We start from the raw sequence: 132,295 nt of genomic DNA, 5'->3' as shown, positions 1-132,295 counted from the left end.
CTTTCAAAACACCTAATTCACTTTGGATCCCAAATTTCTATTATTGCAATGGAATTCACAACTCCCTGAATGTGTGAAGGGAGGTGACCCTGCAGAGCAAAATTGGCTCCAGATCCAAACAACAATACTTTTCTATTTCCACACTTCTGTATGTGGGGTAGCAATAATCATTATAATTCTTTTAATTCCTCTGTTAAGTCTTAAAACCTTATTGTGTCACTCAGTTAAGCTAAAAAAGAAACTTATGCCCTATTTTAAGATGCTGTCAATTCCTGAAACAAATTAATTTCATGTTCTGTTATTTACCATACCCCACTGGATTCCTTTCAACTTGTCAGTTCAGACAGGAGTTAATGGTTTGGACCAATATTTTTGCAGTGTATACGGAAGCGTTCGTCTGATATTTAATACTTCCAATGTAGAATATGACGAGGTTAGCATTCAGTTTCAGGCACACCTAGATGACTCTTTTTAAAAAAAAAATACTGTATTGTATTTACTACTAGGTTGAGTCAGATCTTGTCCCTAATACTCCGGAGACATAAACACACGTGCTGATGCAAAGCTCTCACACATTGTCAGATTCAAAGAATTCTCCAACATGGAACTTCCAAGACTCTTTATTCCACTGATATTTTTACATAAATTCTATCAGAATGTCATCACACTCCACATTGCAGATAAGATGGCTTTTACATGTGTTGTTTTCTTACATTCAGACATTTTTAGCCTAATAAGGAATTGACAGACATTAGAAAGTTGCAGTCTTAATGTAAATGGTTAGTTGTTGCTGCTACACATGGTGAGTTTTCTGTGCAGTTTTTTTTCGACACCTCAGAGGGGAGATGTATTGGGACTGGTGCACTGACATGGCACACAGCTTCAACAGGTCTTTTGCAGTTTAGTCTTAAAAAATTCTTCTTAATGCTCTCAAACACCACACCATAGATCAGCCACATTTCACAGATACATCCCCACACATACACTTCAACTGTAACTAACTGTCAATGATGCAGTAACACTGTGAGTAACTAGGTTAATTAGTCACTGGTGTTCGGGCGCACTGTGGGAGGCATGAGAAGTGTAATGATCTGCAAAGGGTTCAGTATGCTTCAGATGACCCAGGCTGCAAGTTGTGCTGTCAGACCATGACTAAAAGTAAAAGTTTGAAACTGTTTCAGATGGCCACACCTAAAGGAAGGATGAAAAAGCTGGTGTTAGAGCATCCAGTCTCTCTCCAAGAATTGTCTTGAAACTTAGCATGGACACAATAAAAATAAAAAAATAAAAATAAAAATTAGGGTGATGGTGTGCCTTGTAGGACAATCTGATTGTCTGAGGACAATTGCAAACCTGTTGCATCACTTTTGCACACTGTACACCTGGATGGAATGTGATCAAAGAGCCTGACAGTAAAACTTGACATGCGGACAGTGTTTCCAACTGTCCATATGCTGTATGTCTTTTACTGCTTTCGTCTGGATAAGAACCCAACAGTGACTTGTTGATCGTGTTGCTCACAGTGTGATCTTTGGTTAAGCCTGCAACTGGTTGCTGTTGTCTCACGACCAACGTGGTAAACAGACTCAGTGAGGCAGACACTTCCATTCATTTGCTGAGGATTGTTGTGTTCAGGATTGTGTTTGACCCTGAGATAACATCTCCTGCTCAGGTGTTTACTGCTTCATGATGCAGTAACTTTCAAATGAATGTGGATATATACTGACTTTTAGATGAAATGCATAAAACAAGCTGCCTTATGTTACTACTAGATGTGGTGAAAATAAAGGCGACGGCTTCATAAAGACCTTCCTATATACTGAGGGTGGATCTGTAATGGTGTGTTGTGCTCTCTTGCATGGTTCAGAAGTCCTCAGGTGTCTACACCTTTCATGAATTTTAACCCTAATCCCTTGAAAAAGCACTATACACCACTGTGGAACCATCAGCAGTGTACATGGTGGAAGGACTTGATGTTGATGTCTCCTTTACTTGAACTGGAGCTGCTTCTCCTCTCTGTGTCCTGTGTGATCTGTAACACTAGTGGAAAGTACTGTATTTCTTCAAAGCTTTGCTGTCTTTAGAGTCCTGCTACCAATGTTAAGGATCTCAGTGGGGTTCAAGTTCAGAATTTGTCATGTGAACAGATGCTTGGATTTGTTTTCTGTAGAAAGCAACATGCCAGAAGTTGTCAGATTTTTAGAAATTTATAAGCCATAATAATAATCCAATCATGTAGTTTTAAAGCAGACAGTTGACAGTGTAGTATGTATCAGTACCATCAGCAGGCGAGTTCCTTTCACATTCATACCTGATTTCCAGTCAGTGCATTCAGTCTCCTGAATGAAAATTATAGTTATTTTGCTGCTGACCCTGTCCACAGCGGTACATTGCTTAGCTTCCTACACCGCTGCTCCTGCTGTTTCTCCAAACTGGGGGCGTGTCAGCCGTCATCTCTGACTATGGACGGTGTCCCAGACAACCACAGTTCAAATAATACAAACTATCCCTTTAACACAAGGCAAAGTGTGCCTCTTTTTTGGCTCGATTGTTGGGTGGTAGCTACTGAGTGAAGGAAGAATAACACCTCCCTTCAGGTTGTCTCATCTCTTTTCAGGTTTTGAACCAGAGTGCTTACAGACATTTTTCTCTTGATTTTTAACATTTCACAGCACTCTTGTGTGACTGTCCCTTATCCTGCATTGACTGTATTGAATCAATACAGAGTTTATTGGTCATCTTGGAAGTATTAGGTTGAAGATATTAGTGAGTTTTCTGGGTTTTAGTGTCACACTCGAGTGTAAATGGACCAGCAGCGGCAGGTGTGGATGAGGTGGTGTTGGGTGTTCTGTGAACTGGCCTTGCTTCTCTGTGTGTTGTATGTGATGTGATGTGACTGAACAGATGTTAACCTCTGTGACAGTCATCAGTGACTGACAGCAGATCAGATGTTTAAACCTTGATATTTTAATGTTGTGAAACTAGGGGCTGGGCACCCTAACTGTTCCTACTCATTCCAATTCTGGCGGTGGATCGTGGTCCCGGGGACGTTGGTTTTACCAGTGGGGGTTGGGCTGGGGATTTGTGAACCAGGGTTGGGAAAGACTCTGTTTCTGTCTTTCTCTTATTTATTGATGTCTTTGCAGATGTTCTCATCTGTGAGCACAGCTCTTCGAGGTGGACTAAATGTTTACAGAGAGAGATCACTCTTTGCAACATTCACGTCATCGCGGGGCGCTCTCTCTAACAAGAATGTTCTTTAGGCACGGTACTGTCTGCTCCTTCAAATGATTCTGATACCGTCTCCTGCAGGGGCATTTCTAATGGCTTTTCTTTAAAACATCTTGAGCGCAAACTAGGTATCAAACTTTTTAGCAACATTTTGTTCATAGGTTTTCACTACGATAGGATTTGTTAATGGCAACACTTTTAAATACTGTAAGAGTAAGTTGTTGTTTGGTGGGCAGCGTCCTGTGATGTATAAATGTATTTGAATGGCCTGCTGAATGAAACAAACCATCTAAACAAGCTGCTTTTTACAACCTTTCAGCAATAGTAAGGACAGAATGTCTTTTTAAATTTCCATACTGCAACATGAGGAATGCTTTAGAGTAACGTCGCACCAGGTTTCCTGTGAATCAGTGTCAGTGGAGGACTCTTTATTTCCCTGCTCAGACAGGACGAATCATTGTGGCTCAGTTTTGTGTTAGCATGGTGTCTCCCGAAGAGGACTGTGTTCATCTGGTATCTGAAGGAGGAGGGAACAAGTGCCACAGTTACTGGATGTCCCCGTTCAAATGGACCTGAGCGGCTTCATGACCTACACCAGAGGGGGACACCAGACTTAACACAGCTGTTTGTTTCCGAGGAGAAGAGGATGAGAGAGCTGTATCAGAGTAGTTTCTTTTTTTTGTCTTTTCATATCTCTAGGTGAATTGCAATACTTGTGTTTATAGTTTCTGAGGTGTCAGGGGTGTTCCGTTTGCAATAAATGGTATATTCTGCTGTGTACAGTTACATCTTTTTTTTTAATTACAAAAATTGTACTTGTTTCTATTTTTTGTGTGATGGTTTCAAAAAGAACAAAATTATTTTAAAGTGTAAAGGAAATCTTAGTATTTTTTTAGTTTTTTTGTCTTAAAATATTGATGCAGGATTTATTCTTTAAATAAATAAATTTCAACTGTGTTACTTGCTCTTGTCTTCAAATTTTTTATACCATCTTCTTAACCTCTTCAAGTTTGAGACAAGGAAGTGTTTACATTTGAGTTTCTTGACAGAACTTCCAGGGTTCCTTAAAAACATGTTGAGCAGTAACTACATATTTACTGCTTGTTAAATTATGAGATTTACTGGAATATGCGTGTCAACTGACAGCTTTTAAAGGAACCAGCTGATTGTTTAACACGGTCAAAAGAGGAAGTGGTTACATTTATGGCTCCACCACACAGCGAACTGCAAGCTATAGGCAGGAAATGCTGATCATCTGACAACATGAAGAGAGTCAAAATGGAGGATATGGTGCAGTCTTAACAATGAAAATAATATAGATTTACTGTTTAATTTTATCTGTTTTATTCAGAAGGAAAACACAATCAACATTTCTGTAAATGTAATAGAGGCAAATTTTCAAGTCCTTTGGCAAGATGTCTCGAAACCTATAAAATGATACAAATGGATAAGCTGTTTAGTTTGAGAAGTTTGTAGACATTTACACTGGGTATGATGTATTTTACAAGAACAACTGCATTTCATGAACTCCTTCAACAGATGGGCAAAGCTGAGAGAAACTAGCAACAAGAAAGTCATATACAAGTAGCTTTCATTTCACATGACTTGGACAGAAATAGCATGCACATCACTTGATGAAAAGTGATCACCAGTCCCTCCAGGATTTCACCGGCTGGTTTTGGTATCGTCTGATTCCACAACAGCTTATCAAAAAAAAAAAAAAAAAAAATTATGATGTATGTTGCAATGTTTTTAGGCATTTTTTTGCAATGAAATTGCAGGAGAACATGAAAATTACAAAAGAAAGTTGCTTTTTTTGTATCATTCCTTAAAATCAAAGGCAGTTTGTTCCAGGGAGAACAAAACCACATCCTATTCTGAGTGTTCTCAGCAACCTCATCAGAAAGACTCAGGATTACATTAACAAACAAAATATGCTTCAATTATAGATGAAAAAGCACCTAGGGGTTATTCCACAAAGATGAAAAACTTTGTGGAGCTCAAACTCAGTCAAAACAAAATTAAAATAAATAATAAATGAAGGTGCACATTTTCAGTAGCAATGACAAATGTTGTGCAGTACCTGTGATAAAATAAAAAATATAAAAGCAAAAGTTACAATCACAACATAACAACTTCCTGGAGGGACTGATTACAGAAGGCCAGGCGTCATGTCTTAAGCATTTTTGTTCAGTTTAACTAGTAAATGACAAATTTGTGTCATCTTCAAGATAGTTTATGATTATGGTAAAGCTTGTTAAAATCACAGTTTGTCTTCATAAAATAGTTGTCTGATCTTCAAGCTACTACAAGGACTTTTTAACCGGTTGTGAAACATTCTCAATTCAATACTGATGTCTCTGTATGATCTACGTAAGCAAGCAAGACCATCAGTGAGAAAATCACTCCAGAGATATTCTTAATCTGCCACCAGGTCAGAGTCCTCATCTGAAAACAGATGAAACAAGCCTGTCAACATTTTTCCACAAAAAGTTACAGCTGGTAGTACATTATCCAGTCAAAAAAGAAGCTGGAGGAGGTTTTCATTTAGATCATTTTATTTCTGACATTATATGATGTGGTTATAGTGGTAGAAACATTTCCACTTTTGTCCACAGGGGGCTCTAAAATCGACAAAATATGAAAGTTCCTTGTAGTAGCTTTAAAAAAGCTTGTACTGTACAAGAATATTAATTCTTAAAGGACCAGTGTGTAGGATTTCGTGGCACCTAGCAGTGAGCTTGCAGATTGTAAACACCTCATCTCACTCTCCCCTTTCAACCATGTAGGAGAATCTTGTTTCTCCACTGTAGAAACTGGCTACTCTGTGGAAGAGGAGCCACCCCCTTTGTAGATATAAAGAGCTCATTCTGAGGATGCAAAAAGACAACAGTTCTTATTTTTAGGTGATGATACACTTATGAAACTTATGAATATTATATTCAATTTCTGCTATATTGTGACAGTAAATCCCCCTAAATCATACACACTGGACCTTTGAATACATCCATAAAATATTTACTGTTAAAGACAATATTGTCTATAACTTGTAGCCCAGTCCAGATCTACTGATGTGGCAGAAGAGCGTCATGGCGAAACACATTCCCAACACCTGTCACAAAAAACATGAAAAAAATGAAAAAATGAAGTTGTTAAACACGGCAGATTGTCACAGAAAAGAGCATGGACACATCCTCTGTCCTCACCTCTTTTATTTTCTTTGAAGCAAATACATCAACATTTCTATAACTGTTTGTTGTTTGAGGTCACAAATTAGTTTCCTGAGAAAAACATTTTTGTTAAGCGCTAAGAGCCTTAGTTGGGATTTTATTGAAATTTAGCAGGTTTGGATAGACTGTTAAAGCTGCATTAAATGATTTTTGGCCACACAATGTGAACAGATTAGCTGTGTCTGAAATCACTCCTTTTTTTTTCATTTTGAGAATGGAGGCAAAATTATTTTGACTATAGTTACAGAAATGCAAATAAAAAGAAAAAATATCCTTAATGTGACCCTAATACTCTATCATGAATACAGTGATCACGAAAATGGAAAAAAAGTTGTCTGCTAATAACCCTTCAGTTCAGTATGTCACATTTTATGAATGCCAATCACAGTAACATGAAATAAATATCCATATTCATATTCAAAATATGAATTTACTGCAGACTGTTGTATGGGGAGTTTTGACTTAATGAATGACGTTGTGATTTCAGCTTTAACATTGCTGAGGCAAACATGTTAGCAAACAGTTTACACATCCAGCAGACACAGAGCAACTTCAGTGCTCGTTTTGAGTTGTGTTTCTGGCCACTTGATAAAGTTAGTCTAATATTAACTTTGCTTTAGCTCTGCAGAGCCACAGGAGAGTGTTCACCTTTGGGTGGGTCTGTTTTAACACTGCAAACAGCCAAAGTGGTCATTTTGACAGTTTTCAAATTTATATGTGCAATAACTTTGTTGAATTAAACATACAATGCTGCCGGTACCTGACTTCCTAAAATTTACTACTTTCAGCCACAGGCAGTCACACTGACCCCACAGACACTGCTGCTGCAATATTGTTACTTTTCCACAGTTGGAGATGCATCTTGGTTGCTTAGCAACTATCATTGACTCTATCAATAAAACTTCACAAGCGGTCTTGATTTCCAATTTCCCAACATTAAGATGATAAAAATGATTAATTATTTACACTCAATTAAAATAAAGTAGGGGAGACCAGGGACAGTTGTAACACATTTTGTCTATAACTCACTGAATTTTTGTCTTAAAGCTTTCAATTTTGGAAACAAAGTACCCTTACTTATTACAAACAGCAATGTTTCAAACTTTTTTTGGTTTTATTTTTGTACTTGTTTCCAGCCTTTTCCCACAGGCTATCATTATTTATTGTGATGGTTCTAAGTGGAAATTTATTATTAAAAATGCTAAAATAATATGTTAATAATCTTATAAAATACATTTCACTGTTCCTCGCCCTGGGTAATATCTGCAATCATTACAGTTTACTGCATGTGATGGCTGCATGTTGATACATTTATATATGTATATATATATTTAAAAAATATGAAATAACACCAGTATGTATCTACAGATATTAACAGCAGTATTTTTCTGTCGGATAATAATCATCTGATTCAAATTAATTGTTAATTTAGAATTACCCAGGGCAAGGAACTGTGAAATGTATTTTATAAGATTATAAACATATTATTTTAGCATTAATAATAATAATATACATAGAACATATTTTCTGCTGTTTGCTTATTGCAAAGTGAACCACAGGAAATGGTGGTCTGGTATATATATATATATCCTTCAATATGCTGTGGGCTTTTAAGCAGACTGACATAAAAAGCCAGTGAGCAGTGAGTCTTTTTCTGACATCACAGACCACCATTTCCTGTGGTTCACTTTGCAATAAGCAAACAGCAGAAAATATGTTCTTAGATTTGTACAGAGAACTTAACAGAGAATGTTTTCCTTGCAGTTTGGTGGTGATGCTGATTTAGTAACGTTTAATGTGGTAAATATAAGTGCAGTCAGTTTACCTCAACAATGCAGAGGACAATGACAGAAATCCCAGTGGTCAGAAAATTCTCCTCAAACCAGTTCTTCAGCGTCACCAAACAACCCTGCAAACAAAGAGAATCAAGTTGAAAAACCTGTAAAACCATGTTTCCCAAACTTTTATCCTGCGGACCCACTTTTTTTAAATGACAAACCATCACAACCCGATTCACAACAGGCCTTATCAATAAACATTGTTAATTTATGCATAAATGAACATTCCTGAACATTTCTTCTGCCAATTCTGCATCACCTTATATTATCTTGATGCATGCAAATGCACACAGTAAATACTTCATAAATAAGAAATAACTGCATTTAATTAACAGGTCGACTCATCTTGTTTTTATTGCCTCTCATCAAGAAAGTAAATCTTAAAAAATGTTGAGACAACTCAGAATTTCATCTTATTCATTTGCATCTTACTGTAACAGATCTCTGAGTTTTGGATCAAACTCTTGAGTTCTGAAATATTTTTGTCATAAAGTTTTGTCAACATATAATCTTTAGTTGAGATAATTTAATTTAAAAAATGTATTTCAAAACTTGTTTCAATTGAAGATATTTAAATATTAACCATTATTCATTTTCACTTTAACAAGTTTAAAAGTTTTAATTTTTTAAATCCATTTTGGGGGAGTTTCTAAAACTTGAAGATTCAAGTTTATCTAAAGAAGAAAAGTCAATTATCTCAACAAAACATTATTAGTTGGTAAAACTTTCAGCTGCGCTTAAAACACAAAAATCATATTACGTAAGCTGACTTGAAATGTTGAGTGTTCTCAACTTTTTGTTTTCATAGTACAGGACATTTTAGCCTATTTCATAAATGAGACAAAATAAGTGCATTTAGGCAGAATTAACAGGCTCTGTGTTTTTCCTCTCATCACAAAAACAACATACACATTTTAAATGCTTTACAAAAGCTGGACTGCAGTTATAAATCTTAAATTTTGCAGAATTTCTTCTATGGTCTTTTATTTATTTGGTGACCCAAATAAAATCTCCTGTGGCCCACCTGTGGGTCCCGACCCAGTGTTTGGGAATGACTGCTGTAAAGCAACAACAAATCTGAATATTTTTAAAAAAATCCTAAGTATATCAAAAGGTGTCAAACACCACTATGACCTGAAAACAACCTGAAACATGGATGCTACATATAGCAGCTTTATTGGACATGTCCAGACATGTCTGACCACCAGAGTCAGAGGATGGAGACAGGATGGTATTTTTTAACCTTATGTGTTGGGTTGTTGGATCTGAAGTGAGCTGAAGTGACCTGCTTGGCTGATTTGGACTGACAGAAGTCTTTTTTTCTAACATCACTGTTTAAAAGAAAAATCCCTTTTTCCTTTGCAGGGACTTTAACTACAACCAACAGTCAAATGTTGGCATTGAAGGCATTTCTAACCTCACATGTCAAAACAAGGTTACATTGTACCCACATTTGTCTTGTACTTAGGAGTCGGGCTGGCACACTGGTCCATGCAGCAGGATTTCGGCACGTTGTTTCCCCAGTCGGTCACATTATTGACTCCACAGCAATTAAACTGAAACAAATCATTCAGAGAAAAATAACTTTATGTTATACCCAAAGACTGAGTTCGAAGGGTTTTTCAGCACACCCTACACATCCGTAGTGTGACTACATTACATCAGTCTCACCTGTGTCTGAACCAGATCCCACTCATTGATCACATTTGTTGAGTTCCCAGTCTGTCCAGACTGTTTTGCCTTTTGCAAACCCTGGTTGAGATCGTCTGACACCCATTCAGCAATCTAGACAGAGAGATGAGGGAGATTACACATACAGTATGTGTTTCTTTTATTAGCACAACACAGTGTGAGCACAGATGGATGTGACCGTACCGTTCCCTCATAAATGAGCAGCAAGCACGCTACAGTCAGCTCAACCAGCATCAGAAGGAACAGCAGCAGGAAGAACTGTAACAGAGCAGATTTCATCGTTACTGTTTGAAATGCATTCAAATATCTGACAGCACCACATAACGGTTACTGAAATTAAAGGAAAATTCCGGTTTATTTCAACTTGGGTTTTGCTGTCTTAGTTTTTATCTGTTCACTAGTTCATTCTAGCTACAAACACAACAGCACAGTTTTAAGAACACAGTTGGCAGACCAACTTCCTTCTTTAACTCTATGGTCTAAGTGTAGCTGTGCACACACACTTATCCTTAGCCTATTGTTAATAGTCACATGACACGCTAACATGTGCTAATAAGTACTAAACACAAAGTGCAGCTGAGGCCGATGAGAATGGGATTAGTTTTCAAAGACAAAATTTGAGCTGCTGGTGACAGTAGTGGAAAAGCAAAGCTAATCACCAAGATTATTATGTCATTTCTACAGCAGATGATTAGGACCAGGGCATGAGGGCAAAAATGAGAGGAGGAAGATTAATTAAAAATTTTGCATTTCAAGAATGAAGTCAAAATGTCAAGAATGAAGTTGAAAATTTAACAGTGAAGTTAAAATATCAAGAATTAACAGTCAAGACTTAAGTTGGAAATTCCAAGAATTATGTTGAAATGTAGAGAATTAAGTCAAAATATCAAGAATTAAGTAAAAATGTCAAGAATTAAGTTAAAAATTCCAAGAATTGAGTTGAAATGTTGACAATTAAATTGAATTCTCAGTATTGTGCCAGAGATTAAAAAATAAGGAAGATTTATGTTTATTTGTTTCTATATTTAGATTTTTTTTTTCTGGATTTTGAGAATTAAGTTGAAATGTCAAGAATACAGATGAAATATTATTTCAACTTTAATCTTCAAATGCAAAAAATAAAAGAGAATAAAATCTTCCTCTTCCTCTTCCTCTTCCTTTATTTTTTCTTATGTCTGCACTAATACTGAAAGTTTGACTTTCTTCTCGAAATTTTGACTTAATTCTCAAAATGTAAAATAAAAAAAAACACCTTCCTCCTCTGGTTTTCCCCTCATGCTGGGCTCTAAGACTCTTCCACAGGATTCATCCTCTGTTTAGCATTTCATGGCACTCAATCACATACTAAAGAACAAGGTCACAAATATTTATATATGTATGTATTTATATATATGTGTGTGTGTGTGTGTGTGTGTGTGTGTGTGTGTGTGTGTACTGGGTGTGCTCACTTTCTGTTTGTACCTCCAGATAAAGTAGTTTAGATAATCTGTTGGCTTCTTTAAACCTGTTTGTTTTCCTGTTGTTTATTGTTTATTGTAGTGATGTTGCTGTGTTTCCAAAGTGCAGTGTGATCCTAACTAATATAGAACATGGTGAACGAGCTAAGACCCACATTGTAATAAATTTAAATTGGTCTTTAATTATTTAAATTTTACATTAGTGATGACAGAAATGTAAAGTAGACACAGTGTGTCTTACTTTCACTTTGAATTCACTTGGGGGATTTTGATGTGAGGCTTGGAGGCTCGTTTTAGAGACAGTGACGTAATGGTACTAAAAACTATTCATGAAATGTCATTTCATCTCCCAAGACTGTTCGGCTACTCCCGCCCTACTGTGCTGTGATTGGCTAGTTCTTGTTGTCTCAATGATGTGTCTGTGTGTTTGAGAGAGAACATTTCATATGTTGTAAAAGGGTCAGTTTTAACCATAAATCCTGATCTTTTATGAAACCTACTCAAGTAGTTTTCTTGTCTAAACCTACTGACCTAACCTAACCTCACCAAACTGTGACTGAAACCTGAAAATAATGGGAAAAAAGATGACATTTATCTTTCACAAAAAGACCAGTCCCCCAAAGTGAAAGTCCCGTTTTTGATCAGTTCATCTCCCAAAGCCACTTTGCTAAACTTCCCCAAAGTGCCAGTCTACATTCATGCTCCAGAGGAATTTCATTTGGTGTTTTCACAGCATCAAAAAATACATTAGATCACTGGATCAAACTTTTTCTGGCATGCCCCTGTTTCAGAAGTCGAAAAAAGTTCAAATTATTCATCATATTCATCATTCATTCATCATATAGTCATTAACAATAATTGGGGAGGGAACTAATAAAATAAAAGATTCAAAACCTGAATTTTAGTGAAAAAAAGGTCAACATGATAGAATCAGCAAACTCTTGCTTGTTTATTTCCCCTACATAGATCATATTCATTCATTTATATTCTTTGTTTCTCCCCTGGTCTTCCATGCCCCCCCTGCGGTGGTTCTGCGTCCTCCCAGGGCGGCCCACCCCCAATTTGTGAACCACTTGATTAGATAAAGAAAATCAGAAGCAATATGTCTCTCCAGAAAGTGTCTCAGTTCCTCTGGATAGTCCACAAAACACAGTCAACAGTTAGAAACCTACAGAAAAAATAGTCCCTCTGAGATAAATTGTGTTGAATCGACTCGACCCCTTACTCATATACAGGAAGACCCTTTAAATAGATCCACCTACTCACCACGGTGTATGGCAAAGACTGCTTTTTAAAATGAACTTACTCCTTAGAGACTTATTTATCATCTTGGTTGTATTAAGGGAACAGTTTAACCCTAAAATCATGACTTGGTTACTCAAGATAATCCACAGGCGATTTCATGTAGGAACTACTTTCTTTCTGCCTAAAATCTACCAAAACTACTCTCTTTTCTACTAGAAAGAAAGTAGTTCCTACATGAAACTGCTCACAACAAGGTGAGGTGTGTGGATTACCTAAAGTAAGTGGGTCATGATTTCTGGAAAGAGACATGGCTGTTTTTACATTTTTCAAATGTATTTTTTAGATGCTTTGAGTGCTATTTAGTCTTATTATATTGGAGAGAAGGCAGACATCTCTACAGCTGACATCTCAACAACTCTGCAACTCACGTCAGAACTACCTGGGTGGGTAAAAATCACTACAGGCCATGAGCAAACAGACTAGAAGCTGGAGCACCCAGAGGTGCTATGTGTGTGAGGTACCGTCAGGAGCAGACAGCGGTTCTCCTTCAGAGCACCCAGGAAGCCCAGGAAAGACACGCAGGTGATGATGATGCCACTGATCAGCAGCAGGTTGGCCAGGTTGACCTTGGCCAGGGTTGGGGTGAGAGCCGCCATCCTGAAGTTCACCATCATGTATGCACCGAAAGCCAGCACGGCCACACCACACATCTGACAGGAGGAGAGGGGAACACTGATCAACATTTTCTGACATTTTATGGACCAAACAACTAATCAATTAGTCAAACAATTATTGACAGATAGTTAAAAAGTGGGTCCAAACATGAACACAGGAGCACATGGACATACATCTGTGCGGTTCATTCAGACGAGACAGAAACAAAATAAAAATTTAACAAAAACGTCTTGGTTTGTCTTCCAGCTGTTCCAACAATCACCAACTTTGGTCTGGGTAAAATAAACTCATAAATCAGAGTGGCAGTGAGCAGAAATGACATGTGAAGTCCAAATATTCTAATATCTAACTTGTTGAATACAGTTTATTTGGGGTTTTATTCTGTTTCTGTTGAGTCTGAATGATGTGTGACATGAAAAATACCAAAGTTATCCTTTAAGTGTCAGAATCTGGGCATTTGGACCATTTATCCAACACGTTTAGCTGTTAATTTGGATGTTTTGACAGCTTGTTGATTAGTTTTCACATATTCTCAGCAAAGGCAGGTGGTATTCAGGTGTTACAAATGCATGAATTTTTATCAAATCATAATTTCTATGTTATTAGGTCAGCAACACTGCATGTATACCTGGTGATAACTACAGAAGGTTGATCAAAATAACACTACCATAATAATGTCTTAATGTGATGCTGGGTGACTGAGACATACGTACAAAACAAAGGAAGTTGGCAGCACACATGGTGACCTTTAAACACTTGAGGCAGCCCTGAGCCATTCTGGAACCCCTCTGATCAGACCTGTAACAAGACACACAAGCTCATCATAGATCTCATTTAATATGAACACAGTACACCAAAGTACATCCGATCTGCTCTCAAAAGCTGTGTTATTTAAGCCTTTTGTTTCTGTGCGCAGGGTTGGGTGGGGCTGTGATAGTTATGGTTAGGTAAGTCTCCAGGAAATCAATATGAGTCTATTTAAAGCTGGCAAAAGTGACCTAAGTAAACATGAGTGTATGCGTGTGTCACTGTGAGGAAGAGGCGCTGACACATCTCACTTCCTGTGTTTCCTCTCAGTTTACTGGCAGAAAGTGTCTTTATTAAACATGACATAAACTCATTACAGTTTTTAACTGTGATGCTTATTACATCACTGGGGTTTGATCTACTGTGGAAATACCAAGTTCCCCAAACTATAACATGAATAACAACCAGCAAAGCACATTTACTTGGGACTTTAATAAAAAGCATCAATTTGTTGATCTAATTATCACTGATCTTTACTGTAAGAATCCTTAATACAGGCACAACTATATAATTTTACTCTGATCTAAAGCACAAGCTGAAATACTGAAGATTATCAAGGTGTGTTCAACTCAACTTGTGTGGTCTTGTGCCAGGGGCACAGAGTTATCCTGCCCTGTCCCGCCCTTTGCACCAGCAGCACAAAGCAGGCTACACCTATCAGCTGTGACCAAGTGCCCTAATTAATCCATGGGTGAGTTTAGGCTGAACAGGCAATAAACCAATCAGATAGTCAGCTCTCATCACCAGCACCAAGTCTCATCACTAAGTGAGGAGACAGATCTCCTGGTTCGAGAAGTGAAAACACACCAGCGTGGAATATATGTTATGTTTTACACTGAAGCATCTTGAAATTATGTTGTGTTTTATAATTCATTATCATGATCATTATTCTGCAGCTGAAGATCCTGAAGAAGGAGCCAGTAGACAGGAGCAGGGGGGAGGACAGAGAAGTGGAGGAGAGAGACTGTGCGGTCGAGAGGAGAGGCGAACCGACCCAGAAGCTGCACCTCAATCCGGCTGACCACCCACCTTACCCGAACTGAGCTGCAGCCTTTTTCTCCCCATCTCCTCCTCTCGTCCTTGCCCCTCCATCCTGCTAACAATTCTGTCTGGTGGTGGAAGCAATTGGAAAGTGTTTCTGAAATTTGATAACCTGTGCACACAATTACGCACAGTACACTACAGTTGCTCCAGCTGTCATGTGACTGATCTGACAGCTGTGATCCTGTCCCATGTGCACTTTGCATGTCTTTTGAGACTTATTGGCTTTGCAATTAGAAAAAAAAAAATCCTTATTTTTTATTGTGCGAGAATAATTTTAGAGGTACACAAACACGTGCACACACTGTTAACTTCAATATCTACACTTAATTGCTGATAGAAAATATGTTCTAGGACACTTTACTAATCCACACTCCTGTGTGGAGAAAAGACTGAACATAAATGAAGGTGTTTTGTGATTGTGGAGATGTGTGTGTGTGCCTTGGTCAAACGCGTGCTATCTTGTGCAGATGGACCTACTGCGGCACAGACTTTGCGCTTCGACCAGGTTTTAGCTGGTCTAAGGCGTAAGTGGTTTTGACTCTAATGTACCGAGCAAAAGATAGCAAATGTGCAAAAATGGCAGCTGTACTGGTGTAAAATAGCAAAGGCGCCTGCGTCACTGGCAGATCCGCTTTGCACCAGATATAAGACAAATGCCCTTAAAATATTAAACATGACATGACCATATTATAGTTGGTGATGCTGATGACATCACAGGGTTTTTACTGATGTTACTGATGACATCACTAGGGCTTGTCTACTGTGGAAAGACCAAGTTCCCCAAAATATAATAAGAATACTTCTGGGTAAAAATCCACCAATAACAACCAGCAGAGTACATTTGTCTGAGACTTGATGTGTAACTATCACATATCTTTACAGTAAGAATCATTCATAAGACAGAACTTTATATAGTTTTGCTAATATTTGATCTATTTTAGGTGTTTGATATTAACATTACATAACTCCAGCTTATTTTGTTTTTAAATGAAGCAGGTATTTTTACATAGTTGATCATTTAGCTTCAATTAAGTATTTTTTTTGTTTGTCAACTTCCTTATTGGGCCTTGTTTTTTACAGTTATTCTCTGGAGTTACACTGACATCAACAACATCAACACATATGTATGCGATAAGGACAAAAGCGAAATATAAAAATGACCTTCACAACTCTAAAAGTTTGAAGGCCTTACTCAGACACTCAAAAGAGAGAAAAATGGGAGATAAATTTGAGGTCTTACCTGTTTAGGAGAAAAATGTACTCGTCTCTGTTGTCAGACTTGATGTTTAGTGAACTTTGCTTTTGCTCACACTTCCCCTTCTTGCAGGGCGACGGAGCGAGCAACAGCTTCATGGGGCTTTCAGCACCTCCCTCTCACTTCCTCTTTCTACAGCATTAGCAACATGGAAATTGTATGACTGAAAGAGTTCAGCGGGGAACAAGCCAAAATAAGAGACAAGCAGAAAACACATGTCTGTCACACACGTATATTTAGACAAGATGTCAGAAATACATCCAACTGTCAAACAAACACACTGCGGGAAAGAGCTGTGAGGCTGAAAAAATTCTGAAGAATCAGTTTATTTAAAAGGTGGAGTGAGAGATTGTGAAGTCAGACAGTTGATTGTTGAGTCCTTGGTCATCAAATGCTGACACTTTGGGGTTGGTGGTGCGGAACAAATCAACTATCTCTCTCCAGAATCTCAGCAAAATGTTGTGGTTCTATCTCACCACGCCTGCACAGTTCAACAGATGGAGGAAAACACTGCAGGACTCCCTGCTGTCTGAACATTAAAGAGTTACTGCACACTTACACATTTGAGCTGTACTGCGATGAAACATCAATTCTGGTGTTAATATCAATATTTCTGATCAAATACAGATAAATCAGTATTTCATGGGTGGCTCAGTGGCTCGACACAGACCAAGAGCAAAGAATGGGACTGAAGGCTTTTCTCCATGGAAAAGATGTCTTTGCTACTCTCTCGACTGGCTTCAGCAAGAGTTTGATTTAAACAACCTGACATGCTGTATGGTTTGTTACACGAAACCAAAAGATTCTCGTGAATCCAGCTGCCTCACATGGTGCCTCTCCTATTGAATCATACGGTTCATTGACCTGATTGGTTGAAATCAGCCCATGTTAGATTTGATAGACAGATGGTTCATTCAATCACCTGCCAAGTTTTCTTTGAAAGCGCCTGCCCTTTTCCAAACTGTTTCTAAGGATGACTTCCCACATGCTTCTGTGTAACATGCCAGCTGGCATTTCAAGTTAATTCACATCATGAAATTAATATTAAAAAATAATGTTAATGCCCTCTAATCAGAGGTAAGCAGGATGTCACTGGAAACTCCTGCCCCACATATCCCCCACCCTGCCACCCCCTCTCTGTCACTTGCCCACTTCTCAGCTTTTTTCAATATTATGCAGTGGGTAAAGTTACAGTCAGACCTGGGGGTGAAGTTCCACTTCAAGTTTCAGTTTAAAATGGGAACCACACCCAGCTGGGGGACCACAGGGGGTGGTTTCCATTTCACAGGCTGACTGTGGGGCCTGATGATTTCTCTTTGTGGCCATATATGCAACGTGGCAAAGTAACACAGACGTGCAGGACATACACACACATACTGGATCAGACTATATGTACAGGGATATGAAAATTCTACTTGTCAAATCTTGACACCGACACTGCTGGAGTCTAGACTCCTAAACAATGGAAGTGAATGGTGAAATATAAAAAACAAGACAATACAAACATAAAATGCCTCCATACTGCTCGTTTGGTGTAATCCAAGTCTCCTAAAGCCCCAGCAGGCCAAGTTGACAAAAAAATATTATTTCCACCATGTTTTTAGCCTGAATCTTCACTGTAGATCCTTAGCTTGGAGCCACATTCATGTGCACATGCACACTGTCTGAACTGAGTGTGTGTGTTGTGACAGTGTGCAAATGGCATATCGGGAGTTTAGGAGACTTGGATTACAATAGTTACCCGCAGTATGAAGGCATTTTATGTTTTTTTCGATTTGTTTTTTACATTTGAAAACTGGTCACCATTCACTTCCATTGTTTGGGAGATTCTTTAACACTGTTTTCCTGTGAAACTCCAGCACTAACAAAATAAACCTGATTAGATTATAACTGAATTTTCATTTATCCCTTTTATCTTCATTCACAGATCAGATCTTTTCCAACATGTCAGGAACATCTCAGTCAGATTACTTACTGTCATAGTCACATTCAGCCTAATCATGTGATACCAGCAGGTTTTCCCCTTGGATTATTCTGGCTTTTGATGATTTGATGTGATCAGAATTTTAACAAAAGTCTCAAATCAACCATCAGCATGAAACCCTTTTAACAGCTAGCTGCTTTATAGCCTCTTACACTGAAACTGCCTATTTTAGTAAGTCTGTCATATTTCAGTGGAAAGAATGTAGAGCTGACAAATGTTGGCTCAAGTGTTGTTGATCAGTTCACATGGCTCAGATGGTTCCTGCTTAAAAGAACAACAAGCTACAATTGTTTGTTGTTGACATATTGCTGTTGAAATGCTGGACATGTGGACAATGCAGTTTTTCTCCCATGTGAACTTTTCATTTGTATTTTCACTGTTTTAATTGATTTATCTTAACCATATGTAGGCCTTCAGGCCCATCATAAAAAACTCTTTTTCGTTCAGATAATTGAACAATGATCTTTTTGTGGACTTTGTCAAAAATGTCCAATTTCTCAGAGTGCAGTGTCAAATTAAGATCTATAAATAATCTAGAACTACTAATGAGTAACACAGTGATGCATAAATGACTGACATGTTTTAGACTATTATGTTTATTAACAATATTAGTAACATGGCTCCAGACTGTCAGTCCACCACTTTGGTCCAAAGTGAAAGATCTTGACATTGATCAGGTAAACCACCATCACATGATGAACAGACATTCAAGATGAATCCTCCAAAACTCAGAACTTTTCATCTAAAGCCACACTTTTGTTTTAGAGTGTATTAGATTGACAGCTATCGGATGAATTGCCATGAGGTTTGCTACAGATATCCAAAGTCCCTGGAGGGTAAATACTAATGACTGATCCTGTGACTTTCCCTCAAAGTTTTCACCTATTCAGCGGAAAATCCCATTTGATCAGATTTTGATAAATTGACACAAAAGTTTATACAGACATTCAGCACTATCACACAATGAATCTTGTCAACTTAGGTGATCATCTGACTTTTACACATTTTAATTTTCTATTGAAATATCTCAAGCTGTAAGATTGATTGCTGTTGAATTTTATATAGACATTTGAGTTTATTAGAAGATGAACTGACTGACTTTGGTGACCCCTTGACTTTTCATCCAACATCACCACTTTGTTGTTCAGAGAGAAATATTTTCACAACTACTGGATGGATTGTCTTGGAAATATGTAATATATGTAAGTTTTTTATATATCTGTGTAAAAGTTGTACAGGTTGCCAAAGCATTGATCAGTAACATTTTATTTTAAGATGCCTGTAATAAATGATGGCCCTTAATGAGCATCTTAAGGGCCATCATAAGGGTCTTATTACCTATTAAGTACCATTTATTACAGTTTTACCCAATGATCACTTTGTTAAGTGTGATGACTTCAAAACCTCCCTCTGATCTAAACGTACAGTAGTTCCACCTCCAACACTTGAACTGACAGTCAGAAATCATTTTATTTAAACGTGGCAACAAACAGTTTCATCTCAATTTCAGACTCTACAGAAAAAAGAAAAAAAAATCAATCATCTCCTGGACTTTCAGTCTTTCACAGCAGCACAGCTTAAAGAACAAAAACATCTCTATAAAGTAGTGCACATGTTACCAGTCTGTTCACTAAATATTCATAATTAAATTTCAGTTTTTCAAAGGCAACATCTGACTGAAAACTTCTGAACATAGTGGAATCTACTCTAACATCTGCCTCATCCATCACTATAAACATTATTATTATGAAAGCCACTATACTCATAACACTTTATCTTTTTTCCCTTCCAGTTATAAAAACTTAAAACAGTAAATCACTGACTGAATACCACAGGAACTCTGTAATCACAGCAATTAAAAAAAGACATAAGGCAGCTACATGTAGAAAAAGCATAATGTTGCATTAATTGGCAGGTACTAGTTTTAGTACAGTTCCACTGTTAGGTAGTTCTGGTTCATGATCACACTGTTCTACTACACTACACTTTTTCTAATGGTGATCATGTTCTACAGATCTCAGTCTATCACACATTTGACATTAAAATTGGACATTTAGAATGAACTCCAGGCACGTGGTGTATAACTAACCACCAACAGTACATCATATGTTAAAGTTGTGAGGTTTTTCTGCAAATGTCCACATACAGAAGCATGAAGAAGTGATTCTAGGGCTTCATTAACTTTCTCAGGTGAGTTGCAGGAATCTGTCCCCTGGTTATAAAAGCAAAAAAGGTGAAAGGGCGGAGGAAATCTGACAAAGTAAGGCTTGTTCTATTTTAATGGCACGGTTGAAGAGCAGCATAAAGTGGTCGGCCATGTGTGTGAGCTCAGCAAAGGCTGGTGAAGTGGAATAGAAACTGTGTGGTGATGATCCTGCTCTCTGTCAGTGAAATTACTCATAACAACCAACAGGACTCATAAAATGGTGACTTGCTGTAAAACAACAATACTGCATATGATTTGAAATTGGTTTGTGAAGGCATTCAAAGTCAAATGTTTGTTCCTGGTCTCTGCATGGACTCCCTGGACTGTGCTTGTCCTGTTATTGACAAGTCAAATGTGTCCTGATTGCATACAGTATGAACTAAGGCTGCACGATACCATAAAAACAAACAAACAAAATCATAGTGCCATTATTGTGACAGATATTGCAATGTGATTCATGAGAAATAGGAATGATAATGTTTTTGCATCACAATTTTAATTTTCACTCAAAAAACTAATAATCTTAATGATGTGACATTTGTTGGGGTCTGTACCAATGAAACATGTTATCACATTTGGAGAAGAAGATTTTTAGGTCAGAGCACCTCTGCTCCACATTTTACCTTCACAGAAAAATGCTTCACACTTCTGTGATTTTGATATCATACTTGGCCATAGTGAGATTTAAATATTTTATTGTGCAGCCCTGGTCAGCACCATATACTAACAGTCACAGCAAACTCTTTTGGAGTTAGTACAATGAAATCGTTGAACTGGTGAGGAAAAGTTCTGTGCTGACTGATGCAACATTAAAAAGCCACCGTCACGTTCCAAAAGAGAAAGCAAAGCTTCCCCAAAGATTCCACGCTTATTTTAGAGATTTCACAGTTGTTCTGTGAGGAGTTTCTGGAGCTGCCATCACAAGCATTTCAAAGTTGTGTCTAAAAGAGAACCCCAGACCAATGAAAGATCTTGGGAGAGTGATCATTTGAACCCAAACCATAATCTTTCTCAAACCAAGTGCTTTCTGTGCCTAGAACCACTCAGATTTTAACCACAGCACTGTCATATTATAAATCAGAATTAGTCTGTAAAAGGTGCACGGTGAAGAAACAACACGTACAAAATCTCATTGGAATTTTGCAAAATCATGTGTTCCCTTCAAGATGCATAAGCTACTGTGAGCAGCTCCTCAATTTCCTATGTGCTTTGCATTATGGGAAAATAGTGTACATTCAAAGCACAACCAAAAATAAAACATTTTTATTATGCAGTAACCCCAACTTTTTGTCTATACCAGGATTCAGCAGCCTTACTATTAAAAGAGCCATTTTTGGCAAAAGAAAAAATGTCAAAAAAGGAACAGCAACTACTTAATTCTCTATTTTCCTCAGAGACTTTTCTTTTTGTTGGACTTGGCATCACTGTTAGCCTACAGAGCAGCCAACAGCAAAATGTAGAGTAAAAGGCACCAGTCCATAGACATAGACCATGATACACATGTTAGCTGATGAATTCTTTTTCAGTGTTCAGTTTTCAATTCTGTTTCAAGTTCGGGTGTATGAAGTATGAAATCTAGTATGAAATGGGGATACAGCTAAAATATCTGCAATAAAGGGAAGGCAGCACTAAGACTCTCAGCACCTCCACTTCATTATGTCTCTCCTGCAGTGTTGTGCTGCTTGCTGTGAAAATCTCAGAGTTACAGGCTCAGGTTAAAGTGAAAACAGACAATTTTTCAACTTTCCCCACCCTAGCATTTCCAAATGGTATTATTGTTGTTGTTGGTGTTGCAAAGACAACTGGACTGATTTCTGTTTTCGTCAGAGCCGAGTTCTGTGAAGAAATGATTCAGAGAAGAAAGAAGCATGCTCACTGAAGACGTACATTTAAATTGTCACAATTTGATACTGACAGGCAAAAGCTACTGTGATGACATAGTTTGAGTAACATTATTGCTTCCCACAGCAGGGGCTGATGAAAACAAGCTTGCTTATTGATTTAGTGTCTAAATCGAGCCTTCATTGTCTCATGATAAATCATGCCTGGTGGTGGACACATTTGCACAGTGAAAGAGGAGCTGGAAAGGAACCAATTTAAATGTGGATGGTGTCATTATTTTATAGCCGTTAGACTGTGCAGTCAACATTTACTTCATAATGATAAATTAAGGTTAAAGAGTGTCTCTTTCTTAAATTCTCTCTCTCTTTTTCTTAAATTGTCAGGAAAAAGCCAAAATATTGTACTGCTGCTTAAACTGTCATGAAAATAAACTAGATACTTGGGCTCCAAGTAAGAAATATATTCATGATAAACATCTGAGGTGAGTGATTTGGCACATGTGGAAAAGGTTCTTTTAGTTACAGTTCACATTACGCAGATATCACTACAAACGTACTGTTTATATACTGTTATAACTTACATGTAAACATTATGAAATGCACTGAAGTGTTTTATGGGTCTGAGCTTATTATGGTAGGAAACAGCTCTGCAAACAACTGTCCCTAAAAAGTGGCACTGCATGTTATGAAATATTATGACTGTAGTGTATTTCAAGTTGTGTGTGATGTGCTTGTATGAAGATATCAGTCTTCTCTGGGTTTTCAAGGCTCTCATGGTGGCACAGTTCCAAATATTTTCTGTTTTTCCATGACTGTCACAGAGTGAGAGACTTCAATGAATATGTCAAAGAAGCAAAAAAACAAAACAAAAAACAAAATGAAATACACTGCTGTATTTCCTTAAATTACCAGATTTGTGTTTGTTATTCCCTGGTTTCTAAAAGAGAACAGACAGAATTCATAGATTTTCTCTGTCTGGAATACACATCTTCCAGATGTGTGACGTTGTATGAAATTTTAGGAATTTCATGAGTGTGAACCCTGCTTGTTACTGAGGTGTTTATGAAATTCATAAAGTGCAGGAAACAGTGAGACACACTGAGGCTCTTCACTCTATTAAAACATGAGCTTAACAAGAAAATCACTTGTGTGTCCTGCTCAAGTGTCTCTGAGTGGGTGTATTTGCTACCTGACTGCTCATTGGATCAGTGCAAGTTTCTCAAAGGTTACCAGAAATACTGCATTTGAATGTGTGTGTGTTGTGCACCACGGTCAGCAGCCCTGACAAACAGTCACAGGTTTGATGGACGTCACGGCTGAGGACTGGCATTCTGCGGTTGGCGTCTAATTCGGATTTGAATTTCCTCATCCTGTGAGAGAAAGAAAAAGAGAAAAGACATTACTGGCTTGCATTTATTACAAATATAAGCAGTGATGATTACATTAATGCATTTTTTTTTATATATATACTGTTTCAGCAGTGTCTGCCGTCTCCTCTCCCTCGGTGCATTCACTGCCGGGGGCAAACGCCTCAAAGTCTGATAGGGCGCTTTCCACCGCCTCCTCATCATAGTCTGTCTGGTACTCATCAGACAGTTCCTCTGAGGACAGATGAAGAGGACACAACATGAGCACATGCTTTTTAAAATCATTTTTAGAAGAATATTTGAAAAATATTGTCCCATTTCAAATCACAAAGTTAAATTATGTAGATTTGCACAAAGATAGTAGATTGTTTAAGACTATTGTAACAAAAAACACTCAAACTTTCCCCTTAAACTTCTGATCACATTTCAGGATGAACACAAGCTAATCTGTTTACAGATCAAATCATTAGACTTTCACAGAAACTTATCATATTTCTGTTCTATACGTTTTTTCCAGTGTAAATTTTTGTAATAAGATTCGCACTACATGCATGTTACAAATCAAAAACAGGCTTTACATTAACATTTCTTTCCATGGGCGCCGACTTGAGTTGAACACTGGGGGGACAAATCTGACCACTTTAGTCTATTATCTGGTGGTGGGATAAAACCCAATGTCCCCCCAAAGATGGCGCCTGTGTCTCTTCCTTTGGTTTGTGATTTCAATATTTGACTGATAACTAACCGTTGAATAAGGCATTTTTGACAGGTTCGATTCTGGACACGATCTCTGCCAGGTCAGTGAAGGAGGCGTTTGGACAGGTGACCACCTGAAAGACACAATCTGAATCATTCTGATGAAGACTTTACATCAGTTTCAGTTTCACTTTCTTCTGATTCTCCTCTTTATTCTAGCATTTGGCATCAACAAAAGAATAGCTAGAATTTATCTAACATTTATCAATATTTTCATATCTGCAGTGCAGCAACTTTGTCTTGACAAAGCTTTCACCTATTTGGAAATTAAACATAAGCATAGTTTGCACTCACATGGCCAGATTTGGTTTTGTGGAACTCCTCCTGATGTCTGTCCTTCATCATGCTGTCCACCACGCCGCTGCGCTGCCACACATCGAACAGCGTCTTTCCGTGCTGGTAGCCCACCTCCTACAGACACAGTGAAGGAGGGTCAGAGTGACGCTCAGACCCAGCAGATGGCAGCGATGCAAGGAACAGCACTGAGGAACAGAGAGGACACTCACAGCGATCTCGTCGAACTTTCCGAACTCCAGCGTGCCGTAGTGGTCGATGGGCGGCCGGATGTACTCACAGTAGTCACTGTCTTTGACCAGTTCCAGCTGCCGCACACAGCAGACGTAGGCAAGCCGGGTTTGGATCTCTGCCATGTTCAGGACCTGAAGGTGGAATTATTTACAGCTGGATGTGAAGGTCAATTTCACTACATTTCACTGCTCTTATGTAGATTCGATTAGATTTGTGATTTTTCTTCTTGTAAATGGCCACAAGAATAACAACAGAGGACATCTGACATGGAAGCTTACCTTCACTTTCTCAGCCAGAGGGTTTAAGCGTTTCCATAGCAGCCACCAGCCGTTCAGGGAGTCACCATAGTTGGTCAGGTTGGTTTCATCGCGACTTCCTACATCAATCGCAATCACAACCTTGGCCCCCATGGAGCGAGCCACATCAGCTGCATACCAAAAGAGAAAAACACATTTAATCTGAGTCTTAAAGGTCTGTTTTCTCAATCGGCTTCTTATTACGAGCAATGAGGTCTGACATTGGCCATTTCAGTTTTGGTAATTACACATGAAAGATGTATGTATTTGGGTTTGCTATGCTGCATCCACACAAATTATGCACATTATTTGAGTACTTTTACTCAGTATTTTACTCAATATTTTATAGTCATGAAGATTTAGAGGTATAGACAAGATCTGAAACCAAGCTTTCAGGGTGCTTTAAAGGAGAAGTCCACCAATTTTACAAGTCAAGGCTGTTTCCTGGTGTTGGAGAGTACTTATACATATGTGAAAACAGCTGTACAAAACCTTTTGCATCTCCATAGGGAGCTGAGAAACTGCAGGTCTGATACATCTTCTCAAGTGATGACACCTGAGTCAGCATTAGTTGGAGCTGAAGACTACATGTTTGAAAATAAAAAAATCTGGAGGTAGAAAGATGAGAGCTTACCAGACGTCTGTTGCTAACTCCTTATCTCTGCTTGAGGCTATTGTCTCAAGGCTACATTACCATAGCTAGCATAACATACTCAAATCTCTCTAACCAAACTTTTGGCAGCAAAGTTGCACTGTCGGTAATCGCACTAGATTTTGAAAAAGAGGAATGTATGGAAGGTAAAATATGAAATCTCTCCTTACGATTCTTCTTTTATTGTTTTTGTTTTAGCTGTCCATCACAAGTCTGATACTGTTATAGTGGAATGGCCAGGTATCACCAGGTCAGAGTTTTATCAGGCTCAGTCAGTGACAGTGTATTTGCAGAGATGCATGAGGGCAGATAGTGTAGATGAAACAGTTAAAGCGAGAAATTATTTGTTTTCTGGTATGAAAATAAGAAGCACAAGGATTTCCATTTTTTAAATTTACATGAAAAATGTAAAAACTAAATAATAATGATCTGTATTTGTTGTACTCAAACAAGTTGAACAGTTTTGGATGGGTGACATTTTCATTCTGATGTGTTGTTTGTGAACTGTAAATTCATAAATAGTAATGACTTAGTATAATTGCAACAATTATCCCTTTTAACAGTATATATTTATGTCTCTAGATCCTTCCTTTGTTCCTTTATCTTTATGGAATATAGAGTTCCCACTCATATGAAGCACAGGCAGCAAAGTCCACTACCACCCTTTGTACCAGTGCTCCTCACCAGGCAGGTTGTTGATGTACCCCCCGTCCATGAGTAAGTGTCCATCTTTGGGATCACAAAGAGGTGGCAGATAGCCAGACAGAGACATGCTGGCCCGGACGTATCGCCACAATGAACCTGCAGAGAAGAGACGTGTGTGTTTAAAGGACTGGCAAACAGAAAAAAAAGACAGTGGTAGCTGACTTTCAACAGTATTACAACAGGCTTCTCATTACATAACCAAGTCCAAGATATTAACAAAACACAGCAGTTTAATATTTTAGTTCCTTATCATTACAAATCACATGTAAGACCCCAATTTTTAAAAAGTACTGACGCTGTGTAAAACAGATAAAAAACAGAATGAACTGATTTGCAAAAACTTTTTGACCTATATGTAATTGAATATAGAATGAATACAAGATATTTAATGTTCAAACTGATAAACTTGACTGTTTTTTGTAAATTTACACTCATTCTGAATTTGTTTACTGCATCCTGTTTCAAAAACATTACAAAACACTGGGGAAAGTTGAGGGATGCTCAAAAAAATACCTGTTTGAAACATTCAAAAGGGAAAAAGGTTAAATGGTAACAGGTGACAGCATCATGATTGGGTATTAAAGGAGTATCCTCGAAAGGCTCAGTGGTTCACAACATAAATCGGGTGAGGTTCACCACTTTTTGAAAAACTGTGTGGGTAAATAGTCTAACAGTTTAAGGACAATGTTTCTCAACACAAAACTGCAGGAATTCACCATCTGCAATCCATAATATCATTAAAACATTCAGAGAATCCAGAAAAATCTCTTCATGGCATCATGGGTAACTGTCACATCTGTGAAGGTCCCATTAATTCTGAAAGGTACAGCCCGGTTTTGGAGCGACATATGCTGCCATCCAGATGATGTCTTCTTCAGAGACGTCCCTGCTTATTTCAGTGAGACACTGCTAAGACACATTGTGGACGTGTTCCAACAGCGTGTCTTCATAGTAAAAGAGTTCAGGTAGTAGACTGACCTGCCTGCAGTCCAGACCTGTCTACCATTAAAAATGTGTGGTGCATTATGAAGCACAAAATACGACAACAGAGACCTCAGACTGTTGAGCTCCTGAAGTCATATATCAAGCAAGAATGAGAACGAATTTCACTTTCAAAACTTAAATGATTAGTGTCCTCAGTTCACAAACACTGACTGAGTGCTGTTAAAAGAAAAGCTGATGTATCACAGTGGTAAACATGATCCTGTGCTTATCAAGAAAAAACAATAATGTTAATCAGTTTGAGCATTAAATATCTTGTCTTTGTACTGTATTCAACTGAATATAGGTCAACAAGTTTTGCAAAGCATTACATTCTGTTTTTATTTATATTTTACACAACGTCCCAACTTTTTTTGGAACTGGGGTTGTACATGCTTCTCCACCATCCACCAACCATTTGTTTCAGTAAAAAGGTCTTTCATGTAAAAATATGTTTTCAGAAGGGATTCCAAAAATATAAATGTAGTCATATTCTGAAATCTTTAGAAAGAGGATGTTTTCCAAATAAAAAGAGGAAGAAGAAGAAAAAGAGTTGAAAGTGTCACAGACCGTCAGTATGAACTCTCATGGAGGAGGCTGTGATATCTGTTGTGATGTTGAAATAGGGCAGCCACAGGTCCTGACAAAGGAGAGGTGGTAGGTATTGTTAAGTATGAGACCAGTACTGTTGGAAGTTACAAGTAACAAGTGTTTGTTTTCATCAGTGTATAATCATCTGAAAATAAGAACTATGTTTTCCACATTAGAATGAGCACTTTATATCTATGAACAAACTGAACATGGGCGTTTGACATGTTTCACTATTTTTTGTGAGTTTCATGACCACCATAGTTTCTCTTACATGCTTGGAAGGGGAGGGTGAGATGAGGTGGGTGCAATCTGCAAGCTCACTGCTAGATCTTGCTAAATCCTACACACCGGTCCTTTAACCCATGGAAATAACCAAAAAATTTAATATTCACCCAAAATACTTAAAGGATCAGTGTGTAGTGTTTACAACTGAACTGGTGGCAACAGTGATTTGGAACAATAACAACCCTCTCTTAAATTTGTCTAATAATTCATTTTGCTTCACTTATTCTTTGTCTTTTCAGAAACCTCTGACCATACCTCTATCTGTTTGCCCTTAAAGACGGAGCTGATGCTGGAGTTAAAAGAAGCTCCAGAAAACATGGAGGTAACAGGGTAGGTCAGATCCAAGATCTTCTTAAAGTAAGAGGTCATATCCTGAGGAGGGAAGTTACAAAAGGAAATGAAAGAAGAGAAAACACAGAGAAGTTGATAAAAATGAGAGCAGAAGTCATGATGAAAAGACTGAATGTTTTCAAAGGTGCTCATCAGTCAACACACCATGGCCCACTCCCGAGCCCGGACCCTCATGCGACTGTTGCTCTTCTCCTCAGCGTACAGAGCTCCCATGAAGGAGCCGATGGAGGTGCCACCCACCAGGTCGATAGGGATCCCTGCCTCATTCAGGGCCCGCAGGATGCCCACCTGAGAGCAGCCCCTGAAGAGAGACAGTCCTCCATTAAATAACATCGCACATTACTATCAAAATGTTTATTTTCCATCAGTCTAATTTACATATTTTAACATATTAAAAACTGTCTGTAGATTACTGCATGTTGTCTATGGAATTATACAATATGTCAAATCTGTGAAAAAGTTTCAGCTGTGTAAATGATAAGCTGGAGGTACAGTGGTTTGCAGAGCCACAGGTGCACAGGTAGGTGCCACTAACCACACAAACACTCTACTAATGAATAATGGAGACCAGGGGAAATCAGTGGATGCAGTAACTGCTGATAAGTAACTGGCATGTGAAAGCATTCTAACTGCTGTGGTGACATGTCTTAGACACAGGTGTCTCAGGTCACAGTCCCTACCTTGTCAGAGCTCCAGGACAAGCCAGAGCAGTGAGAAAAAGAAACAAGTCAATCAGAATACAAGCAATAACACAATACACCTGCTTACTGGGGAATACATATTTTGTAAATATGTTTGCTGCCAGCATGGAGATGAATACATTTTATTTTAGCATTTACTCCTATCATTCTAATTCAAAACTTTATTATCTATGTCATGTTAGTCATTACATATAATGCACTTAGCATAAAAAACTGTCCTGTACTGCCACCTTGTATTAGAGTGCTGCTAACACAGGTTCAGTGTGTGCAATAAAAAATATTACAATGGTTTCTATGCTTTATCAAACTTTGCATTACAAAATAAATTACTTAATTGACAGCAGCAACTGTGATGATGTAGTGATACATATTGTTATGTATATATACATATAGTTATTATGTATACTCTCTTTTGTGAATGTGAAGTGCTTTTCCATTGACATTGAACATGATTAAACACTGGCTACAGTGTACTGTTTTCATGTTTGGACCTATTTTTCAATTGACAAGATTGTGACAAGATCAAATAATTTTCATTAATTTCTGACATTTTATGGACCAAATGACTAATTGATTAGTGGAAAAATTATTGCCAGATCGATATTTTTCACCAACAATGATCGATCAATCATGAATATAATGAACAGATTGATTGGCAACAAATTATTTGCAGCCCTAATCTTGATGCATGTTATTACGAACACATACATGTTAAATAATCTCATTGGTTTAATTTCCTCTCATCAGGAAAATGATATAGAATATTTTAGACCACTGAATTATAAGAATATAATTAAGATACTGCTAAGTTTCTTCCATAGTCTTTTTATTGATTTGGTTACCCAAATAAACTCTCCTGTGACCCACTTGTGGGTCCCGACCCAGTGTTTGGGAATGATGCTCTATAATGAACCTTCATGATCAAGGTGACAAGTAGCAACATGTAGTCACAAAAGAACAAGAGGATCATAGAGACACACTGATGCCTGTAGTATTCCCAAAATATTCGTGTAATATTTCTAGGATCATTCAGCCGACTCTGTAACAAACTACTTTAAGGGAAACATGACTATAGAATTACTTTTTATCAGAAGGTTAGGGCCATCACCCCTATTGAAAATTAACAAATCCCTGTCTGGCTACAGCTTGTGCTTAAGCAAAAAGTGTTAACAAGACTACATAGATTTGCTTCCAAAGGTAGCAATGAATTGAAATGAAAAGGTGAAAACCAATGTGTAGTTAATGTCTTCTTTGTTCACTAGGGATATAAGGGTACCAAACACTTGTATAATATACAATAATACCACAATAAAAATGATATTTATTACGATATTAAAAAACAATGACAAGTTGAAAAAATGATCAAACACTAAATCTGATATATATAGTATTTTTTGTTCATATAGATTTAGTTTTTCCTTTAACTAACATGGCCTATGTATGTGCAAAACATTGGCATGAACTGTCTTTGGCAATGAATGTTTGCCGCATTGTTTTTTTGTAACTGTACATGCACAAATCAGTGGGTAGAAGTTGTTTTATAGAATAAAAAACAATGATTAACCATGTGATATCATGGAAAATACTGTGATAGTGGTATGTTATTGAGACATTTATTATTTATTCATATTTGATACATTGTCCACAGAAAACTAAAATCACCAACATGATGCGTTCCTTACTGTGATTTCATAGGCCATATAGAATTAGACTCACACCAGTCATGAGGAGGTCTATGTATTTGTATGTATACAGTACCTGGCACCTCCTCCACCCAGAATAAGAGCGATGCTGTTTCCTGTCAGGATCCTAGCCAGACGGGAGAAGTCAGAGTGACGATCTGGACACTTTTCAAACACACGCTGGTATAGCTCTCTCTGAAAACCAAACACACACAGAAACAGACTTGACAGACTTGTTAACTGAGTGAGAACTGCAGATACAAGATGTGGTTGGTTGGTTGGTGGCTTGTACCAGCTTTGGTAAACTCCTCTTGGAGAAGACTCTGCGGGGGCAGGACAGATGATGGTGTCTGGAGATCCAGCTCCGCATGTTGAGCCACTCGGCCGTCCCTTTGGGCGGTGGGCCGTCCTCTCTGTGCAGCAGCACCAGCTGCTTCTGAGCACGGACCGCACTGCCCTCCAACATCCGCTCCAACTACAGGTTGGACGGAGACCCAGTGCAGTTCACAAACATTGTGATGATGTAGCTCAAATCAAATATCAACATCTAAATGTTACAGACACAGCTGTTTCTGTGCCTGTTTCCCTACAGAACCAAACAGTTTGTTAAGATGAACTAAGCTCATTCCTCCATCCATATATTCATTGTTTATACTGAATTACCCTGAAACTGAACATGTGCATGTGATTTTTCCTAAAATAAAGAATAGTACTACAACTTGACAAGAAACTCTAAACATCAGGAATCTTTCTCCTCATCTTAATAACAACAGTAGTGTCTCAGACATTTTGCCTCATGTACACAGCCGACATAAAGGGTGACTCTGACATTTTTCAACCTGGACCCCATTTTATATCTTTTTTGTCTACGTGACTAATGTGGACAACAAGTTTTGGAATTGGTCCAGTACTGAGGAAGAGCCCTGCAGCTGTCAGAAACTGAGCTGCAATGTAATGCTTCTGAGCAACTGCACTCTATCAAAGTATGTCTACTAAAAGTGCTTGTTTAATCACGGACAGACTCAGATTGTTATTCCAAGTATCTGATATCATCATGGAAACAATGCCTATATCACGCTTTTATTACTTTTATTACACGCTTTATTACTTTTTACTGTTTTTTTGTTTTTTTTACGAAACTGGCAACCTGATTTTTAAAATTGATTACAAGTTCTTTTACTTTTTTTTTTTTCATAAAACTTTGAATAAATTTGCTCCTCCTTACATCAGGGATTTTCTTTCTGTTCCAGTCAGATCACTGAGGTCCTCCACCACTTTTCTTTTAAATGTTCCTTATGAGTCTCATAAACATACCAGTGAGAACCTCTTCTGTTTTTGCACCTCTAACCCAGGGCTCTGCAACCTTTACAAACAAAAGAGACATTCTTGGCAAACAAAAAGAAAAAAATCTGTCTGGAGCTGCAATAATTAAATTCTCTCTTTTCTCTGAAGACTTGTTTTTTATTTGGCATCCACAGCTTATGGAGAGCCAAGTAGATGAGCCACCGTCAAATTTAGAGGAAAAGATGTAGATGTAGGCTGTGATGCACATTTTAATTGACAAACTTTTTTTAAATTTGGCGTATAGGCTACATATTTTACAGTTGGCAAATGTTAAGAATCACTGTAAAAAAAAAATAGCTGTGATGACTCAGGATATCAAGGCAACGTATTTCAATAGATTTAAGTTTTGAGTCAAACTCAAACTTTCAAGTTCTGAAATAAGTTTTTAAAAAGTTTTGCCAACATATAATTTTTAGTTGAGTTACTTCTTTAGATAAACTTGAATCTTTGAGTTTTAGAAATTAGAAAAAGATGTATTTCAAATTTTGGTCACAGTAATCTGAACTGTCATTATTTTAGTGCCTGAAAATTAAAATTAAATTAAAATATTAAAATTTTAACCATCATTCACTTGAATCACTTGATTTTTTTTAAAAACAGTGTTTTGGGTTTTCTCCATCTCAAAGATTTAAATTTATCTAAAGAAGAAAAGTAAATTATCTTAAGACAAGTAGTTGGTCAATTTTCTTTCAAAACTTAAAGAGTTTGAGTCGGGTTAAAAGATAATCTATTACAGTCTGTTGCCTTGAAATTTTGTGTCGTCTCAAAGTTTTCATCCACTCACAACAATGATAAGTGAAAACTAAAAAGTTAAAAAGAACTGTTATTCATATCCATATAATTTTTTGCAAACATCACAGTGAGCCACTGGAGAGGGGCTTAAGAGCCGCATGTGGCCCCAGAGCCACAGGTTGAAGACCCCTACCCTAAACTGTGGAACTCACTGTTTTTGAAAATCAGAATAGCAAGCTTTCTCTGTATTTTTAAAAGAAACTAATGATCTGTTTAGTCTGGTTTTTCATTTTTAATTGGGAGTAATCCTACAATCTGGGTCTTTTAAGCTTCAATCATTGGTTTTCACAATATTTTTATCCTTAGTGTTTCTTTTACTTTATCTTACTGACTTTAATTTATTGTTTTTTGTTTGTTTTTTATTGTTGTAATTTTATTCTTGGAAAAAAAAGTTATTGATTTTTTATTAATCTATTTGTTCCCTGTCTGTTGATTTAATTTTTCTACATGAACCACTTTGGGCTGCATGTGTGTATGAAAGGTGCCATATAAATAAAACTGAGTTGAGTTGAGTTTTCTTGGAAGCGTAAAATCCTTTTTAACCACAAACAGCCATTTTATCGCTTTATCGACAGACTCCATTTACAGAAACAGTAAGTTAACATACTCGACAGGGTGAGATTTCCCAGGATTACACAGCAGCCTGTTTCATGGCTACCGGCTGCAGTGCTCTCCCTAAATACTGGACCAATTTAGAAACTGTTGTTTCCATTAGTCATTTAGACGCAAACACATGGGAAAATAGGGGCTAAAAAATACAGAAGTTCTTTAAAGCTGAATCCTTACTGCAGCGGTCCAGGAAAGCTACAGGAGCTAACAGCTGTGAGTGTATTCACACTGACCTCACCCACAGTGGGCTCCTGCTCACCAAGTCCCACAATGATGATGCAGTCAGCCTGGCGGATGCAGCGCTGTGTCCAAGGTGTGAGGCTGGAGTCAGACTGGTAAAGGACGATGCGATGGATGTCCTCCTGCTGCCCGAGCCAGCTGGACAGACGGTACTCATGGACACTTTCAAACATGAAGTACAAATATCAGCCAGCTTGCAACATATGTCACCTGTTACTGTATGTATACAACGTTTAGCAACGCTTTACATTAAGACACCTGTAATAAGTGTTTAATTATTAATAAGATCCTTCTAAACTCTTACAAGATGCTTCTTCATATTATTATGTGTAATAAGACTATATAAGTGTTAATATTAGCATCATAAACACATTTATTGTCAGATCACATTTACTTATAAAAAATATAGTATGAAAATATATTGTTATTTTACGAAACTTGTTAAAAGTTTATAGACTGCTTTATTAAAATTGATGCATAAGCTGAAGAACATATAGAAGAATATAATGCATAATAATCTTAAAAAGCATGTCATATTACCTATTAACACTTCTTGTTTTGCAGGGAAAGTGACATACGTCTCAATCAACATCTTGTTTTCAGAAAGAACCAAACATACCCAGTGATGGCTCATAAGATTTTTAAAAATGTGGACACATGGTTTATTTATAGTTTGATCACTTAATCACATGTCTACCTGTCCAGAGCAGCAGAGCCAAGTCGCTGCTTGATGATGTCACTGGTCAGGAGTAGAGTGGGGCCTTCACAAAACAGAAACACATCAAACTTTTTTAGTTTTCAAAATATGGTATGAATATGACATTACTGTGAATGAAAGTGCAGCAACTAAATTTCTTTAGGACAGGCAGTTCATGGTATCGAGTTAGAAATGCAGGTCTTGCGTTTGTATATTATCTTTATCTGTGTCTCGTGTCTGTACACACACTTTCTTCATTAGAAGGATTTTGAGTAAAGGCCCTTTCAAACAATACCTCCCAATAGAAGCTGAAAAAACAAAGTAATTTCAGATGTTAAACTGACAGCAACAACAGTGCAACATTGTAAGGGCAGCCATTAACCCTGCAATATGCAGGATAGGAATGCTTGACCACAAAAAAAATTAGGTTTTAGCTTTCAGCAGAGATATCTCTATCTTGTTTTTGCATGTTAGTTGTTCAAGAAGAGCCTGGAGAACTGCTGCTGTTTTTCCACTTCCATATATTTCTAAATTTATTTTTGATGAATCATGATTCTTCAGGTAACCTTTAAAAGTGGATTAAGCACTGTAAATATATACTGTATGTGTGTGTGTGTGTGTGTGTGTGTGTGCGTGTGTGTGTGTGTGTGTGTGTGTGTGTGTGTGTGTGTGTGTGTGTGTGTGTGTGCGTGTGTGTATGTGTGTACCGATGCCACTGAGTGCATGCTGCAGCTCCAGAGTGAAGGCAGTGAGGGGAACCTCCTCAGACACCGGCAGGATGGCCACAGTGGACAGGTTAGAGGCTGGATTCCCAGCATCCCACTTACTGGTGGGAGTGTGGAGAGCCAGACTGCGAGCTGCAGGACAGAGGACCAGTTTACTCAATGGATATTTTAGAAAGAAAAGTGCCTTTTTAAAATATATGATAATTCACTGTATGTATATGCTCTTTTATGCCCTATCTGGAATATGTCTTGATTTCTGTCTGATTCATACTGACATTCAACATATTTTGTAGTTTTCTGTGGCTGGTGCATGTCTTTCACACTCAGCCAGGTAATATTTCAAAGGTCACCCTGATCTCCACATGATAACTGGTGACATTCCTCTTATTGGTAGAGTAAATAAATTCCATCCCACCCAGACACACACTGACAGAAATGGTATGTGATTACCAGCCAGGGGTCCATTGACCTGCTGCATGTTTCCCAGGATCTTCTGTCCCAGCAGATGAATCAGCCTGGTGACAACCTGAGGATACCTTCTTTTGATGGAGTTCAAGGCCCCCTCAGGCAGCTTGGCCAGCTCTGAGTCCCTGACAGCATGGACTGTGGTGGCTCGGTTCATGTGGGTGAGGGCCTCAACCTGGATGATACACAAAACAGGTGATTGACTGCAGTTTGTAGTAAATGAAAATGTTTTTCCTAAGCAGTCTGTTATTCTCTCTTTAGATTTACCAGCCATGACTGCGTGGCTGGTATTGTTTTCAGTTTGTCAGTCTATGTGTGTGTGTGTGTGTGTGTGTGTGTGTGTGTGTGTGTGTGTTTGTCATGATGGCAAAATATGGTCCTGGAAACACCACAACACTATAGCAGGAATTACCACAGAAGTTGTTTTGAGTAGGTTAGAGTTTGTCAGTGATTAAAGGCTGCAACTTCTCAAGACCAAAGCAAAATCCCCGAATGTGTGCTGTTTCCAAACTATGGGAATTTCCAGCACATGACCCATCACATCATTTCCTCTGGGTAATAACAATGTAATAATGACGACAGAGTACTCATGGGTTGGAACTTCAACATGTTGACAGGCACTGCAGCTAGTTTACCCTGTGAGACAACTGGATTTGCAAGATTACAAGATCACACGAGAATCCATCTTGCCAAACTCCAAGCTATCCGTTTGTGTCCACACCTGAGCTGGTGTGAGCCTATCGGTGTCCTCATGGGGATTATTGACAGCTACAGGTGTAGTGTAGATACTGTGATAGCATCAGTTATATCAGAACTGGAGAGTATTTCTTCCTTGAAAGAAGAGCAAAGAACCACACTGAAGGCTTTCAACAATGGAAAAGATGTTTTTGCTCTTCTTCTGGTCAGCTTTGGCTTCGGTTCAGTGAGTTGATCTGATTGGTTGAAGTTAGCTCCTATTAGACAGATGGTTCATCCAATCACTCACCAAGTGTCTTTTTTTTAAAGTGCCTCCCCTTTTCTAAACAGTTTCTATGTATGATTTCCCAGAAGGGCCTGTGTAATAAACCATCTGGTGTGTCAGATTAGCGGCTAGTGTGATCCTGTCAAAAGACAGTCACTAGTTTTTATTCTAAAACACTTTCTGACCACTCACCACACCAATTAGATCCCCACGGCCATACTCTCCAGCCAGCTCCTTCTTCCCATCATCCTTTGCAATGACAGAGCGCAATCGGCCACTGAGGACGATGAAGGTGCTGTCTGACTTGTCTCCTTGTCTAAAAACAGAAAATGACAAAATCCAGCATTACCATTCACACACTTGAATGATTTAACTTATCTAGTTGTACAGACATTTATTTTTCTTTCACATATTTATATGGATTTATAATATAAGTTTTTATAAATCCTAAAGTATACTTGTATCCTTGCACAAGTTGTTCTTGTGTCTCCAAAACACAACAAGTAAGTAAAATCATAAGAATGAGCTGAACTTATATAATTGAAGTATTAGCTGTTTCCATAAGAAGTCATGAGTGGCTCTGTAGAGCAGATACCTGTAGACAGCACGTCCAGCCTCCAGAGCCATCCAGTCCAGAGCAAAGTCAATCTGTCTGACAAATGGTGACACCCTCTTCACCACAGTGTGAGCTACGTTCAACACCACCCTGGGCTCCTCGCGCATAATCCTGCAAAGTTGAGAACACGGGTTTGTTTGCATCCTAGAGGTATGATGGGAAGAAGCCAAAGAACTAAATGATGAATGTTCTGTGTGCGTGAGCTTGATCCTACTCATAGAAGTGGGCCTTGGATATGGAGAGGAAGGTGCAGTCTCTGTGAGCTCGCACAGTGAAGATGAGGGGCTCCCCAGTGAGAACGGCCAGGTGACCCACCATCTCCCCTGGGTGGGTGGCAAACAGCAGGGACTCCTCCTCACGGTCTATCATACGCTGGTAAACATGGAGCAGTCCTGAGATGACAAATGCCACACTCACATCCTGTCAGTGGTGAAGAGGAGAAAAATTGAAGGGGTAGACAAGGAAAAAAAAGGTCTGATGAAGAAAACACATCTGTTAGTCTGCAAGGAAGTTTAATGGAGCATCAACACTCGACTGACCAATGTAACTGCATAACTCGTTCACTCAGTAAGTCTCAGCTTTTCACATTTATAAAATATACTTTAGCAAAAAAAGAAGAAATACTTGTAATCTGTTGGAATTGGGAATTTAATGTCAAGTTAGGTTAAGTGTCATAATATTAAAGCAATGTAACTTGATCATTTTCTGTTACTTTTGGATTAACTTCCTGTAAAATATACTGAAATTGTTCAGCCTAATATCTTGTTTTTAGAGCTGCAGCTAAGAATTATTTTCATCACCAATTAATTTATTGATTATTTTCTCAAGACGACATCAAACGTCTTGTTTTGTCCACAACTCAAACACATTCAGTTTACTCTCAGAGAGGAGTAAAGAAACCAGAAAATATTCACATTTAAGAAACTTCAATTTTGACTTAAAAAAAAAAAAGACTCAAAGTGATTTACTGATCATCAAAATAGATACAAATTAATTTAATAGTCCATTACTAATAGATTGTCCAGCTGTTCCTTCTTTTGTTGTGCACAATTTATTCATTTATTGATTGATTTAAAGACCTAAAAAAAAAAAAAAAAAGTTGAAATTTCCACCTAGTGAAGCATTTTTTTCACTAGAGGTCATGATAATGAATTGGCAGCTTTGTGTGCACTGTGTATGGGAGGATATTGTTCTTTATTTTAGAATTGCAATCCCTTTACATGTAATCCATTACCACCCAAGCCTGGCTGTGTCACAGTGTGGAAAACCTGGACACTGTTTGTTCAAAGATACACATGCATTCTGTGCTTTAATAATCTGTCATACAAAATCCCACAGCCCAAATCCTAACCAACCGAACACTGTCCTCCCCATTTAAGTTGTGCAGAGGGACAAGGCAGGGTTGCCCCCTCTTCCCTTTAATTTTTGCCCTTGCTATCGAGCCATTGGCCCAAAGTATTAGACTTGATCCCCAGATGCATGGATACACTACTAAAGGAACAGCTAGTAAAATATTATTGTACGCGGATGATATCCTTCTTTATATAACACGTCCACAGATCGCTATTCCAGCACTTTTAGATAAAATTAATTTGTTTGGAACCTTCTCAGGCTACCGAATTAACTGGACAAAGAGTGTCTTAATGCCGGTTCACATGGATGATTTGTCACTCCTGGTCAATCTCCCATTTAAAATTTCCTCAGAAAAATTTACTTATTTGGGGATAGAAGTGACACGGCAATATGCCTCTCTCTTTCAAGAAAACTTTCCTCCTCTTATAGAGAAATTGCGCTCTAGGTTGTTGTTCTGGGATACACTTCCAATTTCGCTGATTGGAAGAATAAATGCGGTAAAGATGTTTTTTCTCCCACAGTGCATCTGCTCCAAAATATCCCAATTTTTCTTAAAAAAAACATTCTTTAAACAATTAGACTCTTTATTTACTCCTTTTTTGTGGGGACATAAAGCCCCTCGGATAAGCAAGAAATATCTCTGCAAGCCGAGGCCTGTGGGAGGTTTAGCGCTCCCAAATTTCTTGTTTTACCATTGGGACTCAACGATGAAGACTTTCACTTTTTGGCTAAACACCACAATACCTCCACCTAACTGGTTACTGATGGAACAAGAGGACTGTCATCCATATTCACTAGCTGCAATCCTATTGTCCCCAATTAAAATCAGTAGGTCATTATATAATAACAATCCTATTATTCATAATATGATCTGTACCTGGAAACAGATCAAATCCAATTTTAATCTTAAATCTATATCCCCTGCTTTACCCATGGATAAAAACCTCACTTTTGTCCCTTCTGGTTTGAGTGGAGTTTTCTCTGCGTGGAGTCAGAAGGGTATTAACTGTGTCGGAGATTTGTATATAAGAGGTATATTTGCTTCGTTTTTGCAACTGCAGCAGAAATTTGGGTTGGGGAATAATAATTTCTTTCAATATTTACAAATTAGGGACTATATACGAAAACACTGAATCAAAATCATTATTCGATGACTGTTTGAAATTGCCAGCAAATGAACCAAAGTTGATAACGCATATTTATAATACTCTCTTATCATTGAGTTCCCCCCCTGCCCATATACATAGATGCAAGTGGGAGAAAGAACTTGGCAAACCGATTACAGATGATCTATGGGACAGGGCCCTTGAGAAGATTAATACCTGTTCATACAGTACAAGACATTGTCTTATTCAGTTTAAAATCATATATATGCTTCACTTCTCAAAAGAAAAATTACATAATATATATCCAGAGATATCACCTATGTGTGATAAATGCAAAGGTTCTGTGGCAACCCATCTTCATAGTTATGTCCTGTGCCCCAAGATTCAGTCTTTCTGGATTGATATTTTTAACATAATGCCTGAGGTCATAAGGGTTGTGATTAAGCCAGAACCTCAATTCACTATTCTTGGGGTATCAGAAACCTTTAAGAAGTTAACCAAAGCACAACAATGTTTTATCTCATATGGCCTCATAATAGCTAAAAAACTGATTCTCACATTATGGAAGAGTGCAAATGCTCCAACATCTAAGATGTGGCTGGAGGGCATAACTAATACACTTCATTTGGAAAGAATAAGACACGTTTTGAAAGATAGACTGCAACATTTCAATAAAACTTGGCAACCCCTTATATTATACCTTGCAAATATGAACTCAACTCAGCAATCCATCTTTTAGTACACTCTGCATAGTTTTAGACATATTTAAGAGTAAGGTCTTCGTGGGGGGAGGGAGAGAGAAGGATGGGTTAGAGTAATGGGGATTAGGGGATGGGAAGGGTCAAGGGGAGCAGCTGTAGGGATGGTCTCCCCAGTCAACCTCTTGTGTTCTGTGTTTTTTTGTTGTGCGTTATTCACCGTGTTTCTATCTTTGTACAATGTCTTCCTTATCTTTTATTTCCTTTTTTGTAAAACACTGCTTATGTGCTCATTTTTTAGTTGAGCCATCATGGATTTAATCTGTAAACACATAAGTAGACAAATGAGCCTAGAATGTATGAGCGTGTGTATATATATGTTATAAATGCTCAATAAAAAAGACATGGGAAAAAAAAAAAATAATAATCTGTCATACAAAGAGCAACACATTGTGAAGTGAGTGTCTGTCCTTGTAGACAACAGACTGACCTGGTCTCCCTGGTGGGCCACAACAGAGCCAGCTTTGACCTGGCGAAGGTTCACCCTCCCCTCCAGCAGACTGGGGTCCTAATAACATCAAATGGAATTTCCAGTTATAACTAATTCACCAAACATGGGTTCATAATTTCACAACTATTGCCAGATCAATATTTTAAAAGTACTTCACTGTTTGATTTAGATTTCTTTTGGTGTAGTCAATAAAGCTTAGGTTTTAATTGCAGTAATGCTTTAAAATATGATGTTCCCACTTTGTTCAAAAAGTTAAACAATAAGATTCAGGATTAATTCAGGAAATTTCAAACTGGTGAATTTTGTGTGCTGAGCACTCTTACAGATAAATAACACAAAGTTGTAGACACAGTTTAAACCTGTATTACCTGTATCTGGATGACCTGGAGCAGATCCTTTTTGGCAGCTTGGAAAATAGCATTAACCTTATTATAGTGGCCATTTGCTCCTCCAGCATCACTGTAGTGGTAAACAGCAGATGGAGTTTGCTGCATTGTCACACTCTTCTTTAGAATAGACTGAGGAGACAGAGAGACACAGAAAAGTGTCATGGAGACTTCACACCCTTTAGGAAGACACCAAAGCACAAATATCCTGTCTATGTCTATGTAGTGTACTACAACGATCCATTAAATCCATTGTGTATCACTGACATGTAACTTGCTACTCAATTATTTTTTTTTATTAATATACTCATTCTTGAGGATTGGTACAAACTTGTATTATGAGGGGGTTTTGAGTTTTGCTCTTCAATGATGCTGGAAAAATTAATTACATACCAAACTCTTGGCTGTTAAACCTCGTAAAGGGCCAACCTCTTTGTGATTATATTTTTTATTAATGTGACATCCAACAGAGTTGACATATTTTTTTCATTTTTTTTTTCATAGTGAGCAGCCATTTTATTTTTTAAAGTGTCTCAGAGTTCTCTTAATGCTAATCAAAATACACATTTAAACCATAATTCTTATTTAGCTTTGATTTAGAAGAGCTACAGAGTTGACATGTTTTAGTTGAGATACATCTGAAAGCAATATTATTGAATGAATTTGTCAAAATATAGAAAGTTCACCAGTGCTTCAGCAGTATTCCCACCTTTTTTAAACCAGGAAGTGAGACACAGGAGCTTAGGGTATAGCTAACCCTTTTTATACCTGATTTTAAAACAAAGATGCTTATAATAGCACATTTTTATACCTTATCAGTAGGTATTGTTAGCTTTAGATTTTGTAGGCTTTTAACTCATTTTTAATTTGTTGAAAGTTGTGACATTTAGATTCAAATTAAAACAAACGAAAGCTAAATTACATATACATACATATAAATCATTAAGGAATAAATGCTCACCAAAAAAAGGGAAGTAATTATTTAAAGTTTATTTTGGGTAGGACATGATTTGTCCAAATTCTCAAGAATGGATGACTATTACTATTACTACTGCTACTACTACTACTAATGGACTGCATTTATATAGTGCTTTATCATAGACACTTCACAGTGAATAGGGAAAAGTCACTGTGCTTATCACACATCAGCATGAGGTGGAGAGGGAGGGAAACATGGATGCAAGTAATGGATAATCATATGGCCAGATGGAGCCCAGCACTGGAATTAATAAGAACTGTCTGTATGTTTTGTCTTTCTTGGAGGTCTCCCATCCAGATACTAGACAAGGCCACACCTGCCTGGTATGGCTGCTGGTCAGGTACCAAGTCTTGGTCCAAATGTGGTTCTAATCCTTATACCAAGTAAATTAAGGTCAGGAAAACAGAGACTGATGATGTCCTCACACTACTATATTTTCAAGATGGTAATCTGGAGTCTAAAATGCTTTCACTTCTCATTAATTGCTCCACAACCTCATTAGCCAGCCACAGATTATGAGCCAAGTTTTTTCTCTTTTTTGTCATTTGTTGGTCAGCATGATTGTTACCATGGTTCTTAGTTCAGAGGTAGCCTGGGTGTAGGGAGCCTAGATTTTTAAGCATAAAATCATCTGTGATGGTCTAATTTGTGACTTGTGCATTAATCTAAGCGCAAAATAAAGACTGGCCAACACACTAAACAGTTTCTGGACCTCAATATTCGAAGTGTATTCATATATCTGCAACAAAACAATAGATCCTAATCCACATACGGCGATATTTGGTGTACCCTCCACAGCTCATAACATCACTTCATGTCAATCAAATGCTATAGCCTTTACTTCATTACTAGCACGCCGATTAATCTTAACAAGGCGGAAGTCTGCCAGCTCTCCCTCTTTTATACAGTAGATTAAGGAAGTAATGATGTGCCTTAAAATTGAGAAGCTGAGATCCACTTTGAAAGGGTCACTTGAAATTTGTAACAGAACCTGGTTTCCCTTTATTGACTATGTGGAGAACTTGGCTTTCCCAGCAGTCTGAAGCCAAATTTGGCACATGAGCTAATGATTTAACCTGATTCTGATTCTTTAATTTTCAATTTAATTTCTTTTCTGAGTGCTGAAAACTTGTATGATGCATTTACTGTACTGCACAGCTGTTGTTGTTTGTTTGTTTGTTTGTTTGTTTTTGCCTCCAGCCAATGTATTCTTGTATCTACCTAACTGTGACAGAGATAGTTCACCGCTGATGTGATAGACTTGATTTGTTCTAAGGAGCCTTAAGTGGACTCTAAGCCTATACTTATATTTTATGTCAGTGCTTCGTGGGGGTCTCGTTGATATGTCTGTCCCACCTTTTTTGTTTGTTTGTTTGTTTGTTTGTTTATGTTTTATTAGTGCTGTGGATGTCTTGTTTTATTGTATTAAATTGGGAAAATGAATAAAAAAAGTGTTTAAAAAAAATAAATAAATAAAGACTGGCCTGACACTACAGACTAGTGGAATGGATCTTTGTGAAATTGGTCCCAGATGTTCAAAGCCTGGATTCAAACCTTCATAGGACTGTGAGACATCTCCTCCTTAGCAACTCTGGCCCGTTCATACACTCTGTTGAGGTCAAGTGACATTTCACCTGCAAAACACAAAATGTTGATAGTAATTATATTGATCATTAGGCCTTAGTATCAGCAACAGTTCAACAGTTTTTTCAACTCAAATATCTTACAAGCTTTTCACAGCTAGTAGACTAAGCTACAAGTTTTCTGGTTAAAAATTCAGATTATTTCATTCAGGTTTGTCAGACTTTTGTTACTATAAGTGGTCTTAATCCTTTGATGAGCATAAAACTTGCATAGCATGGGCTGCAGAAGTAGGAAATTATTGGTGATTTGGTTTTATAATAGCAATAAAGGAGTTATTACAGACAACCTGCACGTATACTAAAAATCTGCCCAAATGGAACTGATACAAAGTTGGGTTTCACTTTTTTGACATTAACTTTCAGATAAGTAGAGGGAAAACATGCAAAGTTTCTAAATGTAGGGACAACACATTCTGGCCAATTGGTCGACTGGTTCATCAAAATTTTCTTGACTGTCTAAATTATCTTCATTCAAAATAATTGGTCGAACAATTGCTGATGTTACTTTCATTAGAGGAGAGGTGCTTCTTGATCCATTATTTTCAGAGTTAGGACATATGCAGACATGATGTATTTTGAGTGACAAGCTATTTATTGAACATTTACTTGGCTCCAAACGAACTGACAACATGTGAAAGCACCAGCACAAATCACTACATGCTGAGTGATTTGTGCAGTGAGAATAAAGAGTTTGTTTTTGATGACAGTCTGTATGGATTTTACTCTGTTGGACTCTTTGTCAACAAGGAGCAGCAGGTAAAAGTTCAAGCTCAATGATAGATTGCTATCAGCTGTCTGTGACCTGACTTCAAACATGACAGCTATAACTTTTTGCCATGTTCTATGATCTTTTAAAGTTTATCTTGTAGGTTAGCCTGGCATTAGCATGTTTTTAAAGGGATAGTTCACCCAAAAATGACATTTCAGTCATAATTTACTCACCTTCATGCTGATTAAAGGTTGGGTTTAGTTTTTTAGTCCACAAAACACTGCTGGAGTTTCAAAGGAAAACAGCATTGCAGAATCTTCCAAACAACTGAAATGAATGATGACCAGTTTTCAAACATAAAAAACAACAGAATAAAAATGTAAAATGTCTCCATACTACTTGTCTGGTGTAATCCAAGTCCCCTAAAGCCCCAACATGCCAAGTTGCCAAAAAAAGCCATTTACACCATATTTTAGCCTTAATCTTCACTGTAGATCTTTAGCTTGGAGCCATGTTCACATGTACACTGTCTGAACTGTGTGTGTGTGTTGTGATGGTGTGTGAACAGCATGGTGGGACTTTAGGAGACTTGGATTGCACCAGACGAGCAGTATGGAGGCATTTTATGTTATTTTTCCAGTTGCATCACTGTTTTCCTGTGAAACTCTAGCAGTGTTTTTTGACAAACAAAATAAACCCGACCCTCAGTTGGCATGAGGGTGAGGAGATAATGACTGAATTTTCATTTTTAGGTGAACTATCCCTTTAATGTGAATGGCTGGAGTGATGTTGGAGACAAACTCTGTGACTATAAAGCCTCATTTGAAGAAACTAAATAACAAGTGGACATGTGTGTCTAAAAATGTAATGCCTAGTTTTCAACATGTTCCAGGGCTGTCTACGAAAAATGTTACCCATATTTTTTAGTTCTATTCAAACTTGCAAATTTGACAGTGTACTGAATTACATATGTGCTATTTTGATAGGAGAGACACTACAAATAATAAATATGATACTGTGTGTGTATATGTACTGTACCTGTGACAGCCAGTGGGCTGGATAGAGAGCGGGACTTCTTGTATTTAATTGTGGACACGTCAGAGAGGCCAGACTTTTCTGAAAATAGAAAACTTTAGACAAAAACTATCACACACACTGCTGCTTGAAATCTTGAGAGAATGTTGTTGTTTCTGACCTGTGTCAGTTTTTTCGATGCTCAGATCATCAGGTTGGGACGGTTGCCTGCGGAAGCCTCTGTGTGGATGGGCCTCACCCAGAACATGGGCCACCGACACCAGTGAGATGGCCTGACTCTCCTGTAACACACACATCAATCAGTATTTAATAAAAACAGCTCATTTGAAAACCTACTAAATCAACTGAACTAAATCAATAAAGTGGAATTCCAATATCAGTGGTGTGGTGATGGTCCATCTGTGACATGATGGATATGATTGAAGTTTATTCATCACAAAAACTCATAAACTCTACATCAGTGTTTCCCAAACTTTTGTCTAGGGACCCACTTTATAAAAATGACAAACGATCACGGTGCAATTTAGGCTAACAGTAACTAACAAATAATCTTGGGAAGAGTTAATTTGTGCGTAAATAAACATGTTTTTACTGCCATTTCTGCATCACCTTGTATTATCTTGACATCTTTTATTGAAATCATATACATTTTAAATACTACATGAATGTGAAATAAATTTACTTGAGACACTACATGAGACAAAAGAAGCATACTTTGGCAGAATTAACAGGTACTCATTTTTTCCTCTTATAAATAAAACAATATACACGGTTTAAATCTTACATTTGCTGAATTTCTTCCATAGTCTTTTATTTATTTGTTGACCCAAATAAAATCTCCTAAAATCTTTTAAAGTTTTTAATAACTACACACACCATACACATACACACACGTATATATTTAATATATACACACTATTCATGCTCTTAGGTGAACAGAATGAATCAGAGCAGCAATGACAATAAAGGAAAAAGAGAAAAATAAGTGTGAGGTCCTAAATCTGTCTGTAAATGACAAGTGAAAGTAAGATAAAACCAGAATCTGAAGCTCAGACTGACAAAAAAAAAACGTACCGGGTTGAAGAGCTCAGTGGTCAGGCCGAGGTAGTTGTGTAAGGCAAGGAAGGTGACTCTCTGGAGACGCACCATGATTATCTACAGTACAGAGGACAGCACAATAAAAATACAGACAGCACTGTTAATACCAAAAGAGGGGAATGGATACGCTCTCTAAGGCTGCCTGTGATTTGTTGCATGTTGTGCACCAGCTTATATGGTATTTGCAATGCCGGTGGCTCTTTTTTTGATGAATCAAATTCTTCTTTTTCTCAGTGCCCATACCTGGATGACACGGACCAGAGTTTCAGGATATTTGTCAAAGACTGACTGGAAGGCTGCAGCTGGAAGACGCAGGACAGTGGAGGGGACTGCAGCTCTTGCAGACACTGTTTTGTACGGTGCTGGATAGCCCTGAAATACAGACAATACATTGTGTGGAGAAAAAAAACCCCAGACATTATGAAGACTAAAAACTGTCACAAAACAGAGTTTGGTTGTACTAAACAATACATAAAATGTAGACATGAGTACAAAGTGAAGAAAAGGAGGACCGGTGTACTGAATAATTGAAAAATGATATGATAAGATACAGAATTTGAGCAGGGGATAGGTCACATATAGGCTCCAGTAAAAACATGTCCAAAACCATGTCTAAAAATGAGAAAACGTCCATCTCTATCAGACAAAGTATTCAGCTCAGACTATATACCAACCAACAGTAGAGCTACAGTTTTCAAATCTGGGTATCACTTTATAGTAAGGTGCTTGAAGTAATTGTATTAACATTAATATGTATTAATAAGACTGTACAAGTGTTAATAATGGCACAATAATAAAATTAGATAGATCATCAGTTAGATCATTAGATATTTATAAGCACTTGAGGTTTTTATTCTCATTCTTAAACAGTTTGTAAACTGTTAAGAAGTTTCTTATAATAGCATTACAAACACATTTATTCAGTTTAACTAACTTACCAGTTAACTCATTTGTTATTGCTTTATCAAGATTTCTACATACTTTATTATACATTTATTAACAGTTAACTCTTCACCTGATCTAAAGAGTGAACAGTGCTGATTGAGGTTAATTAATACTTTATTATACACTAAACAATGACAGGATCATGGTTAACGTTAATTAGTGCATAATAAACGATTAATTAACTTCACTACTTCACTTCAAAATGCATAGTTAACTGTTAATAATCACATAATTAAGTTTGCAGAAACGCTTAGTATAAAAGCTTAGTAAAGGTTTAACAGTGACATAATAGGGAAGTGAGTTAAAAAGAATAAACAATTAAAAGAATCTCATAAGGCTTTTATTAACATTCTTAAGCGGTCTATAAATTGTTTATTATAAGTGTTTATAAACAATAAACATGTTTATTTTGCTATTATTAACACTCATATGTCTTATTAACACATATTAACTGAATAAGCATCTTATAAGGGTCTTACTATCTATTAACTAATGCTTATTACAGGCACCTTAATATAAAATGTTAACAACATCTCTTTTAAATGCAGGTGTATGACATAAGAGGATGAATCCATACAGTAATGATGTCCAGGATACTGAGCAAACTGTGAACGCTGTCTCCTGTTAAAACTTCCTTCACCACAGCATCTGTACCATCCTGCCGGAGGAAAACACATGAGAGCAGAACAACAATCACAACACAACTTCAATATATACACAACAGCAGAGAAAACAAGGGCTAATCCATCACTATGTGTGAAATACTCATGTGATGTCTGTGATGCAGCCCTGTGGTCTTACACTCTCATGGATGCACAGCTCCAGGCGACCATCTTGAACCACATAAATGCTGTCATCAGTGTCCCCTGGGCGGAAGAGCGCCTCCCCCTGGTGCAGCTGGATCAGCACCATGTGACGACACAGCTCCAGGAAGAGAGGCTTCTCAAAGTGGCCCAGCACCCTGGTTACAACAAGGGTACATACAGCGTAGTTTTATTACTATTAATGAAGATGAGCATATGTCCATTAAAGGGAAACTTTGCCAGTTTTTCAAACTGGACCCTATTTTCCCAGGTTTTTGCAATTAAAAAGGTAATGGGGCAGTAATGTTTGACACTGATCCACTATTGCGTGAGCACTGCCGCCATCAGCAGGCAAAACAGGCTGCAAAAAATCCCTCCAGGTAACTGCACACCATCAAAGTGTGTCTATTAAAAGTGCTTATTTTGTCACTGACAGGCTCACATTGTTATTCTACATTATGGAAAACATTATGGAAATGATTCATACAGAGATAGAGCTTAGAGAGTGAAATACATTTTGTTTAACCAGAAATTGACACTACATCACTCTCTTTAAAGCAACCAGACTCCATGGACACACACAGTAACATTACCTCTCTGAGGGCTGTACTACAAAGGAAGTTCAACACAGCCAGGCTTTCTTTACATCAGCTGCTTGACAAAACCTGAACTCCCACTTAGAGATAGGGTATCATGACAGTGGTTATCAACTTGCTATCAACCCAGACTTTCTTCCTCAGACTCTGTGCATGCTCACATAAAAAGGGCTGTTTGGTGTGATCAATATAAAAAATATATCATGTCAAAAAGCAACACTGTTGCTGTAAATAAGGCAGGAGAAGTAGAATGCTGTCAGAAAATTACTGATTGACTGAATGTGATCTTAATGCTGCCGTTTATTTCTAACATGACAACTGCACATTAAACAGTTACACTTCGTACAGCAGATTTAAACAAGATTCTGTCAGTCTGACACTGTCCTACAATAACAGAGATGTGGAGATCACTTAGGTTTTTGACCAAATCAAAGTAAAATGAATATAACTTAAGATTTTCTGTGATGAAATAGGATAGATGGATCAGTTTTCTAATCAGTATTCTGAGCTGCAATGTCAGCAATGCAAAACAGACTTTAAATAGTAAATAGTAGTAGTATTCAATGTGGTATGTAGTTGTTTCATTGTTATTTTAGTGTGTGGATGATACAGTGTGTAAATTTGAAGTGTTAATATGATCTGAAGCAAACAGGAAAAAACGAGAGGTTCCTGTGAAAGCACGATGCATACAGTTTGTGCTGCTGTTACATTACATTATGTTACATGGCGACATTACACAGCTTCGTATGGTGATGTTATGAATGTATAGTTCAGATACTTTTCATTTTTAATGTCTTCTCTCAGTTTATAATCTATATCACTCATAAAGAACTTTGTTAGGAAAATAATTAGATAAAATGGCGCTTTTTACAGCCAATTTAATGTGAAACTCAGAACGTAACCTGCTCCTGACCAGGTTATGAGTTCAGCATCAGTTACCATGGTGATCTAGCCAGGTTAAGGAGAGACACCTTCATGACACTGAAAACCCTGACTCAATATACCTCGCTAACTCGTTAATCTAGCTTCATAGTACAGTTTACCACTGCCTCGACTGGGTTTTAACTCTTTCAAACACAAACAAACAAAACTATCAAAGTCACACACAGAGGTTGGAAGCAACTAAGTACTAATACTTCGATACTGTACTTGAGTAGGTCTTTCAGGTATCTGTACTTTATTCGAGTATTTGTTTTTCTGACAACTTTTTACTTTTACTCCCTACATTTTAACACAAATATCTGTACTTTATAATCCTTACATATTAAAAAAAGGCTTGTTACTTTAGCTTTAATGTATTTGAGCTGAATTATTGATTATTTTTGTGTTTTTTGTGTGACTGCGTGCTGCCGTTCAACATCAAGACTGATTTTATCTGAAATGGATGGGACAGTAACACAAAAAAAGATTTCTGGGGGTATCATCAATGCATATCACGCACAACAGACATAGCAAGACTAAAACAACAGAACAAGATGAAGAGATATAACAAGATGAAAAACAGATTAAAAGACATGACAAGACAAAAAAGATCTAACAAGACAAATAACTAATAAACTTTTTTTTTACACATATATCTGTACTTCTACTTGAGTAAAGACTGTGTGGACCTTTGCCACCTCTGGTCACACAATAACACAAACAAACTAACCAATCAAGGCAGTGGAAGACTAGACCATTTTTGTCAGAGAAGTCTGTTTGCTTTGACCGAGGCACTATAGTGTCTTCCAAAAGTACCCACATACCCACTTCAAAAAGGTCGAAGTATCCATTTAACCAACTATCAAAACGTTGACTGATCGATCACATTTTAATATGCTGAGTATTCATTACTCATTTTATATGTAATGATGGGACTGCATAGAAACTGTGGAGGATGAACATTAACTGAGCTTCATTTACCTGACATTTTTCAGCATGTACAGCACCTCAGAGGGCAGATGGGAGTTCTGCACATCAAACTCAGTCAGGTCAGCCTCCAGCAGACAGGGAGGGGGCTCCTTGTGCTGCAGGGTGGTGGGCTCCCTCCGGATGCGCAGGATCCTAACACAAACACACACACACATAAAAAAAAAAGTTCTTCATACTGAAAAATGTACGTTTTTTACTTTGACTGGTAGAACAAGTCTCTGAGGTAAGTCTCAGCTCAACATCTGTCTTCTTTCAGCACTATGAAGTTTCTCTCAGTTAAACTGAAACTTAAAAATACATCACTAGTGCCTGCTACAACCCATTATATTTCATTTATTTTCTTCTTCATGATACTTTCTCTACTGTATGTATTTATATTACAAATCTTCCTTTAAATAAATTTATGTTGTTTATTTAGTTTTAATAAAATTCTGAGTGACTGCTGAAGGTATTAATCCTGTACTTTATTGAAAAAAATAGAATTACTCTGGGTTTAAGCCATTTATCAAATTGATCAGATACAGTAGATCAATATTTAGTGGTGGCCGGCTCTTTTTTTATGTTCTCTGGTATCTTAAAATACCTGCTTATCTTCTTTGACAAATAATCTAAACTACCGGTCCACTTACTTGAACCTTTGAGATTATTTTGTCAAACAGCTATTCCAAAGGTGAAGAGTTAACTTTTAACACTCTGAGCTTATCTTCTGTCTTCACCAAATGCTTCAAAAAAAGGACTGACTTGCGAGCTATAGACAGGACTTTGGTCCTCTTCCTCACTCTCTGCCGGGAGGCTGAGTTTGAATTCGAGGCGGGGACTGACGACAACGTCTGAACCTGCAAAAGGAAAAAAGGGTTGGTTTAGATCTGTAGGGATTTGTGTCCCACAAGTGACAGGCCATAATCACAGTGAAGTCATTGGTTGGTCAGTCAGTGGACTGATGGTCCCCATCTACCTGTCCAATATGTCCAAAAAAATAAGATTCCAGTTTGTGTCTCTTGGGCGCCATCATAACAGACCTGAGCATCAGTTTTTCTGAAAAATATAACAATACCTGGCAAACTTAGACACACCCAGGTCAACTAACAATATTTACTGGCATTCTAAAGGTATTTGTTCAAGACTCTACTAACCACCTGAATAGAAGAATGATTTGTTGGCTGCACAATAAAAAAGATTAGAAACCCTAAACAATGTGTTTTCAAAGGTTGCCAGGTATTTATCTCTCAGAAAAATAGATGTTTATGTCTGAGACTCAAAAGTGAGGTGTTGACCACTCAGGTAGAGAACCAAAAGCTGACTATGATCAGCAGACCATCAGCCTCAGGGAAAACAAAGGATTGTGCACTGAATACAATATGGATAAAATACTGCGGACAGTTTATTACTGACTGTTGACATAAAATACTGAGTGAGATGTTTAAGAAGGAACTGACCTTTCTCATGATCTTTCGGCCGTAGAACATCACCTTGTCTCTCTTCCTGAAGCGATAGTGAGGAACGCCGGTCTCCTCTGAAACACCACACATCCTCCGTCAGACCATTTTCAACCTACTGCACGAATATGTCTGTGCTTGTCACGCTAGCATTGTACTGATGGACTGGGCTGATGCTATAAATCCTTAAGTCTGTTTAAATCAACTTTCAGGGGCTTTTACTCCATAAGAATAACTACATTCATTCACTGGCAACTTCCCATAATAAAACTGCATACAATATTTTAAAAATATTATGAACTACCTGTACTATAACTGCAAAATTCTCTCTCAGCTACTCTCATTGTACTCATAAAATGCATGAACTTTGAAACTGTTTATGTTGCCTCTGAAAAATAAAAACATCAAATATTGTAACAACCATCACTCTGACGTAGGGTAGATAAGTGTATGTATAGATTTAATTATTTCGTTTTGTATTTTCATCCTATTCCATTCTGAATTTAATTAATCATATGTATATATTGTATTTTGTGTGTATTATGAAGGAAATACAACTCTGATTTCACTGTGCAACTCTGTGATGTATAAAGGTATGCAGGTGTGTTTTGTATATCATTACACACTGAATATTTCTAGATACAATTGTACTTGAAACTGAACAGCGTGTACAGTGTGCAGGGCACTGACTTGACAGTTTGTGTCTTCTGTAAAGAAGAAACACAACAACTCCAACAACAGAAACAACTGTCACAGCTCCAATCAGCACAGCCGTCCACTGGAAGACAAGCAGACAAAATATTACAAAGATTTTAATTAGTTCGATTCACTTCTTTAGTAAAAACTAACATGAATTCACAGTAGCTGTGATTACATATGTTCATCCACCCACGTGTTTATGCATTCAAGCACACACACCCTTTCAAACATTCAATCTCCACTGCAAACGTCTGCCTCATATATAGAAAGATGCAGTTATGTGTATGTGCATCTCTATTTAACTGTGTATGTGTTTCTACAAAGTCATGGTCATGTTATGTGAATCTGTTTACAAGTTATCTGACTTTCTGTTGTAAGCAGTGGTGGAAACAGTACTGAAAAATCTGTACTCGCATACAAGTACTGTTACACTGCTGAAATATTACTCAATTACAAGTAAAAGTGCTGGTGTTAGAAATATACTCAAGTAACAGGACAAAGTATTTGTCATAAAAACTACTCAGAGTATTAGTTACTTTTAACTGCCGATGTCACAGTCACCTCTCCAAACTAGGCTTGCAAATATTGTGCGTTTTCCTGAACCAGTAGTTGAAAACACTAACAACTGATTGATCATTAATAATTTATAAGATACAAAACATGTTTTTTTCCCCACATTTTCAATTTGTTTTTTCTTTTTTGGTCGTTTATGTCTCATTTTAAGTCTAAGTTTAATTTTTCTTATTCAACAAACAGCTCTGCCAGACAAAAAAAAAGTCAAATGAGGTACAATTACTGTCATGACTGTTGATTAAATATCCATGAATACATTTTCAATTGGTTAAATTCTTAACAGCAATGAATCATTCGTGATTAATCATTAACATCCTTACTCCAAACACGTGTTGCCACAGCATTCTGTTTTGTTCTTCAGTTGTATGTCTTTGTTTTCCTTGGCCTGTTTGTGATCAGATCACCTTACTGGCTACTAAAATGCAGATGAAAGGTTTTGATATTAATTCAAATTGTACTTAGTATTCAACTATGATTTTAAAAGTAACTAAGTAGATTACATCTTGTAATGCATATGTAAGTATGAGTACAAGTAGAAACTGGAAAATCTACTCATAAACGTAACCCCAAAAAACTACTTGAAAACAATAATTTCAGTATTTGTAATTAGTTACTTCCGCTCCTGGTTATAAGCCACTCCGCCTGCCATACCCTCCCATTTATTTTACCCATCCACATGTTTGTGCCATGTTTTTGGTAGATTGTTGTTATGTGTTAAAGGAATGGTTTTTTTTTTTAAGTTTGGTTGTATGAGCTACGTATCCACAGTCAGTGTAATATCTAAAGTAAATGTTGGTCGACACACAGCAGAAACAGCAGAGGTACTGGTGTAGGAACCAACCACTAACCAATGTACTGCTGTGGACAGGGTCAGCAGCAAAATGTATTTTAGACACCATTAAGAATATTTTCACAAATTAACCAAACATAACGCTCTCCAAAGCAACCAGACTCCTTTGACAAAAACTGTCATTTTACCTTGAAAAAACACGAGAGCTGTTGGTCTACTGCTGCCTCAAACTGCTAGTTTGTTTGTGTTATTGTGTGAGGTAATGTCCCCAGTGTCCACAGCACACCCTTTGCTCCAACGCACATTACATTCACTGAAACCGAAAAAAGCCATTTTGCAAACAACGTTCCAGTGGAACCACAGAGTCAGTAATTCACTGTCGGTGGTTACCATGTTGGCTTCTGTCCTCTCTTCCATAAACTGATGCATCCTGGCCTTGAGCTCACTACCGAGTGGAACCAGGTTCTGTAACATCAAGCAAGGAAACAGCACTGAGGGACTGAAATCAGCTGGACATGGGACAGGTTGTGTTACGGAGTCGAAGAGCAGAACATGATGGGGACAGCAGCGTTCACATTGAATCATGACTTAACGACTTAATCGTCTCAGTTTCTTTAGCATTTCACAAGGGCAATTTTTCTTTAACCCAACAAAAGCTGAAAAATGTGATGAAAAACATTAAGCACAGTGGAATGCTTGCAATGCATTTCATCATTTATATCACACATCTGATATAGGATGGCTTATCAAAAATGTCTTGCCAAAGACAGAACTTAAATTTTCTCACAGTGAAATTCAATGAATGGTGCTGAGGAAGGACATACCGGGTATAGGCCTATACTGCAGCTCTCCTCTTCTTCATTTTCTTCCATTGCCTGTTGAATAAAAGATAATGTGATACTAAAACAAGGCAATCTGTAAGAGTGAAATGAAAGAGTTTCAACTATCAAGAGTAAGTTTAATAAAAGTCAAACAATGGCAATGCTTCTTGATACAAAAATACAGTCAGCAAAGCAGTTTAACTCCCAGCTCTTATTCAGGTCACTGCAGCTGCTTCTTCATAGACATTAAAGCTGGTAATCCAAGCCTCTTTCACACATCATTGGTATTATTCAACTTCTAAAGCCAGAAATGCAGCTGTCATTTTTCACACTTATCCAGTTGCTTTTTCATACAAATTAAAGCTGGTAATTGAATTTGACCTTTGTTGATTTTTTCAACAAACCTTAAAATATTCAGCATCTTTCATATATAATTGTTACTATTTAACTTCTAGACTCCACAATGCAGTTTAACTGCCAGTCAATATTCATTTTCCTTCAGCTGCTTCTAACTGGTATAGTTTACTTTGGCATCAGATTTTCAAACCTTAAAATTTTATTCCACATCTTTCATACATAATTGATATTATTCAACTTTTTAAAGTCAGCAATGTAGTTTAGCTCCCAGTTTACAGTATATTTTGCATCTTTTATCCCTTTCTGACTTATCCATCTGTTCATTCTCTTTTCAACCTCTCTCTACTCACTTTCAAGCCCGAAAATATTCCACATCTTTCACACATTCTAGATATTTTTTGACCTTTCAAACCATCAATGCAGTTTGGCATCAACCTTTACTTCCCCAGCATTCACACCGCAAACTGCCTTTTCTAATTTGGTGAAACTTTTCTGATATTGTTATATATTAAGAGCTCAGGACAGGAGTAGGGTTGACCCTGGCAACATTCGTGCCTTGCTCCACCCAGCTGACCAACACGGGTCACAGAGCAGAAATCTGGGGTAAAGATCACCTACTAGGCTCAAGACAAAGTGGTCACAAGCTGAGTGCTGGTAATCAGACACCTGTACTGTAAACACTGCTGTACTCCAAACAGTCGCACACACTCAAGTCTGAAAACGTGGTAGAGGGCTCGTCCGAAGGAAAAGGGAAAGACCTAGTTTGTTTACTAAATACATGTATGAGGGTCACTTCTGTCGCTTATTTACTTTCCATGTTGACTTAACCTGGCTGTCTTTTTGTGCCAAACTCCATTCAAATATAGCAGTATGGTCGAATGAGTGAGCAATGACAGTCAGACCGCTACTCAGATATTTAAAGGGGTTTGCCAAGATTGAAATGTAAGTATAGAGTCAATGAAGCAAAAATAATTCACTCCTCTATGAATTCATTTTTACTTATAGTTGACAAAGCGGTGCGTTGAATGTCAAAATGAGCCAACTGAACATAAACTTAAACTTAGCTGGTTAATTCTCGCAGACTGTGTCCGTGGACTCCGCTGCTGTCAGTCCGCTACACGACAAGAGGACACCCCAAAGCAAGCGAACAACTGGACGAACAAGTGTGCATTGATACAGTCCGTAACAAATACAAACACACAAACAGACCTTCGGCTAAACCTTTTCGACTGGACCAACCAAATAATTTTCCCACGTACCCTCTTCTTGTGTCACAGGTTTTTTGTTGTGTGTATGTGTTTACAGCTACATGTCTTTGAATAGTGTCAAGACTGTTCGGTAAGAATGATCTGAGTGTCCTGTCATTGATATCAAAATAAAACTCTCATTGACAAAAATGTGCAGAGGCCCAGCCATTATATGCTATATTCAAATAGTGTGTAGGGCGCAGTTCGATACCTGGATTTTTACTTTTTAGTGATACAAAGTATATCCATAATTCTGGTGAACGTTAGCAGAGCTTTTAAATAAAACTATGATATAGACATAATTTTAAGGTTTTATTTTGAAGGCTAAGTTGTCTTTGCCTACGTAACTCAAGCCTGCTTGACGCACCCAATCATTGATAGCTCGGCGCCAGTATCTCGGATTGTAATTGGTGGATGGCGTTGCCTGTTGGCCAATCACTGAGCATTTCACTGGAACGTCAGGCACACCACTATACTGGACCACCAGTGTGCTCAAGGTGAGTCAAATTTTATAACAAATTAGGAACTTAGTGGCATTTAAAAATGATAACATTTAAACGGTACCTAATATTTTATCTTAAGTCTATATTAGCTGCCAGTAGACAATGAAACATTAGCTGGTTCGTAAGTTATCGTAAGCTTGTTAGTTAATGAATTAGCCACATTTTTTGAAGTGTTCTCTAACAGAAATTGGAAATAACACGGCTTTCCTTACTTTAACTCATGTTATTACATATGAAACAATGTGTTGGTAACAAGTAACACGAACACCCTTAATCGATTCACTAAGCAAACTGAGGTCACGTTAGCGTGTCAGACATCTGTGCTAATTTGAAAAGGATGCTAGTATGATTAATAGGGATAGCTAGAGCTGCAAGAGTTAATTGATTATCAATTGGCGACTAATTTGACAATCAGTTTTTGAATAATTAAAAAAGTCAAAATTATCTGATTTCAGCCTCTTAAATGTGAGGATTGTGAGCATACCAAGACATTTGAGAACGTCACCTTGGGCTTTGGGAAATACTGCTGGACATTTTTCCACCATTCTGACATCTTATAAAACAAACAAACAAAAACAAAACTATTAATCGAGAAAATAATCGACCAGTCAATTGACTGAAAATCATGGTTAGTTGCAGCTCTAGGCAGCTACAACAACCGTGACTTGGCTAATAGAAAAAAGGTAAGACCCTCTGTAGGCTGGCCAGCTGTCCCTAATTGACTGGAAAACTGAAAACATTAAAATTTTGCTTGTACAAAATGCATTTTTCATCCTTAATCAAGCTTAGCTAACATTTTTTTTAACCGAATGATTAACTTGAACTCCTGCTAAGTGGTTTAAGTTTTGATCATGGAAGTTAAATTTTGCCCTTGCAAGAACATAAGTGATGAAATATTTCAATTCAAAGGCTCACTTACTGTTTTTCAGAAATTTCAATGCCAACAAATGGCTTTCAACAGCAAATGAAATTGACTCAACCGTCAAACGTTAGTCACATCAGAGCTGCAACAATTAGTTGATTAATTGATTGAAAGAAAATTAGTTGCCAATTATTTTCATAATGAATAAATCCTTTCAGTCAGTTTTCAAGCAAAAATATCAAATATTGTCTGGTTGCATTTTCTTAAATGTGAGGATTTGCTGCTTTTCTTTGTCATTTCTGACAGTAAATAAAGAGCCATTGGGTTTTGGACTGTTGGTTGGACAAAAGAAGACATCTGAAGATGTCACAGCCCACATATTAAACATATAGTTACAGGCTGTTGTGGACTTGACAATAAAACAATTAGCCTAATACAGAAAAGTGGCGTGGGAAATATTGCAGCATATGTAGAGTAACACTTCAGGAATAGGTGGGGTAATGAAGTATTTACAGTGACAGTGATGTGAAAAAAAAATCCTTCAGGACAATGCTGGACAGTGGGGTGTCTCAAAGAGTGGTTTCCAAAAAAAATCAAAAACCACAGATCTCTATTACAATATATATTCCTGATGAAAAATGCAGAAGAAAAAGCTTGTCAGAAAAAAATATTATTTGGACTTCTTAATCCGATGGTTGTCATACTTCATTCACTTGTATTTACAAGTATAAATATGTCATTAGTTGATTTGTAGAAACGGCTCATGTTGGTTGGAAAATTTATTGTCTGGGGTTGTTCTTGTGCTGTCATTGCTTGTTTATATTTGTGAAACAAATGCTTATTCTTCACAGGTTTTCTCTGTTTTGAAAGGAGAAACCACTGTGGCACCATGGGTGTGTTATCCACGCTAATGAGGGGTCTGGTCAGAGGAGCGGACAGAGTGTCTGCGTTCACCAGCAAGCGTGGATCAAGGACTCATAATAAAGGCAGGGGTGCAAGGCCCACTGGACTGAGGCTCTCCAGTGGAAAGTTTCTGTCCATACGGGCCATGATTCCTCAGTTTGTGGTGCCCAACTTGGAGGGATTCAAACTCAAACCCTACGTATCGTACCGCTCCCCCAGAGGAACAGAGCCTCCACTCACAGCACAGAGCCTGTTTGCTGAGGCTGTTGCCCCTGAGATCAAGAAAGACTTTGAAGAGGGCACTTTCAACAAAGAGCAGCTGGAGAAATACGGATTTGAGCCCACACAGGAGGGGAAGCTCTTCAAGCTCTATCCTAAGAACTATGTGCGTTAGAGATGCACACAAAGAAAGGCTCAGACTGCTGATTAACTGCAGACAGGAAGCTACAGACCATCTGACGGGACACTTTAACGGAACCCATCACCAATGAGACTGTATATTATATTGAGAAAATTACTTTTGTTACTTGATCATTGGCTACAATAAAACTGAAAAGGCTATGACCCACACTGCAGACCTGTGCATCAATCTTTGTAAAGACCAAACAATCTTGAGTGATCCTCATTCACATTTCAAAACAAACAAGGCTTCAAACCAAGACTTTTCACTAAAGATCTTACATGTGCACTAGCAGTAACACTGATAAAACTACAACATGCATTGAGATGACTCTCCTGAGACCACTAAGTTATTCTTTACATTCTCTTATACAGCAGAGTTCAAGTTAATTACCATATAATTATTCAGTTTGGTCAAAAACCACTTTGTTTCAAAGTCAGTTTCACTTGTGTCCAGGTTGAGATATGTGCAGTGAACCCAGAGCTTATCAATGTAACTTTATTGGTCAGAAAGTGTAGTGAATGTAACCAGCAATAAAAAAAATGGCCTCTACAAATGTTCATACTACTGTGAAGTTCCCAAAATCATATGGTCAGGTTTGTTGGGAGCAGGACAGTCAGGCATAAGAATTTTTACGAATACAAAAACATAGAGTTTATCTAGAGTATGTTCATTAACAGGGAGCCATGAAGCATCGACCCTGCCAAAGTTAAATGGAAATGGAGAGAATTTTCATTTGAGGAACAGTGGAAGTCAGACACTTTCACAAACACTGCATTGGTACCTGCAGTAATTCATGTGGTAAAATTGGTGCTCTTCCTTAAACAAGGTATTTTTGTGAACAATTGTCCAACTCAAAGGAACTGGGGTGTTCAACTCATGTGTTTCAAGTGTGATGGGTAAGGACACCCTTCTCAAAAAATACAGTAGCAAATCAAGTCTTTAGCGCTCAAAGTACAAAATAAGTATTTAACACTTTTAAAGTTGCACAGCAGCAGAAAAAAATGACACAATTCATCCCTAGACTTTGCTGAGTGTTAAGAGATGTGTGTAGGTGTGATCTTTATTAAAGACTGGTTAGGAACCTGCCAGTGATTAACAAGCAGCTCATACTCATCATGCTGACAACAAAAAACCCAACACTAGGAAGAAAAATAGTAACAATGTAAATATGAGAAGAAATCTGTGTTCAATCCTGCAACAAGCAGAAAAGGAGCTTGTTTGGTTTGCCCCTGACAATGAACACACATACAAAAAATAAGACTATGCAAGACATTCTGCAAATTTAAGATTTATATCTGCAGTACACTTTTAAAGCATTTTATAATGTGTGTATTGCTTCACTGATTAGATCATAAAACAAAAATTTACACTTTTTGCCTAAATGCACTTATTTTGTCTCATTTATGAAGTACAGTAAAATGTCCCAGACCAACTCAAAACTGTTTTGTTGAGATCATTTACTCTTTAGATAAACTTGAATTTTTAAGTTTTAAGCCGCCCCCCCCCCCCAAAAAAAAGTATTTGTATTTAAACTTGAAGTTTAAGTGAATAATCTCAAGTTAAAATCTTGATATTTTTTATTTAAAACTGTCCTAAATAATAACAAATAACATTCACTGCTCAATGTGATCAATTTCTGAAATACAATTTTTTGAGCTTTAAACCTAAAGATTTAAATTTGTCTAAAGAAGAAAATAAAATCTTTTTAGTTTATTTCAGAACTACTTGGCTACAACACGGACATTGGCTACAGACAGATAGTAAAAATGAAGTTAATACTGTATGTCTCATTCTGTTATCAATTTACACGCCAACAGCATTTGATGTTCAGGTATCTATTGTATATATACACACATATGTATGTGTATATCTTTGGTGACACCCACAAATGTCTCTGGGCTGAAATGTGTTTTTTCTGCAGCTGAACAACATTAAAGGTATCGGAACACTTTTCCTAAACATGATCACAAAGTGTTTAAAAAAGGTCTGTGGGTAAATGGTTGCATTGTTATAGCAGAAGGATTATAAAGAATTTATGTTTAAATACAAGTTTATAAAAATCTGTCATTATGAAAATAGAGTGTTTTTCTAATTGCATATTCTGTGATAACTTATTGTAAAGTGTGGGGACAGTTAATGGAATAACAGTATATGATGCCCATGTTATATTCGGGCTGTACATTCCTCTTTATCTCTGTGCATGTTATCATTTGACAGAAGATATTTCTCTGATGTCAGTGCAGCCAGGGCTCCAGCCTGGTCAACACTGTCCTGACTCGTGTTGAGCCTCCTCTGGAGCCCAGTCCCAGCGCCACACATGCAGCATATGGTCATAGAATGAGCAGCTGGCCAGCAGAGCGGACAGTGAGGGGGTATCCTCATTACAGTTGAGGGCAGGGCCTGCAGTAGGCGTGGTAGATGGCGCTGCAATGTCCTCTGGGATGTATCGTCCTGCATCATCCTCCAGGGAAGTGTCAAAGCTGGCAGTAGGGGATTCATACTGAATTCTCAAGTGTCCTCCACTCTCTGTGAGGCTTTGCTTTGGTTCCGCAGCAGGAGGGGAACAGGGAGCAGGTTCCTCCAGGGACAGCCGGGACCAGTCGGCTCCGTACGCCAGTGAGTTGTGGAGGATGTAGGAGGCTATGACAGGACATGCTCCTCCGCTGCCCTCTGGACAGTGACGGGAAAACAGTGATGATCTCAGACAACTCAACAACTTTTACAACTGAAACATAAATTTTGTTCTTTTGAGGTGTCCTGTTCCTTATGGGATCCATTTTATTCACACAACTTTACATATAATATGTTAAGTCCACTGTTCTCTTTTGTTTACAACCACCTAATGGATCCCAGTTTATTCTGTAACAATGCTGTACAACCAAGAGCCAGTATCACCTCTTCCATCTCCCCCTCACACTCACCCAGGACTGGCTGGCAGTGAAGAATATGGAAGTCATTGTGCATACAGGCTGCCAGCAGCAGGTGCTGATTGGTCGGATGCCACTTCAGCCTCCACACTCCACCACCTGTGGGAGTCTCACTGAGAGGCTGCCGCATGTTCCTGCCATCCCACAGCAGGACCTGCTCATCATAGCTGCAGAGAGAAGCACAATACACAATCAAAACCGAAAGAGTAAGCCAAAAGAAGACTAAAAACAGAGGTAATTGTCACACAGTGTTGGGTTAGCATACAGTACGTTGTGATATTTACCTGCCTGTAGCCAGGATGTGTTCCTGATGTGGGTTGCTGTGAATGCTACACACACCCATCGAGTGCCTATGAGAACACAGAGCAGTAACTGTTAATATATTTTGCCAAAACAGTCAGACAGTCCATCTGAATGCTGATTACTCACGCTTTACTGGTGAAAATGGGGCAGGAGGGGCCGACCCTGAGATCCCAGCCTTTCAGTTTGCAGTCATCACCACCTGTTGAGACAGTGCAAACACTGCAGATTCATATACAAGCACACAGAAATCATCAATTAGAGAGGATACAGCAGTTCAAATTCTCTTCCTCTTATTAAAGTGTTACAAATGTGACAGGTGAGAATTGAAAGTGTGATACCAGAATACAGCAGCTGTGTGTCCCAGTAGGAGAAGGCTGAGATCCACGCCTCAAAGTCATGTGCCTTCCACTGTGACAGAGACATCAGGGTACCTTCAGCCAGGGAGAGCACGCTGACACAGCCGGCAGAGTCACTGCACGCCACCCGCACGTCACTGCTGCTCACACACAGAGGAGATGGCTGACATGAGTGTTTTTTGTCACTAAGAAAAAAATACTGTGAGACTGTTATGTCTTTGGACCATGATGTCAGCATTACCTATCCATTCTGCCAGTAGACCAGTCTAATGACAGAGCCAGCCGCTCTGGTCCCACCTCCAGACTGCTCAGAGTCTGCAGACTGCGGCCGCCTTCCTACTGGATACACACACTCATGAGTGGAGACTACCAACTCAACAGCAAGTCACGACAGCAAAATAAACACTCACATCATGTTACATCAGCAATGAACTGAGCAGCCATTTAGCATGTCTGTGAAGCAAACTGCTTTAAAAGGGACAGTTCACTCCAAAACAAAAATAGATTTTTTCTTACAATTTATCCATCTTGATAGTTTTGGTGCGAGTTCCAGAGTTTTGAAGATATAAGTTGTAGAGATGTCCAACTTCTCTCCAAATGGCACTTGTGGTGCTCAAAGCACCAAAAATGTACATTTCAGAAATTTTAAACCAGTCTTTTTCCAAAAATCATGACTCTGTTACTCAAGATAATCCACACAACCTGTGAGCAGTTTGATGTAGGAACTACTTTCTTTCTATTACTACTTTCTAAAGCACTTTAAGGAGATTCTACTGCAGACAGAAAGTAGTTCCTACATCAAACTGCTCACAACAAGGTGTGTGGATTATTTTGAGTAACGGAGTCATGATTTTTGGAAAGAGACACTGACATTTTTCAAATGTATTTTTTGGTGCTTTGAGCACTATAAGCCATTTAGTCTCATCATATTGGACAGAAAGCAGACATCTCTAGTTGATGTCCCGAAAACTCTACAACTCGCACCAAAACTATCTGGATGGCTAAAGAACACTACAGGCCAGGGACAAACATGTAGTTTAGATTTTGGGGCAAACTGTCCCTTTAAAGTCAAGCAATTCAACACAGCTGGCCTGCTGTTTATCCATGTAGATATAACTTTTTTTTTTCTTTTAACAAAACTATACCGACCACCTACACCACTGGACAGAGGGAAATGCCTAGAGCTTGAGATCTGTGCCTGAACCCAACAGGTTCAGGCTTTATTTCTTACATATTTCATGGGCTCACATCAGGTTTGTGCTGGACAAAAGTGTCTGTTTATGAGTCAGAAGAAATCATTAATAATCTTACAGAAGTTGTAGATATTTCTAACTGTTAAATTGATCATCATGTTAACGAAGTCTAGGAGGCAGCCACTTCCCAGAGTCTGAGGAGGAGCCGTCGAGGTGAAACAACTCGCATAAACCATAACTCGTATATTAAATAGAATTCCAGCCTTTGGCTCCAACTCACTGTTTGGACTGCTTTCTGCACACTCAACTGATACATGTTGCTCTTTTGAAAAGTTACAGTGCTATATGGTGAACAATCTCAAACATTCATATGATGTATCTTGTATGAGTTCTTTGCTCACAGACACTTCTACATGAAGCTACATTATAATTGAGCTACATCAATGGAGTCTACTGACAAGAAAATACACACATTTGGACTAATCATGGTGGTAAGACAGGCTGCTTTCAAGCTAAATATCACAGTTTGACAGATTTAAGAGACAATGTTTATAATCACTGATCATGTTTCTTGTCAAAAACCTCACACACTGATTATGCACACATCAGCTAAGTGTCTAAAAGTATAAGATGTGACTGGTTGTGATTCTCCTGATGCCTCATTCCCCACCTGACTGCCTGACAGCGTGTACAGTTGCAGCTCTCCGGTGGCAGCTGCCATTCCCAGCACCGCCTGCCCCGACACCGGCACGTGACACCTGAGGACACGCAAATAAATCAACGACAAGGAAGCACAAAGTAGCATCAACAGCCACGACAGTCAAACCTGATGTCTTACCACTTCAAATCTAAAATGGCTGCTGTGTCCATGCGCTGCAGCTCAGTGAGAGGAGGGCTCATCGATCCCTCTCGCCGAAATTCAAACAGGTACAAACGACCCGTCCGGCTCGGGGTGGCATCCTCTTCTCCTACCTGCAGGAACAATGTGACGAGACAAACATCAGTCAACAGTCAGACAGCAGCAGGAGCTCGACTGAAGCCCCAATATGGACCTGCTAGAGCTGCAGAAAACTCACCCAAAACTCATAAGCATCTTTATTATGAATTTACAGGGCAGGAAAAATGAATTAGTGTCTTTTATAAAGTATTTTCTCGATTGCAATGAACATAACGATTCAGTACAATCAAAATATTTAGAAATATTCAGCTCTTATTCCCACAGTGGTCCACCAAACTCACCATGCAGGTCTGTGATTAGTTGGTGATCTGATTGGTTTACAGAGCAGCTTGGTGAATCATCTAGGGTTCAGTCCACAATTATTTGTATATTTACATGTTTTGCTGAGTTAACTCTGTACTTCAGCTCATTTGAAGTGAAATGAAACCATGACAGTGAGGTCAAAGCGTTGTATGAATTACATTGGAATATTATTAGTATTCTTGACTCAATAATTTGATTCAAAACACAGTCATTTAGAAATATGTACCAAGTAAAGAGAGTACAAAATAAAAACAATGAATGTCTGGATTTTGACATGAGGCCTGAACATAAGGTCCTGATTATGTTCAACGGGGCAGCTGTGACAGAAAGTAGAGTGAGTCGTCCACTAATCTGAAGGTCAGTGTTTTGATCCCCAGTGTGCAAGTCACATTCTCCTTGGGGCAAGAACCTCAATCACAAAGAGCTCCAGATGGCTGTACCAGGGCAGAACAACAGTACTCAATAACCCAATACCAAGCAGTATTGAAATGTCTCTGTTCAAATAATACCTGCATTCAATCCTTTTTGTACCCATATATAGAAAAAAAAAATACTATTCGGATGTTTTTTGCTGCAAGCGTTGTTTGATTTAATATGACACGGGATTGGCTCACTACTGCAGGAGCTACAACCTCTGTGGTGTGGTGAAGTCGTGCGGTGTATTTGACAGAATTGGCCATTTTGATAAGAGAGTTTAAATTAAATACTCTGTTGGTATCTGTATCACTTCCTTTCTAGTAGAAAAGAAAGTAGTTCTGGTAAATTCTACTGAAGGGAGAAAGTAGTTCCTACACTGAACTGCTCACAACAAGGTATGTGAGTTGTCTTCAGTAACCTGGTCATGGTTTTTGGAGAGACACAATTGTTCAAATGTGTCCTTTGGTGCTTTGAGCACAGCAAGCTGAATGCCAGTTAGTCTCATTATATTGGACAGAAAGCATATATTTCTACAGCTGATATCTCCAAAACTCTGCATCTCACATCAGAAAAATCTAGATGGATAAACAGTACTACAGGGCAGGGAAAGAAATGTGTATTTTTGATTTGGGGGTGTACTGTCCCTTTAAGGGTATTGGTACAGGTATCATATTTTTGTAAACAATGCCAAGCCCTAGTGAGCATAAAATCACTGTGAATCACTTTGAAACGTGAGTTTGAATATTACTCCTGATGAGCAGGTTGGCACCTTGCACGACAACCTCAGTGAATGAATGTGTGTGAATATTGACACGGCTTGCAAAACACTTTTGAGTGGTTGGTAGACATAAAAAGTGCTATACAGATGCCACACATGTTGTGCTTTAATAGTGCATTGTACCTAACTGACAGTCAAATTTGAACACGCAGTGAACGTGGTGCTTTCAGGGTCCCCAGGGACAGCTGTCCACTTGACCTGTTGTAATGCCGCAGCTTCACTCTTGCTACATGCTGAAAGACTGCACTTGAAGCTTGCTGTTCTAGTTTGATCAATCCAGTGTGTTAAAACAGACCTGAATCAGTGGCTGTGGACAGCAACGACTGCACAAAGGTTTGCTGTTAGACTACAGACAAGAATCACCCATCACTCATATGTTTGAATAAACTACAGGTGAGTTTCTGCATATAGGACAGCTGATGGGATGAATTGGAACTGTTCATATATAATCTCACCCCTTTCTGTAGTTGATAAGTCCCGCAGGCCAGGATGTCTGTGTTCGGTGAGACAGGACACCACTCCACCGTGTCCGCACTCAGCTCCGTGTCAAACACCTGTAGATTACGAGTTCTCGACTTCCAAGCCATGACCGCCTGCTCTGCATAACGTTACTGTACCGGCTGCAATAGCTGAAAGGTAAAAATCACCTACCGTTAAAAACAACAGTAAACAGAGAGGTCTTTGAATTATCGTTAATGCGTTAGACTTGTACTGCTACCCTGCTGACTTTCACTAGGCTAGCTAACTGTTATCTGAGCTAACTAAATGATCTGTTGTTGTTAGCTAGCAAGCTATATTATTAACTCACTGCAGTGTCACACAGCGCGCACTGCCCACAGTGAGACACTGCAGACAGTGGGCAAGATGTTCAGTGGGTCAATAAAATGTCCACAGTCAAATAAACGTTGGTTTAATACTGAATATCCACGCAAGAAAAAATTATCAACAAAACTCACATGTGAGCCAGCTCAGACTCGACGACTCTGTGCGTCGTCACGTCACCGCGCTGGGCGTAAGGGGCATTCAGGCACCGTTGTATTCTGCAAAACATCACATTACAGTGGCAGGGGGCGAGACGGGGCGGCCAGCAAATATATATATACTATATATATAGTATATATGTCTATGCTGGGGATATCTATCTCCGAATTCATCTTGTGCTGATGTGAATACCGCCTGCATTAGTAATATATACTTTCAGGTATCAAACAACATGAACTCATGCATTATGAAATACAATCCGTCACAGTGGCACTGCAGTGACTAAAACTTATTTTGTCCACCAATGTTTATTTTGTCAAGTCTTATTCTGAAGGTCTTAACCGGAACTATAAGTGTGTTACGCTGGTTGAGATGATGGGTGTCACAAGCATCAAATTACTAGTATCTCGTGGTTCCAGATGAGTAAATATACCTCTGCCTATTCTGAGAATTGTATTTTTTAATATTTACAAGACGGTTTAGAGCCTAATGCCACCACTTTGACGCATTAAATTCGATTTGTGTAGATTCGATATGTTTATAGTAATGGATGTACACTGACCACCAGTGGTCACAGCGTGTCACAACACGTGCATTGTGTCAGAATTTATGAGTTATTATTATTTTATTTATTTGTACTTGTCTTCTAGTAGTCGCAGTGAGAAACTACAAGTACAAATTGTCCACCGGTGTACGTATAATACACAAACTGTCACAGTATCATACTGTATGCCTGCATTATTGCCAAATGCCGTTGTAGTTGCTCGCTATGGCCGCTATGGGGCAATAAACGCAAGTCCATCAACTAACTGTTGATTTCACCAGCGTCAAGTCAGTCAATAAACAACGTGCTTCCGGTAAAACCATTCAAAATAAGTCTTTCAAATTAACAAAAAGGAAAAATTTAACGAAAATGTAGGACTTACATGAATTGCCATTTCATAAAGACTATGCGAATGCAAACAATTGGATGTATAGCGCCTAAGCGTAAAGCCAAGGCAAGTTTATTTGAAGAAAACGAACCAACAAAGCTGTGAAATGGTTGTCTCTGAGCATTCGTTACAGTGAAAATGGCGGCATCTGGTGGCCACCCACTGGTTTGCATGCAATAACTGAATAATTATGTGCAAAACCTATATGAAATAATTTTCCAAGACTACGTTAAGTCATTGCTGTTTGCTTTAACACACGCGGTTTATTAAAACCGACTGCTTCCTTTTAAATAAATATTTCGGCAGATTTATGCATGTTTGACGTAGCAGGGAGGCCTCGGTCATGGTGGTCACGTGATTTTTGGCTTCTTCCATCATCAATTCCAGCCGCTGGTGTTGAGTATTTTGCACCGAGTGGAACATCACCAGCTAGCAAACAGAAACACAATGGACTTCAACGTGAAGAAATTAGCCTCCGGTGCTGGACTGTTCTTTACACGAGCCGTTCAGGTAAACTCATAAAACGCTCGCGCTCGTGCTTGCTTTCATTTTGACAGCCAGCTGGTACCAACGTTAACGTTACCGACTGACGTTGCAGTGTAGTGTCTGCCGAGCAAATGTAACGCTACATTAAATGGCAAGCACATACAATAACTTGATATTCAGTTAGGTCTTGGTTAGAGTTCAGGCCTAGTCTAATGTTGATTAAATGCCGCTGTCCAAATGCTATAATGACAGTGTTGTTAGTTGTCAGTGGCTCTCTGGGAAAGCTAGCTTAGCAATCACTGGTGTAAATTAATCATGGACTCCGTTAGAAGACTTTAGCAAACTGTAATGAATTTGTGTAACGTTACTTTTATTCGTTTAGACAAGTTTTATGGTGTCAGAAGTGGGGACGGGATGACAGTAAGGCGAGCGAGAACAGGTCGTAAACCGGACCCTTCGTGACGTCATGACGTCTCGTCGACCCCCCCCCAGTTTTTTACAATAATTCATTCTATCCCAGACGGGATAGGAACAGTTGTATGGTAGTTAGGCCGTATTTAACATTTATTCGAAGCACACTCATATCCACAATAATGTCACTGACATTGTTTCTAACATTTCTCTTAGTCCAAACTGTCAGTCAGAATAATTAAAATTAAAGATATTCACAATATAAGTAGAAATAAACCCCCCACCCCCACAGCAGCCATTTTGACATGAAATAGTGAAGTAAACACAGGTGTTATCAATGATACTATTTAAGGTTTTGTTCTGTTTGGGTCAAATAGAGTCAGACTGCTGCTGTTGTGCATGTTGTTTCACTGGAAGGGCCCTGCTGCACTAAATGGAACAGGGCTTCAATTAGTATAATTGGTAACACCTTTATTTACACCACTATTTCATGTTGATGGCTACTTTGAAATAGAGTTTATGGTATTTCAAGTAATCTACAACTTTGAGTGTACTACTTAACTAAATAAGATATATAAAATCTTTTTTTTGCTAAGTATAAGTGGCTTTAAAGGTCCAGTAGGCCTATGTAAGATTTAGGGGGATTTATTGCCAAAATATGGCAGAAATGAAAATAATATTCAGAAGTATGTTTTTCTTGGTGTATAAAATCTAGAAAATAAGAATCTTTTTTGTTGTTGACCTTAGAATGACCCCTTTATATCTACTGATGGAATGGCTCATAGATGTATTATGATGAATTAGATAGTGAATGCGAAGATGGCGCCCATTCAGTACAGTGAGAGTTGCTCACCTAGCGTGGAAGCTGAAAAAGTATTCTAGCTTCTAGGTTTATTTCCTGGTAGTACAGACTACTGAATAGGCTCAGCCCACAGACTTCATATTGTGATATATACATATATTCATAATCTGTGATATATTATGATCACACATTTTTTTAAATTGCCTTTTTCAGCTCAAGGAAAGGTTTACAAATGTAAAAACTCCATAGAGCAAAAATTCATAATAAAAAGAGTCACAACTGACCTTGTTTGCAGTTCAAGGTGTCCTATCAATAATTTAACATACTTTTCTTTTATAACAGTAGTTTTTAACAGTGGGGGAAAATTCTTTCTGGGCTGGTGAGGAATTTTTCACTGCAATACCATGAGTGACCACTGGGAAAATGGTGGCAAGGCTTAGCCCCTTTCTAGGGGCGCTTTTCATTACATTGAATTTTTCCTCCTCATCTCCTCTCTCCTTCATTGACCCAGAAGTCGTTTCCCTTCCACCATGATGAAGGAGTTTCCAGTTGCTTAAATGCACCTGGAGGAGCTCAGAGCGAGGATACACCAGTGTATCCTACGCAGAAGTCTTTTATCAATTAAGGGGCGTGTAATATAAATGATGCACTCCACGTTATCCTGAACACAATGAAATCATTTTAATTACACAGTTTATCCTGACAGTTACACGATGAAACATAATATCATGCACCGTCAGTCTGTGTGTGATGTGTCTGACACTTTAAGATGTAAAGGTGAATTTGAGTGATCATCAAACAACACAAATCCATGCATATATTAGATGATTTAAAAGAAAGTTTAAATGATCCACATATTTAAAACAAATGACAAAATTAAAGACTACTGTGAGTTTTTAGAAATTGTTCATAAGTAAAAGCTTCTATGGGGATCCAGCTGCAGTCCCTTTGACTGCTGATACAGCTGTGCAACATGTCATCAGTAACTGATGTCGCTTTGGACTGATGCTGTGGAATGAGGATTTTTCATTGCGGAGTTTCGTCTCCTCCATCCTCACATCTTTTCCTCACATCCCTCTTTCATTTCCTCGCTGGGTGGAGCTAAGACACAAGGAAAGGAAGCAAGTGGAGGAGACGAGAAGACCAATTTACCAAATGAAAAGCACCCTAGGTCTATGATGAGCTATGAAGCGGCTCCTCTCACACAGTGGCTGCCATGTTGAGCTGCCATGTTTCTACAGTAGCCCCAAACACTGGCTCTAGATAGGGTTTTTTTTTCACATTTAGCGCAAATTCCACAGCTGCAATAGGTTGTCCTCCACCCTTGGAAGGGGAGGATTAGACAAGGTGTTAGAACTCTTTAAGATCACCATTTAATCCCACTAAATCTGGTCCTTTAAAACCCAGAGGAGATGATAAAAAGAACATTTCAAATAACCACAATGACATTCTTCCTTGGAGAAATGATCCGCCTTTTGCCATCTATCTGTATTGGGCTTTTAATCTCTGATGTCCACTCTTGCATTTTTGATAACTAGAGTGAATGCTCTGTATATGTGCAATAGAATCTTGGAGAAAAAAACACCCATTTCAGATATCAACAAACCATGTGTTACTTGTCACATATCTACAATGGAAAAAAATCTAGATATCAATAATGTCATTTGTAAATGTGCAAAAATACAATGTGACTTGTTGGCATCATAGTAAAAGTGCGATTTCACATATCTACAATTATTATTATAATTTGAAATAGTGTTTCTGCCGATATCCAAATGAGGATAGGAAATGAAATGAATTACACACATCTGCTATCCATCTAACCATTAGCTGCTAAAACAGCTTGCTGTGCAGTTGTGCTTCAGTGGTTCACCTGTGAGTTTGTGTCCTCTGCCTCAGTACACAGAGGAGAAGCTGGGCCAGGCGGAGAAGACGGAGCTGGATGCTCACTTTGAGAACCTGATGAGCCGTGCAGACTGCACCAAACACTGGACTGAGAAAATCTACAGACAGACTGAAGTCCTGCTGCAGCCTAACCCAAGTATGACATCCATACAGCAATCCCATAATTAAAGGTGGAAAAAGTATTTTAGAGTATATATTCCCTTCAAACAGAGTTTCTGCTATTCTGTTTTTTCACTAAAGGGAAAATCTGCCACTTTTTACATAAAATTCTTGTCCAGTCAGTGTTGATGGAAAATGTTGTCAATCCAAGTAATAAATAAATTCCTCAGTGCTGCTATACTGACAGAGACAGATGAGTTCTCCTGCTGCAAAATCAGTTTTTCTTCCTGCATCCAGTGATGTCACAGTGATGGTGTTGGTGTTAAGGAAGACAGCTTATTTATTTTATTTATTTATAGGACAGGGACAATGCATGCAGGAAATGTTACACTGAAATAAAAATGCAACTGATACAATGTATAAAGGACTAGCTGTAGCTAATTTGCAGTCCTTGTTCCTCATAACACTTTTAAGGAACAATAGTACATTCACGTGCTCCTTGGATGGTCCCAGTTTCTGAGATGAGAAGTCGGTTTTCTGACTTCAGTGTGTTAATGTGGGTTTAAGTGGAAACAACATGGATGCTACTAAGAGTTGAGGGTGCTAACAGTAGAGTATGGCACTTGTTATCAGGATTGATACTAATAAATAATGTTTCTAATTAATCTAGCTGATTCCATGTGGACAGCAACTAATGATTACAACTTAATACAATATTACAAATTACATGTAACCAAAAGATTGATATGCTTTACAGTGTTTCCTCTATCCTGGTCCTCAGTGCTCGCTGCCCTGCATGTTTTAGATGTTTCGCTGCTCAAACACACCTGATTCACATGATCAACATAACATGGACCTGAGCATCAGAAGTTCACATGCAATGCATCCTGGTGGTACATGTAGGCACTGCCAGCATTGCTCTGTTAGCAAGAGAGCTCAGCTTTCTTGGTCAGTGTAGTGTGCACAACCTTCATCATGACAGCCATATTGATATGAATTAGTTGGGTGAACACGGAGGGCAGATACTAGTTAAGGCCCTGTTCCATTTAGTGTAGCGGAGCCTTTCTAGTGAACCAGCATGCACAATAGTAGCATGACTCTGTTTGACCTGAATTGAACAGAACATTAATCATTTATCACTGGTAACACCTGTGTTAACACTTTTATTTCATGTCAAAATGGCTGCTGTGAAAAAGATGTGTTGGCGACATTTACCATCAACACTGACCTGACATCCACATAAAAGGTGGTGAATTTAGATTTAATTACAAGATACATATAAAAAAGCAACATAAGGGAATTATTAGCTCAATTATCACATGCTCATAGTGGAGGTTACAGATTGAAGGTCAGGTTTAGTTTTTCAGTCCACAAAACACTGCTGGAGTTTCACAGGAAAACAGTGCCGCAGAACCTCCCAAACAATGGAAGTGAATGGTGACCAGTTTTCAAACGTAAAAAAACAACAAGCATAATATGCCTCCATACTGCTCATCTGGTCTAATCCAAGTCTCTTAAAGCCCCAACATTTCAAGTACAACATGTTTTTAGCCTCAATCTTCACTGTAGGTCCTTAGCTTCACGTGCACATACTCGCTGTCTGAACTGGGAGTGTTTGTGTTGTGGCGGTGTGCAAACGGCATGTTGGGGTCTTAGTGACTTAGATTACAGCAGACAAGCAGTATGGAGACATTTTATGTTTTTGTATGTTTGAAAACTGGTCATCATTCACTTCCATTGTTTGGGAGATTCTGCAACACTGTTTTCCTGTGAAACTCCAGCAGTGTTTGGTGGACTAAAAAACTAAACCTGACCTTCAATCAGCACAGTTCACACACAGCACTGAGGTTCTGTTAAGAGCTGTGATCAGAGCCAAGCCATGTTTGAGGTTTTGTCTAAACTGTAACATGTTTCACCAAAGATAAACTAATATCACTGAAGTCAGCACAGTTGAAAGGTACCATGTGGAGATTTCTTTAACAAACAAAAGTTATGCTTATATTCAGGGAAGTCTACTCGCCCAAAGTCAATATTTACTTGCACCTGTAAAAACTAGTTTTATTTTTTAGCAGTTATCAAATGTCAACTTAAATCAGTTGTCATGTTTAAATTAGAACTGTAATGACTACAAAATGTCAGGAAATTGTGGAAATTGTCCATCCCAGTTTTTAAGTCCAAGGTGATGTCTTTAAATGTCTTGTTTGTCAGTCGAAAACCCCCAAATATCCAGTTTAATGTGATAGTAAACACAGATGAACAGGAAATCTCCATAAGAGAGGCTGAAAAACACATTTTCTGCTGTTGCCAGATGTACTTGTCAAACATGGCATTTTGAACAAGGGAGCAAACCTTAATGTTGAGCCCTGAAAATTCAGTGTCACTCACCAAATGTGACAAATGTATTTCATTTCATCATAAAGGACTTGCATAAGCACTTGAATAAGCACTAATAAGCAAGAATAAGCAAGTCATGCACTGGAACTCCCATAACCTCACACCAGTTGTCAATCAGCACAGTTGTGAAATGCAGTTGTGAAACACTTGTACAAGAAGGTTGTCAGCATATTTTCAGTGGCACTTAAATACACTTAAATACATTGAGGTCAAATAATTTGTACATAATGTAACTTCAGAGGATTATTTTTAGCTTTACAGTGAAATGGAATGACTTACTGGAGAATAGGGAGCTCTAACATGTGACTTTTTGATTCTCCATGCTACAGTTGATCACACTGGTGAGTATTCTGCCTCCCTGTTTCAGTGCCCTGCTGCTGTGGAAACCTTTCATGCCTTTGAACAGGACCAGATGAGCACATAATTCTGTGGTAGTGAGATCAAAATTGGCTGTGAAATACATTTTCAATGCCTCAGTGTGACTTGAACCAGCAGGACATAAAATGAATCGTGTTCTGGCTCAGCACATGTTGTACATGGGTTCATGATGATTAATGCCAAATGGGTGTTTAACAGTGCCCACTTTGTCACATAAACTCTCTCTTACTGACCTCCACCAGACTGTGCTTTTTTTTTTTTTTTTTTTTTACAATGGAGGTGGTTTTTCATCCCGTCTTTCTCCTTTTCATCTTGCTATTAAGCTGAAACATGATATTTGGATTGTCTGTCCTCATCTAGGTATATCATGTTTCACCTTCCTAGAAAGATGATGAAAGAACCCCTCTATGAGAGATAATAAAAGCTGTATACCTGTATACATGCTGCAGTGGTTCCCAAACTGGCGTGCAGGCCCCCCTGTGGGGGGCGCAGAGCCATTGCTCGGGGGGGACTGTGGATGACCAGGGGAGACATATCAAGTAATATAAAGTTCAATTAAAATTATTTATGCAGGGGAAATGAACAAATGAATAAACAAGAGTTTGCTCATGCAAAGGGAAGGGGGGCGTGAACTTTCAGTTTCTGAAGGGGGGCATGCTAGAAAAGGTTTGGGAACCACTAACAGACCGTACTGTATTTGTAGAACTAGGACAGGTTTCATCTTTCTGTTCTTTTGGGAATTCGGCTCCCCACATTTTTACCATTTCCACCGTTCCCACTTGATATTTTCCTCACATCATCTCTGACTAGCAGAACTGTTCTCCTTGTTGTTCCTGCTACATGTAGCAGTCTGTGATAGTGTGTAGTGATGTCTCTGTTTGTGCAGTGTGTGAACCATACTGAAACTAGATGGTGAGTTTTCCTGCACATAGGTTCCAGGCTGGAGATATATGGCTTAAAGTTTTCCATAAGCACAGTATGACTTGTGAGCAAGCAAGATGTTCACTGAATGACTTCTTTGTAATCAGTGAATGTCCTGCATCAGTTTGGCCAAACCACGTCATGACCCTTTTATCAGTATGTTATTAACAGTAGAATTTATTTAGTAAAGTCAAGACTGCTATACAAGCAAGCCATGATCAGTAACAAGTATGTCGGCAATAAACAATGATGGAAAAAGAATAAAACAAATCAAATTCACAGAAACATCAAAGAATGTGAAAGAAAATGGGTAGAAATATTATATTGTATTATATTAAGGAGACTTTGAGACCAGGGTTGACGTGGATTAAGGATAAATACTGTGTGACTGCTGAATCTATTTTCTTCTAGCTATTTGCGGCATAGTGTACTTGTGGAAAACATGTTTACTATATGTATAGCTTTGTGATTCTGTAGACTGGACCCATTCATGAGATTTATTTAACCTGCATAGCGGACATTAGACTTGGGTGGTTATATGCTAACAAGACATGCAGAAACAGCTGTTTTAATCCTGTTGCTGCAGTAATGCCTTTGTAATTAAATTTATGAAGAAACAAGGGCCCACTCATAGGAGAGACTAGTCAATTCAGGTTTGTGGTGGACTCGCACAACATCTATCGATCCAGTGTTACCCTGTGACACCACATATTACCTGTGTAGACCACGATGGGAGGAGTGTGCCAGTTTTTCACCTGTTAATTAAAATTCATGGCCTGACAAGTTCCAAACTTTTGTATTTTGCATTAAAACTGTTGAGACATGAAGCAGATGTTTCACACTATAATTTAAAGGGACAGTTCAGATTATTTGAGGCATGGCTCTATGAGGTACTTATGCACAGTCAGTGTATTACCTACAGTAGATGGTGGTCAACACACCCCTGTTTTGGAGAAGCAGCAGGAGTACTGGTGTAGGAATGTAAGCAATGTACTGCTATGGACAGGGTCAGGGTCAACAAGATGTATTTTAGAAACCTAAAAAATCAATATCACTTCAAGTGTACGCTATATTTAGAATATTTTCATTGCTTTACCTTGCTGTCAGACAGCCTTCTCTTCCATTATGTGAGCCAAGTATCATTCACACCACAACAACTAGACTCCTTTTACAGAAAACAGCAATTTTACGTCACAGACCATAGAGGTTGCTGGTCTACGGCTGCCTCAATCTGTTAGTATGTGCTATTGTGTGACTTTGATGTTTTAGGGCTATTTTTGGCATGGTGCAAACATTTCAACATTTCTGTCATTATGACAGCTCTGAGGGGACACACTACTTCAATTACAGAAGGCTTGTAAATCACAATGCTGCAGTGGTTGAGGGCTCAGTGGTCATTGCCCAGCACTAACATGCAGTGATTGCTCAGTGTCAGTCACTTCTTCAACACTACAAATGTAACTGTCCATCTGAAAAGCAGTCATCCCAATCATTACACCAAATTTAGAAAGAACAAAGAGACACAGGCACCAGTGAAAAAACTATAACTAGTAGTTTTCTGATGTTTCCCAGTGAATGTGTCCATTTTGAAAAGCATCATATTAAATCTTCATCTGCCAGTGGGCCATCATGATAAGACTTGGCAGAATATGTTAATTCTCTACATGAGAGACTTGATGAGGGCTGCAACTAATGTTTTTTTTTTTTATCATTGATTAAAGTAATGATTACTCTCTTGATTAAATGATTATTTGTTTGGTCTATAAAATGTCAGAAAATGGTGAATAATGTCAGTCAGTGTTTCTCAAAACCAAAGACAGCATCCTCAACTGTCAATTATTTTGTCCACAACCCAAATATAATCAGTTTACTGTCATAGAGGAGAATCAGATTTTTTACCCTTTCTATGCAAACAGAATAATTGATTAGCAAAATAGTTGCTGATTTATTTAGTAATTGATGATTAATGGATGTTACAGGATGAATTTGGTTTAGCATTAGTAACTCCTTCTATTCATACAAACCTTTTTTAGTTTAGCTCTAGACTTTTGATTTGGAAGGAGAATAATATGTCTTTATGTCAACATCAGCAATCATCCAAAATGAGATGGAAAATCCAAATAATCCAAAAATCCAATATCATGCATCCCTACATACAACCCCACTCTCCTTAATGAGGTAAACAGTGTAACCTGTTTTAAATTTTAAAATTCTGTATCATGGCTGCTTTAAGCAGCATTACTTTATTATTACTTTTTATTTATTTTTAACTCTTTTTTTTATTATCTATTTTGATTATCAATATATTGGTTTGAGTAATATTAAGAAAAATTAGTCAAAATTTTCATCTTCTTAAATGTGAATATTTTCTGGTTTCTTACTCTCTCTGACAATAAACTGAACATATTTGAGTTATTTGTCAAACAAGACATTTGAGGACATCATCTTGGACTTTTGGGAACACTGATTGACAATTTTGACTATTTTCTGACATTTTAAAAATTAAAATTAATCTAGAAAATAACTGACTGATTAATCAACTATGAAAATAGTCATTAGTTGCAGCCCCACTGAGGTCTCTTAGCCTTTGGACATGGGACATGTACTCTACCAGCTGAGCTACCGGGGCACCCTGCCATGTCTCCTTTAAGTTCAAAAATATATTTGCTTTCCCCATCTCTCATTAAATTGCCTTTAAATGCCTCCACATCAATTTTCTTTTCTTGGACATTTTCTGAGGCTGTGTCTATGAAGGACACTGTACTTCTGAACAGTGTAAAATTATATTCTCTGTCAGCTCTCGTGGGCCACAGTTTGGGCCTTTAGTTTGACAAATGGGCTGTCTGGACTCATCACTGTCAGTTTAGATGTTGTCATTTCATTCAGTATAACTTGAGAGAGATTTATGTTTGAAGGTATTTTGGTATGAAAACAAGGATACCACCCAAGCCTAATAAACATCCCAGTCATATCATTTTTGAGTTTTATGTAATAAAAATAGGTTGGACGTGAAGCTTCTAATATGAGGCTGCATCACAGGTTTTGATTCCATTTTTGAGTCTGTAGTGTTTCATTATTGTTTGCATTACAGGCAGTGGACAAAATAACAGAAACCTTTCAAGACATCTCTTTTTAGAAGTAGTGATTTAGTTCAGTGAGTGCTTTGTCTTATTGTGAAGCACATCATGTTTATTTACACTGATGGTGTGAGTCCTCGTGACCATTTTCACAAGCAGCACTTAATCCACTGTGTGTTTTGTAGGTTATCCTGTTATCTTGTCCCCACGTTTCTCCACATTAGTAATTACTCATTTACTATTTATAGACAGATTTAAATCACCCCATATTCTGATTGAATAAACGCAACAACCAAAAATCATTTCCACTCTCTTATCACACTGTGTAAACCTGCAATGCCTCATGGTAAAAAAATTTTCTTGCATGCTGTTACAGACAGTACTAACTAAGACGGATATACTAGGAAATATGCCTTTGATTGGGTTATTGTGTACAAATATAGACACTTTGTCACAGTTTTTTCTGCTGGAATGTAAGGAAAGACATGGTCATCAGGCATTTCAGAAAACACAGACTGAGGAGAGGTGGAAAGTAAATACATATACTCATGTATCAGTACTGAGCGTTCCCATTTTGTGTTGAACTACTTTTTCTTCTTTCCTAACAGCTGCAGTCACAAGTTTCTTGACAGATAAAGCTCTAATCTGTATGAACTTTTTTGTCCACCAGCCAAATGTCTAGTGAATTTTACCGGCCGCTGTATGGATTATCTTGCACCAAGAATTTTCAATATTTGAGAGGCTGGAAACATTTTCTGCCATTTTTGCATGAAAAGTTACTTTAACAAATTACTTAAATAATCATTCATCTAGCACATCTCTATGGCCAATATTTTCACAACTGTGCATCTCACACCAAAAAAAGTATAGATGGAGAAAAATAGCACTACAGGCCAGAAGGAAAATGTATATTTTTAATTTTGGGGTGAACTGTTCCTTTAAAAGCTTAATTCATTTTTACCACTTGCTCAGTGGGGAAAGTGATTTGGCAAGTGGGCAAGCCTTATTGTTGAGCCCTGCAAAGATACAAGCCACTTGCACATTTTACCAGCATTTGGCTGATGATTGGTGCTAATTTTGTGCTGTGCTCACCCGCCAATCATGAACTACCCAACAACATTCATTTGACAACATCAAGTAGGTAATTCTGTGAAATCAGCCCTTTTACATAGTGTAAGTACACTGCAAATTATGGTCTTGTAAATGTGTACTTTTACAATGGCCACAAGGTGGCTGAAAAACATCAAAATAAGCTGACAGATACACTTTGACCACAAACCACCAGTTTATTAAGTTGTTTGCACTAACTAAACATGCAAGCAAACAGTTGCTTCAATCCAGCAGTTAATTTGCCTCAGGGGTCTTTGCCATAATGTACTGTGTGTCTGCTTGCCTCCTGAGAAAAATAACTAGGTGTTAATTTTCTTTGAGCCTCCAGAGTGTTTTGTTCACCATCCACCCTGTAATTCAGTCTGTGGTGCTGAGCAGGTAGTGTTCAGTGTATGAATCAGTTTCTGTGCTGTCTGCAGAAGTCAAGATGGTGACGAGAGGGGCTCAGACTCAACTGTACATGTGAAAAAAATGAGCCATGAAAACATAGCAATGAGCTAAATGACACACAAGTTATTTTAGGGTGTAGTTTTCATTTAATTGGCATTTAGGGTAAATGTGCTTCTTTGTTTTCCAGCTGTGGCATAAATTAAACTCTTCTTGACTTTGTCCACAGGTGCCAGAATTGAGGAGTTTCTCTATGAAAAGTTGGACAGGAAAGCACCATCCAGAATTACCAATGCAGAGCTGCTGGGTCAATTTATGCAGGATGCAGCAAAGGAGTTTGGTCCTGGAACTCCATATGGTCAGTATGCAACCACTTCAGAATTAACTTCACGCAGCAGAAACCATGTGTGAAGGTGGTCTGGGTCAGATTGTCAGTAGATCTCAGCCAGCCGTGAATCCAGTCTGTACAATGAGACTGTGTTCTTAATATGTAAAACATCCACCCAACAGGTTGAAATGCCACATAACTTACCTGCAGTTTCCACCAGGAACGGCTGCGCTGCATTACAGCCGCGCTGTGGCAGCAGGAGCAATCCGAGGCCATTCTAGACTATGCTTGTGATTACACCAAAAGAGCTGTGACACATGTGCTATGCGCTCCATTCTGCTTCACATGTGTGCCAAGTCTATTTTTGACGGATGCTGCGTCAATTAGCACAGAGCAGATTGAACAGGCAGGAAGTCAGACACAGTGGAGGGAATGACACTCTGGTTAATTTTAAAAATAAAAGACCCTGTGCAGACTCACGATCATAAAGACAGACAGAAAAGAAACTATTTAACCTTGTAGCCTGATTATCCATGGTAGAAGCACAAAGAGCAGGGAAAGAGGACTTAATCAACAAAATCTGAGCACGTTAAACGTAATCAGACGGGCAAAACACTCCGCTGCTGAAACGCATCTAAAACGCTGTTGGTGGGACTTGTAGCCATGCGGAGGACAGATTAGAACTGAGGCGCAGACATGCCGCGCCTAGTGGAATTTACTGGTTAAGCTGCCCATCAGGAAGTCACCCACCTCCAACTAACTACTTTGTTTCCCTTAGAATTTCCTGAACTAGATCATTTGTTGACTTGGCAGTAGGCTGTCGAACTTCCAAGTTTAACCTTTTTTCCAAATACTTTGTTCACCCTGTTTTTATCAATAATGGTAGACTAAATTTTAATATTAGAAATACCAGTCAGTCTAATGCATTACAATTCAGCAACAGCAGAAACCAAAACTTCCAAAATAACAGTTAACCCCCCCCCCTTTCCTGTCATATCTTTAGCTGTCCCTATCACATAAAGACAGAAAGCCCAAAATATAATCTAAAAGAAAAAACATCCATTGAAATTAAAATTTTCTATTGCTGAGGCCTGGTGGGGGGTGAATTCAGGCCTGGTGACACCATCATGTCCTGTACACCCCGGTGAAATGTCAGGTATGAAAAATAGATACTGCCCAAGCCTAATACAAGTACCGATACCAGTGACACCAATACCAATGTGTTTTTTTTCTGCTTCCTTTGAAACCAATCATGTTAACAAAAGCATTCCTGAAATAATCCACAGACATGTAGAATAGCTACATTTGGAATGCTTTGGTGACATCTTGTCATGCTGCATAATCATCCTCCACCTCCCTCTGATATCTGAGGCTCGACTACAGCAGACTGCAGGAATTATAGCAGCTGCAGCAGGTGGCCAATCACAATTCGCATTAAACTGAAGAATACTTGCGATGATTGTCTGTGAGCAAAACCATACAAAGTAGTCATTTTTACTAGATCTGAGTAACAAAAGCATGAAATGCAGCTATGCTATGGCTGGAGAAGGTTTAATACTACTTTTTACTGCCGCGGTAGCCCTGCCTCTTTAGCTGCGTAAACAACATGGCGACTTTTGAGGGCAACAAGTGTCCAGTGTTCCACACTCAACTTCTTGGCTCCAACATTTGGGCACTTGCAGTGCACTTTGTTCAGCTGTAAATGTCAATGTGAACACACTTATGCACCCAAAACAGGAAGTGTAAGTACAGCAGTACGCAGATTGAGTCACAGTGAATAAAGGATCTGCAAAAATAGCCAGTATAAGTAAAATACTGTTTAATGAACATTAAAGCCTTTTGACATAGTCTATTAGAGCCCTTAAATAAAAATATGAACCCAAAAATGAACATAATATGTCTCCTTTGAAATGAAACCTACGCCCCTGTTTTCAGTTGAGTATACATATCCATTTCTGACACATTTTGCCAATAAATCCCCCTGAATCTTATGAGTAGTTTCATTAGAATCTCTTCACTTATCAATTCTTCATACAAAGGCAAACATAACTGGGTGCGTGCAAGTTATATTGAGGGACAGTATACTTATGTCGTATCCCGGTTGTCTATCTAAGAAGCAGGTTAGTTGCTAGAGACAAATGTTTGTATCCTGGTGGGACTAGTGGTGTTGCTTGGTACATTATGGTGCTCTGGTGTTAACTTTTTTCAATGTGTTCCATAGACAGAGTGAAACATGTTATACTGTATGAAAATCCCTGAGTGCTGCTACATAATGAAGTTTCCCTTCTCTCTCATCGTCTTCACCCCCCAGGCTCATACAGGCCAATAAAACAGCTCCCAGCCCATCCGTGGTCAAACTCAAGATCAATAATGGTTTGAACGAGCTCATTTGCACTCTGCTGCTGCACTGCTGCTGCGGCAGCACCAGGGTGTCTGTACACATGTCCTTGGAGAAATTCATCACTCAATAACTTGATCCAGATTCAGATTTATGCAAAAGTATGGCAATCCTAGTGGTAGCTTGGCATTTTTACACCCTCCACAGGGATTCATTGAATTTTGGCATTTTGGAGCATCCCAGAATGTGTTTTTTGATGTCACTGACTGTTGACTGAAACATGTTTCTCTTCTCTTTAGCAGTAAAGTCTCATATTGTTTGTGCTGTGAGAGATATTTGCACTAATTATATCAGTGATGAAACCATTTTCTCCTGGTTATGTGAAAAAATCTGTACTGCCACCAAAGTGGAGTTTGATGCAGAGTTACAAAGGATCAGTTCACCCAAATTACAAAAGTGATATTGTCTGTTTTATTTCCAGTGGCATCTAGCCAGGCAGATATTTTTGCCATCATTTGCTCAGGTCCTGAGATACCCATCTTGTACATTTCATGACCATGGAGATGAATGGAATTTTGTTTGTGGTGTTGATAATATTCAGTAGGACTGGGTATCATTTAAAAAATTATGGTATTATGATCTACCAGTTATTTAGAAATCCTGAACGTATTATTTTCAGTAGCATCAAGAATACAGATGCTCCTCTTTCTACAAAACTGATAGACATGTTTTTTTTCATTTCATTTCTTATTAAACAGAAAAAAGATTAAAAGTTACTTAATAAAATCAGTTACAGTTAACAGGCCTGACTCAGAACTCGGAACTCTATGGTTCAAGGTACGTTCTTCCGTCAGATAATGTTTATATGCCTGTTTGAAATGTGTAACAGAGGTTATTGGTCTAATAGGGATAAGTGCATGGGAAACTGATCTAGTGCATTCCTGTCATGAGTTTGTGGCTTAGAACTAGGTCAGTGAGTGCTGGAGACATTATTGTTTTGGATCTGATAATAAAATTTAATAGCTCGGTTATTTGCGTAGTTCTGAAAAGTAATGGCCTTAGAATGTGAAAGTGCAGTGCAGTGGTGAGTCCAGGGGGGGAAGTTTCCGTGGACCTGATGAGCTCTGTTGCACAGTTTTTCTATTGGTTCAGTAATTTCCTTTGTGGTGTGGGGCCAAACTGGGAGACAGCAGGATATTGTTGAAACAATTATTGCATTCAATAAATAAGCTTCTTTGTTAAATTTTTGATTATTTCAATAAGTGAGATGTTAGGAATACTGTATTGAGGTGATGTATTGTAGTACACAGCATGTACCACTAGAGGTCAGTCTGCACTGGTGGAACAGGCAGGTGAGCGGAGAAAGATGGAACCTAGTGGAAAAATGCCTCTGCCCCAGTTTTGGGAGTATTTTAGGTTTAGTCCTGATGATAAAGATGAGCAGGCAAACTCAGATGAAGCTGTGTGCACTATTTGCCTCAAGAGAGTTTTGGCTAAAGAGGATAACGTCATCAGCCACGTGATTTTTGTTCAACTGCCAGTTGACCACCATCATCTCAGTTCAGCCCACTGGTGTGTTGGCTTCTCTTGCTGCAACAAGTGTCATCAGGTTCTCCAGCAAGAATGTGTGGAAGCGGTGCTGGTTTTCTATCTGTTGATTATTCTCTGGACCATAATCAGGGGTTCTCCCAGCAAAGTTGTCAGGCCTGGTGGCAGGTATCTTTTGACGGGGTGCAGTGGTGACTCATTGGCCATACATTAAGTCAGTGCAAAAAGATGACTGTAGATTTGAAAATATCACAGTGTAATATGTTGTTGTAAATAAGTACTTTACCCATAGAGGCCACCAGAAAAGGAGGGACTTTGCTTCTCTATAGTGGATTCACATCTGAACCAACCAAGCTGCCACTGTAACTGATGTTTAAAAGACATCTTCAAAATCCATCTGAATCCACTAAAAATCAAATTTCCCAATGCTTAGGCCTGATGGGGGTGAACTCAGGCCTGGTGACCCCATCATGTCCCATATACCCCAGTGAAATGTCAGGTATGAAAAGTAGATACCACCCAAGCCTCATATTAGTATTGGTACCAATGATCTACTTCCTTTGAAACCCATCATGTGAACAGAAGCATACCTAAAATAATGCTTCTGCATTTTATGCATACTCCACAGGCATATAGAATAGCCAAACTTTGTAATGCGTTGGTGACATCTTGTCATGTTGATCCTCAGATACCTGATGCTCAACTACAGCAGACCGCAGAGATTATAGCTGCTGCGGCATTAAACTGAAGAATACTTGTAGTGATTGTGAGCAAAATCATACAAAGTAGTAATTTTTTACTAGATCTCAGTAACAAAAAGATCAAATGCAGGTATGTTGTGGCTGGAGAAGTTTACATATTACTTGGTACTGCATTATGTAATTTAATACCTTAAAGGTATCGAGTATCTGTACCCCGCCCTAGTGTTGAGAAATAACTTTTCAAAGAAATCAACCACGGCATCATTTACCAGAAACGACGTCCTAATCACTGTGGATCATCTGTTAACGGCTCTCAGGGAACTACCTTCAACCACAGAAATAGTACCTATGAGAATAGTCCAGTGTGTTTTCAGGGTTATCTCAAGGTCGACATTTGTCTTGATCATTTCTGTCAGTGAACAATATTAAATTATAATTTCTTTGGGTGGGTGAAGACACGTTGTGTCAGTGGACCGTACAAACCATTAATATTTAATTGAATAAATATTAACAATCCTTTAGATGACAAAGATTTCTAAAAACTTAAATGGTCCCAGTGTTCCACAAATTAAAAACCCCAAAATACTAAATTAACATTTATTAACTTAAACCTCTTCCTCAGTTGTTTACCTAAAAATAGCCCAGACAATCAGCTGTGTGTTGAGGTACCACCTTCCTGAAAACCGAAAGTTACGTGTGTTCTTTCATCCCACTGCAAGTGATGAATGATTGATTATATCATACCTTAAAGAGAGCCTTGAACTGGTCTTTCTGGTTAGCTAACAACTATTTTGAAAAGTGATGTTGTCATGTTGTGTATATGCTGTACACCACAGAAGAAGCTGGTATTGGATGAAACAACAAGCACATGAAGGAATACATTCTGACAGATCTCTGACAGACAGATTTCCTTGTTGATAAGTTGACACTTGATAAACTGAATTTTGTAGATGGTTGAATTTGGTTGGTAAGGTTAATTATTATTTAATATTTTGATTAATTCTATTCTGATTCAGACAGATAGGTCTTCATAAATACTCAACTTGTCTAGGACTGCACGATATGGTGAATAAAAGTCCTATTGTAATTGTTTTGACTGAAATTGCAGTTGTGATATGTGATACGATTAGTGGGAAGATTTTTAGGCCAGGGCATCTCTACAGCACTACATTACTTCATTATTCTGATGTTTTTGCTCACATTTTTTCTTTTTCAAAAAAATCAGGATTGAGTTCTGGTCCTGGGGTTTGGACATTGCACTCGGCTGATTTCAATAATATTGCAATTAGTTGTGGTGCTGTATACTTTTCTTAATTTCTCAGTAAATTTCACATAAACTATAGTACTGTGAACAACCAACGACAATCAGTGATCAATTTTACAATGGTATCCCAACTTTTTAAAAAGTAATGACTTAATTATTTGTTTTTACAACTTAAGGCAAAGTCTCTGAACTCTGTTAGACACACTTTTGGCAGCCCGCTCACTTAAATGTGAATCATGTGTAAAGAATGCTGGCAGTCAAGAGAGGGGAATTCCTGCTGTCTCTACGTGACCATGTTATGCCACCGTAACTTAGCTGCAGGCTTTCTTTGAGAAAGATGTCAACTGTGAAATATGTTGTCCCCAGTAAACAATACCAGGTGATTTCATCTTGAAAGGATGTAGCCGGACTCACCCATGACACTGGCCACCTATTGCCGGCAGCATTCTCCTGTCCTCCCCTGTCACCATGGGAAAAGCCAACTACAAAGTCTGCGCTAGCACTTCACACACTGTAAATGTCACGTATTCTAACCCTAACCTGGTTTCTAACGGTATGAGCATAAACAAGCTAGCAGCTGTTTCCTTTTCTTTTGTGGTGGTCTAGCCCTTTTAATGCCAAGGCTCGCCTTCACTTGCAAATTTTGATCAAAACTTATGATCAAAAGGCCACTGCTGCACCATGTATGTGATGTAATCAGTCAAAAGAAGTCCACTGTCCATTGCAAGCAAACAATAGAACAAAGGATTCATGTTTCCTGCATGCCTCTCCTGCTCACCCATGTGCATGCTGGTCCTATTTCTGCCTTCCTGTTTGAAACTTCACCTGCCCACAGTGATACCCAAACCATAAAAACACTAATTATACAAGAGAAAATTAAAACGCTACACAAAAAATTATAATGATTAATAATTAGATTCAACAAAAAAAGCAAAGGAAAATGCAATTAGGGTCCATCTAACTAAAGCAAACATCAAGAATAATCAAATAATGCTACTTATTTATTAGAAAAACAACAATAAATCCTAACAACAAACAAATAGCTCCTACAAATATGGCTGCAAAGAAGCAGATAGCAGGAAAATATATAAGAAAATTCTTTAACTCAAATGTTAGAGCACTCAGCTTTAAAGAAACAAATGCATGGCTGTTGACATCTGTCTAAAAACAAAAGGTACTAGATTTTCTTCAGTCAAGGGAGTGCATTTTTAGTTCAAACGTGTACAGAATTTTAACACAGTTTAACTTGTGAATCTGTAATTTGTACAACAGAAACAACAAGAGCCTACATATTTTCTTTATTTTATTCATTTTTGTTGATTTTTTTCTGTAAGGAGGGTGAAGAAAGTCTGAAGTGCAACTACAAGTGGTTATGGCACACAGTGTTGCATCATTTGATGCTTGTAGCACATCAGAGACGTCACACAGACAGAAGAAGTAGTCAGAGTGCTGAGTCAGGGACTTGTCTCTTAGCGAGGCAAGTGTAAATCTAAAAGTATCTACAGTTCTCCTGTACCTTCAGCAGATCTGTTCAGGCCTGGAAAATGTATGTGATTACCTGTGAAGACTTTGTGGTGAATGGGTCTAATGTGTTTCTTGCAGGGAGTACTTTGATAGAGGTGGGGGAGTGTGAGAGAAGATTAGGAGCAGCAGAGCGGGAGTTCCTCCAGACATCAGCCATCAGCTTTCTGACCCCTCTCAGGAACTTTCTGGAAGGAGACTGGAGGACCATTTCAGTGAGTCTGAAGCACCACATCCACTCTTCTGCCGGCAGAAAGGCCATTCACCATAGTCATTCTACTGCTTCAGTAGCATTTCCTCAGGATAATGTTGAAATGTTTAGGGAGAAACATTAGGTGTTTTTGGAATTCTGGGAACTCTTTACCCAATAGGGAGTTCCTTGAGAACTACACACCTTCAGGGACTTTGTTCTGTTTGTATTTGCACCATAAAGTGATGTAAGCTGATCGGTGGTCAGTAGAGCAACATAAAGCAACAGCTGTTACTATGACAACAACTAGACAAGATGTAGGACACCGTGACCCAAGCTGTGTGTTGTGGATTTATAATTATACAAGAGTTTGAAAGGAGATGTGAGAGTTTAGATCAGGGTGAGAGAAGAAGACAACACTGCAGACAGGAAATTAAATTTAACATTACCAATACCTATTTTCTTTCTAAGTTGTTTAGAGTACAAGGAGCTTCTTATTTTCTGAAGAGTTTTACACTGGCTGGTTGCAGCTCCCAGCGGTGCCGCTGGTGATTGCATCTTTATCTTCTCCCTGCACTGCTTCAACAGATATGCTGTCGAAGATATTTCACTATTTTGTTCCACTTTGATAAGTCAAAATTGCGTTTTTTCCCTCTGTCACACACACTCTCAATAAAACCTGGACTCCACTGTCGGTCATTCATCCATGTCCCTGGAAAAATAATTATTAGCTGCCATGAGCTGTTGTTCACACTGTTAACTTCAAGCTAATGTTTGTATATGGTTTTAAAAATGGCGGTTGCTGGTGCTGCTCTGGCTCATGTGTTGACCAGTCAACACACACTTATGTCTGAACAATCACTGTGTGCTTATGTCACTTAAAGTATCATTTTTTTTGCAGGGACTGCATACTCTGGAGTAGGTTCCTCAAAACTGTGTTCTAAGAAGGAGTTATAAAAATTACAATCAATCATAGTTCCTGTAGTGTGGAACCAATAAAAAGGGGGGAGGCCTCCAACAGTTCTTAGAACTATGGAAAAGTTCCTGCAATCTGAAAGCACCTATTGTTGCATTCTACTAGAACACATACAAAGATATTAAACCTGTAACCTACCTATATACTGATTGTTGGATACTTAGATAAAGGTTTTCTACTCTAACTAATAAATGTCCTGACCTTTTGTATGTATTTGGTGTAGTTTGAAGTTATGTAAAACTGCAATGTTGGCAGTTGTTTAGTGTCTAAGGCAGCCATTCCCAAAGACTGGGTCAAAATCCATAGGTGGGTCACAGGAGATTTTATTTGGGTCCCCAAATAAATAAAAGGCTATGGAGGAGATTCTGCAACTTTAAGATTTTTATAAGATGAGGTCACAGTACACCTTTTATTACGCATTTATAATGTGTACAGTTTCACTGATGAGAGGAAACAACAAGAGCCTGTTAAATCTGTCTAAGTACTTATATATGTTCTCAATAAAGCATCAAGATAATAAAGGGTGATACAAAAATAGTAAAAGTGGTCAGGAACATTAATTTATTGATGAATTAACTCATTCCAGAGCTTATTATTCTGAAGAGAGTTAATTATTTTTCTTATTGTGTCTTGGGTTGCGATGGTTTGTAATTTTTAAAACTTGGGTCCCCAGGAAAAATGTTTGGGAAACACTGGTCTAAGGGATTAAATAACATAATCATGATCCCATAGATATCCAGGAATTGAGCAAAATAAACAATTGAACAAAAGGGGGGCATCTTTCTGATGCTGAGACTTTGAAAAACCCTGACTTAGAAGATCATCATGGAAGTATGTAATGACCATCACTATTATGCTCTAAAATGTCTCATAACTTGTTTAGTGCAGCTTTTGGAATGTGAATCCATGATTATCCTAGAGGTCACTATGACTATACAGATGAGGATGAAATTATTAGCCCCCCTATGAAAATTTCATTTTTTAAAATTTTTTAATTAATAAGGAATTTTTAACACAGCTTTTCCAAACATCCTAGTTTTATTTTAGATGCTTACATTATTTTACTTTGCACAAAGAAACAAAATTATTTCACAAAAAACAAAAACTACCAGGGTCAAAATTATTACCCCCCCCCCGATGCTAATAGTCAGTTGTGTATCCTTTTTGCTGAATAACAGCCTGCAGTTGTTTGTTGTAGTTTCCTTCCACCTTGAAGAGATTCCCAGTTCCAGACACACTGAAGCATCCCCACAGCATAATACTCCCACCACCGTGTTTCACTGTGGGGACGGTGTTCTTTGGGTTATATACTTCTCCCTTCTTTCTCCAAACATAAGCAACATCTCTATGACCAAAGAGCTCTAGTTTGGTCTCATCTGACCAAAGGACATGCTTCCAGAAAGCATAATCTTCCTCCAGGTTGTCCTTTGCATACTTCAGTCTTGCTTGAAGGTCTCTCCTCTGCAGAAGTGGAGTTTTTCTTGGCCTAACCTCACAGTCCATTCCTGTGCAGGGCTCTAGTGATCTTCTTCTTCTTGGAGACTACAATTCACAACTTGACTAAGTCATTCACTAGTGTCTTGGCAGTTGTTCTGGGGTCTTTAGACACATCTCTCACAAGCTTTCTTTCCAGAGTCTTTGAAATCTTTCACTTCCTACCTCTGCCAGGCTTGTTCTGTACTGTGTGGCTCTCTTTGAATTTCTTGATGATACTTCTCACTCCAGTTCTTGACACTTGGAAATGTTGTTATAACTTTGTATATCCTCCTCCTGCTTTGTGAGCATCAACAATTCTTTTTCTCAAGTCTAAACTTATTTTTTTTTGTTTTTGTCATGATGCTTTCTCAAGTGACAGCTTACTGAAGTTTTTATACTGTGTGTAAATTGGAAGATAACCCTCAGTTTTAACCTGATTTTACAAGCTTTGAGCATTACAAAGTTAAAGCACATCGTTGCACAACAGTGGTTTGTGCTATGGCTCAATAAAAAAGATCAGTTCTTAAGGGGGGTAATAATATTGACCCTGGTCATTTTTGTTTTTTTCTGAAATAATTCTGTTATTGTGTGCAAATAGAAATAATTTATGGTTTCTAAAGAAAACTAGAATGTTTAGAAATGCTATGTTGAAAATTCCTTGCTCTGTTAAAAAAGCAGTTGGGAAAATTTTGAAAAAAAGACTTTAAATTTCATAGGGGTGCTAATAATTTAGTCCTCAACTGTATGTCATTTTATAAAATGTTCAAGATTCACAAAAACTACAATGAAATGTTTACTGTGGGGACTAACATCACACATGAATCAATCTGGGCTCACTGAATCCACAAGAGTCTCAGTTTTGAGTCAGAAATATTGAAATATCTTACAAAAGATCAAAGGGTGGCCCTATGGGTCTATCGCTGGAACTGAAACACACACACACACACACACACACACTAAATATATTGAAATATCATTTAGACATTTCAGGAAATCTCACGACAATGAGATGCCTACTGTTAGATTTAGGATATTCCAGGACTGTTTAGGGACCTCAGTATGCAGGAATATTCAAATAGAATTGGTGAACATAACATAACAATGACAATATCGATTGTGTTGATGTGTGTCCTTCAGAAAGAACGGCGCCTTCTGGAGAATCTCCGTCTGGACCTGGACGCCTGTAAAACACGTCTGAAGAAGGCCAAGGTTGCTGAAGCAAAGGCTGCGGTGAGTCATTTTGTGCGTCTCAAACCATGGCCCCATTCCCACACTCATTCCCATCATCACTGTAATGCCATAAAACTTTGAGTGGTGCTGACATTAACCATTACTAACTGTCTCGATATTCATAACCTTTGCAGTGCGAGGGAGAAGTGAGTATTAAAGACATTTTTAAGGACATTCAGTGTGTTGCACCCGCTGAGTTGTTTTTCCTGTCTGACTTGCTTTGACTGAATCTTCAGTGCCATTCAGTTATTGGTGGCAGGAAACTTAATTATAATCAGTGGTGTTAAAAATTTTTTTAAAAAAGCAAAGCAGTTGACTGAAAAAACAACTTTGACCTGAAGTTTTGACAATGACTCTTGCATTTTAAACAATATGTGACCATTGACAGAAATCAGCAAAATATTGGGCTGTGACTGTTTATTTTGTTTGTTTATTCAACCAAATATATATGCAAGCAACCTGTTTTTTTGTTTGTTTTTTTACAGTAGATGGATCATATAACTCTTGCATCTCAATTTGAATGTGTTTATTTTAAGGATTTCATGTCTATTGAACATTAACTTCATGCAGATATTTGCTACAAGCTAAAATGATCAACTTTCTTTTCTTTGAATGGAGATTAAAGTACAATATCAGTATTATGAATGAAGAATAATTCACTAAGACTGTGCTCCATCACCCCAGTCTGGCATGCATAGTTCACCTGAATATTTCTAAACTTGATTTGTAATGGAAATTTTTTTTTGTAATTTTATAACTTATAGATGACTGCTGTGGATAGTGGCAGCTGTAGTGTGAGGGATGAAAAAAACAACAGTCTGATACAAACATGTTCTCAGAGGCCTCTGGGTGAGGCTCGCTGCAAAGAGTAGGCCCACACAAAACCAGTGGAGATCAAAATGTTGATCTGATACACCCAGAGGTGGAGTCACATGACTGCATATTGCTGCTCTCTTCTTACTGCAGTCATCAACAGCATAATCCTCGAATCCAGATTTATCATTTTTGGATTGGACCCCTCCGTGAGAGATGTCTCATGCATGGACCTCTGCCTAGAAATGTGAAAATACGTTTCCCTCGGTGAACATACCTGGGCAAGCCTCTCGCCCCACGCCCCGCCGGTCAATGCCGAACTTCACTCCAGCTCCGCGGGGCCGTCACCCCACAAATTCCTCTCTCCAGCCCCCGTCCTATGCTGCCTTACCGAAGGCGAGATCTTCAGCTCCACCGGCTGCTTCACCCAACACGCTGGTTATCGGCGATTCAATAATAAGGCACGTCAGAAGAAGGTCAGCTGAGACATACTGTTTCCCAGGTGCTAAGGTAGTGGATATCATGTGCAAGATTCCCAGCCTCCTAGCAAAGCACACCTGTGCTAAGAATGTAATTATCCATGTCGGCTGCAATGACGTCTGACCAAACCTCTGAAACATTAAAACGACATTTTAACAAGCTTCTCCACTTGCTGGACGGCTGTGGAAAGCGTGTTTTTATCTCCAGCCCCATACCTCCGTTTGGCCGAAGTGTCGGTCGTTTTAGCCGGATTCTTAGTCTTCACACATGGCTCCAGTCTGCTTGCACAGTGCACAACATGGTTTTTATTGACAATTTTAACCTCTTCTGGAACCGTCAGTCTTTTTATTTAAAGGACCGCATGCACCCTAGCAGGCTGGGTGCTCGTATTTTAACGCACAACATTTTCCATTCAGTTGTTAATGCTCCAGCTATCTGACTCTGTCCTGCTTCAAGTTCATGTGAACAATGGGGCTCTGCTGCGACACCAGTCACTTCCGGTCAGGACGACTTTTTCCCCGCCCCGCCCTCATCTTCACCTCATCAAGGTGCAGGCTCAATAGCACCCCCTTGTGCCCAGACACAATGCTCCCCCTATCGACCTCACCCGTGTTTTACAATTCCTGTCATCTGCAGCAACAGACCTCACTACCCTGGTAGACCTCGGGGAGGAGCTAATACCTCCAATCTCCGCCCCCTCAGTCGGAAATCTGCTCCTCTCTCAAGGCTGGATTCTTTGAGTAATAAAATTGGCCTCTTGAATGCAAGGTCTCTTTGTAATAAGTCCTTCATAATCAATGATATGATTGTTGCTAACAATTTTGACTTTTTTTTGGTGACTGAGTCCTGGCTGACCCCAGCAGACTCTGCTGCTTTAATAGAGGCTACTCCCCCAGATTTTAAACATTTCCATCTCCCTCGTCCCTCTGGGAGAGGTGGTGGATTAGCTGTCTTTCATAAGAATTGCTTTAAGTGCCCTCTTGTTTCTTTTGGGAACTTTGTTTCTTTTGAAGTTTTAAGTTTTATTATCACTGGCCCTGCTCCTCTTGTATGATTTTGTAGATTTAATTGAATCTTTCAATCTGTTGCAATCAGTTGATAAGCCAACTCATTCCAAAGGTCATATCCTGGATCTGGTATTGTCCTCCGGCTTTTGCCCTGACAACGTGGAAGTAGTGGAAGTTTTTATATCAGACCACAAAGCTGTCATTTTTAATGCTCCTCTACCCTCTTTGTTGTCTCCTAAACCTCAACCCTCAACACGATCACGCATATTTACTGCTGATTCTGCTGACAAATTTAGGGACATTTTCTCAAATTCATTGGGTACAAATACTCTCGCACAATCTTCAGATGAACTGTTATCTGTGCTTAACAGCCACTGTCTCTCTATTTTGGACCTCATTGCTCCCCTGAAAAATAGAAAGCCAAAATCAAGAACTCTCCCTTGGCTTAATGATCATACCCGCTCTATAAAACGACAATGCAGAAAACATGAGCGTCAATGGAAACAAACTAAATCACCTGTCATTCTTACCACCTTGAAAGAACTCATGATAAGCTATCAGTCAGCTGTGAATGATGCAAGATCAGCTTATTTCTCTCAAATTATATCAAAAAACTCTCATAACCCCAAAATATTATTCAAAGTCATTGATTCTGTTCTAAATCTTCCAACCACTGTGGATTTTGAACCTGGAAATGCTTGGGTAGAGAAATTTGCTTCGCATTTCACTGGTAAGATAATAGCTATTCGGTCCAAGATTGTACCAAATTCGCAGCATCTAGCCATCGCCTACAATAATCCTGCCTCCCTCACCCAGTTTGACTCCACTGATATCACTGAGCTCAGTAAAATAATTAGCCAAATGAACTCTTCCACTTGTGTTTTAGACTGTTTACCAACTAAGTTTTTAAAGCAGGTCCTTCCCACCATTGCTCCTCTTATTGTACAAATTATTAACTGCTCTCTGACCACTGGCAACTTTCCTAACAGTCTTAAACATGCAATAATTCAACCACTACTGAAAAAAACAAGCCTGGACCCACTAGTACTGGACAATTATAGACCCATTTCTAAATTACCTTTCCTATCGAAAGTACTGGAAAAAGTTATCTCAATCCAATTAATCTCATTTATGCATAACAACAATATTTTTAGCAGTTTTCAGTCTGGTTTTAGAGCTCGCCAGAGCACAGAGACAGCCTTGGTGAAGGTCTGTAATGATCTACTTTTAACAGCAGACAGAGGTGACTGCTCTGTCCTCGTGCTCTTAGATTTGAGTGCCGCATTCGATACAATTGATCACGCCATCCTTTTGCACCGTTTAGAAGCTTGGGTTGGTATTAAGGGAACTGCCCTTCAACTGCTGCACTCTTATCTGTCTAATAGAACCAGTTCAGTCATGATATCAAATGTTTGTTCCTCTGTCACTCAGATTAACTGTGGTGTTCCGCAAGGGTCCATCCTTGGCCCTCTGCTGTTTTCAATCTACATGCTCCCTCTGAGCCAGATCATAGAAAACCATGGTCTCTCCCATCACTGCTATGCGGATGACACACAGTTATATGTCCCCCTACAATCCAATAACTCCAGTGCTTTAGATAATCTTTATGCCTGCCTCAATGATATAAAATGCTGGATGTCACAAAATTTTTTAAAACTTAATGATGATAAATCAGAGGTCTTAATAGTAGGTCAAATACACCCCACAAGCCCACCTCTCAGCAAACTTGGCTCTCTTAATCAAAATGTTAAGCAGACAGCAAAAAATCTTGGTGTGATTTTTGATGCAGACCTTGGTTTTGAGGCTCATGTTAAAAGTGTGGTCCAGTCTTGCTTTTATCAGCTCAAAAAAATCTCAAAGATAAGATCTTTCTTGTCCTCTACTGACTTGCACAAAATTATTCACACTTTTATTTTTTCTAGATTAGATTACTGCAATGCACTTTATGCTGGGATCAACCTGAGCTCCATCCATCGTCTCCAATTAGTTCAAAACGCTGCTGCTCGAATTTTAACAGGCACAAAAAAATTTGGACACATTACTCCAGTGCTTGCCAACTTACACTGGCTTCCAGTTTTATTTCGTATTGACTTTAAAATTCTTCTGTTAACTTTTAAAGCATTAAACGGCCTTGCTCCGAATTATTTGAAGGACCTTTTGATCCGCTATGTGCCTCAGCGGTCACTGAGGTCTATGGATGCTGCTCTCCTGGTTGTCCCCAGATCCCGGCTCGTGTCCAAAGGTGACCGGGCATTTGCTGTCAGAGCCCCACAGCTTTGGAACAGTCTCCCTATCGAAATTAGGCAGGCTACTTCATTAGCTTCTTTTAAATCCTTGCTGAAAACCTTCCTTTATAGGAAAGCTTTTGCAAACTGCTGATCCAAGTCATGTGGTTTTCCCACACTGCTCAGCTTGGTTAATTTATTTATTTATTTTTATTTTTATTACTTATTTTTTTAAACCAGTTTTTATCTCTGTACTTGTGATGTGATTTCACCTTCTGCATTTTTAACTCCTTGTGTTTTTATGGTGTGTTGCTTTACTTGCTGTTTCTTTCTTTGTTTTGGCTGCTCATATTTTTTATTTTTTCTGTACAGCACTTTGTAACCTTGTTAAGAAAAGTGCTATATAAATAAAGTTTATTATTATTATATTATAAAAGTCTGTCTGACAGTGAGGTAAAGCAGTAAAAATATTCTAAATACAGGGTATACTTAAATTAATATTGATTTTTTTTAGGTGTCTAAAATACATTTTGGTGCTGACCCTGTCCACAGCAGTACACTGCTTAGCTTCATGCTGTTAATCTTGTGGTGGCATATCAAGCACCATCTACTGTAGGTAATACAGTCACAATCTACAAGTACCTCATACCACATTCAGCCATGTTTTAAATATATAACGCTCTGCACAAAGTAATAAATTGTGTCTGATATCGTTTTTTTGCTGAATAGGTTCAAATTCTCTTTTGAAATAAAGGTCCTAACGGCTAATGTTCCTCTTAGGTATGTGATGATTTAATACTCAGTATTGGTATTGGACAAAAATCTCTGGATTGGACATCAGGAGGGAAAAAGTACAATCTGATGCGATCAATCAGCCTGAACTATCACATGAAGTTTGAGCGACATGCTGTAAAGAGACATTTGTCATGAGTAGCTATCATCATGCCAGCTGTGTGGAGTTATTTTAAGCTCATGGAAGAAAAAACAAAACAGTACAGCGCATAGATTTTAATTTTAATGTCTGAATTGTGCTGGCTTATTGAAAATGCTGCTAAAACTTAAATATAAAGTTCTAGCAGTATTTAAATAACTTTCTCATGTGGGTTGTGTATTTCTTCCTTCATAGGAGCACAATAATTTGTTTCACAGTTTGAGCGTCATGTTTTTAGATTTTGAGGTGAAGCAGAGTACAAATGTATCAATGACAGGTGTGATGGTCATAATTATTGGCAAATACTCAAGATTCCAGTATTGCCATCACACATTAAAAAAGTGGTTTTGAGTCTTCCCCAGTTTCTTCCCTGTTTCACTATGATCTAGGAATACTTGTGCCGTCTGCTTTTCTTGAAGCTTCTTTTTTTTTTTTTTTTTTTTTTTTGGAACTGTATTTTTATTAAACATGGAACGACACAATACAGAACATTCCTTGACAGCATCACAGAGCATGTATGACAGTGCGACAAAACAAGACAAAACATTAGGGTCCAGAAGTTGAATAGTAATAATGAGTGAAAAATAGATGAATAAATAAATGGACAATTAAGATATTACAGTACAATGTGGGGTTCCCCTCAGTTAGAGAGGTATCTTGTTATGGGTAGCCACCTCCTCAAAAAGACATCAGACCTTAATTGTAATTGAGCAGTTAAAGCCTCCATTCTGTACACCTCCCCCAACTTCTGTTGCCACTGTGCCACTGTAGGTGGCTGTGAATTCATCCATTTTATTGTCACCATTTTCCTAGCAGTCATCAAGAGTATATGTAGCAGGTGCTTTTGGTGTCTGGTGTACATGTCTTTAGGAGTTAAATCGAGAAGAAACTGACTCGGGGTAAATAATAAATCGATTCCCAGAACTTTATCTATCTCGTTTTTTACCCCCTTCCAGAAAGGAAGCATCATTGGGCAATCCCAAAATATGTGCGAATGGTCTTGAAGCTTCTTTTTGTCTCACTGTTGATCAGAATTTTAAGAAGTCTGACTTTTCTCAGAACTTTTGTTTTTTAGTATGATGACTACAAAATTACATTTTTGCTGACTGACAAAGTCTGACTTTTGCAACCTGAATGCATGTTAGCATGAGCATGATGCTGACCAGTATTAAAGCTTGTAATATCACACTGACAGTCCTATTTACGGTGGATTAGTCAGGTCAGTGAATTACACAGATGAGTCACCACTTTCAGTGGTGTTGGAGAGGATGTTTACACACAGTTGTGTTGCATCAGCTTTCTGCACCTTTGTTTTATGACTTCAGACACACCTAATGTGAAAGTGCACTGGCAGGTATTATCTGCCAGCCTCCTCTCTTATCTTATCTGTGCAACTGGCTGAGACACAACACTGCCCTTTGAAATTAAGAACAAATCCAAAAACTTGTATTCAACTATTCTAAATTAAAGTGGCAAAGAAAACAGGGCTAAGTTAAGTTAAGGTTGGGTTTTTGTCTGTACAAACTGCTATATTAGAGGTGGATATGACTGACAAGATGCCACACATTAATATACAGATGTATTAAAGGGATAGTTCACCCAAACTGAAAATCCAGTCATTATCTTCTCACTCTCATGCCGACTGAGGTTCAGGTTTAGTTTTTTTAATCCACAAAACACTGCTGGAGTTTCTCAGGAAACAGCGTTGCACAATCAACAGAATAAAAACTTAAAATGCCTCCATACTGCTCATCTGGTTCAATCCAAGTCTCCTAAAGCCTTGACATGCTGTTTGTACACCATCACAACACATGCACCCAGTTCAGATGGTGTCCATGTGCATGTGAATGTGGCTCCAAGCTAAATATCTACAGTGCAGATTTAGACTGAAAACATGGTGTAAATAACATTTTTTAGTCAATTTGGCATGTTGGGACTTTGAGAGACTTGGATTACACCAAACGACCAGTATGGAGGCATTTTATGTTTTTATTCTGTTGTTGTTGTTGTTGTTTTTTTTTGGGGGGGGGGGGTGGGTTACACCATTCAGTCACCTTTCACTTCCATTGTTTGGGAGATTCTGCAACACTGTTCTCCTGTGAAACTCCAGCAGTGTTTTGTGGAGTAAAAACCTAAACCCGACCTTCAATCAGCATGAGGATGAGTAGATAATGACTGAATTTTCATTTTTGGGTGAACTACCCCTTTAATGTAATGATACATTATAAGACTGAATTATCACTGATTCTAACGTGCAGACTGACAATTTCGCTTTAATAATCATTCATTTCTGCTGTGCTCTCTGATTGCTTTATCTGCATTTCTTGATGCATGACGTGTGCTGAAGAATGGTATACTGTGAGTACACATTAGTATGACTGTTACATAACCTCACTGTTTCTGTAGATGGCTCCAGATTTTCAAGAGACCAGACCCCGCAACTATGTACTTTCTGCCAGTGCCTCTGCGGTAAGGACACAATTCTGCTTTACTAAAGACAACTGTCTACTAAATTCAATCAGATTCAATCAGAAAGTGAGTGCTTTTTAAACATTTCTAAAGAGAGGTCACTGGGAGGTCATTGGGATGTGGTGAGCCCTTAAAAACCGTTCTCAGGTGCATGCATTGTTTCATACTTACTGTAACTAATTATTTGTCTGTATATTTATATTTAGTCAGGAGGTGTTTCCAAGAACGGTTATTAGGAAGTCAGAGTTGCATTCCAGACCTCTGTGTCATGCCTGATATCCTTATTGTTATGATGATTATGGTGATGGTTGGCATTCACATTATTATCAAGCATTTACAGCCCACAGAGACATTGCTCATGAATCTGATTCAACACTGGGTGTGGTCAGATGTGTGCTTTGTTGCACATGTAACCAAACCTAACAATGCTGTCACATGGACCTGGAATACACCTACTCATGCTGCAGCCTGGTCAGATGTTTAACACCAGGAGTCAGCAAAAACAAGATTCCAAGAAATGTTTCTCTGTTTGATCCTGTTATTGTAATGGGAAAAAAGTGAATGCTTGACTGGAAGAATCTCAGTGGACTGAGACAGACAGACCAAAACACTGTCTGCCAACCTCACAACCCAAATCCCAAATTGGTAACAAAATAATGAAGGGATATAAAGACACACTGGATCCTTCTTCATATATAGAAATGATCTGGTAGCTTCTCAAGATAATTGCATACAAAGAAAAGAATTTAATCCTACACTTAATGTTCTTTAGTTTAATACATATTCTGACAGCTTCTGCTGTTGATCCATGTGTGCAGTGTCAAACAATTGTTTCCTCATGGCCTATTTTTTCTGTATGCTCCTTTTGTTGGAGCTTTCAGATTTTAAGAGGAAAATTATGTTTAGCTAAGTTGTGGAAACCACAACTTGTTTGGAACATTTGTCCACTTATTTCTGCCCTGGCTTCACTCCTGTCTGTCAACAACGTAAACAACATGGATGAGTGAATAAAGTGCCAGTTTAAAAGATACAGTTCATTATCATGACCAGTGAAGACAGCACTTTCAAAATAAAGGTCTGATAACAGTTTAATGGTAAGTAAAATGCTATTGACTGTCTTTGCTAGATTTTTAATTTTCAGTATTTCCATGATGGCCTTACAAGCCACATGAAAGCTCTCAGTGGGCCACACCCAGCCCCTGGGCTGCATTTTGCCCAGGTCTTATCTAAACTATATGCCTGACCAATATGGGATTTTTGTCCTAGAGTCTTGTGCAGTCAGTCTGTTGGTGTCCAAACCAAAGATTTTCACTACTGACTGTGTATTTCATTAGTTTGAAGACATCTTGAGTTTGAAAAGTAAATGACACTCCATAATTATCCTGTTTAACTACATTTCAAATTCAGGTTTTTGAAGTCTCTGTCCAGGCAAACATCCTCAAATATCTCTGTGATGAAACCTGTCCTTAACCCTCTCCTCTCATTGCAGTCATCAGTCTGAAGTCGTTTTCCTATCAAGACATTTTCCTTCTTATTTCTGTGACAGTCAGACCTTCTATTAACACAGCATTATAGCATTCGTTTTTCACATTTCTTTGCTTTAGCAGATATTTTATTTCACTGCTGACACTGATAAAATGACAGATTTTCCTTCATGGAGCTCTGAAAGCAGAACATCAAACTCCAAACTCTAAGTTTTTTTTTTTATCTCTTTGATGTCATGTCCATGCCTTATATGGTATTATTGGGGCATTAATTATGATAATTTACAAGTCTCATGCATACACACTCGAATATGCACAGGTGGATCATTTACACAGTTATCTGAAGTTACGAATGTTTGTAGAATCTGATTTGGTGTGTTCATACAAGCCCTATGGATGATAAAAAGTAAGAGAAATTTAAGTTAAAGTAAACCAAGTCTAAAAATGAAAGTCGATGTATAGCTAAAGTACAGGGCCAGTTGCAAACAGCCAGATAGCTGCCCTGTGACTATTCTCAACTGGTTGCAGATAGACACTCCTAACATAAAGAAACAGTCTGATTTTTTTTTTCTTTCAAGACACATACTGAGCTAGACATTTCATATTGTAAAAGCCAAGTCTCAGCTCTGTGGTGGATAGACTCTGTGATGTTGACACCATTTCTAAAAAGCAGTTTGTCATTACTGATATTTCTTGTTATATATTGGTGTAGCTCCAATCTAAAGCTGCATATGTCTGCTGCACTTTCCCTGACATTGCTCTTTGTGTATCTTTTCAAACCTTTCAAAAAAAACAAACCAACTTTGTCAGGAATGAACTTTGGCACTTCACAGAATCACATCACGGTGTTTATGCTGCAGCTGCTGTCTGCGCTCAAACACCATGTCATCTTTTTGCATCTCCATCCTTCTGGCTTCATGTTCAATTTCTCATTTTGTCCTGATGTTCATGCTCCATCTGTTTGCCTCTCTTGGTTCTCATGTTCTTTTTTATCTCACATCATGTGCAAGTCAACAGCATGAGCAATTCAGCCAGCTCAGAAACTATTACATTTGTAGCACTATGCATTTTTTTGAACAAGTATAGGCCATGCAGACTGATTCATGCACTGGCAAAATTTCCCATGTCACCCAAGGCTACAGTTGGTGACTTCAACAAAAAGTCCCAACAGGTGCTAAAAGTTCTAACAGGTGCTGGAAATGCTTGAGAATGCTTGAATTTTAATATAGTGTTTTGTGCTTGAAACATTTTTTTTCTCAAAAAATGACTCAAAATGATTAATTAATTAATAAGTCCTGTCCGTCTTGTCATAGGTCCAGACATGTGGAGCACATGGATGATTCATTATCGATTAAACTGTTGACCAGATTCTTCATTAGTCAATTAGTTGTTTGGTCCATAAAATGTCAGAAAATGGTGAAAAATGTTGGTCAGTGTTTCCCAAAGTCCAAGATGATGTCTTTAGATGTCATGTTTCGTCCACAAAACCAAAGATATTTAATTAATTGTCAGAGAGAAGTCAAGAAATCACATTCAAGAGGCTGGAATCAGAAAATTTTGACCTTTTTCACCTAAAAATTACTCACACAACTTATTGATTATTTAAAAAGTTGGCCATTAATTTATTTATTGATTAATAACTGATTCATTGATTAATTGCTGCAGCTCTAATAGGATGCAGAGTGTACTTACAGACAGGTCTCACATTTTGAAACATGAAACTTTGTTGTGTTTTCTTTTAGTTTGTCTCCCCTCTGTAGAATTCTGTCATGATACGCAATTCTTGTTGATAATAGAATGATAACATCTGGAGTGGGCTGCACCAGCTGGTTGGTCTTAGTTAAGATGAGTCTTAAGAATGGACTTTAGGTCGGTTTCACCAAGCAGACTTAAGCCTATTATTAACTATGCCTGGTTCATGTGAATGCTCAAGTTACTGCAGTTATTTCCTTGCAGTGTGCATTGCTGTGATACAGTTTAACAATCTCCCAGTGATTACTTTGTAATCATTAACTTTAAATATGGAGGATCAGAGAAAGAGGAAGAGAAATTCGACAGACATAGTGATCCATAAATGGATTGAGCTGTACAGCTGACAGAGCAGTCTGTCTGGAGAGATATAACGGAGGCACTTAACAACTGTTCAAACTCGGATTGCCGTCACTCAGAGAGTGATGTCCGCAAGAAATAGAAGAACCTCCTGAGCAAAGCCAAGGAAAAAAAAAAAACTCACCAGACCAGCAGGGGCTCCTCAGCTCCTCTTTGTTGCATATGTCCAATGGATTGCTTTTGTCCCTAATCACTCTCTCACGTCTAAAAGACCACTCATTGTACAGCCGATAAATGAGGCGCGCTATTGTGTTAGAAGTTACTGTTACTATGAGTCATTACCATAGAAGCAGCCCTACATAGACTTTTTATCTTCTCCTGACTAGGCGTAAGATTTATGTCAGGTCTTGGCTAGAGGAAGGCTTCAGCCTAGTTGGTGCAACAGGCATAACTATGAGGTTGGACTTAGAACGCAAAGTTCCAACCATCTTAGCTTAACACCATGCGTAAGTTCTGTTGGTGCAACCCGCCATTGGTTGAAACATTTTGAGCACGTATATGTGGATAAATATGTCATATGTCAGCTGTACGGTGCCCGAAAAGCTTGAAAATGCTTGAAAAGTGCATGAATTTGACTTCAGAAAAGGTGAAGGAAATCTGTCTTTTACTCTTTGGAAAAACAGAAGTTAATATCAGACTGAATAATGGAGTAGTAACAACATGGCATTTCAATGTGAATATCAGGGGAGAGACAGCCTCAACCCAAAACCAAGGCTTGCCTCCATTTACTCCAGCTTTAACCATCAAAATGCAATTATTCAGGACTGCCACTACCAAGAGTTTGTATTCCCTGGATTATTATTAACATTAGGTTTTATAATGTAGCCGCCTTCTGGTAGTTCCTTGGTATGTTTTTATAACCTCTTCTTCTAATTCTTTTGCTGTTGGCATCTCAGCTCTGGAGTGAGGAAGTAGAAAAAGTGAGTACATCTGTGTTGTGGTTTTGAACTTTGTGTGACTTGCTGCTTTCCAGGATTAAGGCATAAGTATGCTTCAAATGAACATGATCCTATTTGAATTGTGCCATGACTACAAATATGATGTTTCTTAACGTAAAAAATCTTTTTGCAAGACAAGAACAGCACAATTTGTGGTATGTTTATCATAGTTTAGTTTTGTGTTAAGCTGCTCAGTGAACTACACCTCTTGTGTTGCACAATATTTTTTTTAATCAATATGAATATCACTGTCTGTTGTAATATTATCTTACATGCACCTGGTCCTTTTATCAGTCATGAAGAGAAGAAACAAGACAGACCTGTTGGTGTGTGACTATATTCCAGTACAAAAACACAAGGCATAGTAGTTTCAGTTAACGTTAGCTTTTTGAGGGAGAAAGCCATAAAGTCACTCACTCACTCACTTCTGGGTGTGTAGTCTTTTGAGTTGTGTGGCTTCATAGTTGATACTTAAACATTTTTACAACAAATACCGACTTTCTTTACTTGAGAAGTTTTCTTTTAAATTGATAAACATATCTCTGATTCATGGCACAATTAAAACAAAATCAAAAAATAATTTGTCTCTCATCATTGACTACAGTTCAGATTTTTTCCAAAATTAGGTCCCATGGTGGTCCACTGGAGGGGGCGTGACCTTGGATCTCTATTCCAGACACAGTCATTTGTATTTGGGGATAATGACACACACTTTATCATTGCTCAGGGAGTTTCAGAAAGTGAGAGATGATCTGACAAGCCTTTCATTTGAAGCATACTGAGACCTTTGTTCTCACTTAATTTTTTACTACCATGCAATCCAGTAACACAAAACAACTAAAGTATTCCCTTATGAATGCTCCAAGTAACACTTTATTACCACCTTATAAGATTATTACTATTATTACGATGCGATTATGGCCTTTTAATATTTATTGACAGTCAGTGTCTTGAAGCGTGTCTCCAGATGTGAATCTGGACTTAGATGTTGACAAACATCCTGAAAGTTATGGTGCAAATGTCTCTTTCTTGTTTCAGGCTGAACATGAGCTCCGAGTGGCCCAAACAGAATTTGACCGCCAAGCAGAGGTTACACGGCTGCTTTTGGAGGGCATCAGTAGCACACATGTATGTTGACAGCACCCCCTCCACCACTTCTGTCAGTGTCTTTATGTGTTGTTCTTAAAAAATAAGACCTACATTTTCAAAACTTTGGAAATCCTGGGGGATATGTTGCCCAGATTGGGGTATAAAGCAGGGTCAGTGACTCACAGGCCTGTATTGTTCAAATAATCAGTAATATATATTGATTGCTCTTTGTTTTACTCTTAAATGTGTATCACTAATTAATTGACCAGTGTACATATGTTTTTGCTTGGTCTCTGGTCACAATGCTGGTAACTGTTTCGTCAGCTTCCATAGTGTAGGGGAATGACAGGGAAGATGCTAGGATGAAAACAGGAATAAGATGTGCTGTTTGTTGTTTATTGTTGTTAATAACTTGTTGTTCATTCAAAAATTAGATTTGTCTCCAGCATTTAAAACGTGTGTAACTCTTCACTTTTTAAAACTTTTTATTCAAAACATAAAAGAAAGTACCTAATTAATTGTTTATTAAATGTTTTAAAAGTTGGCACATGACCTATTTAAAAAAAGGGGAAAATATTGAATTTGAATGGGTGATGTACAGTGATGATGATGGGAGATACAGTGTAAATTGGAAACTGAAGGGCACATTTTGAAAAAAATCATGAAATTATATTTAAATTTAAATTTATATAAAGGAATTTTACAAAATATTTATATGTGCTTGTCCATTTAAAATTTAAAACAAAGACTTCACACTAAAGTCATCCTCAGAAGTTTGCAGTGTTTCCTCTATTTCACTGTGGTCTATATTAGGATTAGATTTTACTTAAAACTGTAAGATTAAATTGTAGGGAGTTTTTTTTTTTTCATGATCTTGATTTTGAAATTTAAAATTTTCATAAAGGTTAAACATCTGGCAGTGCCAAGTTATTTCCAATACAGTTCAAATATTTTCTAAAACAAAGTTTAATTTTTCATGATTCTTGTGCAGCAACCTGCCTATGTGTGTCTGTGTCTGTGTTTTTCAAGAGTATCTTTATTGATTTTTGAGGATCAAACAAGTACAAATGAAAGGGCATAGCAGAAATACTTACCCTCTTTTCCAACTTACACACAACACAGAACACATTCTCCACACTAACCGAAAGAATATAAATCAATCAGTCAGTAAATAAATACATGAATGAAAAAACAGCAAAAAAGAAGGTTTAGAGAATTACATTACAGCAGGGGAAAGGAGGTGTAAGAAGTAATGTAATATTAAGCACAGAAGAGGACGTATTTTGAGATCTGAGCCCATGCTAGTCCATATAGTCCACTCCAAAGGGCCTGGGCCCCATCATCTTCAGTATAGTCAAGAAACGGGTCCCAATTATGATGAAACTTAAATGGTTGGCCCTTGAGCCAGAAGCTATTAAACTGTAGGGACAGTGTCTGAAATCCACTGAAGAACAACACATCTACTTGCACTAAAAAGAAGCCCCTTAAGCAGCGTAAGTGAAGTGAAGAGTTTCAGTGCTGCTGATTGTTTTATCAAGTATGTAGAACAGAGGTTCAAAAGTCAGTTTTTCTTAAAAATAATATCAGTTTCATGTCTGTGTTTTTAAACAAATTAATTTAAAATAAAGACTGGTTGAATACAGTATCCTTAATGGAGTAACACTTTTCACTGGTTCTAAGAAATTAATTTTTTTAGGATGTATTGTATACAGAACTTTCATTGTGAGATCGGGGACTTTACACAGTAAACTCCCTTACTGTGCCACTAGTAATAATCCTGTGATACAGTATGTGCAATACAACACACATTGTGGTATTGCTTTATTTACTTAAGCAAATGATCTGAGCACTGAGATAAGCTTAAACTGTGTTGTGTTGTTTTTCTGCAGGTGAACCACTTGCGCTGCCTGCATGAATTTGTGGAGGCCCAAGCAGCTTACTATAAACACTGTCATCTCCACATGCAGGAACTACAGAAAGAACTGGGAAGGTGAGAACCAGATGGGAGATAACATGAGTAGATGCTGTGATTCACACACATTTCACTAGGCCTGACTGAGGGAGCCGTTCATCTTCACATTGTGTGCTGTAAAAAATAAGCTATCACATTACTAAATGACAGCATTGTTCTGTCAGCTGTTGAAGAAGCTGGTATGACAGTTTGTTTATTCCAGGAACATATGTCCCAGTGGGCCAAGAACTTTTTGCATCAGGTTGGTGACATTTGGGTACAGAGCAGAGTGCACTGTAAATCAGAATGATTTGAATGATGATGCATGTGTTATTTGACTTGAGTCAGACCACAGTGTGCGTCTGTTGCCTGCTGGTCTAATCTAAGTAGCTTACTGTGGCTGTTGTTTTTCCATTTGTACCTGCAACATCCTATCTCACAAATCTGATCTGCCAGATTTTTCAACTGTCTCACCACACATATATTGACATCACTAGTATGACTCTTTTTGTTGATACAACAAGCTAGAAGTGGTCACTCAGTAGAGTGCAGACTTTGTACTTTATATGTGGCTGAAATGCACACTACTTTGCGCTGTGCAATACAAACCTTATGCATTAATGCACAAAACATGACAACAACTCACTAAATGCTTCACCTTTTCAGACCGAAGAAGATCACAATCTCTGCTTGTAAACAACCCAGAGCTGATGTTGGCTACCAGCCTGACACATAGTGTGGCTAATGTTAGCAGTGCTAGCAGCAGCTGCTCTGCCTGCAGATTAATGTCCATGTCTGTGCTGAGTGTGGTCACACATTGCTCCAGTCGAGTGGTTATATACCATTTTTTTCTGACACAGTATACATTCAACATTATTTACATTTTCTAGATTAAAACACTGCCAAACCGCGCTGGTTTTAGAGCTGTCATCTGTTCGACTTTGCTGATATAAACATCCAGGGTTGTGTGGGCCATCTTGCTTATGGCGTACGGCAAGGAGGGCTGCCATCTGACAGGGCCATAGCCCTGACAAGTGGTGGGCAGCTACATCACATCTTAGATGCAACAGACAACTGGCATTGTGCATGAATGAAATATGGCTAAATAATTTAAATTATTAGTATTTCTAGTGCCGGCTGGCAAGGGTGTTGATGTTCGTATCATATCATAAACATATAGTCGACTAATCACCTCTAATCAAGAAAACAAACCTAAAAAACAGTTCAGACAACTCAAAATTTCAAGGTAATTTTGAGTTTTGAATCAAACTCAAAGGTTTGAAATAAAGTAAAATATATTTTGCTGACCTAGTTGCATAATTTACTTTTCTTCTTTAGAATAACTTGAATCTTTGAAGTAAAAAAAAAAAGTATTTCCAAAATTGTTCACAATGAGCTGTGAACCTGATTTTTCATTATTTGGGCGTTTAAAAACTGAATGGTTTAAATTGAAAATATTAACCATCGCTTACTTTCAGTTAAACGAGTTTACTGAATCACTTTTGCAATACAGTTTTGGGGGGTTTCTAAAACTGAAAGATTCAAGTTTATCTAAAGAAGAAAAGTAAATTTTCTCAACAAAACATCATTAGTTGGTAAAACTTTTTTTCTCGACTTAATTTTTTTTTTACTTTATAGTTCAGACTAAATTAAGTGAGACAAAATTAAATAAATTAGTTAATTTAGGCAGAAATAACAGGCTCTTGTTTTTTCCTGTCATCGCTAAAATAATACACACATTTTATAAAAGGTGTACTGCAGATATAAATCTTAGATTTAGTAGAATTTCTTCCATATTCTTTTATTTATTTGCTGACCCAAATAAAATCCACCTGTGGGTCCTGACCCAGTCTTTGGGAATGACTGCTGTAGTGCACTGTAGTGTAGTGTTTTCCTTCAGAGGCATAGAATAGCGTATGGTGGGTACTGAGTGTCCTGGGTTCACCCACCTCTGTAAAGTTAATAAGGAAGCAATAAACATGAAAATAAGTCCAAACTTCTCCATTGTTATACAACTTTACCTCCAGACAAACTTGTTAGATCCCACTGCATCTGCATTTGTTCTGTGGTGGTTTGAGGAGGAGGATGTGGGCTGATGAAGAATCAAAGTGGGTTGATGACGATGCATCTCACTCTGGCTCACTGTCTCAGGTCTAACCCAGGTTAGTTTAGCTCTCATCCCGGCTCTCTTCCACAGTTGCGATCTGCCTGGTCTGGCTGGGTGACCTGTCTCAAGGTCCGCTGCACTAATCGAGTCCCTGTGCTTCCTTTTCCCATGTTAATGAGTGTGTTTCTGTCATCTGTCATGTAGATATACCTGCTGTATTTCATCATCCGACCAATGTTTGCTGAGATGTAAGCTAGCTTTAGCCTCAGTCTTTTAGCATTATCATGCAGACAGCTTTTAGATAACTTTACATAAACACTTTCACAGGGTTCTTGTTTTAAAATGTGTCAGATGGAAACATTAAAATATCAGCTGGAGACTTCAGCTGACTCAAGTTGAGTTAGCATTAGCTCACATCAGCCAGTTACACTTCTGAAATCTCTTGAGAGTCTTTATTTTAGCCAACAAAATCATCAGCTAGAAATGAGAATCTGCTTTTGTTTATATCTCTAAGGAATCGCAGACCTAATGTTTCAACAATTATTCCTAATTTTTGGCTTGATTTTCCCCAGTAAACTGCAAAACTGCAGTACAAGAATGGGAAGTTTGGCAGACATAGCAGCAGTAACTAAGAAGGTCGAGGCTTAGAGAAGGGTCAGTTGACCTCAGTGAATACGCAATAGTCTTATCTTTTCAGTCAGACCCAATTCCTGTAAGTCTAATACTGTAATGGTACCCCAGTATGTAGAAATATTCAAAGACACTCTTTTTGGAACAAGTGAAAACGACGGATTTACTGCATGGTTTTTGCCCAAAACTTAAGCATAAAGTGGGTAAAAAGGGAGACTCTTGGGTGCCCATAGAACCCATTTTTATTCAGATATCTTGAGGTGAGAGGTCAGTTTTACATGCCAAAATGTAGGTCCTCCAGAAAACCATCACATTTGCACAGTGTTATCACTGTATTGGTTTAAAATCACTTATAATCTTTTGATCTTCATAACAGGAGCAGCAATTTATAACGACTAAAATATGTCATGTAACTTTGTGATTCAGATAATTTACTTAAGTTTATTACAAAAGCATAATTTACTGGGCTTGTATTTCAAGCATTACCCCATTTCAGTTGTATTAAATTAACTCCATCAAGGAAAAACATCCATTTTATAATTTATATAATGGTCAGTCAGTTCTTGATCATCAACATTCCTGATGATCGACTAAGGAAAGTAAAAGTTGCACTTGTGCTTTCGATTCATGTCAGTGTTAATCTAAATTGCTATATTAACTGGGTTAGAGTGTGGTGGTCTCTTAATCCTGCTTTGAAACTGAGATAGCTGGAGCAGGGCTACTTGGTAGCCATTTTATTTGCTGGTGGAGATAACAAACAGTTGGGTAATAATAAGTACTTGCGTCATGTCAGGTCAAAAATTACAGAGGTATCTTTTCCACATTAGCCAAGTGTAAAGTGTCCATATTGTGAAATTTGCAACCTGAGCAACATCCCGAATGAACAGTCGAAACATAATATCCAAGTGAAAAAAAAAGTCAACAGTAAGCTAATAAGAGCAGTCAATAATCCTGGGGATCAAACTTTAGGTTATTATTACCTTTAAATTAGGCTGACACCAATAACCCCATGTCCTCCATGCCACACTGTCCACAATGACTGGACAGTGTCACTAGTTTACCAAAGCCAAATCATTGAGGAGGTCTGGAGCATCATGGCTGGGTCATATACATTAACCATTGTGACGCTGCTCATATACAGTTCACAGTTTACTAGAATATATCTACCATTCTTGTCTTTTCCTGTTGATATATTAGTTTAAACCTCAGGTTTTGGTTGATGAATAGCGCTTTTGTAGTGAAGGAAGAATAGTAAAGATGTCCAACCCAGTCCATTTTTTGTTTTACATGTTCTGTGTCAAAGAGGTGAGTCTCTCAATATGTCACCTGAATGTGTCTTTTAAATATGTAAGAATTTTGTACTCTTAATGGAGAGTTAATTCTCCTTACGTTCAGAGAAATTTCTTTAAGTTGACTAGTCATATCTTATGAAGTGAATAATGATAGCTCAGAATCTAGAGACAGAGTGAGAGGATTGAGGATGAGAATCGTTGAAAAACATCACTGTGCCGTAACTACAGGACCCACCCATTAACACCACTATAACTTAACATCCCCAGTGGGTAGGCTACTCTCCCTGAGTATACAGTTTTCAGTTAGCTTTAGAGGTCAATCAGATAAGTTATATATCCCACTGAAATCAGGAGGCCTATAATTCATTTAGACCAGGCCTGTGCAAAATGTGGCCCGGGGGCCGGATGCAGCCCATTGAAAGGTTTCATGTGGCCTGCAAGGCCATCATGGAAATACAAAAATTAAAAATCTAGTAAAGACAGTCAGTAGCATTTTGATTACCATTAATCATTGTCAGATCTGTACTTTGAAAGGGGTCAGTGCTGTGCTCGTTGAACTTCTCGTCAGCTTCTGAAAGAGGAAACGTTCGCAAACCACTGGGGTTGTGCCGAATAAGATCAAAATAGGCAATGTGACAATATGACGAGAGGAATGTTTTGTGTTATATGAACTGGGTTAGAGTGCCGTTCTTTTATTCCTGCTTTGAAATTTAAAACAGTTCCATCAAGAAAAAACATCCTTATTCTAGTTTATAAATGATCAGTCAGTTCTTGATAATCAACATTCCTGATTATTGATTGAGGAAAGTAAAAGTTGTGCTTGTAGATTCAGTTCATGTCTGTGTTAATCTGAGTTGTTAAATAAACTGGTGTGGTGATCACTTAATCCTGCTTTGAAACTGAGAAAGCTGAAGCAGGGCTACTTGGTAGGCATTTTATTTGCCAGTGAAGATAAAAACAGTTGGGTAATAATAAGTACTTGGTTAATTTGTGGTCAAAAGTTTAAGAGTTAAGTTTAAGTGTTTTTCTAGTTAAGTGGAAAGTATCCATATTGTGAAATTTGCAGTGTTAAGACAAGAGCAACCTGCACAATGAACAGTGGCAACATAATATCCAAGTAAGAAAAGTCAGAAAGTTGAAACTTAGGTGTGTCCTCACATCAGCGTCACAGTAACTTGTCCAACGAGTTGCCTTCATCGTAATATCCAAGTTTGACTGTCTGTACTGGGAAACCTACACCTGTTCTCACGTCAACATTACAGCAACTTTTCTGATTAACAGTTTTTTGGCGTAAAATCCAAGTGGGTAATTTCCACATTGTGAACAGGTCCTGGTATCAGCATCAGAGCACCTGTCCGTTTAGCACTTAGGTAAAAGTCACTCTGTGTTCAGGGTGTCTGCGCGCCTGTTGTGCACAAAGTGAGAGGGCTCTCAGTCGTCATTGGTGATGGTTGTCAAAAAAAATCCACCTCTGCAGCAGGTGTAGCAAACCACTTGCTGGCCCTCTTGTGAGTGATCCAAACTTTAGCCAGATGGTGCAGGGAATTCTCAATGCCTCTCTCCCACAGGCACTTCATTTTATTTACTCTGACAGAAAATTTTACGCTGTATATTTATCTTATGTTGACAAGTCTTTTTTTGGGGGGATATTTCCATGTGTATTTGTTTTGTTGATATGTCTTTGTATGGTTGTTTGAGCACACACCAAGACAAATTTCAATCAATACTTCATTGCAATGGTGATAAATTATTGAATCTTGAATTCTTGCGTGTGTCCTTAAGATGTTGCAGGCTCAGACTGCAGTCAAGAATATACAAATTTTATTGTTTTCATAGTGAAGGTCTCCTCCTTGCCTGGCTCAGAGCATAATCGTCTCATTGTTCTAAAGTTGAGGAGCTTTGCAATCATAGGCCTCGGTCTCCAAGAGTCGTCACAGTCACTCAGGTGATGGTCGTTAAAAGATTCTCGGCACCAAGAAGTTCTGCTGTGATTCGCTACAGAAATCCAGTTTTGTCACATCCTTCAGCTTTCTCGGGGAGGATAAGTGTCCGGATATTATTCCACTGACCCTGTTCTCCAAGTCATCCACTTTGTTTTTTAACCACTGTACCGCTTTTTACAATTTGTCAGTATTCATACCAGCTTCATGTATGTCTCTGTTAGGTAAGTATCTGCCTCCGCATTTCCTGAACTTGGTCAGCTAGTGTTGATGGTGCATTTCTGCTGTAGTTAGTGAGGACTGTATGGTACTGTATGTCGGGGTAAATGGAAAGGTCACTCTCTTTTTCCAGTTTCGGCCACCACCTTTGCAGGGGGCATAGGCCTGGTTGTTCCCTTAGTCGATGGCCATGCACCATCAGCAGGAGAGACTGGCTTCAAAGTTTTAAGAAAGCGGTTTGGGCAAAAAAAGTGGCAGAATAAAGGTAACTATTGAGGTAAATCTGCGAAGCTCATGTTTGCAGGTCTGTCCTCGTCAGGTGCAAACCAGAACTCCATTTCAGATCATTTTTAAACAAAAATCTCACCAAAATATTTAACAATACACATGAGAAAACTCGCAGAAAAAGTGATTTTTCAAATTATATATGCAACAGTTACCCCACACCTCTTGTTGTTACTTTACAAAATTATAATTCAACCCACCCCTGTTGCCTATGCTTCTTTAATATGTTGACCATCTCCAACAGAACAAACTTACCAGCATCACACACCAGTCTCTAAATTCATCTGTCTTCCCTCACCCAGACTGTCAGATATGAATTACAGAACCATCACATGCTGAGCACTCACAATAGCAAATGACACTGATCAACCCCTCAAACATCATTTCACCATGATGGCATGCAGCAATATTGAACTTTAAAATGGAGAAGAGCTCACTTTTGTAAGAATTTTGTCCATTCTGCCACTGCAGCACTAAACAAACTGACATGTGGTTTGCTAGGATGTTTGGCGACACATTTATGTTGACTCTACACATTGTCCTTACTTGTATGTTGCTGTATTTAGTATGTTTTATCTGTGTGTTTCTGTGTTGAATGGGCTGTGAAAACAAATCTCCATCAGGGACAATAAATTCTTAACTAATCTAATCTGGGAGGTTCAGTGGGCGGGGTTGGCTCCAGTCTGGCTGTACTCCATGTTGAACTCTTCCTTTTCTCCTACAGGCACAAGAGGTGCTATAGTAACTCAGCATCACTATGACATACTGATCACCAGCAAAATATTTCATTGTGTTTAAATTACTCACTCTCATTGACTTCAATGCAGTACTTTATTAATTCTGTACAGAACTAAGTTAATGTTTTGAGTCTCAATTGCTCTCAGTGTCAGCTGTGTTGACCTGATGGTCTAGTGGTCACACATGACCCTGAACCATAAAGCCAGGTATACACTGTGCAATTTTTGGGTTGTTTCAGACAAAAGATAATTAAATGTGGTGATATCTTTGGTCATGGCTCCAAAACGGTGATGCTACATCACACTGTGGGAGAGGATCAAAGACGGATGTTATCACGATGTTATGACCAGATATAATCTGGGACAAAAGTCTGTTAGTGTGAGAAATTTAGAATCATCTGACAATGGGACTGCTGCTATGACATATATCTTGTAATGAACCTATAGAAATGCAATATGAAATGACACAATGACCACTGTGATACTGGTGAGAGAGATGATCTTAACTGGCTGCTTCTTTTCCAGACACATGAATGCAACAATTGCAAGGATTGCAAGAATTCCTGCTTAGCGTCATTTTGTTGTATATCTACCAGCAGTGTAGACTGATGACACACACTGATGCGACGTGACACGCTGGTGATGTTTTATTGACTGGTGTAGTAGCCTGCCATTCAGTAGGTGTTACCATCTCACGGTCTATATACCTCAAAGTTGATATTGTTCCCATCTTCATTAGATCCATGTCATACAGTGTGGCTTGAAATAAACCTGAACTGCCAAACACCTCAGTCTGTAGGAAGGTTTAGGTCAAGGGTTTGGATCCCCAACTGGTCAAGTTGAGTGCACCAGGCTGCAGGTGGATTACAGATTCCACCCACTATTCCAGCATGTATAATGACACTTACTGACCTCAGTGGTGATTATCTCAAAAACAGCTTTGCCTGGAGTCACCATTCTTTCATCATTTTCATCTCTCAGGTCATCTGCATCTGGTCTTCTGCTCTAAAATTGTAAAAATGTAGTGATTTGGACTTTGTTTAAACCTGCAGGTCTAGTTGCTTTTGGTTTTGTCAAATCATGACAAATCATTTTCACTGTCTCATGCCCTCAGTTCTGATGAGGATGTGTGAGTATGGCTCATCTTCTTGTGTGCTGATGTGATTTATCTATCTCTGTGTGTCTTTGTTCTGGCCAACAATTTCAAATGTTTATAATGGTGACCAAAAAGTTATCAAATTGGAGGTGGTTGTGTCAAGTTTCTTCAGTAAAGCGTTCCGCATGATTAAAATAGGGCCTTAAATATGTTTTCTGAACAGAGTTTAAAGTTTACTGTGAATGCATTAAGGACAATCCTATGTTCTGATGTAGATTTACTGAAAATATTATAACTCATGATGTGCTCTTTGTCCAATTGTGTGCTGATACTGTGTTTGCAGTGTATTTTTTTTTTGGTGTTATTTTTTGACCGTCATGTGTGCCTGCTGTCTCTTAGGCTTCCCAATGCCTTTGCACTGAACTCCACTCAGTCCATGGCTGCTGCTGGCTCTGCATCAGAAGACATCAGCAGCCCCGTGGAGACAGACTCACTGAAGATTGAAGAAGTTCAGGCACCAGCTACAGGAACTCGCAAAGCCAAAGTCCTTTATGATTACGATGCTGCTGACTCCAGTGAGCTGTCCCTCTTAGCTGATGAGGTGAGGTTTCATCATCAACTTTCTGCAAGTGCGTCCAATAATGACTGCTGGCCTCTGGCCACAAATCTCTCAGGGTTTAACTGTACAAACAATAACCTCACTCATGTGGTATCTGCTGATGCAAGGAATACGCGTGCCCTTTTCCCTCAGGGTCAGTGTTTTATTTCTTGTGATAAAGATTTTCTAATGATACCTGACTCTATCTTTACTTGGCAAAACCCTGATTAGCTTAGCAGTCGATCTGGTTCCTGGTTGGCACAATACCTGGATATTTTAAGCTCTGACACCAATGAATTGCCTCTCATTCCTTTTATCTCCTCTCTTTCTTTTAGCAGCAAAGAGTAGTGGAATATACATGATAAACTTCTCTTTTTTAGCCAACTGTCTCTGCCAACAATTAAAATGACAAACATCAGATTAGATCAGCTGTAGCTGTTTAATGTTGTTGGAAAGGTGTAAACATTAAAAACTGTTTCTGTCTTCTAGCAAAAGTAAACCTGATGAGATTCAGCAGGGAATTCATAAGGATCTGGATTTAATAAGCAGATTTAATATTGGGTTCAAATTTCATAAAATGTTGTTGAACCTCATTCTAACACATACACAAGTGTCAGTACAACTTGTCCTGTACACAGTTGGGAGGGTTATTTTAAAGATATACTCAGATACAGTTACTAATTACCTGTTAAAAATGGAGTCAGTAATATAATCCAAGTATCACAATATTAAAGTAATGTAACTTACCCCAATATGAAATATGGTGAAATTGTTGAGCCTAATATAGCGTTTTTAGGGCAGCAATTATTTTCATCATTGATTAATCTGTTGATTATTTTCTCAATTAACTAATCATTTGTTTAGTCAATTAAATGTCAGAAGTTGGTGAAAAATTGAATTTGTTTTATTTTGGAGGTTTATTTACATGCATTCAAGGTAGAGGCTGAGATGTTTACATATACATGCAGTCCTAATCAGAATACATAGTATTTTCTTTACTTCTTTATTTTATTATATAACAGAACAACTATCAAGTGACAGCTAGCATTATGTTCTGTTGTCAGCCACCTGACCAGTGCAACACATGGACTGTTGATGAAACAGGATGGGAGAGGCGTCAAGATCCTTTGAACTGAATTTATTTTTATACTCCGTCATGGGAGTGAGACAGAATAAGAGGATTTATGCGTGAGTGAAATGTCACCCTCACACTGTAAACACAGGGACAAGGAAAGGCATTCATTATCAAATGGGACAGTGACTGGAAAAACAGAGGAAATTATATTAGTGATACATTTCTATTGTACAATACTGTTGGCTTTTAGAGTCACTACTCACCAACAACATGTAACAGTTGTGACTGGCGAGAGAGCCAAAGTAGAACTGGTGATGTTGTGAACGTGGCTGTCATTCCTAGGCAACCATGTTACCCAAGGCACTAATTTGTTAGAGGCAGCTTTATTTCAGATCAGTGATGACATTTGAAACTACAGCAGACAGCAACATACCCCAGGGAGCATCCTGACACTTCATCATGATTTACAATACTGCAGTGTGACAGATGTTTCATGGAACAAGTGTCTGTCTCTCTCTTGTGTGTATAAACCACACAACTCTACAGTAAGACTGTGATTCATTTTAGTTTTCATATCATCAACATGACACACCTTCCCTCCCTCCTCTCTGCTACGTTGTTATTCTTCCTCACAATTATGATTAATCAGCTTGGAGTGATTCAGTATTTAAAAGTACACAAATCACACTTGGAATAATAACTATCATACATCACAACTGTACAGTAACATTATAATTCATGATCAAAAAAAGTTTTTATATCACGGTGACACATCTGTCCATATTCACACATTTTCCCTCCTCTCCCTCCCTTCCTCTCTGCTGCGGGTCTTTTTTTTCTTTTACCTGGTTCTTTTACCTCTTTTACTCCATTTAACTTCCTCCAAACACGTATTGCTGCTGCAGAAAAAAGGCTTTTGTCATTTGACACTAAATTTGAAACAGGTTCTGAGTGGGAGCATCAAGGCAGTTTGACACAAATCAACATGTTTTTTGTGCATTATTTGGAAAAAGTCAGCCCTTGATTTTTGTGTCATAGTTAAAAAAGGTTGCACCTCCTTTAATCAGTCAATAATGCACCAAGATTACTCACCTGAAAGATTATGTATATGTATATATGATTTATGTGTATCTATATGTCTTTACTGTAGGATTTCTATTTCTGCAGCTCTCATAGAGAGCAGAGGAGAGAGATGGAGACAGCGATGAACCATTGGTCACTGTGTTTTTATAGAATCCTGATGCTACAAACCTACAGGCTGTGATTGGCTAGGAGCTACACATCACTGCCAAACAGGCCGAGGCCCAGAAACAGCAAAATATAAGAAAATAACAAAAATACAGGCAGAGGGCTGCAGGGTCTCTGCAGACAGTGGGTCATAAGTGATGATTGAGATGGATTATTTATATATGCAAGGTACCAGTCATAGGATTATATAAATACTGTAACGTCAGAAAAAATTGTCGAATGCATATGGTTTTGGTGTGCTTTATTATCAGTCATGAAGTCAGTGATGAGCAGAGACAGTGCAGTGGAGAGACAACAAAGTGCAAGTAAGTCAAAGATTAGGCTGCTGCAGTTGAAGCCAGCCATCCATGTTACTGTATTTAAGTGCCATAAAACATCATCAGTAAAAAGCTGATACTTTATCAATACATCTGTTCAACAAGCGCAGACATTCTGACAGCAATGTGTCAACCTGCTCTGTCTACAGTCTCTCATCCACACAAGCACAGTGTAGCTGGTAGCTTACAAAAGAAGCTAAAACAAAGGCTGTGTGAATGTCATGTGAATGTTTGGCTCAGTTTCCCACAAATCTAAAATTGTGATAAATTCTCGTAAACTTCCTGCCTGATGAGACCAAGCAGTCCCAGCAGTACCTGTGGGCAGTGAATTAGATCAGATGAGGACAGAGGACAGGATGTAGACACTGAGTCATGTCTTTGTTCTTCATTCTTCATAAACTCAGTTCTTCATCACTCAGTATTTTGATGTCAGAAATATTCTTTATTTCATCTTAGATTTGTTTCCAATGAGATACAGTATTATTGACTTATAGAGATTGCTATATAGAGATTCTGCTGTTGTAAACATCACTGTTGCTGCTTTAGTTAGTTATATTTCAAATATTCAGTTCTAATCCTGTTCTGAATGTATTCTTTTTGTAATTTTTAAAGCAATTATTTAGTAATGGAAAAGAGCATAAAAAGGCTGTTTTTAAAGAGGTAGCAGAATCCAGAATAGGAGTGAGCCTATTTCCAGTATCATAAAAATCTATTCTTGGTAAGTAAGTACTTGGCTAATAATTGTTTTCTAGGCTTTAAAATTGTATTTAAAAGGTCTTTTAATAGTCTTAAATTTAACTTGGAAAATCCTGAAGGTACCCTATATATAAGTGTAACCTGCAGGTAAAATTTCTAAATGAAATTTCTATGTAATCTTGTGCAAAACGACAATTTTAAAAGTTAAGATTTTTTGGATTTGAGAACAAAAAATCTAAGGAAAAAGTGGCCTGTTTGAGCAAGGCTCTTTTTTTTTTCCCAAATGTTGTGTCATATTATGTATGAAGAGGAACTGCCTCTGACCCGTCTACAGAAGTAGACAGCATTGAGTCTGAGCGGTCGTCTTTCAGTGAGTTGGTGATTTTTAGCTAGTTTTACTGTGCATTTCACTTCCATTGTGTAAGTAACGTGTGCACACACTCCTGCCTGTCAGGACATCCTGTCCACTGTTCTCCTGACAGGAGAAGAGCTGGTGCTGGCTCTCACTCCTGGGTGTGTTTCATGCGGGTGAAGAGCTTCACTGTTGCCTCCTTAACTAAAACAGCATTCTGACCACCAGTCGCTGGTCTTTTCACCAGCTAATGCCACCACTTCATAAAACAGGAAGCCATCTTGTTCTTTTCCTTGTTGGTTCTCAACTATTTTATTTTGTTGTAAAGCCCCCTGTGGCCTTGCTTCCCTTTGCTGTTCCTGTAGATTTTTAATGTTTTGCTTAAAAGTGTCGTGTATTGTCTGTGTTGCAGCTCATTACAGTTTACACAGTGCCGGGAATGGACTCTGATTGGCTGATTGGAGAGAGAGGAAACCAGAAAGGAAAAGTGCCTGTCACATACCTGGAGCTGCTCAGCTAAAGAACATACACACACTGACACACACACACATGTGCATGTGTGTGAGTGGGTACTACTGAAGCCATGAGGATATTTCATTTACTGAAATGAATTTCACACTCGTACCCTAACATGTAACCTTCAATAGCACTCCCCCACAGTCAGCTTTAACAAATACACACACACACACACACACACACACACACACACACACACAGTCAAACATGTGCTTCTCACAACACTGGAGACATTGTTACAGTGAGTACATGAAAATTCCCATGGGGATGATGGGTAACATTCCTTTTAGATTTGTTTGGTGATGAGTTCCTATTTATTGTTGTTCTTCTTTTCCTATTTATTGTTGTGCATCCCAAAGGTTCCAGTCAGTCTTTCCCAGGTTGGATGAATTTAGCTGTGACAAACTGTGACACATTGTCTTCACAGGGATTTCCAACCAAATACGTTGCATATTTAAAAAAGAAGAAGTGTCTTTATTGTCTTGTGAAGCCGCCTTTGTTCAACAATTTATTGCTGAACTGATGGAAACAAATTCAATAGAAAAACTTTGTGTTATTTCCATTTAACTATGTATTATTAGAAATCTAAGGTTGCACTGACGTGTCTCTTGAGTGGAGATTTTTTTTTGTCTTTGTCTTCAGAAGGCAGCATAAAAAAAGCATGCAATAAAACCGCCTCACTCACTTCCCCTGGTTAAACGGGTGATTACAAAACTTAGCCTCCAGATCAGTTAAGTTCCGCTCATCGCTGCATGATGGACACCCCTCATTAAAGAAGTGAAAAAAAGGCAAACAGAGGGGTCTTTATGTTGTGTTGACGTATGAGATTTCCTGGAATTACCAGATGTGGCCAAAGGAAACCTTTCATGTCCTGTGTTCTAGTTTATTTTAGATTGATTACTAAAAATGAAACATGGCCGCTTCCTAGTTTTAGTGTAGAAATGTGTCCTGTGCTTCCCTTTTCTTCCAATATGACATGAACAGAACTGCATTTCTTGTGAGTTAAATTGGTTTTTTTTTTTTATCCTTGATGGTGAAAGTATAAAATATGACGACACAGAAGAACAATAATTATGAAACAGCAAATAAAGTTTTTATCCTCCTTAATTCTCGGGAAGCAGACTTGCCTTAACTGCTAATTGAATTGAATGTAATTCCTGAGTTATTTTAAGTGACAGTAACGTTCTGCGGACAGTTGGAGGGAACATTACTAGCAGCAGTTGGACGAGTCATGTCATTCACTTGTTTGGATTAGACTTTTTTCCTCCCATGCCTTTCCACAGCACTGAAGATGTTCCTTTGAACAATATGAACACCTGTGCAGCAAATAAACATGAACACTCCCATCCCAACTGCCTTAAGATGATGGGAATGAACTCCTAAGGCCATCTTCTGCAAACCACAGAATGTGCTCTTCACAATAAGAGACTTAATGTACAACACATACAGCATGCAAGACTGTAACTGCTTCTACTCACGTGTGTTTGTGTGACTTTGGTTTACCCTCAAGTGTTTTTTTATTTATGGCATTCTGTTTGTTGCTGTTCTGTCTGTTAACACTTTAAAGTGTCTTCTGTCTTAGTGCTGCATGTGCTACAGCTACTAGCCTGTGTGTATGAGTTTACAATGTAGCTAAGTCTGTTTGTGTGAGATCTGGAGATCTGGAGCACCAAAATGTTTGCACAGAAACTTATGTGCTCTCTCACATCCAGTATGTGTACATGCATGCACTCTGTCTGTTTTTTGTTTTTTTGTTTTTTTACCACCCTAGTCTCACATTTTTGTGAAAATGATTTAATCTTCCGGCAGAGGAGGAGTGAATTAGTCTGAGACTCAACCTAACTGTTTCCTTCCTTCCTGGCTGTTGATGAGACAAGCAGATGAGAACAGATGGATGTAGTCCACATCATGTTCTGTTGTCTTGTGCTCATTTTACAAATTTTGGGGGATTTTTCTTTTCAAAAATGTTTTTACTTATTTATGCTGCTGTGATTCTGTTGTACCTCATCTTGTATTATTATTTTGTCAAAATATGTATTGCCTGTTCCTTAACCAATCTGAATGAATGAAATGTATGGGATTTAATAAAAAGTCAGATTTATTTGATTTCATTGACTTTGTCACAGTTACTGTGTGTACTTGTCATCTGAAACCATTTAAAAAGCCACCATGATCGAAATATAGGGATGCAACTAAATTAAAACCTCAGGAAATGATAATACCACAATACATCCACAATACAATATTTATCACAATATTATAAAACAAAGAACAGCTTAAAGAAAAGCCCTTTATTTAATAATAAATCTGATTTGTACAGCATTTTTGCTTGTATAAAGGGTGTTTTTCCTTTTACTATTTTTGATGTGCAAAAGATTGTCATAAATTGTTTTTGGCGATGTATATTTGAATTATGTCTCTACAACTGCAAAACTAATGCAGCAGTATGTAGCACTCCTTGACATGAGGGTGTCCAGTCTGTGTTGATGGTAAATGCAGCCAGTTGGAGCAAGAAATTCCTCAGTCCTGCAGAGCCGGCAATGCCTACATGTACCATGGTGCTTTGAGCACAAGCAGCTGACACAGACACACATATGCTGTGTATCACCACCCCAACCTATAGCTAGTGCTTTGTCAGCCAAAATGTAGTGTTTGTTGACAAAGATGCTCTACTCTATCTAACACAGCCCATGGTGACACAGAGGCAGAGACTGGAAATCCAAGCTGAGATACTCATACATCACTTCTGTCAAAATAGCAGCACTGAGGTATTGATTGCTTCAGCTGACTACATTTGCCATCAACACTGATGGGACATCCACACGAAAAGTGCAGAGTTTTCTCTGTTAGGTGTATTTTCTCTGAACGACTGCTAAATGCTATTGCAAAAGGGACAAAATCGATCATTTCTATCAGAACATATTTTTCACTTATGATGTGGTGGGGATTTTAGAGTCATTGTTCACTAACCCTTACAGGGACATCTGTGGTCCGGGCGTCCCTGCCTGTCACAAACAGCCATGATGGATGCACATTCCATCTTTCCTCCACCCAGGCTTTCTCTCCTTTTACTGATTGTTGTGAGGACAAAAATTCCAAAGCTCCCCAGCTGAGGTGTCAATCCTGTTTGTGTCACCAACTTTGTTGTGGGTTTCTAAACTTGAGAAAAGAACTCACAGAGTCAAAGGAATTCAGTAAGATGAAGAACTTTATTTGGCCCTAATAAAGATCTGAGTTAGTCTACAGAGTAACTGAGGTACAACAGGAAGCACTCAGTACTGCCCAGTCTTCTTTGGTATGAGGTGGGTGTGTGTACATCTGCTGCTTGTCCCATCTGAAGTGCTGAGGCAGCTTGACCTGGCTCCCTCTGCTTCTATTAAATAGTACGGCAATAACAAACGGTATTAACCAACACTTTGGCAACAGCAAGTGGTTAACAAAGCAAATACACTGTCAGGCCTACAACAATAGATTTTTGTCACATATGGTTACAGGATGATTACAAGAACAGATTCACAGGTATATATGAGTAAGGACAGCTGTGCACCTACAAATTACATATAAAATCAACATTATGAGTAATAATCAATGGTCTCCCCTGGCTAAACTGTGTGTGTGTGCTTTACACACAATCTGATGCACAGATTGTGACATTACAGTGCACATGGAGACATTACTACAGTAGATTAAGTACTGAAAGCAGCCTCTCTGATCATTAAAGTAAACTGAAGACAGTACAACCCACAATAAAAAACACATCAACATCATTTAAGCAATGGTTTAATGATCAGAGAGGCTTCAGTTTTGTTTCCATGTGTGCAGTAATGTCCTTGTGGCAAATGTTAATAATTAAGCAGAACAACTAAAATCTCTCTCTCTCTCTGCAGAGAAAATAATTTCTCAGACAGTTGGAATGGAGGTCAGGATTTACACGGCTGCTTTACTCCAAACAGTTTCACTGTATGAGTTGCGACTGTGCCTGTGTGTGTGTCTGTGTGTGTGAGACAGTTTGGATGTGTAGAAGAAGGGAGAACACTAATTATAAGATATGAATGATCCTGTCGAGTTTAAACAATCAGTAAAGTTGTAGCTGTAGTTTCTTATGAGTGTAGAGCTTCCTATCTGCAACCATCTGCTGTAACCAGCATGTTAATTTTCATGGCCCCTGGGTTAACTGCAGTGACTCTGAAGCAGAGTGTATGTAGTACAGTGTACGTGCAGTGTAGTGTATCATAGCAGCTCAACTGTGGAAGATGCAGTCACGAAACTCTGCAGGTATGTAGTCGACATCAAAATGAAGTTAGATGGTGGATATGGTCCAACCAGTCACAACTGAGTGCTCATGCATCTGAATCTCAACATGTTGACGCTGGTATGATCCCATCACATGATGGTGTCTGGTTAGTTTGTAACTTATTCATGTCAGAGTCACAGGGGTAGAAGGGCAGAAGAAGTAGAACTTTCTGTTACATATTCACCAAAAACACTGAGCAGAAACAGATTTGAAATGATATCACTTGAATGATCTGTGCAAGAGCTCTAAATGCTGTATGGGATAGAGACAGTGGAAAAGGACAGTGCACACTTTTAGAAAGAGGCATTTTTGAATTTTCCCTGCCTGTCCTAAACGGATTCAAATGATTTATGAGTTCATATGAACTGTCCAGTGCTGCAGTCTGTGAGTCAGGGAGGGCTGACAGCTGAACCACATCTTTATCTTCACCATCTTCCTCTCTGCTGGGGATTCCTGTAGGTCAGCTAGTCTGTATGCTCCAGAGTCTGAACCATTCAGGGGTCCCCAAGGCTTTGTCTGCTCTGAGCTTTTCAAAATTAAATTTGCACATGTGAACAAACACATCTGCATACAAAACTATTTAAAAAGATTCTTTTTTGTCGTCACTAAAAAATACTGTAGAGGGCTACTTAACAGGCCACACCTCTGTGTCCTCTCAAGCTCTGTGATTATGGCTTATTATTTCTAGATTGCAGCACAGCGCTCCCACAGGGTACACTGCTTTCCCCTTAGCTCTTCACACACTGGACTTCAGCTACAACACAAACACCTACCACCTCCACAAGTTCTCCGATGATACAGCCATTGCTGGACATGTATCAGAGGGGAACAAACAGGAATATAGGGGGGTTATCACTGACTTTTTCAGCTGGTGCGAACTCAACCATCTTCACTTCAACACCAGCAAGATTAAGAAGTTAGTGATAAATTTCCATAGGAAGGCGCACCAGATATGGTGAACATTCAGGGTTTGGACATTGAGATTGTTGGAGAATATAAATACCTTCACCTCAACAACAAACTGGACTACCAACACAGATGTCCTGTACAAGAGTGGCCAAAGTCATCTTCACCTGCTGAGGAGACTTAGGTCCTTTGGAGTGTGCAAGACACCATTAAGAACATTTTATGACACTGTGGTAGCATCTGCTATCTTCTACACAGAGGTCTGCTGGGGCTGTGGAAGCACAAAGAGGGATGGGAAAAGACTGAATAAGCTGCTTAAGAGCAACAGCTGGTGTCCCCATGTTTGAAAAAACACCACTTGGTTGCCCCCTAAGGTAGATAAAACATGGACAAAACATGATAAAGTGCCCTCTGTCAACTTATATTATCTTAGCTAGAGCTGGAACTATTACCTGATTATTAAATTCATTTCCAACTATTTTGATAATCTTTTAGTCTGACTAGTTTTTAGAGAAAAAATGTCATATTTCTCTGATTTCATCTTTAAATGTTTCTTTAATCCTTTTATGACAGTAAACTGAGTATCTTTGGGTTGTGGACAAAACAAGACATTTGATGACGTTATCTTGGGTTTTGGGAAACAGTAATCAATATCTTATGTTGTTGTTCTTCTACTTTTGCTGCTACTATCATTGTAACCTGTATGCAGCCTGCATGGTTCACTGTAAAACAGAAGGTTTTGGACATTGCCAACAATTCAGAAAGGGTGACCAACAGTAGAATTGTCCAATATAGAACACTTGTGACCATTCCATTATTAGAGATTTGTCCTAAAAATGGACACGGCAGCCTGATCAATTTCTCATGTGGCCCCCCATGAAAAATAATTTCCCAACCCTGCTATAGATACACAGAGCTGTCACTACTCCACAATCACACACATTCAGTCAGTGGTGGACAGTAACGAAGTACATTTACTTGAGTACTGTACTTAAATACATTTTCTGAGTATCTGTAGTTTACTTGAGTGTTTGTTTTTTTTTGTAAACGTCTGACTTTCACTCCACTACATTTCAAAGACAAATATTGTACTTTTGACTCCATTACATTTCTAGGAAGGTTGTTGTTACTTTTTGACTAAGCACATTGTTGAAGTCAGCTGTTGCTGTTTTGTCTTTTCTTAAATGCAGTTGGTCACATGCTGTGTTCCTCACAGAAAGAAACCAATCACAGTAGCTCCTTTCAAATGGGACTGATGTAAAAGCAGAAATACGTCCAGGCACTCTGTAACAAGCACGTTACGATGTTAGATGTTATTATAATTATTCATTATTCCAGGTAGCTTTTAAAGTTGGATTGTTTTTATTGGGGTGAAAAATACCACATAATTCATGTATATATACTGCCTCTGAAGACAGAATGAAATCTCAGTTATTTAACAGACTTGGAGAACTCCTTACAGTCGGCTTCAATCTAATGTTATGATGTGATTTTAATACAGTTACATCAGAAAATGACAACAGCTGTCCTTTTTGTTTTTGATTGTATTTCTATACTGAAGTTTTTATAGGTGTTTCTATAGACTTTGTGTAGCAGAGTGGTTCTACAAGCATCAGTGCATCATTAGATGGTTTCAGAGAGTTACAAGTTTCTGTAAATGCATCATGAAAACAATACAGCATGTATTGATATTAGAAAATGTACTTTGTAATTTGTACTTTTGAATACTTAAGTATTTTTAAAAGCATGTACTTTTGAATACTTAAGTATTTTTAAAAGCATGTACTTTTGAATACTTAAAGGAGAAGTGTGTGATTTCCAGTGGCATCTAACATTCAAACCTTAGATTGCAACTAAGAGGATTTACCCCGACACCGCCCCTCCTTCACCAAGAGTACGGTGGCCGTCAGCGGACAAAATGGCGAGCGAAAGCTATCTCACAACAAACTACAATTATGTGTGTAGGATGAATTACCTGTCCAGCAGAAAACAGGCAACCTCGGCGTCACTGTGAAAACATTTGTCCTCCATCAGCGATTTCCATCATGTAAACACTATGCCGATGTTGATTCGTGTTTTTGCCGTTTCCTGTCATGCTTGCGTTTACTTTCTTTGCGTCTCCGCTTCTTGGATGACGGGGATTCACTGTCCGCTGCTTTTTGTTCTGGTACAGTGTATGTATGATCCTCCATTTGTCAAAACTGTGCCAGTCAAGGTTCACAACACTAAATGATCTGCCAGCAATCATCCGTGTCTATCCTCCCGTCTACTTCCGTGTTTACGCTGCGGCGTCTACGTAAGGTCGCCATGGGCTTCCCAAGACTCACTGTTAGTGCAGTTTGTCCGCTCTGTGCTGCCGTAGACGGAGCAGGATGATGATCTCCGTAAGGCGACCCGACAGTATGTAACTATAAATGGCTATTTCTAAAGTAACGGGAACCTATAGATTATGAGTTTACATTGATTGATAATAATAAATAACATACTTATATATAATATATCTCATTTATGTACATAAATTCCTGTAATTATTACACACTGGTCCTTTAAGTATTTTTAAAACCAAGTACTCTAGTACTTTAACTCAAGTAAAATTTTGACTGAGCAACTTTCACTTGTAGTTGAGTAATATTTGACCAGGAGTATCTATACTTTGACTCAAGTACTGGGGTTGAGTACTTTGTCCACCACTGCATTCAGTAGCTACAGTACATGCATAGACTGCCACCAACTAACACACTTTCCACTGCACAACACTTCTGTTTTACACAGTCACCATTAAATTACAGAGTTGGAAAAGAAACATTACATAGTTAAGCCCTCTAGGGTGTCCCTCCAATGGACAAAACACATGAAATTGTCCTCTAGAGTGCTCTTTAGTGAACAAATTGTGATAAAGTGCGGGGCAAACTTCAGCAGGCTGGTCCCCCACTGCTGCTTGCATCCATTTTTTTTTTTTTTTTTTTGCCCTTGCCCCTCAGACAGCCTGAGTCTGCCTATAAATGCTTTAAAATTGTGAATTATAAGAAGGCCCACCGACTTCACTGTCTCTCTCCAAACTTAAGTGTTAAATCTGCAGCCATTTTTCCCCTCCTACAGCATCTTGACTCTGATCTGTCACCGCTGGCAGTTGGAATGAAGATTCACATAACTCACATGCTTTTTAATCATTAATCTGGGTAACACAAAAAACAATTTACCACACTCTCACAAGTGAGGGCTCTAAAAGGGTTCCTCCTGAAGGGCTGAGGTTCTACCCAGAACCATTTGCTTCTGAAGAATCCTTTTTGGAGGAAAGAATTCTTCAAGTCTTGTTGAAAGCACAAATAGTAATTTAAATAATGTTACTGTAACATAGGTTGTTAAAATAATGGATGACCAGGACCAGTGACAGGGTCGCTACACATAGTGACTAATAAAAACTATTCGATCATGCAGGTTACACTTGCAGAAGCCCAGGAGGTTACAGCTGGTCACCTCACCGATGATGCAATTGTGTTTGACCCTTGACTCCGAGCAGATTGTACACCACCCTGCACACTGCTGTGAGGAGTACTTGATAGAAGATGACAAAAAATATGAGATGGAGAATAGAAAGGGAGAAGGGTGTGGAAGCCCGATTTCACCAGTGAAAGAAATGAAGATCCTCATGGTAAATCAGAATTATGAGATAAAAAGGCAAAATTGCACAGTAATAATCTCATAATTGAGTTTTTATCTCATAATTGTGACATTTTATCTTTCTGACTTCTTTATCTATTTTATGACTTACCTTGGGCATGCTTTTTTACTGGTGTTAATGGGCCTCCATAGAGGGGGAGGTGAAGAGGCGCTCAACATAAACAAACTGAGAACAGATTGAGGCAGTAGAGCAAAAAATCCTGTAAATGACTGATTTTGGCCGAAGTTTGGTGGGTTTGGAGATGAGAGACTTTTGGTTTATATTCCCATCATCAAAGCTGTCTAACAGCAAAATAAAGCAGTGACAATATTCTAAATATAGCATACACTTAAACTGATACAGATGTTCTTTTAGGTGGCTACAACACCTTTCGTTGCTGACCCTGTCCACAGCAGTACATTGCTTAGCTTCTGTGCTAGTGCACCTCTCGACTGTAGGCAATACACTGATTATTGTGTTTCTACACTGGTCATGAAAGAGTCCACACTTCATACTGATGTCCATAAGCACATTTATTCTCGTAGCAGTATCATGGAACACCGTGAAAACTAAAAGATAGACAGAAAACAGTTTCAAGCGCCAAGCTCAAAATAACAATAAATGTACCTTATGTGTCTCATTTCCTTATAAACCCAAGCATAACAGCATTAAAATAGGGTCATTTATCAATAATAATTACCCTGTTCGCCTGGTAGACCAGCTGTAGGATCACAGAAGAGAGCATAAAAGTCCGCTGTTTACGCTCGCCATTTTCAGTCACTTTTTTTGTTTTCGCCAGGCCCTTTTTCCCGCTAAAACTTCTGGGTCATTGTCACGTGATTTACAAAGAAAAACACATTTAACATTGTGTATTTAACAAGACAACATAATAATAACTTAAGCTCGTGAAGTAGGGTGTGACAGTGTGATGTTTGCTAGACATTTATTAGAATCAAGAACAACTCCGTAAACTTGGAACACTCCTGGCGTTTATTGACATGCTGCGGCCACTGTAACAACACTATACAAAAAACGCACTCCTAGTTCACCAAACTCCCGTGCTTGTAAAACCTTGTGGCATCTATACTGATGCGTTCAAGATCGCCTATCACTGTAGGAATGTCCATACATTACATCTCCCCCTCAAAGATATATTCTGTCCCTTATATTTACCAGATTCAATAACATTTGAAGTCTGAGAGGCTCTTTACAACTTAACAACTTTTTTTTCTGTCTCTCATTAAATTAGCAATCTACATAGGAACATGAGTACAAATTATGAACAATAACATTTATCCATTTGACTTGTATTACATAATTCACATCACACTTCTCTGTCAGTTTTTTTTTCATTTGCTTTACTGTTATCACAGCTTTTCTACATCTACAGTACAAGAGAACTCTGTCTCCTGGGTTCAGCAGAGGGAGACTCTGTACCCCGTTCCTTCGGTTGTAGTGGTATGCTTGTCTCTGCTTGGCTGCAGCATCTGCTTGCCTGATTTCCTCCTTGTCAGACCAGTTTGGGTCCAGATTCTCAGACAGGGTGGGTAAAGTTGTCCTGATTTTGCGACCCATCAGCCACTCAGTGGATGATGATGGCATAGCTCTGTAGACCATCAGAGCCAGGAGGGGGTCTTCCTGCCTAAGAATCCCTTTTGCTACCTGTACAGCCCTCTCGGCTTGTCCACTACTCTGAGCATAATGTGGACTAGATGTTACATGAATAAAGTCATATTTCTCACTGAACTGCCTGAATTCCTCTGAGACTAACTGTGGTCCGTTATCACTTACTAGAACCTCTGGAATACCATACCTTGCAAATGTGGCTTTTAGCTTTTCTATAACCTGACTGCTGGTAGTCACAGGTAGGTGCAGGAGCTCAAAATACCTGGAATAGTAGTCTGACACTACTAGATAGGACTGT

At 38.4% G+C, this 132,295-nt stretch overlaps 5 protein-coding genes across 9 annotated transcripts; 2 read left to right on the top strand and 3 right to left on the bottom strand.

Moving 5' to 3' along the window:
* Positions 1-4,558: 4,558 nt before the first annotated feature.
* LOC146320895 (leukocyte surface antigen CD53) lies at positions 4,559-16,615 on the bottom strand. The gene is made up of 8 exons (XM_084729334.1): positions 16,460-16,615; positions 14,082-14,166; positions 13,215-13,403; positions 10,175-10,249; positions 9,971-10,084; positions 9,751-9,855; positions 8,287-8,370; positions 4,559-6,343 (listed from the first exon to the last, which is right to left on the bottom strand). The coding sequence occupies exons 1-8, from the start codon at positions 16,570-16,572 to the stop codon at positions 6,272-6,274; spliced, it is 837 nt and encodes a 278-aa protein (XP_084585460.1). The 5' UTR covers positions 16,573-16,615; the 3' UTR covers positions 4,559-6,271.
* Positions 16,616-22,938: 6,323 nt separating this feature from the next.
* Positions 22,939-57,642, bottom strand: pnpla7b (patatin-like phospholipase domain containing 7b). Of its 3 annotated transcripts, none has more exons than XM_084729328.1 (35): positions 57,508-57,637; positions 55,945-55,995; positions 55,511-55,585; positions 53,749-53,836; positions 53,059-53,135; positions 52,364-52,458; positions 51,614-51,754; positions 49,114-49,273; positions 48,890-48,970; positions 47,611-47,739; positions 47,344-47,424; positions 46,430-46,550; positions 46,273-46,350; positions 44,437-44,516; positions 41,886-42,035; positions 41,497-41,574; positions 38,064-38,269; positions 37,829-37,960; positions 37,426-37,549; positions 36,258-36,447; positions 35,790-35,939; positions 35,083-35,146; positions 34,379-34,547; positions 31,693-31,875; positions 31,477-31,595; positions 29,162-29,318; positions 28,922-29,038; positions 28,361-28,430; positions 26,789-26,905; positions 25,435-25,583; positions 25,135-25,287; positions 24,923-25,039; positions 24,618-24,702; positions 23,976-24,106; positions 22,939-23,875 (listed from the first exon to the last, which is right to left on the bottom strand). In XM_084729328.1, the coding sequence occupies exons 2-35, from the start codon at positions 55,990-55,992 to the stop codon at positions 23,816-23,818; spliced, it is 3,975 nt and encodes a 1,324-aa protein (XP_084585454.1). In that variant the 5' UTR covers positions 55,993-55,995; positions 57,508-57,637; the 3' UTR covers positions 22,939-23,815. The 3 variants fall into 3 exon arrangements, with proteins under 3 accessions (XP_084585454.1, XP_084585455.1, XP_084585456.1); XM_084729329.1 differs by having other exon boundaries at positions 57,558-57,636; XM_084729330.1 differs by lacking the exons at positions 22,939-23,875; positions 23,976-24,106; positions 24,618-24,702 and having other exon boundaries at positions 24,974-25,110; positions 25,203-25,287; positions 57,508-57,642.
* A 251-nt stretch (positions 57,643-57,893) lies between these two features.
* mrpl41 (mitochondrial ribosomal protein L41) lies at positions 57,894-60,388 on the top strand. 2 transcript variants are annotated; one of them, XM_084729333.1, is made up of 2 exons: positions 57,894-58,042; positions 59,762-60,388. In XM_084729333.1, exon 2 carries the CDS (start codon positions 59,800-59,802, stop codon positions 60,205-60,207), a length of 408 nt encoding a protein of 135 aa, XP_084585459.1. In that variant the 5' UTR covers positions 57,894-58,042; positions 59,762-59,799; the 3' UTR covers positions 60,208-60,388. The 2 variants fall into 2 exon arrangements, with proteins under 2 accessions (XP_084585459.1, XP_084585458.1); XM_084729332.1 differs by having other exon boundaries at positions 57,900-58,042; positions 59,781-60,388.
* Positions 60,389-61,775: 1,387 nt separating this feature from the next.
* On the bottom strand, positions 61,776-68,038 carry dph7 (diphthamide biosynthesis 7). Its single transcript, XM_084729324.1, has 9 exons — positions 67,907-68,038; positions 65,834-65,967; positions 65,666-65,753; positions 64,044-64,138; positions 63,785-63,942; positions 63,573-63,645; positions 63,428-63,493; positions 63,138-63,310; positions 61,776-62,886 (listed from the first exon to the last, which is right to left on the bottom strand). The coding sequence occupies exons 1-9, from the start codon at positions 68,036-68,038 to the stop codon at positions 62,477-62,479; spliced, it is 1,329 nt and encodes a 442-aa protein (XP_084585450.1). The 3' UTR covers positions 61,776-62,476.
* sh3glb2a (SH3-domain GRB2-like endophilin B2a) lies at positions 67,955-122,509 on the top strand. Of its 2 annotated transcripts, none has more exons than XM_084729326.1 (11): positions 67,955-68,087; positions 72,963-73,104; positions 81,564-81,692; positions 89,116-89,249; positions 92,814-92,906; positions 100,769-100,831; positions 105,321-105,344; positions 106,401-106,490; positions 108,341-108,441; positions 117,108-117,309; positions 121,407-122,509. In XM_084729326.1, the coding sequence occupies exons 2-11, from the start codon at positions 73,026-73,028 to the stop codon at positions 121,512-121,514; spliced, it is 1,023 nt and encodes a 340-aa protein (XP_084585452.1). In that variant the 5' UTR covers positions 67,955-68,087; positions 72,963-73,025; the 3' UTR covers positions 121,515-122,509. The 2 variants fall into 2 exon arrangements, with proteins under 2 accessions (XP_084585452.1, XP_084585451.1); XM_084729325.1 differs by lacking the exon at positions 67,955-68,087 and adding an exon at positions 69,705-69,874.
* The last annotated feature ends 9,786 nt before the right edge of the window (positions 122,510-132,295 follow it).

Source organism: Lutjanus erythropterus, chromosome 10 (assembly GCF_056507025.1).
Source record: "Lutjanus erythropterus isolate fLutEry1 chromosome 10, fLutEry1.hap2, whole genome shotgun sequence".
In the NCBI taxonomy this organism is placed as follows: domain Eukaryota; kingdom Metazoa; phylum Chordata; class Actinopteri; order Lutjaniformes; family Lutjanidae; genus Lutjanus; species Lutjanus erythropterus.
The sequence above is the reverse complement of the archived record's forward strand: the minus strand, read 5'-3'. Positions and strand labels throughout refer to the sequence as shown.

Coding starts and splice junctions, on each gene's coding strand:
- LOC146320895 (XM_084729334.1), bottom strand. CDS start 16,572: ATGAAGCTGTTGCTCGCTCCGTCGCCCTGCAAGAAGGGGAAGTGTGAG. Junction 10,085..10,174: donor TGCTCATTTATGAGGGAACG/GTACGGTCACAT, acceptor CTCTCTGTCTAG/ATTGCTGAATGGGTGTCAGA. Junction 9,856..9,970: donor GGGATCTGGTTCAGACACAG/GTGAGACTGATG, acceptor GATTTGTTTCAG/TTTAATTGCTGTGGAGTCAA.
- pnpla7b (XM_084729328.1), bottom strand. CDS start 55,992: ATGGAAGAAAATGAAGAAGAGGAGAGCTGCAGTATAGGCCTATACCCG. Junction 48,971..49,113: donor AGCTGTGCATCCATGAGAGT/GTAAGACCACAG, acceptor TTCCTCCGGCAG/GATGGTACAGATGCTGTGGT. Junction 31,596..31,692: donor AGAGGAGTTTACCAAAGCTG/GTACAAGCCACC, acceptor TTTGGTTTTCAG/AGAGAGCTATACCAGCGTGT.
- mrpl41 (XM_084729332.1), top strand. CDS start 57,960: ATGGCGTTGCCTGTTGGCCAATCACTGAGCATTTCACTGGAACGTCAG. Junction 58,043..59,780: donor GGACCACCAGTGTGCTCAAG/GTGAGTCAAATT, acceptor CTGTTTTGAAAG/GAGAAACCACTGTGGCACCA.
- dph7 (XM_084729324.1), bottom strand. CDS start 68,038: ATGGCTTGGAAGTCGAGAACTCGTAATCTACAGGTGTTTGACACGGAG. Junction 65,968..67,906: donor CTTATCAACTACAGAAAGGG/GTGAGATTATAT, acceptor TTGTTCCTGCAG/GTAGGAGAAGAGGATGCCAC. Junction 64,139..65,665: donor ACACGCTGTCAGGCAGTCAG/GTGGGGAATGAG, acceptor TGTATCCAGTAG/GAAGGCGGCCGCAGTCTGCA.
- sh3glb2a (XM_084729325.1), top strand. CDS start 69,812: ATGGACTTCAACGTGAAGAAATTAGCCTCCGGTGCTGGACTGTTCTTT. Junction 92,907..100,768: donor TTGCTGAAGCAAAGGCTGCG/GTGAGTCATTTT, acceptor CTGTTTCTGTAG/ATGGCTCCAGATTTTCAAGA. Junction 106,491..108,340: donor AGGGCATCAGTAGCACACAT/GTATGTTGACAG, acceptor GTTTTTCTGCAG/GTGAACCACTTGCGCTGCCT.